The sequence below is a fragment of the Eptesicus fuscus genome, chromosome 14, assembly GCF_027574615.1.
Source record: "Eptesicus fuscus isolate TK198812 chromosome 14, DD_ASM_mEF_20220401, whole genome shotgun sequence".
NCBI classification, from domain to species: Eukaryota; Metazoa; Chordata; class Mammalia; order Chiroptera; family Vespertilionidae; genus Eptesicus; species Eptesicus fuscus.
In genome coordinates this window covers 5441679-5563574 of record NC_072486.1, presented here as the reverse complement: position 1 = coordinate 5563574, position 121896 = coordinate 5441679, and the positions used below count along the sequence as shown (strand labels likewise).

The 121896-nt window shown below is 49.4% G+C and overlaps 1 protein-coding gene across 2 annotated transcripts; it reads right to left on the bottom strand.

Annotated features, from left to right (window-relative positions):
• Window positions 1-434: 434 nt before the first annotated feature.
• On the bottom strand, window positions 435-91022 carry AOAH (acyloxyacyl hydrolase). 2 transcript variants are annotated; one of them, XM_054726322.1, is made up of 21 exons: window positions 90539-91022; window positions 77259-77354; window positions 68742-68808; window positions 66766-66865; window positions 61653-61712; window positions 55599-55669; window positions 54078-54138; window positions 52944-53014; window positions 52016-52064; window positions 50485-50533; window positions 48547-48641; window positions 34783-34874; window positions 22534-22616; window positions 15743-15779; window positions 15023-15097; window positions 13097-13269; window positions 11578-11636; window positions 11439-11498; window positions 9926-10022; window positions 5092-5168; window positions 435-1264 (listed from the first exon to the last, which is right to left on the bottom strand). In XM_054726322.1, the coding sequence occupies exons 1-21, from the start codon at window positions 90663-90665 to the stop codon at window positions 1136-1138; spliced, it is 1728 nt and encodes a 575-aa protein (XP_054582297.1). In that variant the 5' UTR covers window positions 90666-91022; the 3' UTR covers window positions 435-1135. The 2 variants fall into 2 exon arrangements, with proteins under 2 accessions (XP_054582297.1, XP_054582298.1); XM_054726323.1 differs by having other exon boundaries at window positions 15023-15088.
• Window positions 91023-121896: the final 30874 nt, after the last annotated feature.

Here is a 121896-nt window from a genome sequence, read left to right as displayed (position 1 = left end):
CCCGAGGCTGGCGAGAATGTCACCTGTGTTTCTAGGTCAGCCTGGGAGCAGAGCTTCAGGCCTTGCTAATGGGGTGTTCAGGTGACTCTGCAGAATGATGACCGCCCTGAACAGTAAGAACCAATTGTATCTGCGACCAATGCAATGTGACAGGGAAACATTTCTGACAAAGGCAGTGAAAAATGCCATTGTGTTTTGTGTCCTACATCCATAACCAAGAGGGGTCAGTCCCCTGGCGCAGAGACCCGGGTAAGCTGCCCAATATGCTGGAATTCTTATTTGTGGGTTTTTTTTTGTTTGTTTTTTTTTTTTACCACAATTAGCCATTCAAGGGCACAGATGCTCTCTTGCTGGGAACAGCACCCAAAGCTCTTTTTCTTTTTAATTAAAAAATTTTTAAAAATATGTTTTTATTGATTTTAGAGAGCGAGAAAGGGACAGGGATAGAGAAATAGAAACATCTGTGAGAGGGAAACTTAGCCATCAGCTGCCTCCTGCACGCCCCTCACTGGGGATGGAGCCTACAACCCTGGCATGTGCCCTGACAGGGAATTGAACTGTGACTCCTGGTTCACAGGCCACATTGGCGGGGCCCAAAGCTCTTTATTAAAGACTAGAGGCCCAGTGCATGAAATTCGTGCACTCGGGGAGGGGGGGGTTTCCCTCGGCTCAGCCTGTGCCCTCCTGCAGTCCAGGAGCCCTTGGGGGATGTCTGACCTAAGCCATCAGTCGGACATCCTTAGCGCTGATGCAAAGGTGGGAGAGGTTCCTGCCACCACCGGCTCGCCGTGAGCCTGGCTTCTGGCTGAGTGGTGCTCCTACTGCATTAAACATTTGCCCCCTGGTGGTCAGTGTGCATCATAGCGATGGGTCATTCACCATTCAGTTGATTTGCATATTAGGGTTTTATTATATAGGATTGTACGAGGGTCAGTGGGCGGAGAACTGAACCCAGAAGCTCAGAGAGTCACACTGTCATTCAGATGTGCTCCTAGAGGAGAGAAAAGCACTGCAAAGGGGCTGTAGGGAGAGGCCTGTGAGGCTGTGACATAGCAGCCCTGGAACTACGCGCTGGATGAGTTTACCCAAGTTTCCGTTTCCCTAAGCTCCCCGGGAGCCCATGTCCCTGGGGGACTCAGTGTCCCCCTTGGTCTCCAAACACCTGTTCAATCTGGGCGTTGAACGGATTCTCCTTCCCCAGGACCTGGGGCCATTGCAGCCGCACCTTGTCCCACAAGCCATCTGCCAGCAGCAGCGACGCCACCTGTGAGGAGGAGCAAAACGGAGATGACAACCCAGTAAAGACTTCACCAGCAAGACCCGCTCTCTTCTTCGTGTGGGGACACACTCTGGATGGTCCATGACTCCGACCATCATTCTTTGTACGATCCCTTCCCTGGTGAGGGTGGGACCTATCGCTTGGTTCTCACCAGCAGAACACGGCGAAGGTGAAAGGTCACTTCAGTGAGGACGGAACATTATGTGAAACCACTCTGCCACCGGGGACCCTCCTTGTGGCCCTGGTGAAGCAGGAAGCCACGTGGCAGGGGGTGGCGGGGGCCTCCTGCTGACATCCAGCCGGAGCTGGTCCTCAGTCCTACCTCACAGGGGAATGAATTCTGCCCACAACCCACGTGAATCTGGAAACAGCTCTGCCCCGGTTGGGTCTCTGGATGAGCATGCAGCCCGGGCGACACACCTGGACTTTAGTCTGTGACACCCGAAGCGGAAGACCTTGTCCAGTGCCAGGCACTCCTCACTCAGAGACTGTGAGATAAGAGATGAATATTGTTTCGCTGCTGAACTTGTGCTGATTTGTGATTTAGTAATAGATAACGAACACACTTCCTCAGAAAGCCATTTGTCTATTTCTCTGTGGACAGGTAACACTCACTGCGGGCCTAGAGCTTGGGTTTCGGAGATGAACCCATTGGATCCTTTCCTTTAAGAGCTCCCTGTCTAGTGAGAAAACCCAATATGCAAAAGGGCACCAGCGAAGCCACAGGGAGGGCTGCAGGGGATGCCCTCACCTGGAAGGGGAAGAGGTGCAGACTCTGCTGGGAGTGGGGAGGGGGAAGGACAGGGCCTCTGTGAAGAGGGCGATGGCAGAGCTGAATTCTCAAGGAGGGGTTCCCACCGTGGGGAGTGGTGCGATGGTGGAGGACAGCCCGTGCACAGGCACCGAGGTGGGAGGGCACGGCGTGGGAGCGATGGGTGCCGGGCGTGAGGCAGGACAGGTGCAGGATGAAGTGGGATCCTGCGAGTGCAGGGCTGGAGGCCAGGGCGGGCCTGTCTCGGTGCATCGTTGCCCATCAGGGAGCTCTCTGTTCGCGATGCCAGCAGGATCCATTCTGGTGTCCAGGCCTCTGGCCCCTCCTTAGTGTGCCTTTGATGGGCAGCCTCTTCCCCAGATCACACCCTCGTGCATGCAGCAGCTGGGGCCTGGCCAGCCTTCACCCTGGTGGCTGGATCGCACAGGCGTTAATGCTGGGTGGTCAGGGATGTGGCTGCTGAGGTCTCGGAGGCGAGCACGCTGTTCAGGGAGGACGCTCCGGGTTGTTCCGACTTTGGGCAGGAGCACCTGGGCATGTCTCCCGAGGGCAGGGCCCCACCGTTCCAACGGCAGAGCCGTCAGCTGCCTGCGCGGTGCTGGGCGTCCTCGCCCACCTTCCGGGCTGCAGTCCTCTCACTTGCCAAGGGGGGCGGGGCAGAGAAAATGACCTGAAGACCTTTCTGGTCTAAATTGTGTTTCAGAGTTCAGCAGTTGTTAGGAAAAGCGAGAACTGATTGAGTCTCTGTATTAGATATCCCCAGGATATTAATATGTTCCTGAGCCTGCTGGGGTGGACCCCAAATTCCAGCCACTCGGCTCTGTGATCTTGGTCAGATCCATGCGGTGTCCAACACACCACACACACACCCATACACACACACCACATACACCACACACATCACACACACATACCACATGTACCACATATACCACACTCCCCCACATGACATACATCACACACACACACCACATACCACATGCACATTACATACACACACCACAGGAACCACGCATATCACATACACATACCACATGTACCCCATATACCCCCCATATGACATGCACCACATGCACACAAACACCACACATATATACCACACACACACATGCACAGGCTGACTGTGTAGCCGGCAGCTTCCCGGGAGGGGATCAGCTCAGTGGAGCATCAGTGTCTTTGAAGACAGAGGACTGGCCTGTGGCTGTTGTCCTGCTGTGTCTCAGCACGGGGCCGCCGCCAGGTCCGCCGGAGGTCACTGCCTGTTCCTCTCCTTTATTGCCTTTCGACCTGATGCGCGTCAGCTGTCTTCCTAACGGTTACGTGGCGCCACGCATTCGGGATCATCTACTTCCCCGTCTACATTAATAGGGAGGAGGCGGGTGAGGGGCAGAGGAAGTTAAAGTGATGGAGCCCAGATTTGGGCAGGTGGTCGCTGCTTGGTCTGAAAGCAATCAGTGGGCTGTCCCTCCCGTGGAGATTAAAATACTCATGCGTGTGCACTGCGATTCATTGCGTCTCCAATGAGAGAGGCGCTGTTGTTACTAGACTAGAGGTCTGTGCTGAGAAGACCCACTATGCTCATTCATTCCAGGACCACTGCTGAGCAGCTCCTGGGGGTCTTGCACCAGCCTCCGCCTGTAGCTCCCACGACGCGGGGCACAGGGCGTGGGCAGGACTGCCTCCTCCACCCGCCTTATTCCCATGGGCCGTTCCTCCAGCGAGTAGTGTTTGGGCTCCCTTATTCAGACTGGACAATAGTGAAGCAACGCCTAGTCATTTGAGAACAATTTAAAACCCTGAAGCAAGAAGAGAAAACACCTGCCATCACAATAGATTCAGACACTATTGCCATCGGGCGTGGAGCCTTTCTGATGTGTGCGAACATACACGTACGTACACACACACACACACACACACACACACACACACACACACGGGATCCCTCTGTAAAGCCCCCTGTATGATCTTTTGAGGTGTAATTTACACATAGTAGAACGAGCTCTCTCTGAAGCAGTTCCTGGGTGGTGACAAATGTGCCGAGTTGAGCAGTCATCCCCCGGCCTGCCACCTGCTGCCGTGGACTTTGCTCGGATCACAGACACGTTTCTGTCACGAGAGGTAGATCGGCGTCAGTTTACTCAATGCGCTGCCTCTCCTCAGAGGGGTGCAAGCCGGTGCACTTTTCCACGGAGACGCTGGCCACCCGCTCCCCGCACTGTCCCGGGGCGGGATGGAGACAGCTTCCTGGTGGGGAGGCAGCTGCGCCGGAGGGGTCAGGGCCGCCGGCTCCCTCACCCTGCCGCACGGCACGGGGCGAACTGTGGAACCGAGGGCTCTGGCTCAGTGGATCTTCTGGTCGGCGGAGCGAGCCCTTTGGGTCTCTTCCTTGGTAGCTGACCCTCCCAGGGCCCGGCTGAGGCCCCTCCCCTCAGCTGGCCCCACCCCCAATTGGCCCCTCCACCCCGATCGGGGTCGGCTGGCCGGACTCCACCAGTGCACAAATTCATGCTCTGGGCCTCTAGTTTTAAAATAAAGAAGCATCATGAGTCAGTCCAGATGACTGACAGATAAACATGGAGCTTCCTGGGTTGAAGCCAGGATGGTGGACTGGGTGGGGGCAGGAAGGGACAGAGTCCTGCCTTCTGGCTCCCCCTGCTTTCCTTTCATAATGTCCTTTCTAGAGGGATCCACAGAAGAGATTTCTCACAGGTCTCGCTTTCGGGAATCCTTGGGATTTGTGTGTGTGTACTTGACCTACATTATGCTATGGAGGCCACGACTAGGCCCCTCTCTGCACTGACCCCTGGGAAGCACAGAGCGAGGTAATAGGCATCTCTCAGAACTTCCCCACACACGTTCCATGAGTGCGAACTGTAGACATAAAGTCAAAGGCCGGGTATCATTTCCACCTGGTTTTCCTCTTCCTCTGATTTTCCCTTTACTTTTATTGACTCTTCTATCTAACCATGTGTGGAATGCATAATTATGTTAAAAAATAACCTAACACGTAGTTGCCAACAACCATGGTATGACGGCTCACCTCATTGGGGTGGAATCCATCGACGGGTTCGAGGAGCTGCCAGGGCTGCCCGCCTCTCTTCTGCCACTTCTTCACGACTGCAGGGCACACAGACAGCCAGCGGGTTAGAGCAGGGACTGTCGCCAGAGCTGCCCGCTGCCTCCCGAGCCGGGCTCACCCACCCGGGCTGCCATGAGACGTTATCTCAGTATTGGGGGGCCGGGGGGGGGGCGGCTTTCTGAACAGAGATGATCTCCCCACTGTGTGATTGTTGTTTTCCTAACTCGGGAGGAACACACGTGCGAGTGGAGGTGGTTGTGTGGCCGGGCCAGGTGAGCTCTGGAATATTCGGCACCCATTGCAGTCCATCTCGTTTCCCAGCGGCCAGTGGGGCAGCATCGCAGAGGCAGGAGAGGGAGCACACGTGTGCTACCATCGCCTTTCACGGCTGCCATTTCCACACCTGCCTGCCTGTGGCAACCTGTCATCGTCAAAAACCCTACGGGGCGTCAGAAATATGATTATGTCCAACATGTTGATTATCTCAACCTCACAACCCGAGTGATGGAAAGCAATCCCGCTGTCCTTCACCGGGGCGACAGGCCTGGAGTGTCTGCTGCTGAGGCAACAGTATGTGAGCCCTACACGGTGGTAGCATAGTCTGTGAGAACGCCTGAGGGAAACAGCCTTCGAGAGCCTCCCGGGAGCAAAGCCTGGAACCTGCTGCCCAGAGGGCCCAGGTGCTCACTCCCCGACGGCCAGAGAGGGGCGCAGGCGTAGCTAAGGTTCCTCCAGTTCTTCCCTCTTTGGCCCGCAGAAAACGCAAGGGCAGGGACCTGTGCCCTCTTTGTTTCTCCCTTTGCTAAAAAAGTGTTTTTTATTGATATTTAGAGAGAGAAAGGGAGAGGAAGAGAGAAAAACATCAATGATGAGAGAGAATCATTGATCGGCTGCCTCCTGAACGCCCCCTACTGGGGATTGAGCCTGCAACCCGGGCATGTGCCCTGACCGGGAATTGAACTGTGACCTCCTGGTTCATAGGTGGCTCAACCACTGAGCCACACCAGCCAGGCCCTCTTTGTTCTTCATGAACGATCGTGAATGACCTCTCGGGATTTGTCACATGATGTATTTTCTTTACCTGGGAAGTCAGAGAGACTCGGCTAATGACCTGCTTTTCCAAGCGGCCACAGACATCCTGGGAGGAGATTCATAGAACACGTCTGGCTCTTTAATGGCCAGTAACGCTCTCAGGTATGTAAGAAGAGAAACCCACATGCTGGTCCGCACCATGAGGCCATGGGTTGTTTTTGTAGGTACATGGCAGGATCTGAGACACGGTGCGCTCCCAAGGCGTTGCCATGGAAGCGGAGGGCAGCGGGCGGTGTGTTCCAGCAGTCAGTGTGGAAAGGGCCTTGCCAGCCCAGCGGCACTTTCCCTCCTCTGTGGGGAGGTGTGGCGCAGACCAGGATAAGGCCCTTACCCGCTCAGCTGCCCTTTCCCGTGGGGGGAAATCGCTGCCTCTGTGTAGCTCATAGCCAGGTGGGGGGGCGGGTGGTGAGTCAGCGGGAGACAGAGAGCCTCTGGAGACAAGCAGCCATCTTCCAGGGCCGGGCGGGGTGCCCACCCTCGGGGGCAGGCCCTCAGTGCTATCTGCTCTGTCGCGGGGTGTGGAATGGTGAGTTTCATATTTAAAAAGAGGATATGATGATGCCACAGGTCAAATGCAGCACAGAAAGGAGAGGTGTTCGTGGGACCGTGCAGACTGCAGGTTTGATAAGTGGGTCTTCATGTCTCATGAAAGGAGACCACAGTGACAGGTGCATTCCCACCACAGCTTCCTCGAAGGGACCAGCGTGGCCCACGGGTGTATTAGTGATGGAGCGGAGTTGGACATTGAAAGAGAATAGCCTGGCCGGCGTGGCTCGGTGGTTGAGCGTCGACCTTTGAACCAGGAGGTCAGGGTTTGATTCCCGGTCAGGGCAGATGCCTGTGTTGCGGGCTCAATCCCCAGTGAGGGCATGCAGGAGGCAGCCGATTGATTATTCTCTCTCATCATTGATGTTTCTATCTTTTCTCTCCCTCTCCCTTCCTCTCTGAAATCAATAATAATAATAATAATAATAATAATAATAATAAATAACATAAAAAATGTTATTATTATTAACATTTGTTGTCCAGGGGCTTCAGATGCACAGGTGACCGTGGCGGGGGTGGGAGGGGATGTCCCTATTCCATTGCTGAGTCCCTACTCTGTTGCAAGGTGCCTCCATCCGTACATGGGCCCCGCTTGCCCTTATTGTCACGTCGCTCAAAAGGAGACAAAAGCTGTGTGGTTATTTCATGTGCCCGAGGTTGCAGCTCCTCTGGTCCGAGTCGGGACAGGCACACAGTTCTGTCCGGTTGTAAATTCTTGCCTTTTCCTGGAAGGCACATGCACCCCCACGGGGTGGACCAGATGGCTAGGCTGTGAGCCGCCCGGGTGGGTAGTTCCCCACAGCGACGGGTCTAGGAGTAGACAGTCCCTCTGCCTGCTCTGAACAATGCTAAGCTTTCAAGGTCAAAATTCCCTTTGCAGTCGTGGAACTTGGGGCATAAATCAAGTTCTTGCTACGGTTCCTGGAAACTAGATGAACTTCCAGCTCTTCCAGGCAGACACCGGGCGCCTGGATGTGAAATGCATCAGCTGGTCCCGGGTGGGTCCCTCTGCCTCCAGGTTCTGCCTCCAGGTTCCTTCCCACCCTCCCACTGTGTCCGTCTGTCCTCCCCAGTGCAAGGAAGGCCCTGTACCCAACGGGATCATCCTATTTGTTTTTGTCAGGAAATTACAAAACCTCAGGAAGGTCCTCGAACTGTCGATGAGAATGGCTAAGCCCGAGAGACACAGGGAGGTTTCTCGGTAAAGTGCCGACTGCCATGTGGTTTAGAACGTTCAGTTCGGATTAACGGAACTTTTTTCTTTTTTGCTTTGTTACTGCATTTATTGCTGTTCTGAGGACAAGAATGGGCTGATGACCTCTCCTGACAAGCATCAAGGTCATCAATGGACTGGCCAAGGGTCAAGGTCTTCTGTCTAGACCCTTCGTGGAGATAAAGGACTGTTCTATTTTGTTGAGAGCTATATCCCCAGCACCTACACAGCACATGGTAGGACGTAGCAAAAACCTGATGCCTCACTAACAATGAGGAGTGGGGCTGGGGTTCTGCATTTATAAGTAGCCCCCAGGTGGAGTGGATGCTGCTCACCACAGACCACACGCTGGGTAGCAAGGGTGTGATGGAAAGAAATGGCACTCTTTCCTGGGGACCAGCAGTGTCCCAGGCACGGCATTGAGGGGGGTCACACATTCCTGTAACCAGGCAGAGATGTGTCCCGCAGATATGGCTGCCCCCTTGTCAGGTCTGGGCCGGAGCGCTCAGAAATGTGCAGGGAACTCCCTGTAACCCCAAAGGCAACGGAGCACAGAGCTGGAGGCTCCCTCGGAAAGTGAGGACGTTCCCTGTGCATGTTAGACATGATTATATTTTTAATAACTTCATCTAGGTTCAAGGTTGACGATGATCAAAGATCACTTGGCGGTATATTTGTTTACAGCAGGAATTCATTAATAAGTCGTTAGCTCTGCATTTTAATGTGAGGTTATCCATCAAAATGCCTCTCCCCATGAGGAAAATAGGCATCACCTAGGCAGGAAATCTAGTTAAGGGCGATCAGTCTTGTTGGGAAGATGTTCAGAGTTGAAGTACTAGACTCTGCAATGCCGCCCGTGTCAGCTAATGTAATCTGTGATGATTCACGAAGGCCATCTGCTTCCCCTGGCTGCTCGGGCTGGGAGGGCGGTGGGGAGGCAGAGATGATGACCTCTGGAGGAGAAATGGCCCATCCTGTGCATGCATGGCAAAGCTTTTCATTAGCGCCACCCCAGAGGTCAATCCATCAACAGGAGGCGTGTCTCTTTTACAACAATTGCTTAGCAATGAACATGAGACTGGGAGGATTAAAGCCAATCAGCAATCATTTTTTTCAGCCAGGCTGGCATAGTTCAGTGGTTGAGTGTTGACCTATGAACCAGGAGGTCATGGGTTCAATTCCTGGTCAATGTGCATGCCTGGTTTGCAGGCTCGGTCCCCAGTGGGGCATGTGGAGGAGGCCACTGATCAATGATTCTCTCTCATCATTGATGTTTCTCTCTCTCTCTCCCTCTCCCTTCCTCTCTGAAATCAATAAAAGTATGTTTAAAAATAATAATAATTTTTCAGAGTCAAGGTACGAAGGACCATGCCTATTGCCGTGGCCACGCCTCAGTGGCCCCCGTGTCTGGACAGAATGGCAGCAGAGAAATACAAATGTTCTTTCCGGGAAGCTGAGGCCCAGGCTGTCAATCCTGCCACAGGCAAATCTGAGGTCATTCCCATAGAGACTCGGATTCATTTCTTTCTGTGCGGGCCTGGGAATCTGCATCGTGACTAAGTAGGCAAATCAGTGCCCACTGTGGGAGGAACCACCTTAGCCTCCGTCCCTGTCACACTCTTCTGTAGCCCATTGCTAAGCAGATGCTGCGATACTGGCCAGAACAAAGGTGATCCCATCGACCCGTTGGCCCCCTGCCGAAGCGTTTTCCACTTGGTTGCTGGCTCTGTGTTTGAGGGTTTCTAAAATGATGGTGAAATCAGGTGTGAGCGTCCCCTTGCCAGGCAGAGGGCCACACTCCGCCTTATTTCAGTGCCGGAGCTCTTAGTGTGTGAGGATGCCAGGGGAGACCCCGTCCAACCTGCTGCCTGCGGGTTATAGCTGCCCGGGGCCGGCTCGCCCTAGCTGCTGCTCTTGTCATTACCAAAGCCGAGGAACACTTACTTTCTTGGAAGTCAAAATCCACGTAGTAAAGATGGAAGTTGGTAAATTTCTGGCTGGTGGCAATCTTCTTCAGTGTACTGGAGAGTTGTGCTGCTCTCTGAAAGCAAGGGAAACGGGGAGAGCGCCATGAAACCTGGGCCTTGAGTGGAGTGAGCGGGTGATTCAGGCAGAACAAAGAAATGGATGGTCCCTGCCCCCCGCTCCCTTCTGCCCCCCCTGCCGTCCTCTCAGAGCCACTCGGAGCAGCTCCGCACTGTGAATTCTCTTCCTGCACACAGGGCCGACACGCATGCAAATGGTTAAACTTCATTAGGGACCAAATCGGTGCAAATGAAAGCAGTAAGATACCACTCTCCCCATGGGATCGGCGAGGGAAAGATGAACAGTCGTGAAAATGGAGACTGGCGCCCGGGGATCGGAGACCCAGAATGCCAATCTGTTTAACCTTTCTAAGAGCAGTTCAGCAAGACGGGTCACCTCCTCAAACACAGCTCACTCTCAGACCCAGTCATTTTTCTAGAAATTTGTCTTAACAGACACGGCGCGTGCACACACACACACACACACACACACACACACACACACACACACACAGGTCCATCCCAACACTGTTTGTCACAGTGAACAATTGGAAACCCCTATGACCTGTACGTCCAGCTCCAAGGGATGAGATAAATCATGGCACATTCCTGTGTCGTACACTCTAACATGATCGCAAGGTCAGGGTGTGGAGGGATAGCGGATGAAGGTCACACGGCACAAAACAACGTGTGCATTCTGACACTGTGTAGGCACAACCCCCAATACCTATGGAAGTGATACTGGAAAGACATGAACATGTACTGACTTTGGGTGATGGGATTTGGGGTGAACTTTGTTACTGTTCTTGGTGCTTTTCTTAACATTCGCCAAGGTTTTTAAAAATGGAAGTATATTTGTACAAGGAATTCAATGAATCTCTTACAAAGAGAAGGCTAACCCTGGCCCTGACCCTGACCCTGACCCTGACCGTAACCTTAACCTGTGGAAGAGCCGCATGGGCCCCGGACTCCTGTAGAGAGGAGAAGACTCTGGGGCGCCGGTCCTCCCTGTACTTGGGGGGACTCAGACCAGGCCTCACCTAGCTCACTTCTCTCCACCTCTGCAAACATGCTACAATGGACTCTCAAAGGTGTGTGTGTGTGTGTGTGTGTGAGTGTGTGTGTGTGTATGTATGTGTGTGTGTGTGTGTGTGTGTATGAACACGCATATGTACATAGCAGAGAGACAGACAGACACACACACATACAGTGACTGACAGACACGGTAAGAGTGACAGACCCAGAGGAGGCGGAAGGGGAGAGGCAGGGCACCCCACATTCCCTGGCCCCGTCAAGCCTCCCAGAAGTTCAATGTTTCTGCTCACCAGCTTGGGGGCCAGCACGCTGCCCAAACCCCATCCCCGGGCAAACACTGCAGCAAACGCAGGGCAAGAATGAGCCAACATGCCACTGCGGGGCTGCGCCAGTCCTACCTGCGAGGTGAGCGTCCGGAGGGTCTCGTTGGCCGTCATCCAGCTGTGGCAGGGGCTGACCTGGGGCGGGAGGACTCTGTGGTTATGGGGTGCATAGAAGGCGAGGGGCGGGGCCTCGGGACAGGCAGGGCCAGCTCACCTGAAGGCAGCTCAGGAAGGCGTACAACTGCCCGTAGGTCACGTCCCCGTTCAGCTGGCCTGGAAAACAGCGAGGCCGGGTGTAGCAGCCAACGGGACACGTAGGGTGGCCCTGCCTCCCTGCAGAGGCTGGCATGCCCAGGGACCTGCCCTGATGTCCAGCTGGCATGGCTCTTGAGGAACACCCATGCTTCCTTTCTTTCTGGACCCCCTAGACATTCAGAGCCGGAGTGGGGGGGGGAGGGGCGCTAAGGAGTTTGCTTCCTCCGTGAGCTGCTGGCACAGCAGGGCGGCCCGAGGGGCTTGGCCACATCTGGACGCAGGTGGAGGGACGCAAGGGCACCGGAGGGACCAAGCATCACCAACCATGGACTTGGTCCCGCACGGCTTTCTCCTGGCAATGAAGTGCCAAGCTCCCAGGGGGCACGGGAGCTCTCAGGGGGCAGTTGACAAATCCTCCTGAGCAAGTTCATGAAACCCCAGGTCTGACCAGTGACCCCGGGTGAGGGCGGGCAGGGCAGGGCGAGTGTCTGAAGGCTGCCATGCACTGCCCTGTGTGGTGGGCTGAAGGCCTCCCCAAGTGCATGGGTGGCCACGGAAGGGGGAGGCCAGCCCCCACATCCCTGCACGGCCCAGGGCGCTTATTTGAGCCCCGAAGAACAGATACGCTCCACACGTATTTTTTGGTGCAAGTTAAAGAGGCACCAAGAGTGAAGAAGACAGGTGCATGCGGGAGGTCACCTGTAAAGGTCAGCTGCAGGGGCAGAACCGTGGGGGCTGTTTCTTCTCCCACGTCTCCCCTCCCCCTTACAGCATACCCGCCCCGAGGCACCCCCACTTCCGAGCTGCGGCTCAGACACAGAACCCAGGCTCCCCTGCTCTCAGGGGCAATGGCTGGTGTCTTATTCATTACCACTCTCTCAGCTCCACAAAGTAAAGGGAAATAACAGGCCCTATCTCGGAGCGGAGAGAGAGACTGAAGGTGACGGAACAGTCTTATTTCTCACGTACGCCTCACATCAGTTAGGCTGAGAGATAGATTCAATTTTCTTGTCGGAGAGGAGGAACGTTATCTCTCTGCGTGCCTGAGACAGACTCAGAGTATGGAATCGGGAACCAGCCCGGCTAGGGAACTCCATCTGGCCACCAGGGGGCACTCACCACCGAGATTTGGAGAAATCCTCCCTTGGACTCGAGGCTTTCTGTCTCTTGTTTGGGCTTCATAAGCTCATTTTTAGATCTCACCTCCAGTGAAAGGAGTTTCCTGACTGAAACTCTTACCTTTCGATTGGTTTTAATTCTCCGCCCACTACTGCTGCCTCTTCCGGCTTTGGATCTGGTTCTGCCCACCGCTGGACCCTGACCTTTAGACCCTGCAGCTGGGGGCACTTCCCTGCACCCGTGCTGAGCCATGCCGTGTGATGGCATTTCAGGTGTATCCCTACGTGAGGTGAACTGTCTGATTGGAACTGTATGTACACTGACATTGATAAACAGGAAAAGGATCTTCCAAACCATACCGAGAGGATGGTATCTGTTGTGCAGATTATCCCAGAGAAAGGTCCCGTCTGGTAAGCCGTACAAGATCACGTGGCTGCCATTCGGCAGGTGGGCGTTCAGGTATCTCAGGGTCTCCATGACCTTGGAATAGAATTGCTCAGGAGTGGTCATTTTGGGGACCGGGTCACTCCTCCTGTTGGTTAAAAGGAACAGGAAAGATCTTACCAGATTAAAAGTATAGACGCACGCACATTCAAAATGCCCGCCCCTGAAGGCCACCCCCATGAGGCGGTGATTGGTGCTATTTTCTGCCTTCCTGATTCCGTGCGGTTGGGTTGGCCATGGCACTGGTTTGGTATCTGAGTTGTGAGGAGAGACATATGTCATGTTTGGTGGTGTGAGAGCCTCTAGAAAGCTCCTTTCCTTTGCCATGAGTCCTGGCAATGTTCTAGACAGCAGTGACTTCACCAATCTGAGTCCTGGAACAGAGTCACGCGATGATTCTTGATGGACATGTAGTGTGACTGACATGTGAATGGTTGTTGCTTTATACTCCTAAGATTTTAGGGGCTGTTTGTTCCTGCAGCGTAACCTCACCTATCCTAACTGATACACACAGTTTGTGGAATCAAAGGAGTCCGGGACTGATTATGATTCGCTTGACACTTCAAGGTCCGCAACTTGGTCTCTTGAAACTTCCCACCTGCATTGCAGGTAGGGAAGCAGAATGTCGCTGAGCAATGAAGTCACATCATGTGTCCACAACATCTCTTTCCAGTTGAACTCTCATGACTTTCCTGATAGGCTGCTCTTTCAGGCGACCCCCCTGCCACGCTGCCTGCCAAAGGGCATTCCATTTCACATCTCTGCCTTCCTCTTCATAGCAGTGCTTGTGCTCTATAGAGGTTATTGGAAATTTTATATCTTTTCTTATTGCTTCATAAGCGTTAGTGAAAAAAGAAAAAGAAAGTTTTGGAAAGTCCTGTTTGCCACTGGACCCCAGAGCCCGGCACATCACAGGTGGTCGCCTCAGGGGTACACACAGATTTTGAGAAATCTTCCAAAATGTCGTGGGGGAACGAAGGCAGTCAACGTTCTGAAATCACTACTGGGATCAGCAGGTGAGCAAAACTGCTTTCTCCTGCGGGTCATGGGCGTGCAGAGGATTGGCCGGAACTGGGTGAAGTCTCCGCAAGCGCGTTGCCTACGTGTCTCTGCCTCATGAGTCGGCGTATGAGGATGTGAGTGAAGAAGCTGTTCTTATGGGGTAGCTGTGATTCTGCCTTATTTTATGGAGGAAGTCATGACTCTCAATCTCAGATTGTTGGCCAGTAGAAGCCTATTTCTTGTGACACAACTCAGGACTGGTCATGACACACACATTCCTTGTGAATCAGAGCAAAGGATGAACGGGTCAGATGTTTGTAGAAAGGGTCTTTCGGCTTCCCAGGTTGGTTCTGTTGATTCCACATGTGTCTAAGACTTGTGAAGACAGAGAAATTTGATCTGACAGCAGGCTGCTAATATGGAGTGGAGAAAAGGGGGAAACCCAGAGGCAAAGAATTCTCGAAACCTTCTTTGCACCTGGCTGGTGTTGCTCAGTGGTTGAGCGTCAACCTATAAACCAGGGCTTGAACTCAAGTCTGACTAATCCCAACGTCTTGATTTTAAGGATATTAAAATAACATGAATATTTGTCCAAGAATCACTATCACTGCCCTAGCTGGTTTGGCTCAGTGGTTGAGTGTCAAACTATGAACCTGGAGGTCAGGGTTCGATTCCCAGTCAGGGCACATGACCGGGTTGCGGGCTCGATCCCCAGTGCGAGGTGTGCAGGAGGCAGCCTCATCATGGATGTTTCTTTCTCTCTCTCCCTCTCCCTTCCTCTCTGAAATCAATAAAAATAAATTTAAAAAACCCAAAAACTTTCTTTGGTAGTAACTCACCCGTTGCAGACGTCGTTTCCAACCATGGCGTATATGACGATGGCTGGGTGGTCCAACAGTGGGTTCCTAGACAAACTGGAAGCTGAATGTCAAATACGCGGAAACCCAGCTCTGTAACCGGCGTCACAGGCTGGGCCTGTGGAAGAGTCTGTGTGACCACCCTCTGGGTAACTTTGCTATTTTTCTTCCATTTAGTATCACCATTCCCACTTCCCCCTTCCTTCTCTGTAATCTTTAATCTTCTGTTATTGAAAGACCACATCAACGTATGAAGTTGAGGAGTGGAGTCTCCAGCAGTGGACACCCTACCCTCTTAGCATCGTTCACAGCCTTTGTGATCAATAATCACAGATGAGTTACCTGGGTTACTTATGTCCAGATTCCCGAGACATCCTGTGGGCCCAAAGTTTCCATTCTGGGCACCAGGGCCCCGATTCTTAATGTTAAGCCCCAAATGAGCACAAAATTGTTTTCTCCTTCGTAAACAGGACTATGAAATGCTTTTTGTCTTTTTTGGCCAGGTCTAAGCTTGTATGCATTTTTATGATCTGTCTCTAAGGACACATGGAAATGAACACTTCCAACGCTCACTGGCCCGAGAAGGGATAATAATCTCTCAGCGTTTGCAGAGTGACTAGCTGATGCCCAGTGCAAGTGATGATGGGTAACAACAGAGTTCTCATTCATTTTTCAAAATGAAAAACAACTCCTTCCACGTACCTTTCTAGGAATGTCTCCAGGTTTTGGGAAGATGCGCCTGAATAAGTAAAATTAAGAAAATAGTTAAAGTTAGGGGGCTCAGTTCAACACTGTCAGGATGAGAGTGCGATTGTCTGCGATCACGGGAGAAGCATCACTAAACAGTCAGAGGCCGTCCACACCGTCGGGCTGATGAGTTCCCCCTGGGACTCCCCTTAATGGCTTTCATGTGTCCTTGGCATTCTATTGACATAACCCCAAACAAATCCTTTGGATTTACAGGTCTCAAGACATTTGCTAGCGTGAATGAGTGAACTTGCAAGTGGGTGTAAGGAAAGGGTACGTATCTATCACCAGAGAGAGAAACTACCCCAAAGATTCAGGAATGAGCTGAGGGATGAGAGGAACAGTAGGAAGGATTCTTTGAGAACTACCCATCTCCCCAGAGAGCCTGAGGCTCCCCCTGCTGGCTGGGCTGTGTAAATTCAGATCGTAGAGCTGACATATTTCAACTCCTGTAATGACATGCATGGCCACCCCCCGCCCCCCATCCCTGTTACGACCTGTAACATATCTTTTATAGGAAAGTCGTGGTTATTGAGTTCTCATGTTATTTCAGACACTCTGTTAAGCACTGTGCTTATTAGTTCATTTAGGCCTTAGCACAACTGTGTGAGGTAGGCACGCGAGGAGCCCCATTTTGTAGATGTGAACACTGAGGCTCACTTAAGCGACTTGCCCAAAGCCACACCGCTGTTAATCTGGAGAACTGCAATCCAAACCCTGCCCCTTCTGCCCGAAATGCTGAGCTCTGGCTCCCTGAGTGGCATTGCTTCTCTAGGCTGGGATGCTAGAAAGAGTGAACCCAAGGAGGGAATTTACAGAGGAGTTGGACATGGCCTTTATCCCTGGGCAGTAGCGTCTTTGGGGTAGACACACAACTGAGAACTGGTGTGAGGTTTAATGCAAATCCTATCCCAGTGCCTGAAAAAAGGAAAACCCAGTGTGACTCGAGCCTGTCTCTGCTCAGGAAAGGTGCCACGTTGAGTCCTAAACGTAGAGACTCAGAGTGTTTCTGGGTGTGAGGTCGCTCCCTGATGTCCTCACGAGTGAAGAGGCGGAGGGCGGCCACGGCGGGCTGGCATGGCACCCACCATGGCTCACTCATCTCCTCGGCCGGGCCCGTCCGTCCCATGATCTCAGCTTCCCATTTTTAGTAAGATCATAAATCAGGAGGTGTTTAATTCTCACTCTTTGATTTGTGTGTTAATGAGATACGAAAACTAATGAAAGCTCAAGGCATGAGTGGGAAAAATTAAAGGACCAGGTCGGGCCAATAATTTCCTCATTATCTGGAGGATGGCTGGGGATTTGAGGTGCAGATCACCCACAGAGCTTGAGGGAACGGAAATGAAAACCTGCCGAGGCGTGCCTCGTGGTCAGCCTCTCCCTGTGTCCACACCACCTGTTCCTCTGCTGCTCAGGACAGCATGGCCGGCCCAGGGCACCTGTCGCCATGGATTTAAAAACAGCGGTCACAGCCCTGGCTGGTGTCTCTCAGTGGTTCGAGTGTCGGCCCATGCACTGAAGGGCCACTGGTTTGATTCCTGGTCAAGGGCACGTACCTGGGTTGCAGGTTCTATTCCTGGCCCTGGTTTGGGTGTGCGCAGGAGGCAACCAATCAATATGACACATCAATATTTTTCCCTCCCTCCCTCCCTTCTTTCCTCCCTCTTACCCTTCCTTCCACTCTCTCTAAAATTCAATGGAAAAATATCCTTAGGTGAGGATTAACAACAACAACAAAAACCAGCAGTCACAAACATCCACTCAAGGGGAGAGGACTTGCCTACTCGTCTTTACCCAACGTTTTTGTGGGGTGTGTTTTTCTGGCGGGTCTCTATAATGTAAGCACCGAATTCTCTTCGCTCCAAAGTTGTTGCATCTGCCAGGATTTCCATCTCCTCTTGCAAAGCTCAGTTTTTGAGGTTATGTCATTAGTTTATGTATTCCCACCTCCCTTTCTCTTCTCCCCTCCCCTTTTCTGCGGTGCTGCTGTCCCTTTGCCAGACCCGACAACATTCTGTCTGCTCCCCATCTCCACAGTCTTCCTCCTGCTGCCGACTGTGCTGTGGCTGCTGCCGTCACAGAGGAGACTTCCGGAAGCAGCCGGGCCGCGATGCAAGCAGGAGGGCCCCAGCCTGCGGGTGGGAAAGCGAGGCGAGCATTTGAAGAACTGGCACTACCCTCAAGAGGGCCATTCTCTGGTCTCTACAATGGAGTAGACTGACTATGAAACAGGGGCATGGTGGTCCCAGGGGAATTACCTGCCCATAATTAGAGAAAGAACAGGGACCTTATTGGCCACCAAAGTCTGAATTCTGCTTCATCCCGTCCTTTTAAAATAAGGAATAGTGTGCCCTCGCTGGTTTGGCTCAGTGGATAGAGTGTCGGCCTATGGACTGAAGGGTCCCTGGTTTGATTCCAGTCAAGAGCACATGCCTGGGTTGTGGGCTTGATCCCCAGTAGAGGGTGTGCAGGAGGCAGACAATCAATGATTCTCTCTCATCATTCATGTTTCTATCCCTTTCCCATCCTCTCTCTGAAATCAATAAAAACATATACTTTTAAAAATGAAAATGTGGTATCATGCATTGACCTCCAAACCAACACTGTTACTTAACTCTGATTAGATTTAAAGTAATGCAGATTTCGCTCATTTTTTCAGCATTTTGAAGAGCGTGATTTGTAGAATCCAGTTAAAGAATTGGCCACGAGAAACTTGAATTCTTTCCTTTCTCTAAAAATGTTTGCTTGCAATAAGCAGACATGTTCAGACTAATATATTGACCGTGAGCTCAAAATAGCGGGCCCTTAATAATTGTTTGTTGTGACACTTTCTGATGATGTTTCCACTATTGCAAATGCTTTCAAATTCGCAAGTGTGGTTCTGAATTTCTGTGACTAACCAGATAAATGATTGCCCCAACATATTTTTAAAAGAATGTAATAGCTTCCCAGTGTCACTCTCCTCTACCTCCTACTCCTAAAACCCGACGTAGCTTCGCAAGCACCCTTCGGCCACCCCGGGCTTCTCTTCCCAAAGGCCATTTTGCCCCGGGAGCCTCTAAGCCCTGAGCCACATCTCCCTGGGCTTTCTGGATTCCTGTGTTTTCCTGCAGGGCTCTCTGCTCACATGTACCTCCCCGCCCCTTCTCCAGGCAGAGGTGCTGTCTCTCACTTCCAGAGGCTCCCACCTACCTGGTTAGTGTCAGGGTCGCCTCCCACCCACCGGCTGGGACGCTTTGGTGCCTGGGAAGCTGTAAGAACCCCCTGCTTTGCTGGCTGTAAGGACCCAGCAGGCGCCTCGCTGTGCCTGACCCCCGGCCGGAGAACTGGCGCCCAAATGAAAGGCGACTTGGACATCTGACCTTTTTAAACGCTCTCCAATCACTGGCAGCGGTTCCCGGGAGAGATAGCTACGGACATAGTTGGGATCTCGTACCGAAACATCAAGACAGAAATAGAGCTGTCTCTTTACTTCTGACTGTATGGTTTTCAAGAAACACTTTCATATTCCATTCAACTCCTCCTTCCCTCTCGCCTCTTTCTCGCTGGTAATGAAGAGGAAGTGTAGCCATCGGGATGCAGGCAACAGAGAGCTGACTCTCCCTGGAGCCACAGAAGCCCTGGGGAGTGACTGAAATCTCTTGGCGGGGATGAAAGGAAGAAAATCCACAGTGAGGAGGAGCCCCGAAACCAGGCCGAGGGGCTGGAGAAGAAACCTGAGCATTAAATAATGAGTAACTCGGGGAAACGGGAAAAATAGTCCTCTTGGAATGACATCCTTGCAGCAATAGTCAAGCAGCACCGCCAGGAAGTGACACTAGACCGTCTCCCTTCTGCCCCTCCAAGGACGGCAGATACGAAGGAAGGAGACTCTCTCCTGACCTCCCGCATCTGGTCATCAGACAGGAGCCTGACGGGGGCCGTGGGTGGGGTCACGTCTGAACCCGCGTGTGTTTTCCCGATCAGGCTCTCTGCCCACCTCCTTCCCCCTTCCTCGCCACAATCTGAACTTCCAAGGAGCGCTGTGCAGAGGGCAGGCCCTGGAAGGAGGGCCTGCTGCGGGCGTGTCCAGTGCCCTTCGCAGTCTCACCCCGTTCTCTGGGTTCCACCAAGGAGCGCTGTGCTCACTGGGCTGGGCTGGGGGGGTCTGTGGGGAGAGCCAGGCTGTGTCCCCGGCGCACAGAGCCTGTGTCTGGGTAGAGCCTACTGCTTTTTGGCCCTAACACGGTACCCTCAGCTCTGGGCTCAGCAGGCCCTTTACTGCTCCTAGACTCAGTTTCTTTCTAGTTTTATTTTTCTTTTTTATGTTATTGGTATAGAAAAATAAAATATTTGGGAAATAGAAAAATTTTTTAAAAAGCCATCACCCATAATTTACGAAACACGGCGATTTTGGTGTATTTTCTACCTATCTGTGTACAGCTGTTTTTCTCTTATTTAAAAAAATGTAGTAGAAATGAACTATTCGATCCAATTTTACATCCTGGTTTTTCTTTTGGCGGCGTTATGTCCTTCTAAACAAAAACACACGGACTTTAAGCGCCCTTTTGCGGGCTGCATCATGTTGCACACGGCGTGTGTGTTCTTTGCCTTTCACAGTCTCCATGGCAGGGAGCCTTGGGCGGCTTTGGGACTGTGTAAAAAGCAAACGAGAAAAGGCAGCGAGGGGCCGATGGTCGCCGTGTCTGCGATGACTCACACCAGCGTCGGTGCTTCCTTTTCCACAGACTGGCTGTGGGCCGTGTTCACCCCCAGAGAGGTGAGGCCCATCGATCGGTAGCCGGACTCTCCAATCAGAGGCCAATGCTGGTGTCTGGGTGCAGGGAGACAGCCTGGGGACAAACTCCTGCTCTCACCCTTTGCTCTCTCTGTGTCCCGGGACAGGGATCTTGTCCCCCCAGGCCCCTGTTTCCTCAATGATAACAGTGTGGAGATCATTATCCTCCCTCAATTCTGAGAAATACACTGAGTGGCCAGATTATGATGATCTCTGAATGCATAATAATCTGGCCACTCAATGTATATCCTACATAATAAAAGGCTAATAAGCAAATTGTCCCCTCGACCAGGAGTTTGACCAGCAGGCAGGCCAGCCAATCGCCCATGTCCCCTCCCCCTGGCCAGGCTGACTGGACCCCACCCATGCACGAATTCATGCACCGGGCCAGGGGGAGGGGACATGGGCGATTTTTATGCGTTCAGAGATCATAATAATCTGGCCACTCAGTGTATAAGAGAACACACTGACTATTGGGTTGAGTGCTGCACTCCAGGTGTGCACTGTGGTTCTCCCTCCCTCGGCACTCCCCAGAGTTCTTCCAATCAGCGGTGTCCTCCACTCGAAGAAATGGAACAGTCCTTGCCTTACAGCTTGTTGAAAGGATTAGCTGAACTATAACACAGAGCGTGTTCTTAGCACTCAGCAAGAGCGCAACAACGATCAGCTATCGTATTTTTAGTGGTGATGCTACGATGTGGTTCTTGGAATAGAACATTTATTCCGTGTAGACTGTGTAAGAGATCATTTGTAGGTCACATATCCCATTAAACATTGTGCTGCTTGGAATATTCCTTAACCCTGTTGTTACTTAAGATGGCACAGGGATGGCGAGTAGCTTCCCCGCCATGTGCCAAGTCTGCTCTGCGGATGACGATGGTCAGAGGTGTGTGCTGTGAGAGCTGCTGAGGTGGAGTCTGGGTGGAGCCACCAGAGAGATATCAGTAATACCTTCCCTGGGCACTGGGTCTGCCATCTCTGCATCATGGTGTCACAAGACATTCCTTGGCAATTCCTTAGGCCACGGCTTATCGGTGAGGAGTTTCACCAAGTGAGGAGTGGCAGTGGACTGACCTGGGGCTGAGGCGGGAGGCGGGACCACACAGGGGGAAGCCGTCCATCTACGGATGTCCTGGGGCACAGGGGAAGCTGGCAGAGACTGCGAGGCCCCCCATTGTTCCGAGGACATACCTTTGCTTACTGGCTTTGGGGATTTCAGCCACAAACATGAAGCTGTTTTTCGTCAAACTCCCACCCCAGTTAAAATGTGGGAGCCTTTGCACCAGAGGGGAGGGCAGAGTCTTTGCAACGACCTTGATTGTGCTTAGTTCTTGTCCGGCTGGTGCTCAGTGAGGTCTTGCCTCCTGAGCCTCGGACGCCCTGCGCCCGGGCCTCTCTGGAGCGTTGCTGTTGGGTGACTGCCCCTTTGTCTGTCTTGATTGCATCTTGTTTCGTTTGGTATCTATCTGCCCCTTCATCTCCATACACTGAGTGGCCAGATTATTATGATCGCTGAACACATAATAATCTGGCCACTCAGTGTGTGTGTGTGTGTGTGTGTGTGTGTGTGTGTGTGTGTGTGTATTAGAGGCCCGGTGCACGAATTTGTGCATGGGTGGGGCCCGGCCAGCCTGACCAGGGGGAAGGGACATGGGCGGTTGGCCGGCCTGCCTGCTGGTGAAGGGGACAATTTGCATATTAGCCTTTTATTATATAGGTTATACACTGAGTGGCCAGATTATTATGCGTTCAGAGATCATAATAATCTGGCCACTCAGTGTATATCTCGACTGCATCTTGTTCCTTTGGCTTCAGGGAAAGGCCCTAACCCCGGACCCCTTTATCAGAAAGGGAGATGTTCATTTTACCCCGTGGTCCTTGCCACGAATGCTCAGCTGCTGTGGTTCTTGGGAAATAAAATCAGTCATTCAGGGCACATAGGGGAAGGCTGAGTGTGGCCACCTACCGTTTTTTGAAATATTCTGGTAGTCCCGGTGATTGCAGCGGTTTCTTTTCCGTAGATGAAGGTAGATAGAGTTTTCTTTAATTCTGGAACAAATACATACATGTATGCTTAATGTTGGGACATTCACATGATGAAGTACAAGCACACGTTTTTATTATGAGTTTTTAAAGTGGGGTGAAAATGAACTCAGAAAACCACATCTCTATAGTTGTGTTTTTCTCTAAACCAGTGGTTCTCAACCTTTCTAATGCCGTGACCCTTTAATACAGTTCCTCATGTTGTGGTGACCCCCAACCATAAAATTATTTTCATTGCTACTTCATAACTAATTTTGCTACTGTTAATGAATCGTAATGTAAATATCTGTGTTTTCCGATGGTCTTAGGCTCTACAGAAGTGGTTCTCAACCTGTGGGTCGCAACAGGTTGAGAACCGCTAGCAGGGTCGCCTAAGACCATCGGAAAACACAGATATTTACATTACGATTCATTAACAGTAGCAAAATTAGTTATGAAGCAGCAACGAAAATAATTTTATGGTTGGGGGTCACCACAACATGAGGAACTGTATTAAAGGGTCGCAGCATTAAAAAGGTTGAGAACCACTCTAAACCGTCACTGCATAAGTTGTTACAGGAAACAGCCCTATAAACAATTGCATGGATGTGGAAAGATCAAACTTTTTTTCTTATGAAGACCTTTGTAACCTTTTTACCAAAAGCTGCTGTAAGTCTCTCGAACAACTGGTGGTCTTTATCATCTTTGTATTTTAAACTTGACCATGTTCCCTCTCTTCTCTCAGTGGCTGTGAAGCTGTGGCAGACACTCTTGTCTTTCAGACCCATGTCTCCCCTTTGTCCGTTTTCATAGACGTTTTCGTAGGACACAGGTCTGCCCGGAATGATGCCTGCTTTCCCAGCTGCCCTTGCAGCTGGGTGTGGCCGCTTCACTCAGTTCTGGGCAATGAGACCAAAGTGGAAGTTTTTAGCAGCAGTTTCTGGGGATATTTCTTAGGACACAATTGGCAGGTTTCTTTGCTCTTTCTTTGTCCTGTTTAGCCATTCTGCTGCCCAGAATAGGAATGCTGCTATCTTAGACTGCAGGGGTAAATTCTACCCTGGAAAAGTAGGGGTGAGCTGGAAAGACCCTGTACCCCAAGGAGCAGTGAACTTGAGCTCCCATGCCAGACCTGGATTGCACATCCCCGAACTTTCATGTTTGAGAGACATAAACTCATGCATTATCTTATTTAAACCACCCTATGTTGAGTCTCTCTGTTACCTGTAGCTGAATCTAATACCAATGGACACAGAGTTTAGAGACAAATGTGTGACCAGTATCAGGCTATTTTAAATGATTTTCTTGGTTTCTCTTTGTCGCATCTTTGATTTTTCTATGTTGTTTTGCCACGCTTTAATTTAATTTAAATGCAATTTAATGTTACATTCTCTATAATGTTATAGACTTCCTAAACTCCTTCTTGAAACAAGACCAGATAAACTAATGAACAGTAATTAAACTCAGAAGTATCTGATCACCCCTGACACCCGCACGGGGAGATGTAACAAAAATAATGGTTGGTATTAGCCGCTAACATTGGAAGCACCTTGTTATATAATGATAGACAAGCAGGCGGAGGGTTACAGAACTCTAGGGAAGAAGCACTTTCCCTCAGATGTTTGAGGGGACCCATTGGTGCTGGACTCCTGGTGCTGTTGTCGGAGCTGTTCTGCTCCTTGATCCTTCGAGAATCTGCGGCAGCACCTTGTTGCCGGCGGTCTGAGATGTCACGGCGGCAGGCTGGTGTGGCTTCTATTGTCATTCACAGTGTGAGGCACTTTTAACCTGGAAATTCATGTCACTCAGTGCTGAGCGGTGTTCTTCGATCACTTCGTTGCTGTTTTCTTCCATTTTTTTCTTAGAACCCCTCTTATTTGAATATTGAGTCACCTAGACTGGTCTCTAATTTTCCTAGTTTTTTTCTGCCCTATCTCCCATATCTTTGTCTTTTGCTCTACTTTCTGGGTGAGTCTCAACATTCTCTTTCTGGGAAAAGCATCTCATGCCACTAGTATAATTTCCAAGGGCTCTTTTTTTTGTTCTTTGAATGTTCCTTTAAATTTAGCAAATGTTCTTGTTACATCATTGCAATACCTCATCTTTTTGAAGATATTAATTTTTAGTTACTTTTATAAGTAGTATATTAACTAGTGTTTTTTTTTTTTTAAACCCCTAGTATACAAAGCTATAGTCTGTTTCCTTAAGGTTGTTTTTTTCTCTTTGTTTTTTTGCGGTCTTTCACATTCAAGGTTTCCCTCAGATACCTAGGTCTTGGGTTGTTTGTTGGCTTAGATTTAAAGGTGGAAACTGGTTGGGAACTGAAAGCTGGCTGGAAAGAGAGGCCGGGTGGGACTTGCTTCTCAGGGAGCCCCTGCTGCCCGTGTCTTTGGGGGCTTTCCGCTTGGGGTGTGCAGATTCCTCAGGAAAGGGTCTTCCTGTCTCCAGCCCGGTTGCCCACACGCTGGGCTGGGAGGTGTGTGGGCCTCAGCGGTCAGCATGCATGTGATTTACTAGGGTGTCCCTCTCCCCACTCGTGTCCAGTGTCTCCCAGTCCAGAAGCCCTTCATCTCAGCCTCTCCAGAGAAGAAACCTCTAGGCTTATCCCAGAGCCAGTGAGGGCTGCCCCCTGCCGCCGCCACCCCCCCCCGCCCCCCCCGCCGATGGAGTTGGGAAGAGATCTGAGGTTCTAGCTGCAACCTTTCAGCCAATACTTGTGTGTGTAGCCGCACCCTCACTTCTGGCGCTACCACAGGTAGCTGACTCCCACGTCTTCTGGAGGTCCTGCCATGTAGTGCGTTGCTTCTCCCCTTTCCCTCCTACCAGCTTAGGATGCCCGTGCCTGAGCGGCAGGGACCACTGGCCTTCTGCTTTCTGGCTCCCAACAGGCTGTGGCCGTCGGCTCTTCCCGCTCTCTTTGTCCTTGTGGACAAACGCATTTGCCGTCATTTTAGCTGGGCTTCCCAGGAGAGAGAAGTCTGCTTTATTACCCAGAAGCCTGAACTCTACAAGCCGCATTGTTTATGACCTCTGCCTTGCTTATTTTATTCTATTTTGGAAAAAAAAAAGATGGGAAAAGGGACATCAGATCCAAATTCAATACTAAAATAATTTCACAGTCAATAAAGAGGGGCTATTTTCCTTTGTTACCAATATTTATCCATACTTATATTTTTGATAATTCTAAGAACAAAATTTATGGACTGAAATATTGTTTTGCTCATGCCCTGCTCCTGGAGAGTAAGTAGTGTGGATATTGAATTATGGATACGGTTAGTTGCACCGTATCTTATTATTACAAGAATATAGAAATCTTTACCATAGGTGAATGAACATTTCTGACCAGAAACAACATCTAAAATGCTGGGATTAAGGTTTTATACAAGGCACTGGAAAGTATTTCATATAATCAAAGATACTGTTTTCTTTCATCTCCACCTCAAGTACATAATCTCTCCTATAAATTCTAGGAATTGAATTTGTCAGGGAGTGCTCAGGAGAAGACAGAGGGATCAATACAATATTTTGAGAAGCTTATAACACAATATTTTGAGATGCCTACAAATTGAGAAGATTGCTTAATAGAACATGACCTGTATACAGGGTCAGCTGACCTTGAATTAACAGGATAAACAGTGAGCACAGTAAGGCCTGCTGTGACCACCTTTCTGGTTTTGATTCCCCCTCCGCTTGCTCCCCTATCCTTAGTTGGACTCAGGGTCCCCAGTCTGATTTTTTATGTTTCTCTCTTTTTCCGCTGTTGTGCTTCAAAACCCAGTCCCATGGGCTAGTAGGCGAGGTGATGGCTTCATTCTATAATCCGAGGGGTGCCGATGAGGAGTATAGAAAGTTCTCGTCCTCACACCTCCCCCGATGACGAAGGTGCTGGTGCCGTCAGCATAGGGAGTGGAGTTGCAAGTACTAGTATATCCGACTAAATCCCGATTTTATCAGCTCCATCTACTGTGGGGCCCAGGAAGTACAGCCTGTCATGTGAGCACACGCAGGTCAGATTTTGCTTTTTAAGAATAAAATTCAAAATAGGTAAGTTTCAGACATAGTGTCTACTTGTTGCTTTTCCCATCATGGGCTCAGGTCACACAAAAAACCACTTTGTCTGAGAGACATCTAATCCCACTCCCCCTCCGTTTCACTATGACGGAAAGAAAGACAAAACAAAAAAAGAATAAACTCAAGGAAGAGCCTCAAGAGTAACGCAGACAAATGAAAGGGGTTGACTTGGAACGGAAAACATGATCTCCTCCTGTGTTGACTCAAAGTTGGAGAGAGGCAACTCAGTAGCTTCCCAGAAGGCTTAGCAGGTCGGAGGTTTGGGGATAAACCAAGTGGGATGTTGTTCAAGCGACAGTGATGTACCAGGTCCTGGGGACCTTTCTGAGACCAGGGGCACAGCTAGTTTGGGTTTAAATTCTGAGGTGCTCTGAAGTCGAATCTTAGGGAACCAGTCACAGAACCGACAGGGCCTCAGAAGGCCAGCAGCAGGGCCAGAGAGAGAAATGGTGATGTTTGCTGTGAAGGGTTAGGGCAGGGGCGTGGTTAGGGTAAAACTGGATAACACAGGACCAGACAGGCTTTCTCCAGGGATCTCTACTACGAAGTGTTAAGAAAAGGGTAGAGAGTTTCCTTTCTGATGTGGGTGGAGGTCAGGCCAGCCTGGGGATGGATTAAAGGCCTTTAAAAGTTCCTTCCAGTCCCTGAGCCACATCCCAGGGCCCCGTGGAACCCTAGGTCACTGCATCACAGAACAACCACGGTTTCAGGCTCAGGGAGAGAGAAGCAGGCAGGAGACGATTTGCCGTGTATTCAGGGAGATTGGCAATGGCTGATTACGCAAGGGTGTGTGCAGGGGAGGACGGCTGCAGAGGAAGTTCTAGGAGTTCAGGCATGAGAAGATGATCAAGACAGCATGACAGATTTTTTTGGGAGCAGCAAAGTGGTACAAAGGAAATAGACTTCCTTGGCATTGTGTTCAATAATCCATGAGCCGCTCAGACAGGCTCCTAACCTGTGAACCTCTCACTACGATTCCGACTCTGAGCTTGGAGCAGTTGTAACTCTTCCCACCCTGGCTTTTCTCAGCCTCAGATCTGATTCTAGGTCTCCATCTCAGGGTTAACATGCACCTGTGAGAAAGCAGAGGCCTCACGGCTGTGGCTGCATCTAAATCTGCAAAGCTCATTTCGGACAGAAGACTGTGTTAATAATCTAAACAGCGTTTCTCAAAGGATGCTCTGAAACACGTGTTTCTTGAGGAGTACCTTTATCATAAAACCAACAGATTATACCTCGTTCTGTGGTCAAGTAAGTTTAGGAAATATTTCATACTAGAGGCCCAGTGCACAAAATTTGTGCACTCAGGTTGGGTGGGGGGGGGTCCCTCAGCCTGGCTTGCACCCTCTTGCAGATGGTGCAAGATGTCCAACTGACGACTTAGGCATGCTCCCCGTGGGGAGCTCACTGACCACCAGGGGGCAGCTCCTGCATTGAGCATCTGCCCCCGGGTGGTCAGTGCGTATCATAGCAACCGGTCGTTCTGCTGTTTAGTCGATTGACATATTAGCCTTTTATTATATAGGATAATACCTCGGAGATATACAAAGAGTTTTGGCTTATAAAGGCTCTGGCAAGCCCCACATGGAATAAACTTGTTCTCCTTTATTTAAACAAGCAGTTAGAAAACTTATCTGACCAAAGAATCTTCTTTAAAATGTGTTTAATACCCTTTACCATCTCGTGGGACTAGTGTTTCACAGACAGTGTTTGAAGAGTACGGCTGAGTGTTCTCTGTGACCTGGATTTGGGCATTGAGGCTGGAGATGGCCCAAAATCTCAGGTTCAGGAAGTTACAAGACTTCTGCCAGGGGAATGTGGAGGTCTTGTACTTACTTTGACCAGTTTAGATTGCAAAATGACATCCCTCGCAAGACATCCCCACAGTACTCACAAAGAGCCCTGTAGCCTGTTCCAGGCAGCATTGTTGAGAAGAAGAGTGAGGGTTTGGAATTAAGGGGACTGTCCGTCAACAGGAGAATGCGGCAACCTGTACTGTGAGAGGCCTGTACTGTGAGAGGCCTGTACTGTGAGAGGCCTGTACTGTGAGAGGCCTGTACTGTGAGAGGCCTGTACTGTGAGAGGCCGCACAGGAACGCAGTGCTCCGGGAGGAGCTGTTGGGGTGAAGCCTTGGTTTAGGGTGTGTTTATGCACAGTGTGATGTCACTTACGGCAGAATTCCAGCCAAACATTTATTTCTTTACGTGCAAATAGCTGCATGTAATCACGCAGGACGGCGCTGGGCGAAGTCACACTAAGTTGAGGACAGAGCTTTCTTCTGGGAAAAGGGGTGAAATTGGGGGAGGGTTCCAGCTTTTTACTTTATGCACCTGAGTCATTTTTTAAAATGCAAATATAGTCATGATTTGAGTAAATACATTTAAAAGAGGCAAATTTAAAAATAAGCAGAGCCAACGGGGAGGTCATGGCAGGTGGAGAGACCTGTCAGTATCCGGCGGGGAGAGTCCTGTGGGTCAGAGCCACAGAGCCCTGATGGTCCTCCCCGCCCCAGGGCAGTGACGCCGACCACCCCCGCATCCATCCCTTCTTGTCTTCTCTGGGGCCGTGTTCCCCGCTTCGTCCACTACCCTCTCTCGTTTGTGCCTTCCTACCACTAGGCATGCTGCAGGCTTTCTCGTCTAAAGATGTCTCCCTGATCTTTTATTCCCCAACAGCTATCACCCCACTTCTCTGCTCCTTTTGATAGTAAAACTTTTTGTTTTAAAGACTAGTATATTGATTTTTAGAGAGAGGGAGGAAGGGAGAGGGGGAGAGAAACATTGATGTGAGAGACAAATATTGGTTGGCTGCCTCCTGCATGCCCCCTACCAGGGATTGAGCCTTCAACCTGGGCATGTGCCCTGACCGGGAATCGAACCAGCAACCGTTCAGTGCATGGATGACACTCAACCAACTGAGCCACGCCGGCCAGGGCTAAAGGTAAAATGTCTTGAGTTGTTGATGCTCAGCTGCATTTACCTTGCCGCCGCCTCCTGAATCTCTTCTCCCATCAGGCTCCCATCTCCGCCCACGGAGACGTCTCTGAGAGTGGCCCTGTGGTCACTGTCCACACACCAGCCTTGCTCAGCTCCCGTCTCCTCTGCCTCGTGCAGCAATTGGTTGACGTCCTGTCTCCTTTGGAAACACTCTCTTCCCTTGGCCTCCAGGATACCCAGACTTCCAGCTTTCCTTCTCCTGCGAGGGCTGTTCTTTCTCATCTTCTCTCCCCGAACCTCTCCCTGCCGGGGTCCCCAGTCTCTGTCCTCAGCCACGTGTCTTCGCGCCCACTCCCTGAAACAGAAGGTCTCCATTTTTGGCTCTCAGTCTGCTTTACACTCTTAAAATGGTTGAGAAACCAGAGAGCTTCTGTTTATGAGAGTTGCAGCTGTCAATATTTACATATTAGAAATTAAAACTTAGAAAACGAAAAGAACATTTTTTTAAAATAATGATATCCATTACACATTAACATAAATAACATTTTTTTTCCTGTAAAAATGTGTTTTCCAATGCGTACCCCCAACGAGTGAGAAGGTTAGGATCGCTTTACCCTTTTCAGTTCTCCAATGTCCGTCTGAACAGAGGCCCGCTGGGTGCTCCCACCTGCCTCGGATTCCGTCCGCTGTGGCGGGTTGTTTTGGTGGGAGCACAGGAAGAAAACCTGGTCTTACACACACACACGTGGTTGGGAGAGGGAGTAGCATTTTAATGTCCTTTTTCTATAACTTTGGATAAGCTTCTTGGATGTTATACCCAAACTTGACAAATGGTAGTTCCTTAGAGACTGATTCGCTGTATTGTGGAACCGGAAATTGTATCCATGAACTCTTGGCCCCTGGTTGCATGGAAATGCCTTGGTCTACCCGGTGCTCCGAGTGGGTTTTTTCTCGTGCAGGATTCTATGCATCACACACGGGTCGTGTAGAAACGCTGGCTCACTGAGTGATGCAGGCACGCCAGATGCTGATGCATTTATGACACGACGTTAAAACCCACCCTAGTTGCCAGCACGCCTGCCTCCTTAGCAAGGCCTTCGAATCCGCGGAAGCTGTCAAGGCCACAGAAGAGCCAAGTTTTCCAAAATTCACATTTTTCTTTGAAAGCTCAAATGTGCTGATTAGCAGTCAATGCTGTTATTTGTTTTCCTTGAAGTGACACGTTCATCTGATTCATTTTGGATAAAATATCTGCTGTATCCAAGACTGGGTAACCATAGTTTGCTTTCCAAGATTTTTTTTTTCCCAATAAAAAGGGTGTTCCATGCAAAACTTACTGATTCTCCGCTCAAGTCAACACGCAGGTGCTTGACCTTAAGACAACCATCACGTTTTATTTGCAGCAAAAGTGCTTCATGCATCCTTCCCATTTCATGAGATTTTAATATATATACATATTTTATTGATTTTACAGAGAGAAAGGGAGAGGGATAGAGAGTTAGAAACATCGATGGGAGAGAAACATCCATCAGCTGCCTCCTGCACGTCCCCTACTGGGGATGAAGCCCGCAACTAAGGTACATGCCCTTGACCGGAATCGAACCCGGGACCCTTTGGTCCCCAGGCCGATGTTCTATTCACTGAGCCAAACTGGTTAGGGCTCATGAGATGAGATTATTAATAAGTCCTGCACTTACTTTAATAGAATTAGTGACTTTTTTTCTGCTTCATAGACAACGTTTTGAAGGGAAGATCTCCCCCGCCCTATTAAACCAGGCGTGCGTGCAGGTGGAGACCACAGGACTCCTAACACAGTTGGGTGCTACTGCTTTGACTCGTGCTCAGAGGGCAGCGATTTTGCCTGCCATTGCTTTTGCCCCGTCGGTACAGATGGCTATGCAGTGCAAAAGGCAAATACTGTCTTAATATTGTTGTGAGAATAGTTTCTACCCTGTGGACCCCCTTAGACACCCCCCAGGGGTCCCTGGACCACACGTGGAGAATCACTGATGCAGACTATATCCCCTCCAATCAGCCTCACCCATCTGCAAAAGGCCAACGCTAATTATTTGTTTTGCAAAGTATAATTATAGGACAGCTAATCATGGGCAATTATAGCACATGTAATTTTTGAATAATGGATTTAATAAGGTTATTAAGCTCATTAGTGTTTAGTACTTACATGTCTTTTTTTAAAAAACCCCATGAAATTAGGTTAGCAAATCTTAGCGGCAAATCCCTTCTCTCCCATTTTCTATGTTTAATGCCCCAAGTGTCTTGGTTTGCAGTCGCACACTGCTTTTCAAACTGTTCTCTCATATAATGTCTATTGGGTCAGGGAGAACAGGTAACCGCTAACTGTCAGATTCTAGGACACCTTCCATCAGAGATGTGTGTTTAAATGCCCTTGAATGGCATTACTGTGCCACTTGTGACAATGTCTTTGTCCATTTCCTTCCAAGCGTTTGCTATGTTTCTGGCCCCAGATAGCAAATTTAATCCAGAGGTAGAGGGAGCAAATTGTACTCTAGACAATTCCATCTAATTCACACCCACTTATGTGGGCTCTCTGGTCTCACTCTAAGCTCTCCAGCTGGATATGGTAACTTGGTAATTGCTTTTGGTTGTTTTGGCTTTCATAACTTCTTATGGGTAACATCAGCTTCTTTCTCCTTCCCTCCTTCCCTCTTTCCTTCCTTCCTTCCTTCCTTCCTTCCTTCCTTCCTTCCTTCCTTCCTTCCTTCCTTCCTTCCTTCCTTCCTCGATCTATGAGTGTTGCCCTATTTCTCCTCCCAGCCCCCTCTGCTCCCCACATTTAAGGAACCTCTTTATTGTTTAGTCCTGGCCTGTAGAACTCCACTGACTGGACCGACTCCTGGCCCCACTTTGAGAAGGAGGTGATTTGGGTAACCACAAAAGTGGTTATTTTTGTTAGGGATTTGGAGTCACCTGTCTCCCTCTCCGGAGTTTGTTTGGAGGAAACAGTGCACACGTAGGGCGTTAATGGAGTACCACTGTAACTAATAGCTGGTCAAGCACCCAATATCCCACAAGGCGGGCCTCACCAGGCATGAGCTCGACTCTCAGAGCACAGTAAGCCTGGCCCTAAGGAGACACGGCTCCTAGGACTTTTCTAGCTCCGACCCATAAAACGGGCATGTATTGTCTCAGGTACAGCCAGCTAATGGGTGGGGAAAAGCATATTTGCTGGGGAGAAGCGAGACATCTCTCCCCAGGAGTTTCCTCCAATGCTTCTAAAGCAAGCAGCACCCCAAAGTAGGATGCGGACTTGAATGTCATGTTGTCCTACAATCGCTAAGCTTGCACATTGGAGAGAACGTCAGAGACCAGGTGCAACTCAACTGCATCATGTACACGAGGCCCATGGATGCTCAATGTCCCACCTAAGGCCACACAGACCGGACCCCTGTACCTGTAAATGCAGTTTACCTCCTAATCCACCACATCGACTCTGGGGATGGTAGATATCGCTTTTAAAGGAGAAGTCCTCTCTTCCTGAAGTTTGGGTGTTGTTTCCTATCCTTCTTGGGCAAACTGTGGCTCTCAAGCCACATGCGGCTCTTTGGCCCCTTGAGTTTTTAGCAAAGGCCAGCTTAGGAGTACCCTAATCAAGTTAATAACAATGTACCAACCTATATAGTTTAAGTTTAAAAAATTTGGCTCTCAAAAGAAATTTCAATCGTACTGTTGATATTTGACTCTGTTGACTAACGAGTTTTCCGACCACTGTTCTGGGCCATGGCTTCTTTAACTTATATAGGATTTTCCTGTGAGTTAATTGCTTTTGGAGGTGATCTGAACACAAAGCACTGTTTTCAATCTTAAAAATATATTTTTGGTTTCTCATCATTTCCTTCCTAATGTCAGGTTTCTTGCCCCAGGCTAACCACCTCATATAGGGGTTTTTCTTTTTCTTTTGTCTTAGAACAACTCAGTTGCTTTCTGAATGACATTGGGAGAAAACAAAGCAAAACACATGATTTTAAGGGTTATTGCTTTTTGAATTCTCTGAAACCAGAGAGTCAAGAGAACAGACTCTGTTCATGTGTCGAAGGATGTAAAGATTCGCAGAGTTGTGTTTTGGCACATTTATCTTGTATTTTTGTTACTTATACTTTTATCTCATCTGTCCTACTTGAATGAGTTTTGACTATAGAGATGGGACAAGCCTTATTAAACTTTAAGGCATTTATACCATCTGCAGCTGATTAGATAGCAATTACTTAACTATTTTTAAAATAAGTGAGTAAAGATATAGTCAAATAAATTGTTCACGATATGCAATGTCCTCCATTAAATACAAATGGGGTGCATAAGCTATGAATGGCTGTTCCCAGGCCCCGAGTCAACACCTAATCGCACATAGCAAAGTGGTCTGTGCCACTCAGAATGTCCACTCATCGTCTCTACCTTCATATCTAGAGCATTGATGCCAGCATGATTCCAGGACCTTGAGACCTGTGTATTAATTTTATGAATATTAATTTCTGCACGTAAATAATCAAGTAAACTTCTTGGTCCCTTGACTCAGAAAACTTTAGCCATGTGTTGAATATTCTCCATCAAAGGTCAACTCTACAGCCCCCTCACTGGGAATACTCCCTTCTCGCCGGCACTGATAAATAGAATTCACATTACATCCCACTGGGTGGTGGACTATGTCAGGGGCAGGTTTGTTGTGTGTCACTCATGTTCTAGAAGCTATCCTACCCAATAAAACAGTAATATGCAAATTGATCGCACCTTTGCTACGACCAAACCACGCCCACCAGCCAAAGCCACGCCCACCAGCCAATCAGGGCGTGTATGCAAATTACCCAACAAAGATGGCCATTAATTTGCATACAATGAAGGAGGGAGGAGTGAAGACTGAAGACAACTTATAAGGAAGAGGGAGGAAAAGCAGAAAGCAAGGTGGCTGCCAGAGGGAAAGCCTGGTCGGGGCAGAGCAGGGCAGAACAGGGCGGAGCGGAACGGGGCGGAGCGGGGTGGGTGGCAGTGGCAAGCGGGTGCAGGTGCGGCGGCCGCAACGGCCGCTTGCAGGATTCTTCCTGCAAATGGGCTACTAGTTCCTAATAATTCACATCTTAGAAGAAAGCCCCATCTTCTGCTCTATTTTTACATAGATACACTGAAACATTTGAAGGTTTGTAAACATACATACCCGCTAGTGGCGTTCAGAAATCCAGTAGCACCAGAGAGTTGGGGCCAGTCAAGCTCATCGGTAAGTGCTGTTGGTAAATTGAAGAAGGATTTCTAAAAAAAATAAATGAAGGGGTGATCATCAAAATGGTCATTTGTTTTCTACAAGGAGTAAGGTTATTCATTGCCTAGGCATTGCTCTCTGTCTCTCACTCCGTCTCGTAATCTCTCTCTTTAAGGAACTTTGGCACTTAAGGCATTTGCCTCTTAACTTTAACCATCATCAGGACGTTCACAAAGATGCCCATTCCTCCTGAACTCGCTCCCCTTCAGCGGCTGTGAAAGATGCAGAGCGCATGGCAGCACAGACTCATCCTCACTTGAAAGGGATGTTTCAGCAGATGGGTAAACTTCCCACTCTTTTAAACCTGCCGAGATTTTCTCCGTATTTGAGTTTAAACATTCAGGAAATCGATTGCCTGGAAAGTAATAAGACCCAAGCCCCCGGCAAAAATGCCTCCTTGAGTTCAAAGCTATGCCCTCAGTCAAGAAGAGGGTGCCTCCTGCACTCCTTGGGGGTGTCTGACACCTTTGAGAATCTAATTATGGTTCCTTTCCCACAAGGTGCACGTGTGCTCAATGTGCTCGATGAGTTCAAGGACTCCTGACACAGTGCTGACAGAATTAGGCCTCATTGACCACAGTTCCATGGCTTGTGCAAACTCGGAGAGGAGAATGCTCCCGGCTGTGTCCCCTTTGTGTTTCTGTAACACGTGTCCTTGGGAATGAACGCTCCTCTGCTCTAATTTCTAGAGAAAGCTTATCTAGACTGATGTTTTCAGAACAGGGTTGCCAGATGCAGCACATAAATGTCCTGTTAAATTTGGGTTTCAAGAAACACAATGTGGTGTATACACACAATGCAATACTATTCAGCCTTAAAAAAGGAAGTTCTGACACATGTGGCAACATGGACGAAGCTCAAGGACATTATGCTTAATGAGATAAGCCAGTTTCACAAAAAGAGAGATACTGTCTGATTCCACTCATGTGAGGTTTTTAGAGTTGTCAAACTCATAGAAACAGGAAGTAGAAAGATGAATGCCAGAGGGGAAATGGGAGTTGATGTTTTGTCAGCAAAGGGTTAGTTTTGTAAGATGAAAGAGTTCTAGAGTTTGGTCCCATGACAATGTAAATATACAATGTATATTTAAAATTTGTTAAAAATAGTTTGATGTTATGTGTATTTTAGCACAATTAAAAGTGAATATGCAAAAATTTTAATTTCCGGTACACAGGGAATAATTTTTAGTATAACTATATCCCATGAAGTGTTTGGAATATACTTATTCTTCAGAAATTCAAATTGAACTGGGTCTCCTGTATTTTACCTGGGAATCCTAGTTTGGATAAACACTCTGAAAGCCAGTGTTCCTATTTTTGCCTTGGCTGAAAGGAAACCTCAATGTCTGGCTACAGTTTATCTTAATGGCATTGCCTCCATGTGCCCTTTGGGACTTTCCTTATAGTAATATACATTGAATTTTTATAATAAATATACTACTTTGTAATCAGGAAAAAACACAATAAAGATACAATTTTAATCATATATTTTATAAAGTGACTTCCCCCCGATATTCACCTATAACTGAAAAATAAAAATTTAAAAACGTACATTTTCAAATATTTAATGAGACAGAAGTGTGGCTTTTCCTTCCCTAACAGCCTGAGATTCCAATTCTCTGTAGGAGCCGGGGACGAGGGCCCTCCTGGGAGAGGAAGTGAGCAGGAGGCTGGGCCATATGCCATTTGAAAAACTGCACTCAGTGATACGATTGCTTTGATGTGATTGGCTTTGAGATATTAGCTTCATTTTTAATTTTAAAGAAACATTAAAGAAGGACTCTATAAGTTCCTCTGAAGGGGGCATGGGTTTTCCATACTGAAAACTGCAATTCCAGGGATTGGCACCTCATCCTCACCCTTCAGCAGGAGGCACCCACCACGTTCTGCTCAAAATTCCCCCAAATGCTGTGACTCAGCTACTCTCTGTTTTGGTTTCCATTTCTCCTGCCACTACAATAAAATGTTTTCTGTGTTTTTTTTAATCTTATTGTTCCCCCCTAGGTTTGTCTGTTTATGTGTTTGCTGTGGGATCTAAGAATATTCAATTCTGCTACAGAGTTGGGAAAAGCAAACAGAATGGATGAAACGCATAAGATGTGTGAAGCCGAGATAGTGAATAAACAGGTAGGTGGCTTGTGAGACGTGGGCAGAACTTACGAGCTGTGTTAAGTAAAAGGTGTGAAAAGTTGAAAGAACAATGCAATGCGCCCCACACCACTCTCCCACCTCCTTCTCAGTCATGTGCACAGGGACAACCCCATGTTTGGGACAGTGGGTAGGGACTGGGCTTTCATGGGAAGTTGCTGGGCAAGAGTTCTGCTGGAAAACAGAGGCATGTCTGACCCCCTCTGAGCCTGGAATAACAATGGAGGTAGAGGCGGTGGTAATTCTGGAATGAGCCCGCAAAGATTTTCCTCTAGGAGTCAGGGGATCTGACTTTTATATCTGGCTCTACAAATGCAGTAAAGCTCCATGGTTCGGACCTGACACATTAGAAGTTGGGTCCAGCCCCATTCTCAGTCAGGGGTGGGTTTCTCAGATACGATTCTCAGGTCCACAGTGGGGAAGAGGAGATGTTGAGGGAGGAGTAGGACAGGTGAGGCAATGGTCAGACACCTGTCTTGGGAAGTGGAGTGTCCATGTCCCTAGTATTCTCCCAGCTGGGAGAGTCCGGGACTCCCTCGCTGCTTGTCTTGATGCCCAACCAGCCCTGGAATCCTCCCCATCAGGATTTCTGCACGAGTGGACAGCGCCTGGTGCTGAATCACAGCTGGGAAGAAGGCGGGTTTGCATCCCGCAGCCAGAGCCCAGGAAGGCCAGTCAGTCAGCTGCATAGGTTTTTCCTGGTTATTTGACAAACCTTGAAATCATGCCAATCTGTGTTTTCCCGGTGGAACATTTTAGGCTTCACGTGTGGTGTCATGGCGAGGTGTTACGGCGAGGTTTTAATACTCCTCGCTGTGCAAAATCAGGGAAGATGTGGCTTTGCCAGTGTCTCAGGTTCAGCATCTCCTATGGCTCTAGATTATTCCCCGATGGACCTCAACAGGGCTGCTGGGAGGATGGGAGGTCAGTGAGAGAGGTAAGTTGACAAGTAGAAGCCCTGCCCTAGTTCAGGATGGATCATCGAGTGTCCCTTTCCAAGTGGACTGCCCCAGGTGTAAGAGGAGGGGATTTTGTTACCAGCCAATGGAAAAGATTTGAGCTGACAAGTGGAAGCCTTCATGTGTGTTCCTTCCTCAGTGAATTTGGTAGATAAAAATGAGAAGTAACAGCCCCTAATAGCGAAGGTTTTATAGACCCTAGCAAAAAGAGTGTTTAAGTCATATCACATTAAACACTAAACGCCTTATTCACGCAACATTATACCCAAGATCGTTCAGGCATTTAAGGCAGGAAGTATGCAAATTAAGATCTCCTTCATCAACTCCCGCTTATGCCTCTTGAGCATGTATGTTCTCAGGAAACTCATCTTAACTGTGCCTTAAATGTACATATGTGGGGAGACTTATTACCTATCAGGAAAAGTGTTCCAAGTCTGAAAAGAGCATCAGAAACTTGATGATTATTAAGTCAAAATGAAGTCAATTTTGCTTCAAAATTCCTTCTGATTTTATCAATGACATAAAATTGTTTTCATGTCCTAATGGCCATGTGTATACTGTTTTGGTGCAATATTTTTATATACTAGCACTCTGTGTGTGTATTTTTATGCACCAAGAAAGTCCACTGGTTCTCATTTTTAATGAATATTTGGTAAAAACAAGTACTTTGGATTTGGGAATGTTTTAAGCCTTAGTTTCAACAAGCAACTTATGTTTGGGTTTCTCAAAGACATCTTAAGTGAGAGAAAGAGTAATAGCATCTATCACACATTCGTCTGGTTCTGCCAATTTCCCGATGACAGGGAATATTTTTGGTGCCTTTATTTCGCTGTTTACTTTTGAGCCCTCCAGACCCAGCAGTGCTGTGGACAATTTGCACAGAGTATTCCCTTCTCTAATACTCTTAACTGAGTTAGACCTAAATGGATTATTTTCAAAGAGTACAGAGTCACTTGGAGGAACCTGCAGCCAACTGCAGATAGAAAAAGATATGAAAAATACCATCATTACCATCATTATTATGCTAAGTGAAATAAGCCAGGGAGAGAAAGACAAATACCATGTTATTCCACTTATGTGTGGAATCTAATGAACAAAATAAACTAAAAAACAGAAGAGAAACAGACTCATTGGTACAGAGAACAGACTGACAGCTGTCAGAGGGGAGGGTGTTTGGGGCCTGGGTAAAAAAAAGGTGAAGGGATTAAGCAAAAACAAAGAGAAAAAAATAAATGATCTAATATGAGTCCTGTAAGGTTAGTAAGAGGGATCCAGGCAAAGAGTTTAAGCATTAGAAACGCCAGATACAAAACCCCAAGGCTAAATTCATAATATTATGTATAGGGAACACCAACAATCTCCCCCTCCAAATGAACACCCCAAATACCAAGTACTAGTATACCAGTTATCTATAGCTATGTAATAAATTACTCCAAGTTTAGCAACAAAACAATAAGAGAGCCCACTGCATGAGAGAACATATTTGCCAATGTTATTTCTGAGAAGGGTTTCATCTCCAAAATTTATAGGGAACTCATACAACTTAACAAAGGGAAGATAAACAATTCAATCAAAAAATGGGCAAAGGACCAAATATAGATACTTTTTGAAAGAGGACATACAGAAGGCCAAGAGACATATGAAAAACATGCTCAAAGTCACTAATCATCCAAAAGATGCAAATCAAAACGACAATGAGGTTCCATCTCACACCTGTCAGAACGGCTATCATCAACAAATCAGCAAACGACAAGTGCTGGCGAGGATGTGGAGAAAAAGGAACCCTCGTGCACTGCTGGTGGGAATGCAGACTGGTGCAGCCACTGTGGAGAACAGTATGGAGTTTCCTCAAAAAACTGAAAATGGAACTCCCATTTGAACCAGTAATCCCACTTCTAGGAATATATCCCAAGAAACTAGAAACACCAATCAGAAAGGATATATGCACCCCTATGTTCATAGCAGCACAATTTACCATAGCTAAGATTTGGAAACAGCCTAAGTGCCCATCAGCAGATGAGTGGATTAAAAAACTGTGGTACATCTACACAATGGAATACTATGCTGCTATAAAAAAAGAAGGAACTGTTACCATTTGCAATAGCATGGATGGACCTGGAGAGCATTATGCTAACCAAAATAAGCCAGTTGGAGAAAAATAAATATCACATGATCTCACTCATTTGTGGAATATAATGATCAAGATAAACTGATGAACAAAAATAGAGCCAGAGTCATAGAAGCATTGACTAGACCATCCAACCTCAGAGGGAAGGCACGGGAGGGTAAGAGATCAACCAAAGGACTTGTATGCATGCATATAAGCATAACCAATGGATACAGACAGTAGGGAGGTGAGGGCATGTGCTGGGGGCTGGGAGCGGCTGGGGAGAGGTCAATGGGGGAAAAAGAAGACATATGTAATATTTTAAACGATAAATAATTTAAATTAAAAAAACAACAACAACACACGACATACACACTGACCAATAACAATAGCTGCTCAGTCTGGGGATGATGCCTATTCAGTGCACAAACTTCAACTGGAGCTAAATCAATAACTCTCAGGGGAAAGGTATTGCATTTCATCTTTGACCCTACGCCAGTTCAAAAACTTATGAGGCAGTGAAGAAATAGTCAAATAAAAAATTCTAGCAAAATAGGACCTGTAAACATGTAGAAGACAGAATGGCAGGCGATAATCTTTCATCATTTTGCCTGAAAATAGCTCTTTTTATTATTTTGTTACCTTGCTGGCTCCTCTTAGCCTCTTCCTTCCCCTTTTCTATTATTTATGATTTCCGCGCTAACCCCGTGATTTGTTGATTCAGTGAACTGAAGGCTGCGTCTATCTAACTGTCCCCCCAGCAAATGAAAACGCATCGCGCAGTTGGACTTGACCGAATTCAATTCCTTCCATCATCACTTGCAGAGTGACTGGAGAACTGCAGCAAAATTCATAATCGTGAGGAAAACAGGGGTTTAAAATGTCCTGCTCTTACAGAGAACATCACACGCCAATTCTTCCCCGGGGCCTGGGAAACGAATCCTTCCACAACCAGGCCAACAGGGTGCCTCTCAGAAAGGGCGACTCACACCCTCGTTTGGTTTTGTAAAGTGGGGTCATGTCTAAAGTGTCAATCAGGCTGTCATTTTTCTGGGGTGAGGGTAGTTTTCCATTTTCTGAGAGGTGATGTCTGGAATTTGGCTCTGGCAGAAGCCCAAAGTCCACAGTCAAGCCCCAGAGGTAAGGACATGGGACGGCGTGAGGAGGGCACCCAATGACCAGGCCTGACTGGGCTCTCACTCCCCTCCCCCAGTTCCTCGCTCGTATGAAATGATCTAATTTCCTCTCTCCCCCCTCTTTCATCTCATCCCAAGAAGCTGTCACAGAACCTGGCTGCTTCCGTTCCTCTGACTGGCGCATGATGGCCCTGGCGCAGCCTCTGGCCAGAGTCCCTGTCTCCTCGCTGTTGTGACTATTCAGCTCTGCCGCTGTCGTGTGAAAACAGTCACAGACAATATGTAAATAAGTGAGCTTGCTGCATGCCAATAAAACTTTATCTACAGAATCAGGCGGAGGGCCACATTTGGCCTGAGGGCCATTGTGTGCTGACCTTTGCTCCAGGGTCTGCCAGACTGTTTCTAGCTGAGCTCCCTGTTAAACTGCATTATCTTGGGTTAATTAGCTAAGCTCTCAAAGTCTCCATTTTTTTTCTTTTACATTTTTTAAAATCCTCACCAGAGGATATTTTTTCCATTGCTTTTCAGAGTGGGAGGGAGGGAGGGGGAGAGAGAGAGAAACATTGATGTGAGAGAGACACATTGACTGGTTGCCTTTTGCACCTGCCCCAACAGGAAGTGGGGAGTGAACCCACAACCCAGGTACATGCCCTTGACAGGGAATCAAACCCGTGACCCTTCAGTACACAGGCTGATGCTCTAACCACTGAGAAACACCACCAAGGCTAAGTCTCCATTTCTCTCTCTTTTTTAAAAAAATATATTTTTTATTGATTTCAGAGAGGAAAGGAGAGGAAGAGAGAGAGATAGAAACATCAATGATGAGAGAATCATTGATTGGCTGCCTCCTGCAGGCCCCCACACTGGGGATGGAGCCCTTAACCTGGGCATGTGCCCTTGACTGGAATCGAACCTGGGAACTTTCAGTCCGCAGGCCAAAACTCTATCGACTGAGCCAAACCAGCTAGGGCAGTCTCCATTTCTTTATCTATGAAATACAACAGGGTCATTTAGTATTAAATGAGAGAATACTAAGTACAATGCCTGGCCTTTGCTAAGCACATATTTGCTCAGTGTTATGATTATGAGTTTCTGTGTCTCTTTCCAACTAGACTTGAAGCTCCTTGAGGTTAGAGACTGCTTTTCACATCTGGAGCCCCAGTTGTCCACCTTCTCTCTTTCCTCTGTTTCTAATACTGGAGCTGCCACACTGTTAGTTGGGCACATGGCTGTCCAGCCAGGGCGTGCTCATGGCAGCTCTGCTGCAGCGTGGGGTGGCCCAGTGACTAGGTTCTGAAGGATGGGGGGTGTACGAGTGACGTGCGCCACCTCTGTGTCAAGTTCTTCCTTTTTCTTCCCTACAGATGGGAGGCGGTAAGAGCGGGAGCAGCCACCTTGGACCCAGGGGCAAGCTGCATGTGGAGGATGTCTGCTGGTCTGGCCAGGCCTGCCTGCCTGCCTCTGGATAATTATGAGAGAAAACCACACTTCCATCATGAGTCATCGAGTTTGGGGGATTCTTTGTTACAGCAGCTGAGCCTATACCCTGCTTGCTTCATAACGGGTCTTCTAAGGACTGACCCACGCAGCCTTCCTGCCGGCTCTCAAATGTTACCGACGTGGGACCACGACCTCTTCGCTCCTCCCCAGTCTTCTCTCCTTCGGGCTGTGTATCAGTCAGGCTTTCAATCCTTGGCCGGGCGACGCTGTTCTAAATTCCTGCCTCTGAGCTCTTTGGACCGTGTGTGTTTCATAACGCTCCCTTGATTTTCCTCTAGGAATTAGGGCTTAGCTCACCCATCTGACCAATCTCGCAGCCATCGCCTCGAGGAGGAAATCGTGCAGAAGCCAGTCCTGACCCCTAAGCGCTCGGCAAGGGCTGAGATGGGTGTTCTCGGTCCCTTTCATCCCTCCAGGAAGTGGCCTGGAGGGAAGTGGACAGTTGAATGAACCAATGACTGAATGGCGTGTAGCAATTGATATCCCGGCCATCCCAAATTATTTTCAAGTGTCAAAAGTCCCCCTTTCCACATCCCAGGGGGGTTGAGATTCTAAGTGTTTCTCCTGCGATCAGTTCGTTCTACGAGGCCCATTTCATGGCGGAGGAGCTGGAGGGAGAGGGACGCCCAGCGGCAGATCTCATTAATCAGGGGCAGGAGACCTCGGTCCCATCTCAGCGGTCGCAGGTGTTTGGTGACTCACGCTGCCTCCGGGTGTGGGCACTGCCAGCTAATGTGCTGGAGAGCAGGCGTGGGGGCTGAGCGCTTATAAATGCCTCTCAGAAGCATGGAGCTCAAAGTACTTTCCTCTTGCCGTCTCTCCTAACACCGAGGGTCTGTCTTTTTCATTCTCGCGTGTGGCGGTGAGAGCTGAGAGCAGGGATGTTTAGGCAGGATGAGCCTGCAAGAGCATCCCACGTTGCTGGCGGGTGGGAGGCCCAGATGCTCACGCTGGGCAGGAACAGCAGGGCCTTGAACTGATCAGGGCCCAAGGCGGCAGACGGCACGTCTGGCTTCTGCTCCTGAGCAGGGGCCGGGACAGAGGAGCATCCCGCCTCCTGTGGCCCGACCGCTGCTGGGGAAAGGGCCCAGCCAGGCGAACACACTCTCCTTCTCGGACTGAGGCCTCTCTTCCTCCCACTGAGCCTCTGTCACCGGCCAGCCCCCGGGGTGTTCGAGGAGCGGGAAGTGGCGTTGTGCCCACTGGCACTAACCAACAGCTTTTCCTCGTCTTAAAAAACATAACGATCAAAGAAAGCACTCTACCTCTTAAGTACCTCTGGAGTCGACATGAAGCGAGGGGAGGCAGCATTTGCATGTTTTATATGCTCCGTGGAAATCAGGCAGCAATTCCTGCCGAATGGAAGCGTGACGCTCACGGGGGCAGTCACAGTGCGGGGAGGGGGCAGTCAGAAGCAGTCGCCGGGGGCGCCGGGCTCTCGGTGAATATGCATTTCCTGCAGCCGGATTAGAGGTTCCTTTCGCCCTTGACGCAGCACGAAACTCAATCCGTGCCCGCTTCCCCTGCAGACAGCAGCCTGCCAGGGTCGTGGAGGATCCTATAAAGCGCAGGCATCAGTCTCCGCTGGCGAGAGGAACGTTCGGGAAATTGTGTTTCAGAGTCGCCCCCCACTCCGCTCACCCGCCCCCACAGGGCGGTGATTTTATATTCTGGAGATGATCTTGGAGCAGATGGGGTCGAGGCAGGAGGGTGGCAGCTATTGCGGGCCTTGGTGATCTCCCCACCTTCCTTTCTTTTGCAACAAAACAACTCCAGCAGGGATTGCTTTTCCAGTGGAAGGAAAAAAGGAAGACAGCGTGCAAGTGTTTTCAGATTTGTTCCTTGTGCTCCTTTGAAGTCTTTCAAAGCGAGGTCTTTGGTGGGACAAGGAAGCTCATTGCGCACCTGACTCCTGGGGGCATCTGGGAGGGAAGGAAGGCTGTTTAAGGGGAGGACAGATCACCCAGGCCCCCAGCTGGGCCAGGCTCAGGGCCCTGCTTCTGTGGAGCCACCAGGGCGATTCTTCACACTCTCTTTATTGAACTACAAATATCTTTCCAAATGAGCTCACTCCTAATCTAATTAGCGGTAAACAGGCCTCCCGGGCGCCACACTGCTTAACCGATGGATGGCATGAGCCGGAGAGAAGGGCTGCTCTAGGGAAGATCCCGGCTGTGGCTTCTTTGCGGGGGTGCAGTTGGGATGGGTGATGCGTTGGCAGGGGTGTCTTCTGCTTTCCCGGGAGACAGAGGCGAGCGCGTGTCGCGTGGTCTCACGAAGGAGGGGCCTATTTGTTCTTTGTGTGTCCCACACGCCTGAGGCTCTCTGAGGACTGGTTCTTCCCGCTCTGTCTCCACTGTGTCCTTAGCCCCTGTCCCAGGGCTCGGCGCACAGTAGGCCTCGGTGCACAGTAGGCCCCAGGGCCAGCCTGAGGTGCAGTTGCGCCAAGCTTTAAAGGCAAACAACCAAAACATGAGGTATGTTCTGAGCTCAACGTACCTCATGGCTGCCTGCGAGGCATGGCCCCCTACCTAGGCTGACTCCCTGTGCAGATGAAGAGGTTCCACAGGTAACACATTTTAAAAAATTGGAAGCTTTTAAAAAAAGGGAGCATAATCCATAGTAGCAAAAATAAAGAAGCCATAAGTCAGCTTCATATTTAGTCTTGGGGGAATGGTTTAGTAGTTTATGGCTTGTACACTGAAGCAGATTCCATGAAACAGGGAAGAAGATAATAGTCTAAAGACGAAGTTGTGCCCAGTCGGCATGGCTCAGTGGTTGGGCATCGACCCATGAACCAGGAGGTCATGGTTCGATTTCAGGTAAGGGCTCGGTTCCCGGTAGGGGGCATGTAGGAGGCAGCTGATCAATGATTCTCATCATTGATCTTTCTATCTCTTTCTTCCTCTCCCCTCTCTGAAATCAGTAAAATCTATTAAAGACAAAGACTAAACAATGTGGAAAATGATTATGATTAGTTCTAATTGTAAAAAAGGGAGGATCACCAGTTGCATACTTGCTATTCATGTGACTGCCTCGTGGACTCACGATGGAGGTGGAATGCTAGGAAAGAATGGAAAAATACTGAGAAAATTTTGAGAGGATCGGGGAATTTTTTTTTTTTTTTTTTACTTCTCAAAATATGTTCTAATGTTGACTTTATGTATTCAGTTTTTTCTAAGAAAAATATTAAAAGAATATTTCAAAAACAATCTTACACCCCAAAATGTTAAAACGATTCTCTCTGGGTGGTAGTATTAAGTGGAGTTTTAACGATTTGTTAATAATTTCTGCATTTGCTTATTTTTCTCTATTGAACATTTAACATTTACAAGGAGATAAAAGCAATGCAGCAAATAGGCGTTCTCTCCCTTCTCTCACTTGGGGCAGACAGACTTCCTTCCCCGTGGGTCAGGGCCATGGCCCTGGGACTTGCTTTGGCTGATGGGTTGATGGCCCTGCGTGAGCTGTGTGTGAATTTACTTGTGTCTGGTTTGAATCCAAGCCATGGCTCTGCAGCATTTTCACAGCCATTAGCTCACTGAAGCAAACGGCCTTGCTTGAGATTGTTCCTATCCTCATTTCCAGCGTTTCTGGTTAGGTGGCTTGTTTAAGGTGACACTGACAGGAAATAATTCTGCCACCTGTCCCCTGGGTGACCATAAAGCCAGGCTGTGCTGTGATAACATCTACATGACAGAGCTTCTACCGAGATTCCATAAAGCAGTGCCTGGGTTTCCTTTAGCAGGTTTCCTTAGCTGTTTGCTGAAAACAAAACAAAGTAACCACCTATCTTGTATTGTCAGGAGCCAAGAGTTGGTCAAAGGATTAACTCTGACCTTACTTCAGTAAGTTACTGAAACAGAAACTCACGGAAACTAGGCCCACTTCCTCTTGCCTGAGGACAAAGCATTCCTTCTGTAGCCGCCCTTCAACCGCCACACCCTTTATCTATAGTCAGCACCCTTTACGACTTTAGCCGATTATCTAAGTCCACATGACCCGTTCAGCCCCCACCCCTCCTAGGCATCTCCCCTTCTAGAAACCACATATAAGGAACACTGTAAGAATAAAATTTCGAGGCTTGATCAGAAACCCTTTTGTCTTGCCTCCATTCTTTGCGTCACTTGTCTGTCTCTCATTCTCTTAGGTGCGCCGCCTCGGTACCCCCGTTAGAAGACCCCGCTGGCCGGGGCATTGTATTATAATATTTAGCATATATATGATATACTAGTAAGTTCCTTGAAAACAAAGTAGAAGAAAAGTTTACCAGAATTCTCCCATTCAAAGGTACCAGGGTTACCCACTGATCCACAGCCTTCCAATGCTTTTCTTCACACATACACACACAGCCTATCTAATAAAGAGGGAATATGCAAATTGACTGTCACATCATCACAAAGATGGCGGCACCCATAGCCACAAGATGGTGGCGGCCAGTCCCCTCAGTCCCACCAGAGTCTCCAGTCCTTTCAGCGCAGCCGGGGAGGCGGCAGGTGCATGGTGTGACCAGACCAGCCCTCAGCCCCCCAGCCGCCCAGGGCCAACCTGAGGCACAGGCAAGCCTTGGATGGTGGCTGCCCAGCTGCCAAGGGCCGCCCGAGGCGCAGGTAACCAGGGCTGGCTGAGGCTTGCACTGCCGGCAGTGGCAGCAGCAGAGTTGTGATGGGGGCATTGCCTTCTCCTGATCGCCAGGTCGCCTCCCACCCCTGAGGGCTCCAGGACTGTGAGAGGGGGCAGGCCAGGCTGAGGGACCCCCCTCTCCAGTGCATGAATTTTCGTGCACTGGGCCTCCAGTATTATATATTCACAACACCGGATCATATATACCACTTTGTAACATGCTTTTGCCCCTAACAAATGATCATAAACACAGTTTCTTGCCAATAAATGTGTCCATAGCAGTGGTACTAATGATTGCATATTTCATTTTATGGATGAAATATAATTTTACATATCCAATCCCCTATTTTTATTTTTTTAATCCTCCCCCAAGTATATTTTTTCCATTAATTTTATTATTTTTTTTTTAGAGAGAGTGAAAGGGAGGGAGGAGAGAGAGAGAAACACTGAGGATTGAATCTGCAAGTGAAGTACATGCCCTTGACCAGGAATCGAACCCATGACCCTTCCATCCACTGGCTAATGCTCTAACTATTGAGACAAATTGGCCAGGGCATCTAATCACCTGTTTTTAATTTCTTTTCTCATTTTTGCTATTATAAGTATCTCTTTTATGAATATTCATGGACATAGATTCTTGAACAAGTGACTAGTCAGTTTTCAAGGTAAATTTCCAGATGTGGAATTACTGGTTAAACCCACAAACATTTTACTGCCACTTTGTACATATTGTCCAATTGCCTTACAGCAAGCGTTTCAAACCCAAAGGCTAACACGGGTCAAATAAACGAGGCATGCGGCCCGCAGGCTGTGAGTTTGACATGCTTGCCTTACAGAGAAGTTCCAACACGCCCATTGTACCATAATCTTGCTAATACTGGGCCTTCATCACTTAACCTTTGTCTACTTGATAGATGATAAGTGATACCACAAGTGATGCTACACTGTCATTTTAATTGGTGTTCCAACCAGACGTGCTGGCTCTTGTTTTGAGTCTGTTGTGACAGCGCCCTCACATCGCTGCTCGCATCGCTGGAAATGAACTGAACTGGAGCGGGGGCGCCTTTTATGGCAGATTTTGCTGAGCTGGAAAATGTGCACCTGTTTGGAGTTGGCATCACATTTAGAGAGAGCGGGGGAAACAGACACAAGGCCAGCACAGCCGGGGCATTGCTGCCAACATTCCTTACCAAGGACATCTGCGAAGCCGTGATCCATTCCGGAGGGATGTGGAAATGAGCCCCGGCCGAGTCTCCCAGCAGAACGATTCCCCTGGGCTCTGACCCTAGGCGGCACAATTTATTTGTGTTATTTATGCTCTCGTGGTTTCAAGCCTCCAGACCGCGTCGTCAGGGCATCAGATGCCCTGGCGTGTATCCCACGCACAGGGCACCGTAGCAGTGATGCAGGGCCGCTTTTTGTGAGTTGCAGGGAGAGGGACAGAGCCGTTAGGAGCTCAAGGAGGTTTCCAGGCCATCGAACCCATGAGCTCAGCGGTACGGAGGAAGGAGGAAGGTATGCTTCCCAGCTCAGCAGGAAACAAACTGCCGGGAGACATCCTGAGTGGAGGACGGGTGAATAAATGGATCACAACTTTATCTGGACTCAGCAATATGCCCTCAATTTTGGTTCTGGAAATTGCTTTGTGGAAAACGCACCGATTTCTGATATAATTCACTTTAAGAGTTACTGATCTCATGGAGCAACTTTGATTTATCGAAGATGTGATGGGCCCTGAAAGCTCTTAATCTATATACGCAAAAGCACGGGACGGGCGATCCTGGCGGATTGATGGAGCGATAGCCACACGAAGGTCTCTGGGCAGCCCAAGTGTGTGGAGGTAAAGAACCACTGAATCGTATCCTGGGCCCATCTACACAAATCATCCCCCCGTGGGCGATGCACGGACACTTCCAAACCCCTTCAGATCCTGGGAGAAGGAATTGATGCCTCCCAGAGTCAGAGAGGAGAGCCTCCTTCCCCCACTTCCACCCTCACCCCCCAAATCAGCCTCACTCCAGTGCCTTCCTGTCTTGGGCCCCCGGCAGCTAGTACTTGGCCACACAAATGGTGACGGGGAAGGCCCAGGACACCTGGGAGGGGTTGGGACCTGGGGAATTCAAGAGGCTTCCCACAGTGACCCTAAAGCCCGATGCCAGGATCTCACATAGATCTGAGTCTATTTATTCATTCATTCGTGTATTTCTTCATTCATTCTTTTATTCACCCCACAAGCATTTTTAAACTGTGTAACTAGGCATCGGGTCTTTGCCTGTTCTGCCCGCTTCCTGCCCCTCTGAGAACAGAACTATAATTAATTATATTTACGCTGACTGAGAGCAAGGACTGGATTATGTCTGCCCATGAAAACTCAGAGCCAAATATAGCTCTTGGTACTTAAAAGAATAGACATTCAGGAAATATCTGTTGAATGAATGAATGAATGAATGAATGAATGAATAGAATGCTTCTAAATGTTGGGGGAAACCATTGGCTAGACATAAAACAGCGATGCTACCACAGGGTCTCGTTGGGCATCACCGGGAGTGTTTTCAGTAAGTTGTGGGTGGTGATAGGTTCCTCCTAACAGCACTGGTAGCCCAGATGTCCCAGGCACTTAGGATTTAGAATACAAAGCTCAGCTACTTCGGGGAACTCCAATGGCTGCAGGCTGGAGGGTTCCCTGAGGCATCAGGTGTGAGTCTTCACCGGGTTGGCAGGGACTCTGTCAGTACAAGCCCAGGTACCTGAGCTTGTGTTTTGAGGAGGACACGGAGAGGATGAAAAGGGGTCGCCTGCACTGATTTTCTTACCTGGGGAAGTGCTGGGTTCAGTTACCCTGTTTTCTACGCTGGTGCTTGTTCTAACATGATCATTCCGGTTCCCAATCCTCAGGGAAAGGAGTGGATTACACAAATTCAGTTTTGCTTTCTCTAGATTCTGCCTCCTTTTACTAGAATCCTTTTCATATCCCCTTTGGATTCGTCATGAAAATAAATGTCAACCGGTCAAGTGTAAATCCTGCCGTCAGGCACTTCCTCACTTGGGTGGTCTGATCCCTTGAATTGGCCTCAGACGGGAAAAAGAGCATTCTGTTGGGATAAACAAACAGACTTTTACATTCATACCTTCACAGAACTTCTTCTCATAGGGGATTCCGTCTTTTGGATCAACACCCTTTAAACAAGAAACGACAAGATTAGCAGTTTGTCTTTGAAATTATGAGACACAGACACCAAATCCTCCCCAAATGGCTTTAAAAGTAGAAAAGACAATAAAGAATTTAAATTAAAAAAATAGTTGAAAAGGCAAATCAGTAGATAAAACCTTTTAAGTCTCTTGAGTCCTTAGTCAGACATAGCCATGTTCCATGTGAGGGAGCTGGGCTTTAAGGAACTGGGCGGGGGAGGGTGAGGAGAGGTCCAGACGCTGGACTACCTTGTCCCAGAGGCTGCCGGCAGGGCGCTGGAGTGCGGGGTGTCCCTCCGAGGGAGAACCACGGCTCCACCAGCGACCAGGACAGGGCAGAGCACAGTGTCTTACTGGCCTTCCTCACGGGTGGCAAACCCCAGAGGCAGGGACGGGGCCATGGAACAAGGACGGTCTCACACACTGATCACCCCTCTGTCCCCCAACTTGACAACGTAGCTTGGGTTTATCAGAACAAGAGCGGCCTTGGGGGTCTTGACACCTTAAGATCTAGGGGGGATGTCTCCTCCTCCTCGTGACAAGGCAGGTACCTGGCAGGTGGGGTGGCCCCACCTCTGACTAGCCTTAGGAAACAGAGGCTATGGCTGTTTGACAAGGGGACGGCCCGCGCTCGCCCAAGGCGATGTTCGATGTTCGGGTTGCGGCAAAGCTTTGCTAACACCACTCTCCAGCGAATTTCACACTCAGAGGAGAGCTCAGAGGTCAGGTGTGGGTGACCTTCAGCAAGGCTTATAGGGGCTGCGATGATGACTGGCCAGCTTGGCTCAGTGGTTGAGTATTGATCTATGAACCAGGAGGTCACGGTTCAATTCCTGGTCAAGGGCATATGCCCAGGTTGTGGGCTCCATCCCCAGTAGGGCGTGTGTAGGAGGCAGCCAATCAATGATTCTCAACATTGATGTTTCTATCTCTCTCTCCCTCTCCCTTCCTCTCTGAAATCAATAATATATATATATATATATATATATATATATATATATATATATATATATTGTGTGTGTGTGTGTGTGTGTGTGTGTGTGTGTGTGTGTATTTTTGAATATATTTTATTGATTTTTTTACAGAGAGGAAGGGAGAGGGACAGAGAGTTAGAAACATCGATGAGAGAAACATTGATCAGCTGCCTCCTGCACACCCCCGACTGGGGATGTGCCCACAACCAAGGTACATGCCCTTGACCGGAATCGAACCTGGGACCTTTCAGTCCGCAGGCTGACGCTCCATCCACCCAGCCAAACGGTTTCGGCTATATATTTTTTTAAAGGGGCTGTGATGAGCGAGCCCCACCTCCCGTTACAGTGTGGACCCCTCGTGTGTGACCGGAGCCCCACACCCCTCTTCCACGCAGCAGAAAGCCTGGCTCTGGCCCATCCTCTTCCTCAGGTGTGACGAACGCAAGGAAGGAGCGGGGGTTCGGGAGGCAGGTGGAGGTCGCCTCCAGTTGCTCACCCAGATGCCGTTGCAGTTGGAGTCCCGATGCACATCCCAGCGGTCCGGCCTACGAGGAGAACGCCAGCATTGGTGTGGGGCACTCACTCGTCACTCAGTGCCCGAGCGTCACGAGTGCACGCACATGAGTGCCACCCAAAGTGTCGGGACAGACAGCAGGCCGCTCAGGGGAGACAGCCTACGCCGTGTGCTGTGACGACAGCAGCCTCTGCTATCTTGGTTTGGGATGCTTGCTGGGCGCGGTGGACCAAATCCAGGCTTTTCGTGGTAACCCGGTCCCTGAACTGCGTGGCTGTGGAACAGGGCTGATGGGCGCCCTAGACGAACCTGCAGGTCACTGTATGTAGACAGGTGAGGCCGTTGAAGTGATCCCTCTCCAACCCTGACGCCTGGCTAATTTGATGCTTTGGCACCGTAGTCACAGCTAAGGCGACACATCCATTTCTGGAGGTGAGAGATGTGATTGGCTGAACACCGCCCACGACTAACATGTGACATGCTGGTCACGCCCTGGAGCCCTCCCCTCAGTCCTGGTGGGAGAGGGGCTGTCTGGGCCCAGCCCTGCAGGCAGGACTCGTGCAGGAGGCTGGGTACGTCCCCAGGCACTGTTCACATGGCTGTTGCTCCCATGGGGCGGGGGGGGGGTGGGGGGGGTCGTGAGCTCTGAGAGGAGCCTCTTTCTATCTCCTTTACCACCCAGCAGGGTGCAGAGTGCTTGGCCATTAGCAGGCGCTCCCTGAGCCTTTCTTGCACAAATGATGCTCTGGTTTCCCTGAGCTTCACTTCAATCAGGACATGGGGGGCGGGGGGGGGGCAGGGGGGCTTCCCTCTGCTGGCATGAACCCCTGTGGCCGGGGAAATGAATGATGCTTCCTGCCTCCCTTTCGGAAGGTAATTTTCAGAATCAGTGACCAGCGGAGACAGTTACCTTCTGCCGGGGTAGGCCATCTCGTCGCTGTCATTGCAGTCTCGCCCTCGCCAGTGGTAGCCACGCAGTGTCTGCAATCCGAGGGCAACGGGGGAAGGGTCAAGGTCTGTGTTGATGTGAAACGAGGAGGGGCAGTCGGAGCTGCCGGGCGGGGGGTGGGGTACTGACATCTGCGGTTTTTAACTCCAATAGTCTAGGAACACTAGCGATCACGAAGATTAAGATGATAATATACACTGTGTGAGGTGAAATGTAACATGGTCCCAGGGCCAATGACAGGTGGGGTGTGTGGATGTGAATGTGTGTATACATGCTATTGGGTATGTGCCTTTATGAGGTTGTATGGGGGTGCATGTGTGTGAATGTATATGTATGTGGCACATGCAGTTGTATGTACACATTATACATATGTGTGCATGCACACACATGTACATGTGTTCCTGTGTGTGTCTATGTGCACTTCTACCAACTGCAGAACCATCCAACTCCCTGAACTTTTTCTATTAATCACCAGTCTAGTCAGGCTCCAATCAATTGATTTGGTCAAATGATTAATCATTTCACTGGATAATTAAAAAATCTCTAGCTAATGTAGCCGATCACATGGATTTAGTCTATGTTGGGCCTGCCTGACTTGAAGAGTCATGATAATGTAGAACACTGATTTCATTTCCCCATTCCCAGGTGGGATAGCTGAGCTCTCTCTCACTAAGTGGGGGACTTTGTGGCATGTTACCTGCTTGTTTCTTTCTCAAAGAACACCCTGACACCCTCACTGCTCTAACTCAAACACGCACACTTGCCTAGTCTCATACGCACACGCGCACACACTTAGAAAAGTAAGTTGAAGTAGGCTTAAGAATTTCCAAAATAATTCCCAGCAGCCTTCAAGATCACTTCAATCCCCGCGGAGACTCCTGGCTGGGAATGGCTCCGGGAAACAAAACCCAGGCCTACCGTCCCCTTCGATGACTCATGCGTTATTCAGACGCCAGAAAGTCGGCAAAAACTGTGACATGGCGTATTATCAAGTTAATAATACACCCAAGGGGAAGCCCATCTTGTCTTATTAAAGACGATCGTAGGAAGCGATGCGGAAGCCAAGGACCCTCTGGTCCCCTGCACCATACTTACGGGAGAAACACTGTAATTGTCTGAATCGACATCCCTGAACGGCACCGAGTTCTTTATAGTTCTGGAAGAAAGAAACACGACACCTGGTGAACTAAGAAAAAAGCAACTGTTTGTGAAAGCAAAGAGAGACATTTCAGACATGGCTGGGCTGGGTTTATGTGACAGAAGCCCATTCTCATAATAGAATAATAAGAGCACCAGGCCAACTTAGCCAGTCTCTCTCCCCACCAGCAGAGCCATTTCCTTTCTGATGCTTAACTCGTCCCACCCCTCTCCCATGGTGAAGTGCAGTCACTGAACTGAAGCCTCAGAGGGTGTACCGGACATGGATGCCGAGTCCCCTGGAAAGGAGACTGTGTTTTTGAGCCAGTCGGTGCGCTAGGCACTTACAGGTTGAATTTGTGCCATTTTACGAATTTACAAATTGGTGATGGAAGTCTTTTCTTAAAACTTTCCTCTTGAACAACTTATGCTGAGAACCTTGAGGCATAAGATACGACAGTCCCTATGCGTTTACGTGAGGTAATACGTGTGTGGGTTTAGGCACAGATGCACAGGGAAGAGGGCCTACGAGGATGGGGCAGAGACTGAAGGCATCCAGGACACCGAGGCTCGCCGGCCAGCTCCAGAGGCTGAGAGGCAAGCAAGGATCCGACCTGGAGCCTCAGAGGGCAGCTCAGAGCGAGCCGAGTCTCAGGGGGACCCTGCAAGCCCCCTGCTTTCAGACCTGCAGCCTCCAGAGCGGGGTGAATACATTTCTGTTGTTCTAAGCGCCCCGGTTTGTGGATGTTATAGCGACTCTGTAATCCAGTCCTGCAGCCTGCCCCTCACCCCCGGCATCTCACCCGGAGGCCCTCGCACTGAGAACCAGGCCAGCCTAAAATGGGCTCAGGTACAGGACTGGCAGGAGCGAGGAAGAGAGCAGCAGGGGCGGGTGGGACGGTGTGCCCCGATGAGCGCCTCACAGTCCTGGAAGCATCACCTGATCAGGTAGCACCTGCGCTCCGGCACCTGAATAGAAGGTGAGCTCCGGGGAGGACAGAGGCCCGGAGCCTGGGACACACCCTGCTCTCCCGCCAGGTCTCAGGCCCAGGAGCCTGCAGTGAAGTCACTCCCAGTGACTCTGAGGAGCAGCCGCAACTTAGCATGTACCTTCCATTAAGGTTTGGGGAAACTGAGGCCCAGAGACATTAAGTGCTCCTTTTCAAAGCCGGCTCAGGAGATGGCATTGCCCAAGAACCAAGAACGTGGATGTCCCTAAAGATCACGTGGGGTCCAATACCCCTGGGGGGTAGGGTCCTTGGTGGCTGGGAGACACGACTTCACCAGCAGCCTGCGTCCCAGCCGTTGAGCCTGCGTTGCTCAAAGCTCAGGCCCTGTCTCCAGGTTGTGGATAGTGATGAGCAGGAAACGCACCCACTTTCAGGAAGATGCTTTCACACTGCGGCCCTTTTAGCCCAGGGGAAGCAGGGACGGCACAGATGCTACCCCGTGCGGTGGAAGGGCAGAAAGTATACGCACCGCTTAATCTCCTGACAGATCTTAGCCAGAAATGGGAGGGAACAAATATCAGAACCACCTCTGGAATATTTCTGGAGAGGAAAAAAAATAAGGAAAAAAGCTGTTTAGTTCAGGGAATGGTTCCCCAACTCCAGGAGGCCCTTCTTCCGTTGGCTCCATGGTCGGGATTCCTGAATTCTCCCTTCTGCAGAGCCCAGGCCGTTTGACTGAACTAAACTTACCACTTGTTCCGGTCCCCACGCTCCCCAGTCATTCCACGGTGAAACCTGTGTTCAGGCTCCTTCCTCAGCCTCTAGGCTGCCCCTTTCTGTCCAGCCCGAGAGAGCTCTCACCTCCACCGTCCACCTTCACTTCTCCACCTCCACCTGTCATCCTCCACCTGTCCACCCCACTTGTCCACCCTCACCTATCCACCCTCACCTGTCCACCCTCACCTATCCACCCTCACCTGTTCACCCCAAACTGTCCACCCTCACCTGTCCACCCCACCTGTCCACCTCCACCTGTCCACCCCCACCTGTCCACCCTCACCTGTCCACCCTCACCTGTCCACCCCACCTGTCCACCCTCACCTGTCCACCCCCACCTGTTCACCCCCACCTGTTCACCCTCACCTGTCCATCCCACCTGTTCACCCTCACCTATCCACCCCCACCTGTCCACCCTTACTTCTCCACCTCCACCATCCACCTTCACCTGTCCACCTCCACCTGTCATCCTCCACCTGTTCACCCTCACCTGTCCACAACCACCTGTCCACCCTCACCTGTCCACCCCCACCTGTCCACCCTCACCCATCCTTCCCCAAATGTCTGGCCCACCTGGGGCCGATCTACTCAGACAAACAGAATTCCTCTCCCTCCGTGTGTTCCAGTGCTTTGAAAAAGGATTTGAAAATCGAGAACATTTTCAAATAAAATGCTTCCATCCTCTTAGGAGGCAAATGAAGACTAGTGGGAGAGACATGCCAGAGCTTGGGAGGGAGGAAGGCAGTGCCATGAAGTTCCCCAGGTGTGGCGAGCAAGGGCGTGTGGGCTCCACCAGGCTCCACGCTCTGTGAGGCACGGAAGCCAGGCCTTTGCCTGAGCCCTCTTTCAGAAAGAGTGTGGCCTCCATGCTGCCCTCAGCAGGTGAGAGAAGGAAACGGTGGAAAAAGCTGGGAATCAATCACCATCTATCACTGAAGGGAGAGGGACAGAGGGCCCTGCCAGCCCCGGGGCCCTGCAGGCGGCTGGGGGCTGTCTCGGCAGAGCTGGTGAGGTTGTGAGCCTGGCAAAGGAGAACCGGCAACCTCTCAGGCTAGAAACGAGATCTCTAGGAAGGTGGTGTTTCCCCAGCTTCCCAGGGTTAGAACCACAGCCCCGCCTAGCGCCTCCATCTCCCTGTAAGACGTGCAGACAGAAGTCTGTCCTCGTCCTCACGGAGCTCACTGCCCAGTGGGGCGCAGGGGCCATCCCAGCTCTTAGCACGCTGCGAGGTCTGCCGTGGTCCAGGCAGGAACCCGGCTCTCAGGACCCCGAGCAGGAGGCGGGTGCGGGGGCACAGACATACGTTCTGGGCTTCTCAACTCCAAGTGCAACCTGCAGTCTTGCTACACAGGCATTCGTGGGCCCCACCCTGACCACAGAGTCAGAGAGCCTGGGGTGGGCGCAGTAACCCGTGTTTTCCTGGCCTCCAGTCACGCAATACCCGCTGAGGGTTGAGAACCGCTGCGCCAGGTCCTGCTGCTGACAGTGCGATTGCAAACTAGGAACCCAGGCCGCCAGGGAGCCTCCCCAAACACAGGGTCTCCCGCCCCCCCGCAGACCGGCTGCCTCACAATCGGCCCTTTACGCAGGTCCCGGGTGTCGGGGTAGCATGGCTGTGGGCGCAGGGAGCGCCCCACGCCCCACGCCCCACGCCGTGCAGAGGGAGCCTGAGGTATCGCAGGGCCGCCACCCGTCTCAGCCTGGCGGAGCGTGGGGAAGCACCAGACCTTGGAGGGAAGGAGACTTGACCGCGAGCCCAGGCTGCTTCTACACGTTACCCCGGGGAAAGCGGGGAACCCGGGAAGGCGCTGAGCAGGGGATCACGTTTGTGTTTCAGGAGGATACCCTGGCGGTGAGCGGGCGGCCCGGAGGAGGTGGGATGGCACAGCGCTGTGGGCAGGTGGATCCGAGGCCCCTCCCGGGGTCTGTAACCTCAGCATTACTGCCACCGGGGCTAAGGAACTCCCAGCCGTGGGCTGTCCTGTGCACCGTAGGATGTATCTGGCATCTCGCCACTGGACGCCGGAGCCCCACCGAGTCCCCAGACACATTGCCAAATGTCCCCGTGGAGGACACACTGGGCTGGCGGGGGACCACTGACGTACGGCGGGAGCGGGTGGGAAACGGAGGGGGACTGGAAGGCGGGGTCCAGCGCCTGGGACCAACGGGGACCAGGATTGGAGACACACTGCACAGCGGACGAGCTCCAGCCTGAGGTGACGCCACGTCTCTGCGGGGAGTGTGGCGAGACAGACACACTCTGAGACCCACGTTCAAAGTCAGGTTGCACTGGAACGTCTCAGCTACCGCTTTAGTCTGAGGGCCTTGGTCTCACTAACCTAATGGCCATGCAGATGTTAACACGGATAATAACCAACACATCAACAGCTTTATGTGGACACTGCCACACAAAAGCTAGGACAGGATAAAATTATCATTGCACAGCTGTCCACTGTCCAAGTTGAGCCCGCAGGCCGCAGCCGTTCTCTGACAGGCCTGGTGCAGAAATTGGGGCTGGGATGGGGGCGACAGATGGCTGAGCTTGTCCAGAGACCCCAGAACTCCAGATCAGACCGAAGTTCTGACTGTCCCGCCTTTTCATCACACAGTGTGGGAACGACTCACCTCTTCTCCTTTACCTGCAGAAAGAACCGAGACCTACCCCGAGCAACACTGCAGAAGGCCTCGGGTGCGTGTTTGCCAGCCCCTCTTTCGATCTGAACTTGGCTGGGCAGAGGCCAAATGTGTTCTCAGCTCAGCCATGAGTTCACAATGTTCCTCTGGCAGCATGCCATCCCACCTACAACGACAGCCTCAAATCGGGGCTGTCCCGGGGCACACCTGCGTTTTGCAATCCCATTTCACCAGCTCCTGCTTGCATCCGAGTTTCCCCCACCCCGGGATGTTACAGGAAAACAGGAAAAACAGGGGTTGACTCGAGGGACCCCTGGTGAATGGGACAAATAGAAGGTCAAAGGGCAAGAGTAGCCACTCTGCCCCCAGCCAGCCTGCAGTGGAATTTCCCTCGGTGAAACGCTGTTCCACGCTTGTGTGTTATTTTACTTGGATTTACACAGTCTGGGGTGGAGTTTGAACAGCAGCCGTTTTTAAAGGCGTCCCGGAAGTTGTCATTGAGTGGGTAGGTGTAGGATCAGGGGCATCATGTACAGCCCACTCCCCCCCCCGCACCAGGCTGTGCACCGTACAATCCTAACATCTCCAGAGCCTGTGATGTGAATCTTCCTGGAATGTAGTACCAGGAGGGCTGGTTGAGATCCATTGACATTGTACGAAGGGCAGGAAGTGGGAAGGAAGCAAATCTGTATTTAAATGATGGGTTTCTCACTCGCTGGTTGTGCGGAGTGAGCCATTCACTTCACCTGTCTGGCCTCGGTCCTCTCACCTGTTCTGTGGGGTTGATCACGAAGGTACGCTGTCGACTCCACAGGAGTTTTTGTGAAATTAAATTCAGTGGTCCCACGACTCGGGTACTCCAAGCCTCCCACACCCAGTGTCTGCCCCATCCCTGCGCTGTGCCCCCAGGGGCCTCTCTGGGCCTCCGGGTAGTGCAGACTTTCTCTGGAACCTTCCATTCCCTTCAACGACGCAGACCTTCCCCAGCCTGGGTTCTGGCATCTGACGGGCTTGCTGAAACGGCAGGCAGCTCTCTGTGCGTTTCTTTCCGCATCCTGGCTGGGTCTACAGCTCTGTAGGCCACCACCGCGGAATTCACTGCCGCCCATTCCCTCTGAGCATTTTTTTCCAAAACGCTAATTTGCATTTTTCTGATTATTTTTTTTCCTTGAGAGCTTTAATCTGGAGAGTAAATAAAGTGGAGGCGGTTTCTGAGAAGTCTATTATTGTTGAATTGTTCAGTAGGTTTCTGTTTTCTGGCTTCATGCGAGGAATTATTGGAATCCGGCCCTAGGAAGTACGCTCGCAATCCTGGTGACGGAAATAGAAAACTGTAAAATCCTAATTAGCCCTTGAGCTAATGCCACGGCAGCTGGTGCGAGTGCGGAAACCAAGCCCTGAGAATAAGTTTTGAGATGCGTGCTGAGAAGAGTAAAGGGAGGATTGTATCATCTTCAGTTCTGTTTAGAATGCGGAAGTGCTGGTCAAGGGCTTCAAGCCCTGTTTCAATTTCTTGTTCAGTGACTTAAGCAGATGAGCTCAAGTAGCTCCGATTGGACTTCTGTGATTCACTGAATTAAATAATGATCGGCAGTGCGGCCATGGTGGCTGATTAATACACCCTGTAGAAATGCCTGCGTGTTGCCATGAGACGCGTGCATCAACCTTGGACATCAAAACCCAGATGCCCCCCACAGTAATGTTGCCAGAGAAGCTATTGCACTGGACACATGTGCGTGCACTACAAACTCTTCATCGTTCATCTGAAATTCCAGTGGAATCGGGCATCCTCTATTTGTATCTGCTCGATCCGGCGAGCTGAGAGCTCTGGGAATCGCCCCTTCACTTTCGGGTTGCCAAGTCAATACTGCCTTCCTGGTAGAGCATTGGGGCGGGCCGTGAGCTGGCCAGCAGGGCGGGCCCTGTCCTCATCTCCCCGACGGCCGCTTCCTCCTGCCAGGGCTCGAGCATCCAGGGAGACACTTTTTTTTTTTCTTTTGGTTAATCCTCACCCAAGAATATTTTTCCGTTGATTTTTAGAGAGAGTGGAAGGGAGAGGGAAGGACAGAGAGAAACATCGATGTGAGAGAAACACATCGATTGGTTGCCTCCTGCACACCCCCCGACCAGGGCCAGGGAACCTGCAACCGAGGTACGTGACCTTGACCGAAACTGAATCCGGGACCCTTCAGTCCACAGGCAGATGCTCTATCCACTGAGCCAAACCGGCTAGGGCTGGAGACACATTTTTAAAGGTCTACTCTCTTGCTCCCTTTTCAGTGAGGGCTGGTTTGTAAACAGAGCATAAATCAAACACCTGGACTAAGGACCACTAGTTTGAACTAAACATTCTATCCGTTGAATGAAAGTATTATTACAAACAGGGCAAATTAGGGAGCGGAATAATGTGATGATTTCACTGGCATTTATGGAGGGCTCGATAAGTCCCAGGCCTGCTTCCATGTGGTCTGCACACATCCACTCCGCTAGTCCTCACATCCATGCTGCAAGACAGGAACACGTTACTGCCCCATCTTACTGACAGGAACATGTTACTGCCCTGTCTTACTGACAGGAACATGTTACTGCCCTGTCTTACTGACAGGAACATGTTACTGCCCTGTCTTACTGACAGGAACATGTTACTGCCCTGTCTTACTGACAGGAACATGTTACTGCCCTGTCTTACTGACAGGAACAGGTTACTGCCCCATCTTACTGACAGGAGCACTGAGGTTCAGTCTCAAGTCTCATATGTAGAAAGGGGAGGAGTGGGAGGATACACAGCCTCAAAATGGTCTACTGCAGAGCAGCAGGTCTCAAGGGCACTCAGAGGACACTTGGGGACATCAGGAGACATTTTTGGTCATCAGGACTGGGGAGGGGTGGATAGCGATGCTGCCAATCATGGGTGGAGGACAGGGATGCAGCCAACATCCTACAATGCACAGGACAACTCCCAGGACCAAGGGTCAATCTGCCCCAAAGGTGAGTGGTGCTGAGGTTGGGAGGGAGGGAGGGAGGGAGCTCCTATTCCCACTTCAATCCCAAGTCAACCGCGGTGCCTGTGGGCTGGTACCCAGAGCCGCTGCTGGCCTGCGGGGCGGGAGCAGGGCCAGAGGGAGGTCAGCGTGCCCGGGAGGGGCTGGCATTCTCCCCGGGGACCGCTTACCAGAGTTGGGGGTTTCTGGACGATCTGTCTTGCCTTCTCCAGGGTAGATTTCCACGCCTCCTAGAAAAACAAAGTTAGACCAAATTAACCCTTGCGTCTTCTCTCCTCTTTCTACGTCTTTTCTAAAGTTAGGGCGTTTTCAAGTCTGCGAGTTCGAAACAAAGAGGTGAGTCCATAAATCTGCAATAAAGCGAGTCACACGGAGGCAGTGTCACGGCAGTACCGATCTTTAGGAGGGGACGGCTTCTGTGCGGGCGCCACGCGGAGTCCTCTGCACACATGTCCTTGTTCAATCCTCCCCCAGCTCCGAGGGAGCGGGCCTTTCCGCAGACAATGACATGGAGACGCGGGGAAGCTAAGGAACCGGCTGAAGGTCACAGCGCCCGTGTCTGGCGGTGACTCAGTCTGAACCCTTGCCTTCCTGCCCGAGAGACTTCCCAGTCTCCCCAAGGGTCCCGTGGCCTTGTTCCTGAAAGCCCCAGAGCGGGCGCCCCAGCCAACCCTGTGCCTGTCCCATAGCCAACCCCGTGCCTGTCCCATAGCCAACCCCGTGCCTGTCCCATAGCCAACCCCGTGCCTGTCCCATAGCCAACAGTGACACTAACGGACTCATTTATTTCAGCCCTTTGTGTTCAGCATGTCTCTATCGAAATAAGCCTACGTTTCTATGAAAATGGAAGCTCTTGTTTTTTTTGGGGCCAAGTACACTTAAACCTTGTTTACTTAGCCTGTGTCAGCCTTCGAGTTTGACATCCTTCTCCTCCCTGAGCCTTTCAACCATTTCTAGGGACCCGAGCACATCTCGAGTTTACACGGCAAGTGTCAAATGAGCTGATGACTCCAGAGACTGTTGCTATGGGATTCCACGCCTGTGTATTTGGGGAGAGTTGGGAGAAAAGGAACCTGTAGGGTTGGGGAGGGAGTGGTGTGGAGAGTATTTGCCCCCAGCACTGCTTCCCGGAGCCTTTGTGTCCCCTTGTGTCCTGACCCCGCCCCGTTCCTCCTCCATTTGCCGCTTGTACTGCCCTAATGGAGCCTGGGTGGTGGGTTCGAGCCGAAGCTCCGCTGCTCACTGGCTGTGTCCTTGAGCAAGTTCTGCTCGGAGCCCTGCAGAATCCACAGAATTCCTGAGCGCGAGAGAAAGCCCCATGTTTACCACGTATGACCTGGGGATTACAGCGACCTGCCTCCCAAGGGTGCTGCGAGGTTACAGGGCATCGCTCATTAAAGCCCCAGCCCTGGGCCTGCCCTGACCATCCCCTGCTCAATAACTGATATGCTTTTAAAAGTGTCTTTTCAATTACACTTGACATTCAGCATTATTTTGTATTGGTTTCAGGGGTACAGCAAAGCGGTTAGACAATAAAAGACCTTACACAGTGATCCCCCTGATCTTTCCCGCCCCCACCTGGCACCACCCGCAGTTATTATAATGTTACTGATTCTATTCCCTGCGCGGGACTTTACACCCCCAGGACTATTTTGTAACTGCCACTCAGTACTTCTCAAATTTTGGAAAACCTCTGTGGTCCCGGCCCAGCTCTCCCTGCAGCCGCTCGGGCAGGGCCATGATCAGACATTGGATCCAGGTGCAGATTTCTTGTGAGCCTAACGCTCATCCTCCTCAATATGAACCGCAAAGGCGGTGCCCCTGCCTCTCTGCTCGGGACACCCCTTTGCATCCAAGGCCCAGCTCAGGGTCCACGGGGCCTCATATGGTCCTCGCTACACGGCAGGTGCTCGATACAAGGGAAATGCACAGTGAGAGAGACAGTGACGGCATTCTCTCAAGCAAGGGAAACGGGCCACCAGCGTTCACAGACACCGAGAAAACCCCGCAAAGAAACAGGCCCCGGTAACAGTGGGGGGTAGCTCTTTCCTGTTGGTTCCTAACAACGAGCAAAACTTCAGCAACAGTGCTTTCCACAAACCCACAGCACCCTCAAATGCCACAGGATGGGGGGAGTGCCCCGGGTCGGGGGGAGCACACACCTGCCCTCCCAGAGTCTCCGGCGGCCAACAGACAGAACGGGAACACGTGCAGGAAACAGACGGGGGATGAAGCCGAGGGGGCTCGGCAGCCCCTTCCTAGGCACGCGCACTTGGAGCCCCGTGAGAGGACCGGGGTGGCTGTCACTCAGCTCAGTTCTCCGGGGGTCGATGTGCAGGGAGGGAGGAGAGACGAGCGAAATCAAGTGACCGGGGCTGCCCCACACGCCGCTGACCCCTGCGTGCGGGTTTGGCCGCGGCCTCCGTGGTCCTGGCTGAAAGGCGAGGCCCGGCTGGTCTGGCCCCGGCCTGCACGTGCGCCGATACCAGCACGCAGAAGGGAGTCTAGATAAAGGGATGGTCTTTCCTCCCCAGAAGGAAAAGGGCGAAGGGACTCCGAGGCATCCGGGAAAGCTAATTGGTTTGCCTGTCTTAATGGCAGGCAAAGGGGGCAAATGGTGCTCGAGTGGAAATGAAGATAATTGTCTTTCCTCGGTAACCTTTCACTGCTGCCAATCTCCTGTTTAAGCATTCGTTTCTAAAGCGGGAGGGTCATGCTCTCCTCTTCTTTCAAGTGAAATCTTTAGACTGGAGGCTGCAACTGTCATCAGAGGCTGAAGAGAAAGTTTGGGAAGAGACTGGCAGCGGGATAGAAAACCCTTCGGCTGAAAGCCACAATGCTGTTGACGACTCAGCCGGGCCATCAGCAGACTCCCCGTCAAACCGTGAGATTTGTGATGGTCACATCTCTGCAGCTTCTCATTCCTCTCTCCCTTTGATTACGGTGCTTCCTTCTCCCAGCCTCAAACCCCTTTGAGCCTATTTAATGCTCACGAATGGATGGAAAATCCCAAGGATTTTTCCCTCTACACAGACCAGCCACCTGAACGTGTGCCCCACCCCCTCCCCCTGCCCCCAGGCCTGGCGTTGATGGGCAGAGATAGAGGGCTCATGTCTGGAGCCCGGGCTGAGTTCAGGTTTACTCAGCCGGTCTGGGACCTGGGTCAAGACCCTCAGCCTCAACTGCATGTTTGAGAAATTCCTGATGTCAGCTTGTTGAGTTCTCAGTTGAACAAGACTTTGTCCTGTCCACTCTGTCACACACAAACTTACTCCTCCCCAAACCTATGCCCGGCAGCTTCCTGGACCCTGCATCAAGGAAACAGGGTGAATTCCCTGTGCGCGCATAGCTCCCGCCCCCTCAGTGTTGGCTGCTTCTGGCTCCTGCAGAGATCGGTTCACTGGGGACCCTTCCAAAGGCTGGGCTGCTCTCCCGAGGCAGCGGCCCCCTCGCCGCAGTTTACCTTGACTCTGGGTGGTGGGCACACAATGAGGAATTCAGACCATGTGTCGTAGAAATGTACACGTGAAACCTACATGATCTTATTAACCAATGTCACCCCGATCCATTTAATTAAAAAATGTCAATTTAATATATAGCTCAAACCTCCAAAAAAAACAAAGTGTGAATACTTTTGTGTGAATACTTCCTGCAACAAGACTGTTACACGCAAAACACAGATGAATCTCACAGACAACGGAAGCCAGACACCAAGGACAACAAGCTGTGTGATTCCCTCCATGTGAAGTTCAAGATGGAACTGTGTATAAATGCACTCGCCTGGGGTGACAGATTACAGAATGGCAGCTACACGGGGATGGGTTTTGACTGGGAGGGGCATGAGGAAGGCTTCGGGCAGGCTGGGGGTGGTTTCCACCTCCGTCTTTACCCACCTTTCCTAGGCAGATAACTCTACCTGCTGGTGCACACCTGCTGTGGGGGTGTAGTTTGTGTGCCATGAAAACGATATTTCGAGTATAAACTGCATAGCGTATAAAAATAAAAATTTTTTTAAAGTTGAACATTTTGTGACTGTGTATAGCTGTGGGTGTGATGTATATACAACACGATGTTCTTTAAGGACATCAGACACCATGCCACGTGTCTTGGTGCACACACGTGTCCAATGTTATCAAAATGCAAGCACTACTATCAGTCCTCACATGCTACTTAAACACGTGAAAAGTTTATTTTTTTTATTAAAATGAACTATCTCTTCTAGAAACCAGTGGAGCCCAGAGTTTCTCGGGTGGAATTAGGGGACACGGAACGGACACCGTAGTCCATGACCGAGGAAGCATGACATGCATGCACACCCCAGGCATTGTATCTCTTTCTTCATCACTTACTACGGTCAGTCAGCAAAGCCATGTTCATCGGTTAGGCCCCAGGGTGATAAATAGACTTCATTCCAATGAGGATAAAAAGGGCATTACAAATAGAACAGCAAACTGCTGTGTTGTATACAGAAAAGCTGCAATTCTGGGAAAGGAGGCACAGAATTTTATTTTGTCTTTTATTTTTACAGGAAGCTTCTGAAAGTCACTATTGTGAGTCCTAACTAGATTTAATATCATACTGTCACTCAGAGTCTGGGAAGGGCATTGTGTCAACACTGCAGCCTTCCGCGGCCTGCATTCCAATTACAGACTATCCAACCTGATGTAGTACACACAGGGTATTGCACACAGCTATCTCTTAATAATAATGATATTGATAATAATTATATGAGCTACCATTTTTCTGAACACTTTTTAAAAAAATGTAGTAGGCATTGTGCTAAGCATTTAAAATGTCTGAGCTCACTTACTTCCCATAATTGATCTTGAAGGAGGGATTTTGGGTATTTTATTACACCTATTTGATGTGGGGGAGAACAATAAAGGTCAGACTAGCGTGACCAATTGCCCACATTTCCCCAGATGTGGGAATTTCTTTGCTTGTACCAGCAAAGTCCTGGGCAAACTGGGGTGAGTTGATCACCTTCTAAAAGTGACTTGCTTGATATTTAAGCAGGTAAATATCAAGAGAGGGATGTAAACCTCTTCTGTCCTCAGCTGGTCTGATTTCCTACCAATTGCCAGCCCCGCATAATGGGTCAACAGGAAAGGCATTTTTTTTTTGGAACTTGAGACTATTCTCTCACACGATGTAATTGAAAATGTCATCTCGCCTCTTTCTGTCCCCAAGTCTCTGAGTGCGTACAGCTGAGCTTGCCTTTACACACCCAAAGGGCATGCGTGTCACTGCCATCTGACGTCCGCGTGAAAGCCACTCACTCACCTTGGGCAGTGGGTAGAGGTGACACGGCGCCTGGCCCGGGCCCTGGTGACAGAACTCCAGTGTGTGACACACCACATCAGCATTCATATCAGCACTGAGCCTGCAGGGAGATGGGCCAAACAAAGGAGACTGCGATCTCTCAGGCATCAGAAAGCAGAAGCGATTTCAAAGCAAGCTCAGTCCCAGAATGGACCCTATGCCCCTCCATGCAGGGCAGCGTGGCCTGGAGTCCGTCCTGGGTGTGCTGGCTCACGATTTCCTGCCCCCCTGCTCGCACCTGCATTTAGAACGAGGTCCTGGGGGCAAGGGTGTGAGCAGCCCTGAGCTGTGTGTCAGCTTCACCAGAGCATGACACTCTTTTAGGCAGAAGCCACAAATAAAATCGGGAAAGGAAAGGTGGACAGGGGCGTAATTTGATGGAAATGCTATTTTAAAGTTTCCCAGGGATTGTAGCAAAAAAAAAAAAAAAAAAATCATTTATGGTATAGCCTTCAACTCCTACAATTATTTTCTTAGGCATAATGCAAATCATCGCTTCCCTTTAAAGTAAATATTTCTTTACTTTATGGAAGAAAATACAATCATGTTGACTTTTCCCCCTGGGGAGGGGGTAAGAATTGTATTCTTCAAATATTTCGGTCTATGTCTAGGTTTGAAGGGACTAAAACAAACCTTCCATAGCCATTTTCTACCTCATCTTACCAAGAAGAATGAGCGCCATGTGCTGCTTCAAATGAAGGGACAGGAAAGCACGAACTTTGAGTAACTTTTCCAAGTAAACTATTCATTCAAGCCCAACCCAAACCACACCACACCACACCAAAGCAACAGAAACAAAGAAACCAGAAACAGATCGGCACTATCCAAAGGCTAATCTTGGAAGGACAGTTATAGATTCTAGAAGATACTTTTTTTCCCCCCGGTACCCATATTAGTTGCTTGCTGAGTGGAGTTTCTCCTCTCATGGTGTGCTCCTCTTACAGCTCATTTTAATCAACCAGATGCACTTCTGGGGTGCGATGGGCCCTGACGCTGACAACCTCATGATTTAGTTTTACCTGAATTTCAGGTCCCAATGTTAAATGTGGTTCCTAACCCAGAAGGCATCATGCCTCTTCATTATTTCACACCAGTCAATTCTCAGTGATTAATGGACTATTATTCAGCAATTACATGTCCGACCCACAGGCAAGTCACAGGATGTTGTTAGGAAGTGGGACACCTGAGCGTTCAGGTTTATTCCCCCAAGAACCTGGGTCATGCAGGGAGGGCTACTTCTAAGAGCAGCCAATCGTAGCCAGCGACCTCATGCTGGGTCCTCCTATGCCTGGTCTTGACCTCCATTGTGACACAGGTTGTCATAGCAAAACGGATCCTGGTCTTCTGTTTGTCTTACCTCCCTTCCTGGTATCTATTTATACTTCCCACTCAATCATAAAATTTTGTATTCCGAACCTAGGTGCTCTCAGAGATCAGGAGAAGCCTCAATTACTAAATTTTTTAGAAGAAAAATGAAAAAAAGGGGGTTTCTAGCAATTATGACACATAAGGGGGAATCATTTATTGCACCGTCTTCTTCAAAGTGCCCTCCCCCCTATACTATGGAGAATTAGTCACCTCATGACCTTGAATCATCTCAAAACCATTTCCTCCCCTTCCCACCACCGATTGGGAGCGACTCTCTGTTGGTGGCTTGCTGGGCCCATTCTTTCTTAACACCTGTGTGCACTTGTAGTTGTGGAAGGCGGGGACTTACACAGCCCCCATCTGCAGTGCCTGGTTCAGGGTCTGTCTGTCCTCTCTCTGACCCTTGTTCCTATCCGGCTCGCCCACTCACTATTGACAAGAACTGGGATACCGCAGCTCCAGGCCTTGCTCAGTAGAGTCTCCCGCTGGGAACGGGCAGGCTGCCTCCCAGGGTTTCTGCTCCCCACCTGTCCCAGAGAGACATCGGATCAACGTGCCGGCGTACTCACAGTTTTATGATATCTGGTCCAAACGTGCGAACCACTAGGTAGCAGGTGGCTTTTAAGAACAGTTTTTCTAAGAAAAACAAAGAGGGGAAAGGGAATATTTTTTATTATGATGAATATAACACACGAGTTGATAATGATCATCTTTCCTAGGAACTAAGCTGAGTGATTAACTGATCATTAACGCAAGTCATTAATTGTAAGGGTTGGCGGAATGTTACAGTTAATGTAGCCATTAAAATACAATTTCCATCTCAGGTTCATGGGCATGCCAGTGTGTTTACTGTACATGCTAAAGAGCACTTGTTTATTTTTAGAATGCAGTTAAATTCTGGGCTTTTATTTTATTTTTATAGCAGCGAACATCTGAATGGGGGTGATCCCATTTGCTGAAGTTGAAAGAAACAGGGCTCGCTTTAAAGTACGTAATCTGAAACACTGCTTTGTTAAAAATATTCCTCCCTGGTGTTCATTTGGGGAAAAAAGATGTTGCCTTGGCTATTTAGTTTTTGCAGCTGGTATTTCAGAGATAAAAGGAGACCAACTGTGAGAGGTGTCCCTGCCCTGCCACCTACACCAGAGATCTCTCTCTCTCTCTCTCTATCTCTCTCTGTCTCTCTCTCTCTCTCTCTCTCTCTCTCTCTCTTTCCCTCCTCCTCCTCCTCCTCCTCCTCCTCCTCCTCCTCCTCCTCCTCCTCCTCCTCCTCCTCCTCCACAGAAGTGCTTTGTGGGTTGATCTGTCTGCACGGTGAGATGTGTTAATTCCCTGGTCCTGTTCTCCAGTTTGTGGGTTCTTGTGGAACTGGAAATCCCAAGGAGGACCTCGGCATTGTCAGGGACAGATGGGCTGACCTGGAAAAGGATGGGAAACCCTCCCAGAAGAGAATTGATCTGGTCATGCTCATCTCAGACTGGGCTTCCCTTGCTTGGCGGGTAGGAGAGTGAAAACACACGATCAGTTCAGGGAACTTTCTCTTGTTCTTCATTTTTACTCAGTGGTAAATAATGTCAACATTTTATGTTAAATTAGATACAGTCATAGAACTTTTTCTTTTTTACAATAATGTATAAGACTTTAAACACAGTGTGTTTTTAAAAAAATATATTTTTATTGATTTTAGAGAGAGGGATAGAAACATCTATGCTGAGAGAATAATTGATTGGCTGTCTCCTGCAGGACCCACACAGGGGATCGAGCTTGCAACCCAAATGTGTGCCCTGACCAGGAATCAAACCCTGACTTCCTGGTTATGGGTTGATGCTCAACCACTGAGCCACACTGGCCAGGCCACAGTGTGCTTTTGAGGTAGGAACTAGAAACTTCCCCACATTACTTTTAACCTTACAGAAATCTATACTAATAAAAGGGTAATATGCTAATTAGACCAGGCATCTTCTGGATGTCCTCTGGACAAAGCCACAGTGGCGGCGGGCAAAGGCAGAGGTGGTTAGGGGCAATCATGCCAGCAGGGGAGGGCATTTAGGGGCGATCAGGCTGGCAGGGGAACAGTTAGGGGGCAATCAGGCTGGCAGGGGAGGGCAGTTAGGGGCGATTCGGCCGGTAGGCAAGTGAACCATTAGGAGCCAGTGGTCCCAGATTGCGAGAGGGATCCCGGATTGAAGAGGGTGCAGGCCAGGCTGAGGGGACCCCCCCCCCCCCCCACCAATGCACAAATTTCATGCACCAGGTCTCTAGTAAAAATAATAAAAAATGATGAGGGAATACTATGAACATCTGCCTGACAGCAAAATAGATCACTTAGATGAAATGCAAAAACTCCTAGAAAGACCAACTGTCCAAATGGAGTCAAGAATAAACAGACAATCTGAGTAGACATATAACAAGAGATTGAATTAGTTATCAAGAGTTTCCATAAATAAACCAGGACCAGATGGCTTCACTGATGAATTGTACCAACTCTTTTAAAAAAGCATCTGAATAGACATTTCTCCAAAGAAGATATGCAAATGGCCAAGAAGCACATGAAAAGATGCTCAACATCCTTAGCTATTAAGGAAATGCAACTCAAACCACAAGGAGATACCACTTCACGCCCACTGGGAGATGCTATAATCAGAATGACAGCTGGTAACATGCATTGAGGGTGTGGCGAAACCAAACCCTCATCCACTGCCAGGAGGGGTGGGGGATGGAAAACGGGGCAGCCACTTTGGTAAACAGTCTGGAAGTTCCTCAAATGGCTAAACATAGAGTTACCATAGGGCCCAACAATTCTAGGTATACACTCAAGGGAATAAAAAACGCACACATCCACATAAAAACGTGTACAGGGACGATCAGAGCAGCATGATTCCAAATAGCCAAGAAGTGGGAGCAAGTCAACCCAAATATCTGTTCACTAATGACTGGATGGACGGAATGGGCTCAGTCCAGACAATGGAATATCACTCAGCATGCAGAGCAGTGACGTTCTGACACTCACTACACAGGTGACCACGAAAACCTCATGCTGAATGCAAGAAGCAGTTCAAAAGACCATGTATTGCGTAATTCCGTTGATATGAAAGGCCCAGAATAGGCAAATTCAGAGACAGAAAGTAGGTTAGTGGTTGCTCAGGGAGTGGGGAGGTGGCAAGTTTGGGGGGTATGGAGAAGGGGAGCAGGTCCCTTTTGGGTACAATGAAAATGTTCTGAAGTGGACTGTGCTGATGGAGGCTCCATTCTGTGAATAAAACCACCGAATTAGACACTTTAAGGGGGCAAAGTGTAAAGTATGTGACTCTCAGTACAACTGCTTAAAAATGACAGAGGTGCCTGGCCAGGGTGGCTCAGTGGTTGAGTCTCGACCCAGGAACCAAGAGGTCACGGTTCGATTCCGGATCAGGGCACATGGCTGATTGCAGGCTCAATCCCCAGTGGGGGGTGTGCAGGAGGCAGCCGACTGATGTTTCTCTCTCATCACTGATGTTTCTATCCCTCTCCCCTCCTTCCTCTCTGAAATCAGTAAAAACATATTTTTACAAAACGATATACGCTCTTCTCCCAGGTGCTCCTCCCTGGGATGCTGAAGTGAAGGGCGACCGGAAGCTCTGACCATCAGACCTCAGGCCCCAGCTCAGCACCCGCTCAGGCTTCTGCCCTTAGTCGGGCTGCTCCCTCGCGGGCGGCAGTCTCCTCCTCTGAAAGGGCGGGTGGTGCAGTGTCCGTCTGCACCATGCTGGGAGTTTGGGGCATTATGTGACAGAGTCAGAAGCCCGCGGGAAGCACGCTGGAAGCGAGTTTCAGGTGTTGCTGATGGAGAAACAGCTTGGCCAAGAGCAGATTGATTTAAAACCGACATCAGGCTGTTCTTTGATAAACTTGCAGGACTGCCTGGGAGGCAGAGGAAATTCGCTTTCTTTCTGGTGAAACTAGAAGTGTGTGTGAGTGTGCGCGTGCATGTGTGTGTATGTGTGAGTGTGCATGTGTGTATGTGTGTGAGTGTGAGAGTGTGTGTGAGTGTATGTGTGAGTATGTGTGTGAGTGTGCATGTGTGTGTATGTGTGTGAGTGTGTGTGAGTGTGAGAGTGTGTGTGAGTGTGCATGCATGTTAGTGTGTGTGTGTGTGTGTGTGTTCTTTCATTCAGAGGTGTGGAGATATAAAGGAAGGTTTCTAATAGATTGTGAATGTCCGATAATAGGAGGATGGATAAATAAGATGGAGGCCATTTATATGGAGAAGAACTAGAGAGAGATTGAGGCTTGGCCTAGCGCTGTGTGTCTCAGTGTGTGCAGACCTCAGCATCCTGCGGAGTGAAAAGGAGAAGCTGCAGAGCGGCGCGCACAGTGGGCACTGATGTAAATTTAAAGCCCCCACGAGGGAGGATTCTGGGAAGATGATGGCTGGGGCAGCAGTTTTGAAATTTCTTTGAATCTCGAACAATTTCTCTCTCTCTCTCTGACATAAAACAACTCAAACCAAGATTGGTGATATTTAGGGCACCATCTTGGCTTCTTCTGACTCATAATAGGAAATTTCAGAGGCTGTTGAGGTACAAAGAGAGAGAGAGAGAGCGAGAGAGAGAGAGAGCGAGAGAGAGAGAGAGCGCGAGCGCGCATCTGGATAGGAAAACCAAAAACCATAGACAATAGTTACAACAAAACTAAGTATATCCAAGTTCCCCAACATACATTAGACAATTAGACAAGGCAAACCATACAGAGCCACAGGCCTTGTGGGTTATCAACGTCCATGTGGAAGAAAGTGGAGGGAAGCAATGGGATGTCAGATAAACCCAAGCACAGGAGAATCCCCGAATAACCCAGAGGTGTGGGCTGGAAGGTGGTGGGCCTGGGAGGGGCTGTGCCCACTGCAGCCCAGGTGCGTGCAGAGGCTCCAGGCGGGAGGGTCGGGCACCTGCAGTCAAGGAACTGACCAGCAGAGCCCTCTGCAGGACAGAGCTCAGGGAAGAGGAACTGCTGGGCCTGGAGCCGACACTGAGCAGGACTGAAGCCATGTAGAGAGAAAGCCAGAAAAAGTGGGCAGGGGAACAGAGTCAGGAAATCTCAGAAAGCAAGCTGTCTCTCCCCCGCTCCCCGCCCCCAAACACACACACGCACCCAGAAACAGAGGAAGCAGGAGTTCTGTGCATTTAGAAAAGCTACCCCGAACCACTTCTTTTCCTAAGAGTTTTGGAAAACTAATTTCATATAAAAATGAGCAACAGAAATGTATCTAGGTCAACACCCATACAAAGTTATTATAAGAAGAAGAAAAAAAAAAAAAGAATAAGGAACAGAACCAAATCCCCACAGATAGCAAAAGCATGCCAGAAAGTCATTCCAAAAAGGGATTAAAACATAATATTTCAAAATGAACTAAGAAGCATTAATAAAATGATATAGACATGAAAGAACAACAGAAATGAGAATTAGAAAAACTCAGACATGGAAAACAGAATTCAGGGAAGAGTACAAGACTATAAAATAAATGAAGTCTGAGCTAGAGTGAACAGAAGAAGGGAAGGCAATGCTGATGTCTTAGGAGAAATAGAAAGGTGAAAGGGAGGGAAAATGTGATATAAAATAAATGAAGAGATAAAAAGAATTCAAGAGATAGGCAGAATATCGAAGGTAGGCAAAGAAGATTCAAAATAGGAATAATAGGAATCCCCGAAGAAAAAAACAACAAAATAAGGCAACTGAACAAATACTACCAACTTTCCTGAAATTGTAAATGTATTTGAACACCCTCCCCCCGCAAACCCCCCCCCCCCTCCCGATTGAGAGGGCACACTGCATGCCTCAAAACATCAATGCACAACAACTAACACCAAGACATATTCTGGTCAGGAGGCTAGATTTTATAGAAGAAAGAAAAATAATCCTTTGAACTTCTAGGCAAAAATAGACTTATTGAAACAAAAAGAAAATTAGATTATCATTATGCTTTTTTAATAACATATTTAAGATACTTCGGGAAAGAAATGGTGTGCCAAGGATTTTTATTTCCAGAAAAACATTGACTTTCAACTATAAAGGGCACAGACAGCTTGTTATCAAACATGCAAGAGGTTCGGGGAATATTTCCCATGAGCCCTTCCTGAGGCATGAGCTCGAGGCAACAACTCAACTAGACAGACATGCTCAGAAGGGCTGAAGGGGACCATCCATCACAGAGCAGCTGATGAAACTAATAAGAAATGAGGGTGAAAGGGAATGGGTATTGGATGGAATGGCGATATGCTCAGATAACACAGTGCGATGATTAAATAAGAAATGGGAAAAGCATGGGCAGAAAACAATTTTAACTGCTCTCAATGATTATAAAACATATTAATGGTAGTCGTATGAGGATTGATATTCTGAGGCTGTTCTATGTGCAATGAGGGATAGGTAAGTGAATAATTATGGGCTATTTTAATCCTATCAATCCCTTTGACCTTGAGAATTAGGACTCAGAGTGCAGGAAGAAGCAGATTACCGTATGTAGAGCACAGATTAAGAAAAATTTTCTGTAGTCCTGAATTTCAATTCCAAGTGTCAATATGAACGCAATAGAAATATTATTTTAAAATTACATATTTTATCTATGTATATTTCTATCAGTGTCTACGGAAGAGAAGACTGATTAGCTCAATAGCAATGAGCATTTCTAGGCACCAGATTGTGGTCTTAAAATATTATTTTCCACCTAAAGAAACCAGGGCTTCTAGGGGAAATGACTAATGTCAAGCCTGGAGCTGGCAATGTACAGGAGAGGGCTGGAACACCTGTCATACCAGTTAGTGAGGTGACCTAGGCCCTGTCAGACCAGTTAGTGAGGTGACCTAGGCCCTGTCAGACCAGTTAGTGAGGTGACCTAGGCCCCCCTGTCAGACCAGTTAGTGAGGTGACCTAGGCCCTGTCAGACCAGTTAGTGAGGTGACCTAGGCCCACCTGTCAGACCAGTTAGTGAGGTGACCTAGGCCCACCTGTCAGACCAGTTAGTGAGGTGACCTAGGCCCACCTGTCAGACCAGTTAGTGAGGTGACCTAGGCCCACGTCAAAGGCCTCAGGAGCCAACGAGAAGAGGGTCCCATTGGTCAAAGCTGGGACAATTTGGGCTTCAAAAGGATAATAAACGAAATAGACTCAAACTCGTCAGATATGTATAAATTCACGAGTTTATGACATTTTAAAGAAAGCCAATTGACTACTTTGGGATGATACTAGAAAGGCAGCGAATTGTTTGAAAACTGGCAAATAAAACAAAATAATTAAGTATTTATCCTCCTTCCCTGGTATGAATGGTATCATTAGGGACTCTGGGCAAAATGCCTTTACAATATTTCTGAAGAGGAGGGGAACTGTCTCTAATATACTCCAGTTACTAAATGACATATATAAATGAGAGATTAAAATAGCACCATTTTGCAATCCCCTGTGAACTAATAGGTCTGGTCATCGAGCGTCAACAAAAAGAGAAAAAAGAAAGCCACTTCTGCTGGCCTCCGATGAAAGAAAACACCGCACTTAGAGTCTTGCCAAAGAAATCAAACTGGAGTCTGATCAAGTCTCTGGACACAGCTGCCAATTTTCAGGAAATACAGAGCACAGAGAAACGCACTCAATTATACTGCAGGGATGCATCAGCAAAATCCAGACTATGGGAAACTCTTCAAGGCATATTCCATAGCTAAATTATAAGGAAAAGGGAGGGATGAGAAGGAAGCTAGTAGATTAAAATAGACTTAAAAGACACATCAAAAAATTTAAAACTGGTCAAGACGATGGTATCTCGGCATGCCCACTTGGGTGATAACACTGTAAAGCAATGCAAGGAAATGATTACAGTAAAATTCAGGACACCATTCTTTTAGGGAGAAGAAGGGATTTGTGATGGCATGGGGTGTGTGGATGGGGATTCCAGAGTGGCTACCTATCTGTTCCTTCTTGACCTCAGGTATGTTTGCAAGTATACATTTATTTTGTGTAATTTTCTACATTTAGTTTACCAAGAAAAAGTTAAAAAATCACCCATAGGACAATACTATTCATTGGGTATAGATTCATACAAAAGAAGGTGAAAGTATAAGGCTTGACAAGAACAAGACCCGTTAAGTTCCTGTGTGTGGCTCCCTCCAGAGAGGTAGGTGGATGGAACTGGTGGTTGGGGAGACCCAAGGGTGTTTCAAGGTTATCCTAATTCCACAAAAGAAAGACCTGATGTATGTCAACATCTTAGCAATGGCCAATCTGGGACAGGGTAAACACGTGTGTTTGTATGGTATCCTCTCCCAGCCTTTAGTTTTGAATTTTAAAAGTTTAGCTCGTGAACGCATATTGTGACTGCATGCAAGAAGTTCTCTGAAAACACTTTGGTGCGATTGGCCGCATGCTGCATAAATCGAGGATACAATTACCTTTAGTCCAACTACTTTTACTTAGGGAAAATAATGTAGGCACCCCTGATGAATTAGTTTCTTAACATTAAATGAATGAAAACTTGACTGTCAAGGAAGTTTATACATTGTGACTGTTCACCTAACAGTATCTTGAAGAGATAAAAGAATATTTTCTTTCTGCTGAGATTGAAAAACAAATACATGACGTGTTTAAACCACCAATCAGCTCCTTCCTTTGCAGGGTGCGTAAGGGATTTTATTGAGATCCAGTTCAAATGGATGGAACGTTCCCAGGTTACCCTCCCCTTTGGGGCTTTGTGATCAGTTGTCTTCTCAGCCTAATGCTTCATGTTGGGTCTGCGCATGCATCCAGGTATGTGTATGTGGTCAAATGAACAAACATTATTGAAAACTGTTCATTATTTTGATCACGATTGACCACCATTATTCTGCCACGATGGGAAAAGAATGTCAGAGGATAAAACTTCCTGGAGTGATTTTCTTGTGTTTGTTTCCATTTCTATGAGCCCCATAAGAATATCAATAGACAGAAATAACACAATCAGCTTCTCCTCCACAGGTGTAGGGTGTAAACTCATTAATGATGGCCCATGATGACCCATGATGAACCATGATGACCCACAAGTAAGAAAAAAGAGGGGCCCTCAGCTGCAGGCCTGTTTCCATATTTACCTGGCAGGTAGCTGCACAGTCTCTCCATGGAGGCCTGGACCGTGGAGTTGTGGACTTGAGCCAGCTGTTCGATCACAGACACCACCAGCACACAGCCTGTAGGAGAGAAGACCATGTCAGCAGGGCCGCCCAGAGCCTGTGCTGGGGAGTCCGGGGAAGGAAGGGGCAATGTGTGTGTCCTCAAGAACACCAGCTCTTTCCAAAGCAGAGAACTCCTGTTTGCCATTCACCTTCGACAACCTACCAGGGGCAGAATTCACTGTGACTTGTAGTGAAACGTGATGTGTGGTAAGAAGATGGTGGGTTTGGGGTTAGAAAGGCTGGTTGTCAGCCAGCTTTGCCACTTGTAATCTACGTGACCTTGGGGGAGTCAATGAATCTTGCTTTTTTCTGTTTCTTTTGATCTCCTGGGAGGAAGGTATCATTTAAAGGAGATGGTGCCCGGGTTGAGTTTTGCACCTAAATCTTGGACTTACCATCCAGCCTGTCTAAGCTTTGGTTTCCTCACGCAAAGTAAGTCATAACACATTTCTCATGGGGCTGCGGTGAAGATTAAATGCGGTAACTGTCGGGGAGCACAGGAGACTTGGTTGGAAAGTTTGTAAGGAGGAAAATTCCGAAAAAAAGGATTGGGCTGAAGGCAGCCTGCCCTGTTTACCAGAATTCTGACTTAGGGGAGTTTGGCCAAAGGCGGCTGCCCCTAACTGTTCCTTGACCTTCCCAAATATGTCTGTGCACGTGCAGACCCTTGGGTGTTTACCGGAATCTTTATGCTTCATCTTTAGATGTCCTTGCTTAAAGGGCACTGCAGACACATGTGTCCTCCCAAGATTACTTACCCTACTGACTGTATCTAAAAGATAAACTTTATCTCAAACTGCTGTTACAATAAAAGCCTGAAGAGGCAGGTGATCGGGGCTGTCTGGTTCCTTTAGCCAGGCAGTCCCTTAGCCCTCTCTTTCACAGCAAACGTGTCAGAGTAATCATTCATCCGTTGCTCAGGATCTGCTGGTCAGCCCCAGCAGATAACAGTGCAACAGAGCGTGCTTTTAAAATAATGCTATTGTAAAATATTATTTCACCTCACAGCTACAAGCACACGGCTTGAAGGCATGTACTCATATAATGTATCCCGAAGGAACCTTGGATTAAGATAGAAATCTGGAAAGTATCATGGTAAGTGAAATAAGCCAGTCAGAGAAAGACAAGTATCACATGATCTCACTCATATGTGGAATCTAATGAACAAAATACACTGATGAACAAAATAGATCCAAAGACAGAGAAGCATGGAACAGACGGTGGAATCTCAGAGGGAAGTCGGGGGAGGATAGGAAGAGATCAACCAAAGAACTTGTGTGCATATGTGCATAACCCATGGGCACAGACAATAGTGTGGTGAAGGCCTGGGGTAGGGGGCAGGGATGGGCTGGGAGAGGTCAATGGGGGCTACAAGGGGACATATGTAATTCTTTCAACAGCAAAGATTTTTAAAAAAGATAGAAATATATGCCTTCAGCTACCTTGATATATGGTAAGTGTCAAGACCCAGAATTGCAAGACAGAAACTCCTAGAAGGTTCCTTGATCTCCTGAACTGCTGGGGAGGCCCGGAGGGAGGGGCTCTCTCCTCTGTAGGGAAGGGGTTGGAGGGTCCAAGGTCAGTAGGTCTCTGCCAGGAGACTGCTAGGCCTCCCTGAGATGGGAGGGACGGCCCTTACTAGCAGAGCTGTTTCCAAGGAGGCAAAAGAAAGCGTCCTTCCGCCCGAGATGGAGCTGCAGGCCTGGCTCAGCATCGATCTCACTGTTACCCTCTGCTAAGGAGCTGGGCCCACGGTCACCTGCAAGGTGCCAGTACAGCCAAGTGTCCGCAGGACTCCGTGCAGGAAGGTGGTGGGGGCAGGCGTGAAGAGCACCATGGGGCAGCGCTCCCCAGAGGGAAAGGAAACCGGTAAGATGAGGCCTTGCCAACAAAGACACTGCAGCACCGGACGAGGCGCCGGCACCCACTGCTCCGTGCCCTCAGGCGGAGCTGGGCAGAGCTGGGCGTAGCAGATCCTAGCTGGTGCGACCTTGAGAGCCTCGGCCTCACTCCTCGGAGAGCAACGCCTTGCGGGGGCCTTTATCCACGCCCACCATCAAGGCCGAGTAGATGTGCTTTTGACCTAGTCCCTGCACTGAGGGTTTTATCACCTTGCTATGAATTTAGTAGCTGATACTCATTAGCATTTTATGGTCGAGAAAGCACTTTCATATACATTTTCTTTTATTTTAAAAATAAATTTAAAAAAGGATAGATGCAATCTCATTTTAGAAAATTAAAAAAAGAATATAGAACAGCATAAAAAAGATGAATGTCACTCAAATCACCCAGAGATAAACCAATTTCACTTTTATTTTAAATCCATAAAGTATGTTTAATACATGTTAATATTTTCACCACGTATAATACATTTTTACAGCCTGACCTGTCTCTGCCCTGCCTGTTAAGTTAGGTGGAGCTAAATGAATTGTAACAGCAGTTGAAAATCAATTACAAATAATTATGTTGCAATGCGATAAGAGTTGGCAGTGGGGTACAGTTGAAAAAGGGGGAGGCTTTGAAATAAGAAAAACAAACTTGGGTTTCAATCCTGGCTCTGTCACTTACAGATGGAGTGCCTGTAAATGAGTTACTATCCTGGGACTTTGTGTAAGAGCTGAGAGTCAGACGTACCCTCCGGGAAGGGTGAATGGGTCTTCCTCTCGCTCTGAGTGCCTGACGGAGGCCTGGTTTGCAGCAGGGGGACTGGAGGTGTCAGCTGACTTGATGTGAGCTAATGGAGCTGACTTGATGTGAGCTAACGGGACAGGCGGCCACCTGAGTGACATCGCCCTTGGCGGTTGCTGGGGGTCGCCACGGGGGAGGGCTCACGGTGCACCTGCCGTTGTGCCTGGCTCAGGCACCTCCCGGGCGCACCTGCTGTTGCTCCGGCTCAGGCACCTCCCCGGCGCGTTATCTTTGTTCTGGTCTCATCACAGGATGTGGCTCCCCTGCTCATCTGGTGTGAAACGGCCAGTGCCCCTTCCTGAGTCAAACAGCAGGTTCCACAGCACACGTCCCGGTGTGCGGCTCAGGACCGAAGAGGAACGCGGTGGGGGCGGGTGGAGATCGTGCACAGCCACTGCCTCAGACGGCGTCTCGTCAAGGAGCTGCGAGCGGGGCGCCAGGATGGGACGTCCAGAAAATCTAAGGCAGAGCAGGTGGGAGGAAAGGCATCCCAGGAGAGGAACGAGGCTGGGGCCCGAAAGAGCATGGCCTCTTTCTCCACGTTTTCCACAATTAGTGGCGAGTGTTCTTTCTCTCTGGTTCCTAAAGGAACAATGCCTCACAGTGGGTAGACTTGGTGAGTTCAGGGAGCAGGAGTATTGGGTGAATGGGAAGCGTCAGGGGACTCTTCTTGGAATTTTCCTCCAGGAGGCTTCATAATGGGGGGTCCCAGTGACCACAAACCCTGCACACCATCCCCTTCCCCTAATGGGCATGGGCTGCTCAGGACCAACTGGACTTCGTCCTTAAAGACTTAGGCTTTTCTTAGACTCAGCAGAATCCCGCCCAGGGTTCATTTAAAAATATATATATTTTTATTGTTTTTAGAGAGAATGGAAGGGAGAGGAAGAGAAACATCAATTGGCTGCCTCCTGCATGCCCCCTCCTGGGGATTGAGCCTGTGTGGGGAGCAGCTACAGCGTTTGGACAGGTTCAAGCCTTGGACTGACAAGAGGGCACAGTTCTCTCATGGCCACATGCAAGTCCCAGCTTGGAGGGCAGGGCCCTCCCAGCACAATTATAGCCAACAGCTGTAGTTGTAAGCTTGAACCTATGGCCTCACGTGCCTGAGTGATATAGGCTGCAAGTAAACAAGGCTTGATCAGGTGCATGTAGTTGAGTAGAATTGAAACCCACGAGAAGGCTGTAAACATCTTGACCATGGCCTTACTGTGCCTCGCGGCATCGGCTGTAAAATAAAGACACAGCTTGTAGTTCGTGGCGCTGTCGCTGTCTCTCCATCAGGGAAGCAGCGTCCCACCGAGACCCAGCTTTCATTCTCTTGCCTTTCAGCCGCCCCCACTCAGGTTCACCGTTGGCCATGCTGGCGTGGCACAAGCCTGCAGCCCCACCATGTGCCCTGACCAGGAATCCAACCGTGACTTCTTGGTGCATGGGACCACACTCAACCATGGAGCCACACCGCCAGGGCCCACCACGGGTTCTTAGACTTTCCTGACTCCTTGGCTACAGGCTAACGTTGGAAGTCATTAGCTCAATAAAAAGGAGCCCAGAGAAGGAAAGTCAGTGTCTCTGAAGACCGGGGGGTCTTGGCACCATCATCACTCTGCCTGGGGAAGAGCGTGCTGATCAAGGGCGCCCTGGGGGAAGGCAGGCGATGGGGCTTGAAATATGTGAGCGCCCAGGTGGGGCCCGGCTCTGATGTGAGTTCTGCTCCCTGCGCGGTTCCGCCCATTTCCCGTGGGCTCAGCTCCTCTTCCCGGCGATTGTTCATTTGGGTCTACAGCGAGGCATGTCCCGAATCCCTCAGTGGCAAGAACGGAGAGATTGGCTTTGCGATTGCTTCTCATAAGAGGTTGCACTGCCCTGACAAGTTAAAGAATGTTTTCCTTGGGAGAGATGCATGGGCAGAGTGATTGCTCCATTACAGACTATTCTCCGGCTGCTAATAAAAGGTCTGGCTCTGCTAACTCGAATTTGTCCGAGCGGCTGTTCATTAAGGGAGGATGACAGCGGGGAGCGCTATGCATTTTCTCCGCGGTCACCGTCTGCGATCGCACGACGGGAAGGCTCCTCTCACCTGGCGCCTGGAAATAGCCTGATGGACACCGACACGGCTGCTGCGGCAGGAGAAGCAGCGAAGGGGCTGAATAGAAACACCCGCCACAGAGACCTGCCTCTGGACGCAGCGCGGGGAGGCTGCAGACGGTGCCGCAGCATCCTTCAGACGTGACACCGAGCTCTTGGAATGCTAGTTACACTCAGATCTGCGCTGGCTGGAAAGGCGGCCGACTGCAGAGAGCGGCCTGCTGGACTCCCGTTTGTCTGAAGCCCCCACTTCACCGAAAAGCCTTGAAAGCACCTGGCAGTTGTGAGAGCCTGGCTCCCTGCGACGGCACTTCCTCGTTCACCCGAGGAGGAGCATAAGTGATTCATTCCACGGTTAGAGTGTCCTTTCAGCTTTCAAAGTGTATCGCATACATTATCATCTCATTCAAACCCCACCGAGATGGAGGGGTTTGGTGCATGGGAGGTTAGGTGCATGGGATGGGGGCTGGAACCGAGTGGGTATTGGCTGAGTCCCTTTCAGATGCCGGCGCGGTGCTGGGCGCTGGGCTCAGGCTGAGAACACACGGGTATGGCTCCTGCCCTCTTACAGGTTATGTTATTTGAGGGAAAAGGGATCATAAGTAAGCAAACACAATTATAAATAATTTTAGGTGCTCTGAAGAGAAGGAGCAGGGTGAAGTAACAGAGGGGAGTGATGAAGAGGGGGTATAACCCTTCGTAGGTAGAGCTGATAGAGAACGCTTCTTGGAAGAACACATAAAAAATGGCTAATATAACGGAAAGGAGAAAGCAGATTGGGGAACTGGAGCAGGCTTTGTAGGCAGGGGGCATTGGTACCCACTTCAAAGTAATGAACCTGGTGCCAGAACCCACTGGTGGGAGCTGAGGTGCGGGCAGGACATGGGCTGCGGAGACGGCAAAAGAGGTAGGGATTTATCCCGAGAACAAGGGGAAGTCAAGGATGGTTTGGTGCAGACGCTGCTCGGATCCGATCTGTGCCTTTGGAATGTCATGCTGGCTATCTGAGGAAAGAGCTTAGGGGAGGGGGTGGGGCAAAGGCGGGAGCAGAGAGATGAATTAGGAGACTATTTTGGTCCTGGAGAGAGATGGCGGGTTGGCTAGAGCAATGTGCGGCGGGGGGGACGGAGGAAAATGGACAGACTTGGGATGGACTGTGGAGGTTGGCCTGATAGGATGTATTGAAGAGTTGATGGGAAGACATGTGAAGACGTGAGAATCAGAAGGACTTCTTGGCTTCTGCGTGGCCCTGGGAGGTGGAGAGCACAGTTCCTGGAGCCCACCATGCCTGGGTGTGGGCCCCTGCATCCCTGTGGGACCAACATGAGTTTGTCAGGTGTGTCCCCTCCCCAGTGTTCCTTCACAAGCACCTGAATTCTGTTCGCCTCACATTTCCCCGGAGGGTGGGAGCAGAGGATGATTTTATATTCAGTAATTTTAATCAACAACTGTCATCCCAGGCCTTTCTCATGTTGGTGAGAAGAAAAAGGAAATAAGAAAGCCAGGTGTGAAAATCATCACCTAGAATGACCCAACTGTCCGCTCATTCCCCTGAGATGTTGGTGACTGCACCAGAGAGGGCAGCACACAGCCCAGTGTGAACACTGCACCTCTATCCTTCCTTCCGGCACACAGTAGGCATCTAACAATTGCTAGTTTCTATCTCACCTGCTGAGTCCATCATGGGGCAAAGGTATATTCTCCATAAACTCTTTAAAACAGAAGCTCATGAACTTATCTTTAAAAATCACTGTAATATCAACAATGTTTTAGCTTTTCTATGGTTGCTTTTTTCTTTTTTGAATTGCAGGTATTTAGTGGTTTCACTACATTTGGGAAGATTAGGCTCTGTGGCCTTTCGCAACCACCCCCTGAAATACCGTTTTTATCAGAAAATGCTCACTGGGTTCCAAACTGCTAACTCTCCCTAGAATTCTGGCAATGACAGTGGCACTATATCCGATGGTTGCTGGTGAGAACAGGGCTGAGGGCATTCCAAGGAGAGCAGGGCCCAAGCCAGGGCAGGGAGAGACCATGCACAGGCTGAGCCGAGAGGTACAGGGTGGTTGGCTTGGCTGGTTTGGAAATACATAAAACATTAATAATAAAGAAACAAGAGTGAAGACACCAGGAGCCATTCCATCCTGTTATGCATTCAACACCTACTTATGAGCACCTACTATGTGCTCAGAAGCGTGAGGAGACAAAGGGGAATAAGAGAAGTTACAGACCAGTAGAAAGACTGATGACTAGAAGAACCATCTGGTCATTGCAACCTGTAGGTGCTGGGGTACAGGGACCTGTTAGAGCTTGGGGACCACAGAGGAGGAAGGACCTTAACTCTGCCCTGGGAGACAGTGACGGTCTCCTGGCGGAGCTGAGCCATAAGGAACGGGAGGACCTCACTCGACAGAAAAAGGCAGGGAAGGCCTTCAGGGAGAGACTTGTAGGTGAGAGAGAGAAGAGCTGGCCAAGGCTCCATGCTGTAGAGTCCAGAGTGTAGATCAATGGCTTTCAGACATTTTGCTCTGCGCCCCCTTGAAAAACGATGTACCCCTTCCACATATTAATGGATGTTTAAATATTATTAAATATATATCAATTTAAATAGCTGCAAAGTATATAATTTCAGGCAGATTGTAGATATAACAATAGAAATAATATATTAATCTTCTATATATGTCCAAAGAAATCTAAATATGATAGTGATTTATATGTATTCTTACCCATTTAAAATATATAATTAAACTGTTCTTTCACATTGAGAAATTTATGTTGATAATTCCTCTCTTTGAATTCATATTTCAATGAAAAGTCTACTTCTTTGTATTTTTCTTCAATTATCAAATTTTATCCCAATGTAATATACTTTAATGGTTGAAAGTATTTTATTGGCCACACTATTATACTTCTTAACATTAAAAACAGGTATAAAATTTTAGTAAAGATTAATTTCCTGTTAATATAACATCTAAGTATTAAAAATTCTTCTGGATATAGTTTCCTTTATTAATAAAATTCACTTATCTAAACAATATATATTGGCAATTTGATAAACAATTCCTAAATAGTAAAGGTACATTTTAAAAAATATATTTTGTTATTGATTTCAGAGAGGAAGGTAGAGGGAGAGAGAGACAGAAACATCAATGATGAGAGGGAATCATTGATTGGCTGCCTCCTGCATACCTCCTACTGGGGATCAAGCCAGTAACCCTGGGCATGTGCCCTGACTGGGAATCAAACTGTGACCTCCTGGTTCATAGGTTGACCACTGAACCACATCAGGCCGGACATAAAGGTAATTTTCATTGAAATTGCTTATCTTAATAAGAGGGTTAGGCCTTTTTAATTAGTACCTATATCTGTTGAAAAATATGACTTATCCATATAAAGTGACAAGGTTCAGGATCATGTCTGTTGCTATTTTCCATTTAAAAAGTAAGTGCCAAGAAAACACATTTACTTAATGAAGTAAATGGGAATGAAAGGACTTTTGATATAGTAATGTCACTCAACGCATTAACTCCTTCTCAGTTAAATGCCAAAAATCATAGCGTGATCTATCATAGAAAATTATCCCAAATGATCTGTCGCTTGACAACTCTATTTACTCCCCCTTGAGTGTGTTGAAAGCTAAGAACGAGAAACCACCTGACTTGCAAGAACATTTGTTACCTAGTCACTCTCTCCATTTCTGGGAAATATAAGAAATGTTTTGCTAAGACTTATCTTTTAATTATGTCTATTCACTTGGAGAGACCTTGTTAAAACCTAACAGACTCAAAAAAAATTGGGAAGCTGAACCATTGCTCTTTTCAGTGCACTTTTGCCTTTACAGTGTTTTAAGTAAAATCTTTTAATGCACACTTCATATGTATTTCTGTCGAATGCTGGATCTGCAGAATTAGTTCATTAAGTTATGAAAAATGCCCTTCATATAAACCTCAATGGCCAAGTCAGCTCTTCACATAAGTGGTGAGATGATGAAATGTTTTCTCTTTCAGTGGTAGGGGTGGCTTATGAACAAGTGTTCAGTTACAGAGAAGGAGAGAAAGTGAAATTTCTGTGTATATATAAGTTGTGATCATAAATTTTCAACCTCTGCTGGCTGTTTCTAAATCTTCTTTTTGCCAGTCACACTGTCGTATTACCCTTCACATTGGCTGGAAAACATAGGACCACCTTTTTTTTTTTTTAATCATTCAAACTATAAAGTCATCTCTGAGCATTTTATGTGGGGTGTCAGTGGGGGGGGTGGGAAGAGGAGGTTTTAACAGGGTCTGAAGACATGTTATATATTTAAGTAAACATAAATGAGGAGAAAAATTATGTTTTTCTTTAACCTTTTATAAAACTTCCTGAGCACCAAATAGTGCTAAAAAAAATCCTCGATGAATTAATTTAAATGTCAATGACTTTGGCACATAAGGATTACTTTGCCTCTAAATCATCCATGTAAAGAAAATGATGCTTTGCAAAAAACAAACATGGCTCATTATTAATTCTATCACGTTTGGTGTCAGAAAGGGGCCCAGTAGAACCGTGTTGGCTTAGTGATCAGTGGGATGTCTAGTTCAGTGCAAACGCACTGTGGTAAATTGAAAAAGGTCCCACTGGGGCTTGGTCTGATGCTGGGTTATGTTCAAGATCATGGCCTCCAGGCGCACTGCGTGGGTCCCACTGCAAAGGCTCCCTGTGGGACGGAGCTGGGTTGTTCACGATGGGGAGGTTGGCGCCATCCTTCAGTGACATCTGTGTGGCTCCTTTTGGAGTATCTCCATCCCCAACAATTCCCGCTCTGTGTTTTTCTGCCTAGCTCATGTTTATTCTTGCTACTTGAGATCCTAGGAGTTATACCCTCGCTACCCAACATTGGCCAGTGCCCCAACGTCTGGGAAACAAGAGAATGGCATAAGACAATAGCAAGATAACAGAGGCAACGGTTTTTTAAAATATTGGATTTAGATATGACACACAAAAGACAAAAGAAAAAAATGGATAAATTGGACTTCAAATTTTAAAACCTTTGCACTTCCATGAATACCTCAAGATTACGCAAGGAACTTTTACAATTCAACAATAAGACAAAAAACAAACAAAATCCCCCAAAACCTCAAAATGGGCAATGGACTTGAATAAACATTTTTTCAGAGAAGCTATGCAAATGGCTAACATTTTGAGAAATGCAAATCAAAACAAAGTACCACTCTATCCCCCTGGGATTCTATAATAAAAAGATGGATAATTGTAAGTTAGATGGCTATTGACTGCTCTAGAAAACAGTCTGGAAGTTGCTCACAATGTTGACGTGGAGTTACATTTTGGCCCAGAAAGTCCATTCCTGGGTATACAGTATATACCCACAAGAATAAAAACATACCCCCACACTCAGCCTTGCACAGGAATGTTCACGGCAGAATCATTCATCATAGCCAGGAACAGGGAACAAGAGAAATGTCCCTCAACAATGAGCAGACAAGCAATGTGGGTGCATCCATGCAGGGAGTGTGGGTGCTGCAGGCTCACACTGGGGCCCTCTCCAGGCACTGCCTCCAGCAAAGGGAGCCCTCCCACTAGGGTCAGTTCACATCCCAGGATGGTTCAATGTGGGGGTTCCAAGGCCTGGAACCACTTCAGGACAACTCTAAAAAGCTATTTTAATTCCAGAACTTTGCATGGGATTGGCTGAGGATGGAGGTATATATATATATATATATATATATATATATATACATATATATATATTTTAGAAAGAGAAAGGGAGAGGGAGAGAGAAACATCAGTTGGTTGCCTCCTGCAGGCCCCTCACTGGGGATCGAGCGCACAACCCAGACATGTGCCCTCACTGGGAATCGAACCAGTGACCTCTCGGTGCAGGGACGATGCTCAACCACCTGCGCCACAATGGCCAGAGCATCTTGTATGGCTGCAGCAGAGCCCGCCTTCTCTTGCCCGCTCCACTGCCCTCACTCCCTCCAGGAGTTTTCCCCAACAGCACTCCTCAATAAACTCCATGGGCTCCAATTTCCGAGTCTGGTTCCCCGAGGAACCACTCTGAGACAGTAAGACACCAATTTGGACCACCGGCAGCAGCTGGCTCAGCCCACCGCCAGTGCTCAGTAAATGCTGATCACCCTGCAGACTGCTCTTGTACCCGCCTTTCTGGTTGTGATGATGACTGGGGAGTAATCATCCCTGCGGTTAGCCAGACGTTGTGAGTTGCTGGGCAAATAGGTGTTACATCATCATCTAAGCTAATCAGGAACAAACTCTCTGAGCTCTTGAGCCACAAAGTATATATTTTTAAATATATTTTTATTGATTTCAGAGAAGGGGGAGGGAGAGATAGAAACATCAAAGATGAGGGAGAACCATTGATCGGCTGCCTCCTGCCTGCGCCCCATGGGGATCCAGCCCACAACCCAGGCATGTGCCCTGACTGGGAATCAAACCGTGACCTCCTGGTTCATAGGTCGATGCTCTACCACTGAGCCACCGCAGCCATGCAGCCATGGAGTATTTTTACGGAAAAAGTGAACTTGTGTGGCCAGCAGAGATGGCCACAAATTCCTTGACACTCCCCATCCAAAGGAGGGGTCTGTCTGCTCCCCGTGAGTCTGAGTGGAGGGACCTCTGGCTGTTTTGACTGATAGAAGGTGGAGGAAGTGAGACTGGGGCAGTTCCCAGACCCAATCCGTGACAGGTTGGCAGCTCCTAGTTCCTGCGCTTTGGAACTCTCTCTCTGGGGTCCCTGAGCTGCCACGTAAGACGTCCTACTTCCCTGAGGCTGCCCTGCCGGGGAGGCTAAATACACAAGCTCTGATGGACATTCCCAGCTGAGCCAACCTTCTAGCCACCTCCCTCCCACAACGCACCAAGCATGTGAGTGAAGCTGTCTTGGATCATCCCAGACCCACCCATCTCCCATGTGAACCCCACTTAGTGACCTTGGTCAACCCTACACGGAGCAGAAGAATCACCAGCCAGGCTCTGAGAAATCCTTGACCCACAACATCATGATACAGCAAGATGGCCGGTTTTAATTTGTCATGCGGCAACAGACAACCAGATAACCCCATCCTGGGTCCCCTCAACACCTCCTTGAACTCTCAGGGCCTCGCTGGGAAAGGGGCAGGGAGGGGAATGCTTGGCTCGTGTCTGCTTGACAACTTGCCTAAATCTAAACATTAATCAGCAACCATCCTAGAGGTAGAACGTATTTCACTTGAGCCTTTCATCAAGTGTATTTCCACTAGCCAGGCTTTAGGGTCTTGTTCTGAGGAAATGAAATGGTGGCAACTAATTATTTGACAGAACCAAATAGTGGGTGAGGATGACCGCCCAGACATGGCCCCCAGGGGACACAGACCTCCAGGACTGTGGAGAGTAGACTCACAGGGATCCTGGGTCTGAGGTTTTCATGTAAAAGGAGACAATTAGAGGTGTGTTCCTAGATAACCACCCAAGGTCATGTTTCTCAAGAAACAGGACTAATTTAGATGTTTTCCTGTACTGTCTCCAGGAATAATGTGTCAGTGTCGGAATGTGTGTCTGGATTCTCCATGTGTAGGATGTGGCCATCACGCCTGCACTTGGGGTTCATTTTCCGAGTCACTCATTGAATCCTTGGCTCTAAGGACTGACCCGTTAAAACACCTGCCACTGTTTAGAAGCTAAAGGGATAATACGAAAATCAACGGTCTTACCCTACTTACTTCTCTAAAAGTACCCCCCGAAACAACAAAGCAACAACAACTTGGAAATAAAACACTTCCATACAAGACGAAGGAGCCATAGCTCAATCAAAGTCCGATGTTTCCAGGTGGCCAGCACCGCTGGGCTCCCTGAGAGAAAGGAGGAAACGGAGACCCCAGAGTCCTCGGTGTGTGCAAACACTCGCGCTGTACACGCGCGATCCCCATGCTCACAGCGTCCCTGGGAGGCGGGGGCTGTGTGTCATCAGTAAGAACACGGAGTCCTGGAGGGTGAAGCAACTTGCACAAGGTCTCACGGACAGTGAGGGATGGGGTGGGGGGTGGGCGGCGTGGAAACTCAGGTGTGTGTGTCTGAGTTCAAAGTGCACCTTCTTTCTAAGTGCGATGCTGCCTACTGTCCTGAAAGGCGCTCAGAGCTCCCCGCCCTGCTGTGGCCCGGCCCGGGGGCAATGCCCTCCAGGATCCAGCGCGGTGGATGGAGGACTTCCTACCCGCAACCGCGATCGCACGGAGGCTTCTCTCCACGCCCGGTGCGAGCAGTGGGACGGCGCTCAGACCCAAAGCTTTTGCCTGTCGGGAGGTTCTTGGTGTCTCACTTGGCATCTCACGGCGATGGATGTCATTAAATAGGTGACAACCTATGCAAGCCACGTTATTTGACCACATCCCAATGCCCACATACAAATATGCAAATGATGTACGTACCCACACAGGTGTGCCCGCGGGAGGGCCTGGCGCCGGGCTGGTCATCGTGGGCCGCAGAGGCCGAGGTGTGAACGGGCAGGAGAAGCAGCAGAGGGGCCGCCAGCAGCACTTTCCGGGGGGCCTTCATGTCGGGGCTCCGCGCCAGAGGGGCCAGCCGGGCCGCAGAGCCGCTGGCTGAGTGAGGCTGACCTCGAGGCGCAGAACGGAGCAGTCTCACCCCTTCTCTTCCGTCCTCTAACACACACTACATGCACCCCACACACTCACTGTTCACGACGTATGAGACCAATCCAGGTGCACACACACTCCCACGTCACTGGCTGCTACTGCAGATCCCCAGAGCGCCCCGGGCCGGAGAGCGGGCGGGGCCCCGCATGCAGCCCTTCTGCGCTGCAACCTGCCCCGAGGGAAGCACCCCAGTCGCAGCCGGGGCAGGAGCCGCACGTCTGTGCTTTCCGCCGAGGTCAGCGGCCCAAACCCCGGAGCCCCGGGGTGAGCAGGAGGCACTTCCCCTTCCCTTCTTGCGAAACTAAATTAAAACTAAAACTGCAGAAAAAAACCCATGAAACCACAAACACACCGCCCTGCAGTGACGGGATCAGCGGAGCCCACAGCCTGCAGAGACGGTCGTCTGTCCGCCCAGAAGTTGTTCAGTTTTGCTGCCAACAGCTTATGGGGAGGTCGCCTCCTGACTTTGCTGCCGGAGTTATTTGCTCTAAAGGAGTTGGACTAGTCCTCAAAGGGCCGGGTCTCCTCCGGCCTCCCGCGTGCTGTGCAGAACAGGAGCCGGGGAAGGGGCAGCGGGCCGGCGGGATGCTGAGCCCGGGAGGAAGCCCAGGGGCCGCGTGGCCCAACTCGCACTTCCCGGGGCGGGCACCACGCAGCCAGCTTTCCCAGTGTTCGCAACCCCCACCTGGCGGCGATTTCTGCTTTTCTCAGAGACCGAGTCTCTGTTTTGAAGTTGAGAACGAAATGCGGTTTGTTTGTTTTTAATCTGGAGAAAACACACACACAGAACGGAACCAGATCACTGAGAGAAAAGACGCGTCCTAGGTGCTTTGTTTTCTGAAACAGTAAGCTCACAGCTTACAGAAAGTCATACACATTCTCCGAGGAGATAAGGGGGCTGGCCACAGTGCCACCACCTAGATCAGCGTGGCTCATGCGACTTGCAGTCTCCGCTTGGGCTCCGAGGAAGCTTATTATGAACTCCATCAAATATTATGAAAGCTACCAACTCGGTGGAGGCCACCTCCTGCCCGCCCCCCCCGCCCCTCCGTCGTCCAGCTTTGGCATAGGAATGGCATTTGGAGTAGCAGGCTGAATTTTAGGCTTGTGTTCTTGCTGTGAGTGGCAGTTAGACATGAGCAGAGCAAGGAAGACGGTAGGCCAGGCACAGGAGGTCACCCGGCAGAAAGTCCTGAGGGCCTAGCACAGCACAATGGCAGGGTGGGACCTTGCCCCCACGGTGACCTTTCCTCCCCTAGCATACCCTTTCCTCCCTAGCGATAACATCTAGGCCTCAGCTGTATTTCAGCTCCAGGCCCAGAAAAGCAGCAAAACCAGCCACAGCTGCCTCAGGACCAGCTGCATTGACTAATGACCCCCTGCCCTGGTGTTGGCCACAACCCTGAAAGGACACACCTGGAAAGCTGCTGAATAGTCCATTGAGACCTTCCCCTGGGACCCCCTGAAATCTGCACCCTTAAAGCCCTCAGGACAGTGGCCCCAGTGCCCCCCCCCCCCCCCCCCCCCCCCCCCGCCAAAGCCTTTCCATTTCCCCTTAGTTTTGCAGGGTCAAAGAGGGACCCAGAGATCAGGAAGTGATTTTGCTAACTGAGCTGAAGCCACTGCATGTGCCCATACACCACAGAACCTCCTTCCGGTCCCCAAGGTGGAGGGCTCCCCCCGTGGGCACCAGTGGCCCTCAGCCTGGCTGGTCTCATCTTCCCCACAGGGCTGTCTCTGTCCACTGAGCACTGAGTGCCAATGACCTAGGATCTCTGCCCAACCCGCTGAGAGGCCTGGCCCGACCTCCCTGCGGCTCATATAAACTGGCTGGACCCCTTTCGATGTCCCCAGAGGACCCCTGCCTGCTCGATGCTCCAGTCCTATTTTCTCCCAACCTGTGTTGCGAAGAAGATTTCCTCATTGAAGCACCCCTGTACTCACTTCGCTCAGAGAGCCCGACTCAAACCACAGGCTGTCTCCCCCCCCCCCGCCGCCCGCATCAGAGGGCTGGGGTTTATAATCCCCAAACGTCCCCCCAGTCCTGGCTTGTTCTGTCTGGATATACTTCCTGATGACTTTCTCACCGGCATTGGCCTCAACCATCTCCTCCACAGCAAGTTCCTTAGAAAAAATCACAGGACCTGGCGGCAGGGCCTGCTGTAAAAGCGGGTGCTCTTCTCTCTGACTCTCTCCCGTTTCCGACACCAAGCGTCACTCATTGCTTCTGGCTTCCCAGGATGCTCCACGGGGGTCATCAGTTCTCACCTGCCTCTCCTCCCCAGGTAGAGGTTATTTATTCCAGCTCACTCAGTCCTCTCTCTGTTCTCTGCCAGGAAAATGGTCAATTAGTCCCTGACAAGGGTGTGTGTCAGCTTATTAAAAGAGTTCTGGACTTGCCCTGGCCGGGTGGCTCCGTGGGTTGGAGCATTGTCTCATATACAGAAATGTTGCAGGTTCGATTCCTGGTCAGGGCACAAGCCCAGGTTGCAGGTTCAATCCCCAGTCAGGTCACATGTGAGAGGCAACTGATTGATGTGTCTCTCTCACATAGATGTTTCTCTCTCTTCTCTCTCTCTCTCTCTCTCTTTGTCTTCTTCTTCTTCTTCTCTGTAAAATAAAAAGAGTCTGGGCTTAGGATCTGGAAACCATCTTTTTATGGCTTCATAATTCGCTATCTGTGTGCCCTTGGCTATCAGTTGATTTAACATAAAATGGAGTATATAATGCCAATATTACAGGAAAATTGTGAGGATTTAAGAGACAATGTGAGTAAACATGTATAAGGAAACACTGCATTGATGAGAATTAAAATGTTTCATTGAATAGCTTTCAAACTGAACACAATTACAAATACAATATTAAATTTTCTATTCAATGCCAATGTTTGGCTTTTAACATAAACCAATCAAATCAAATCAAATAAATTTAAAAACTAGTCTCATTTAATTGGACCCACAGTCTTCCACAAGGTTCTAGAAAACTTTTTATCAAGTCACTCATTCAATGCATATTTATTGATGACCTACTATTGGTGACCACCGTGCAGTCAGGCACTGTGGCAGGCATGGAAGTTAGAACACTACAAAGACTCCTGCCCTCACCGAGTTTCCATTCGGTGGAGTCACACCTGACTTGCTGTGCCTTCTGATAAACCTACTTGAAAGTGGTTACAGCGCTCCTGCTTCCTTCCTTATGCAGGCCCCTGATTGGAGCAGGCAGCTGGGTGACAGGTCCCTCCTTGGGCAAGTCCAGAACCCGCCACGCCCACCGAGCAGGAAGCTGCCTCTCGGCTCCACGTTGCCCGAGGGTGTGCAGAGGCTGAGCTCTAGGGCTTGCAGCATGTGATTGCAACACTCCTGTGTGGACGGTAAGCGCATTTCATAGACACAATGAAACGGCTTGTACCAGGAGATCAATGACCTGAGGCTTTTTTATCTGATCCTCATTGATCACTTTATATAAAATACTAGAGGCCCAATGCACGAAATTCGTGCAAGGGGCTCAGCCCTCGCAGCCCTGGCTTTGTCCGGAAGGTCGTCCAGAAGGATGTCTGGAAGGTCCTCGGCTGTCCATTCTAATTAGCATATTACGCTTTTATTATTATAGATATTTTATAGAGTCTCACACCCCTTTGCCACTCTGATGAAGACTCTGTGTCTTCTAGAGGAAGGATTTTGTATTTGCCAATTTTAATTCCCAATGAATTTTAAGAAATCCTGGGCCCCTGGAACTCATTTATTTATTCACAGGTCTGGAAGGCCTTACTTCTCTCAACTTCTTATTCTGTATTGCATCTGTGTGCATGTCCCCTGAACTGGTGATTTCCTCTTGAAATGCAGGGAATTTGATTGAGAAATCGTGTAAAGTTTGGGCTCACCCACTTCCACATCAGCACCGTGATACAGTCTCTCTGTTGAGCAAGAGCATCGGGTGAAGGTTGTTCTGTGGTGTCTGGCTGTTGTCAAGAGGCGATGTGCTGGGAACCCCCGCCCAAGGGCTGCCCCGCTGACCCCAAGCCAGTCACCCTACATCGGCTTTCATTTCTCCTTCTCAGTTTGTGGCAACAAAACCAGCGTTCCTTTGTCTATTTACATATTTGAATGACCTCCTTTATTTCTGTTTGTGTCCTTCCTTTTGTCTTTTACAAAATCCGTTGCACACCCTCTCGGTCACTCAAGAGAAACCAGTGTGGGTGGTCTCCCTTTCCCCAGCCATCAGAGTATGATCTCAGGGACTAAAATGGTGACATCAATTCAGAATTAGTTTATGACGTTTATTTTTCAGTGTGTTAGCCCAGATAACAGCCCACCAAAGATGTTCATGGCCTAGTCTGGGAATCTGGGAAAATGAGTTTCTTTCTTTCTTTTTTGAATATATATTTTTTATTGATTTCAGAGAGTACAGGAGAGGGAGAGAGAGACAGAAACATCAGTGATGAGAGAGAATCATTGATGGGCTGCTTCCTGATCGCCCCACACTGGGGATGGAGCCCGCAACCCGGGCATGACCGGAATCAAACTGTGACCTCCTGGTTCATAGGTTCAACCACTGAGCCATGCTGGCCGGGCCATGAGTTTCTTTCTTAGTTGCTTCTCAGTACTTCGCTCCACGCAAGCACAGCCTCAGGGCCGAGATGCCCAAGAGGTGCCCGTGTGCAGAACCTCTAGCTCACAGGGACGCATTTCCCTCCTCCACGGGGTCTCCCCGGTGTCTGCGAGAACTCGGCCTTGTCGAGGACGCCTGGCCTCCCTGGCTTTCCTCCGACGCCTTCGAATGCTTCCAGCGGGAGGTTGTTGGGTCCCGGCGACGCCATCCCAATCAGAAGTGGAAATACTCCTGTGTTTGGTTTTTAATTGATTCAATATTGAGACCCATTAAAAATCCAAGATGAAGAACGTAAACTATTTTGTGTCATCTTTATGGATGTTTTTATTGTTCTGCCTTTCCACTTGGGAGGTGTGATTGATTGCACACAGCAAAACACGCAGATCCTAAATGTTCAATTAGTCTTGCCACGTGTGCATGCGCGTGTAGCTGTCACTGTATTTCAAGTGGAGTTTCTTTGCATTACCTGACTTAATGAGCACTCAGATAGCTCTGGCACGATAGTCAAGATGCATAAATCAAACAATTTTTATAATTTGGAATTTCACGAGGTCTATTTAAGGTGCTGTGGGAATTGCCATTTTAATACAGCGCCCCCGCCACTGAGCGCACAACCATGCCTGCTCTTAGGAGATGCTCAAGTGTCGAATGGATTGAAGTAAATTTGAACTCTATTTTTAAAATTAAGTTGCTCAAGTCCTTGCCTTCAATAATATATAACTCCAAGCTTGGCAATTTGGTTTGAGTTATTTTAAAAGCACTTTTTATTATAAAGGTAAATCATTTTTATTGTTCAAAGGTGGGAGAATGTGAGAAGGCTTCTCCCATGATTCCTCATCTGTGGCTCTAGCCTTGACGAGGATAACCAGCGTTTACAGTGTGGTATGCACGCTCCCTGCCTTTTATGCACATAAAATCTTAAAATAAAACACTGTCATACGTTTTTATAAACTGTTTTCCCGTAAAACTTACAGGGAAGTTTAAACAGATAAAAATCATGTCAACAATTATGCTTCCAGACTTCCCTTTTAAATTGATACATATAGGTGAGTGTATTTTACGGAATGTAAAAAAAAAAAAAAAAGCCTATTGTTGGACTTTGGACTATTTCCATATATTTGCTATTTTAAAACCACATTATATTATACATCCCCAAAAAGAAAAGAAATTCCCAATCCACTAATTGTTTCCTTAGGATACATTTGCATTGTGGAATTGCTTAGTCAATGTTATGCACATTTTTTTACAGACTTCTTTTTTACTGTATAGCAAGATTTCCCACGAGAAATTCTTTGCCAATTTGTATTTCATCAGCTGCCCAGGAGAGGTCTGAATTCTCCTCTCTTCACCGACAAAGACAGAAAATATGTCATCCTAGTTTTCACCTGTATTTCTTCAGTTATTGTTTGAAGTCGGGCCCTATTTTGTGATATTGATCCACCCTACGTGTTATATTTTTCTTTTTAAAGCCTGTTTCTCTCCATGTATTTTTTCTTTTGGGCTGTTCATGTTTTTCTTAATGATCTGTGACGCCTGTTTATGTAGTAACACTTGGGCTTCAGACAGGTTACAGACACTGTTCCATTTTACGTTTCCTGCTGCAGTTCTGATGGGACATGGCGGGTCCGAGCTGCAGAGCCCCCGAAACAGGACGCAAAGCAGGAAGAGGGTGTGAGAGAGCCGAGCTGGAGCCCCAGGCCCAGGCCAGCTCACCCGAGAGCCCAGGGGGTTCTATCGCGGAGGGAGGATTTAAAGACATCTGGGGAGTGAGTCTGCAGGTTCCGCTTACCGGGTGGGGGATGTGAGAGTGACGAAGTGACAGGGACAAGGCCCAGGCGTGGGCCCAGGCGGTGAGGTGGAGCGCGGTGCCTGGAAGCGGGTGCGGCCACGCGCGGGAAGCCCTCCTGGGAAGAAGCCGGGAGCATCCGAGCTGCTGCCTCTGGGGGAGCTGCCCACACGGTGAGCCCCCGCCGGGGCCGGTCCCTGGCGCCCAGTGGATTGATTGCCTGGTCGGTCAATGTCATTGAAATGAATTCACTGTCAGTCGTTATCAAAGATGATGTTCTCTCTTCGGTGCCTTTTGACCTCCTGCTGGTGCCAGCAGCCTCACAACAAATGTAATCATGTCGGTCTGCTTCTCCAGAACCCGCAGGTGCTGAAGGGGGTAGCTCTAGCTCTGGGGAAAACAAAGGCGGGGTGAGGGAGCGGGGGCGGGGGGGGGGAGAAGGATAAAGGAGAGGGGAGTGTCAGAGGGAGGCATCTGAACGGAAAAGTCTGCATGAAATTCGGAACAAACGTCTGAACTCCGCAGTTCTCAGGATTCACAGCTGTTACTGAGCTCGCAGGCGGGCTCATTCTACAAGCCACTCGTCACCCACTGGGCGCTGGGCTGGACCTGCGATCCCGTCAGAGCGCCAGGAGCGACGGCACGTCTCGCTTGCCCATGGACGGGCCTGCCTGGGCATCTCTTCGAGGTGGCACCTGTGTCCGTGCCTGAGGTCCCTGGAGTGCAGTGTGCAGCTGTCCCCATCCGTCCGTCCCAGGGACAGGTCCACAGACTGCAGCCTGGTGCTGGGTGCTGAGGGGGTGGGAGGGGAGAGCGGGGAATGGGGCCCACCCCCTGGGGAAGCTGCATCCCGCTGACACATCATCCTCTGTTCTTTTCACGCCCACTGGACATTCTCGGGCACCTGCCTTGGGCCACACCGTGCAGGCAGGACGGGTCAGAGGTGAATAAAACACAGCCCTTGCTCTGAGGAAGCCAACGCCCAGGGAGGCAAAGGGCACGTGGAAACCTACCATTCAGTGTGTTGCTGGTCAGATCACAGCCCAAGTCCGCCGGGGCCATGGCAACGGCTGCAGGTGACTCTGAGTGTTGGGGCTTCCCCGTGAGAAGGGCTGTGCAGCTCGGGGGACTTATGGGGAGAGGGATTCCAGCGGGGGGGCAGCGTGGAGGGAGGAGCTGTGAGCAGAGGCGCTGACTCGGGGACATAGGTAATACTTTAACAATAAAGATTTTAAAAAAACCAATAACACTCAAACATCTATTGTCTAAAAGAAATACACATGACGTATGAACACCTGTGTAAATTAAAAGTGTGTTACAGGACAGTCAGTCGTAGGATATAAAGCACAGCGTAGGGAACGCAGTTAATAATCCTATCTAATAATAGACAAATATGCAAATTGACCGCACCTTCGCTACGCCCAAGCCACACCCACCAGCCAAGCCACGCCCAGCAACCAATCAGGATGAATATGCAAATTACCCCAACAAAGATGGCAGCTAATTTGCATATCAAGACAGCGTAGAAAGAAGCCAAGAGCTGCAGAAGGGAGCAAAGCTGCAGAGAAGCAAGCAAGCCGGGGGGGGGGGGGGGCGGGGGAGGAGAAGGGAGGAGCGGAGGCGGGGCCGGGGGAGAAGGAAGGAGAGCAGGCTGGCGGAGAAGGCGGGGCGGGGGAGAAGGGAGGAGCAGAGGCGGGGCCGGGGGAGAAGGGAATAGCAGGCGGGCTGGCAGAGAAGGCGGGCTGGGGGAGAAGGGAGGAGAGCGGGCTGGCGGAGAAGTTAGAAAAGCAGGGGGGCTGGCGGAGAACACGAACGTGGGGTGGGGGACAAGGGAGGAGAGCAGGCAGGGCTGGGTAGAGTGCAGCAGGAAACCCTATTGCAGGATTTTTCCTGCAACGGGAACGCTAGTATTCTAAGAACCATGTATGTTGCCAGGTGGGTACTGGAAATATCAGGGGGAGCCCTGTGCAAAGCATGTGGTTGTCTAACCACTATCCCGTGTACCTGAAACTAATATAAAGTAATATTGAATGGAATGTGTAATTGAAAAATTAAATGTTTAAAAAGTGAAAAGAAAGAAAGAGGGCTGCGGCTGGGGCAGGGGTTGAAGCCACGTGCTTGCATCTTGTGCTGAACCGAGAGAGCCTGGGGGTCCCCTCAGGCTGGTGGCGAGCAGGCTGGCGAAGGCCATGCAGAAACGGACATGGCAGGGAGGCCACTTCCTTCCTCTACCAGACGGTGCCCGCAGGCACCAGAGAGCTCCTTCTATTGGCTTTTAATCCCGCTTCATGATCAACATCAAATATTTATGCAGCCTCCGTGGGGAAGTGAGTCGCAGTCAGTGAGGGGAGCAGACGCAGAGGTCAATCAAAGAGGAAGTCCTCGTGTCTGCCGCTTAAAATGGACCGCTGGCGTGGAAGCACGCGAGAAGAATTAATGGGGGGTGGGGGGGGTGCTGTACGGCAGTGTTGCTAACCCACGTTAGCTACCGGGCTTTGCCCGCCCTTTTATGTTGTTTGTGCCTCAGCACAGTGGCTTTCTAACGCTCTTGACCGTGACCTAAAGTAAGAAATACATTGTATGCCTTGACTCAGGCCCAGACAAAACTTTCACCAAGTTCTACTGGGAAGCACTCATATTTTTTATTCTCTTTTATTTTTTTTAAAGAAATGCTGGTCACTGACCCTCTAAATTGATTTCGTGAACCCTGCTGGGTTATAACGTACATCTTGAGAATTCCTGTCCCCCCGTGTCTGTGCGGGGGGATGTGTGTGTGTGGGAAGGGGAATGAGATGGCAGATGGGGAGTGAGAGAGTGAGGGTGTCCGCAGTGAGGGGTGGCGGCCCGAGGACCCCACAGTGACTCCCTGTGTCCGGAGGGGGCTGTGAGGGAGGGAGGGGCCTTCACTCACAAGGGCGGTGTATTTGCTCCAGATGAGAAGCGATTTTTTGATATTAAAGGTATGGAGTAGCATCGATGAACTGTGCTGTGTGGGACATTTTGATATAATAACAGATATTCCTTAAAAAATGCTTGAGTGGGACAATAAGTTTGGGAAATGCTAAAATGTCTATCTCCGATTTGAATGGCCACAGAACATACTTTAAGGTCTGAAAATATTTCCAGGAGTAAAATCATTGTATCCTTTTATTTAAAACCCAGAATCTAATTTAGGAAAAACCTCTTCTGTTTCATGGGCCCCCTGCTGCCATCGCACAGGGAGGCTTACCCAGAACAAAGACGCTCCTCTGAGCCTAAAGCGAGAATGATACGCCCACAGCGGTGTGTGTGTGTGTGTGTGTGTGTGTGTGTGTGTGTGTGTGTTAGCGCGGCAGGTGGTCGGGCCCCTTGGCTCGGGGTGAGGACAGGGCCCAGGCCCAGCCATGGAAGACGGCAACAGGAGACTGCCTTTCCCGACAACGTGCCCCAAAGACCTCACAGTTGTGACCACGGGTCTCCTACTCAGAGGCATCCTTCTCAGGGACCCGAAAGCCAATGTTTTGAAATGTAATCACCGGGAAGGACGGGGCCTCTGTCCCCATCTCTGTGGGAGGACAGGACCCTAAGTTGGGTAATTACCAACACTTTGAACTGACCAGCCCTTTGTCACTGTCACTTCCCTGACTCTACTGAGCTCCTACCTGCCCCCTCCCTACTCCTTCACTCCCCCTTTAAAGCACTTAGTCACACCTGCACAAAATAGATGGGACTCAGCTCTTTCGTCTACCGTCGGTAGTTACTGAATAAAATCTGGTTATTACACTTGAACTCATGTCAAGAGATAGGTGTCATGGGGACGTCCAGAGTCCCCGCCTCCCCATCCACACACAGCATTTGCAGTACCCCATCCGCCCAGGATTCCTGCCCCCTGCCCCCATGCGTGGAAATTCAGCAAGACTCAAAGTGAGAACATGCCTACAATGGACAGCCCCATGTAGCCACATGCTCCATCCAAACCAGAACATACTTTGAACACGGGAGAAAGGCAACGGTGCTCTAAGAAACACGAAAGACCACAGAACCTCACCGTGTCCTTTTTCACTTGAGAGACCTCAGAGCAAGATGTGACCTGGAGAAATGTCTTTCAGAAGACCCAGGAGATGTTGGTGGAAATGAAGGTGGGAGGAGAAGACATCTGAATTTCCCCCTAAGTTTGAAGGAATTTCAGCCTTTAAAATTGAATGTCAAGTATCATAGTCTCCAGCTGTCTAGAGGACATCTGAGCAGTTACCATCGGGTTACAAGTGTGCCAAAATCCCCAGGAAGAGGGAAAATATTATTAGAATCAGTTGTGTTAGTTACAGTAACACCCGGCTGCTGAAACGACCTGAAAGCATAATACACATAATTCACTTCTCACTTTCCAAAACAGGTATTCCTGTTGGTCAGCAGGTGGCTGGCTATCCTCTAAGTGGAGATCAGGGACCTGCATTGCTTCCTTCTTGTGGTCCCATCACCTTTATCACTCAGCTCTCCTGGTGTCCTGGTCCTCTGCATTCCTCTGTAGAAGGGAAAGAGGTTCTAATAGGTCAGGACTGGAAGTGATATACTTTTGCTCACATTCTATTGGCTAGGACCCAGTCACATGGTTCTGACCAATATCAAGGGAGTCTGGGAAATGTAGTCTTACTTGTGTAGCCAGGAAGAAGAGAAAATGATTCTGATGGACGCCAGTCAAGAAGTAAGAAAGGCATTACAACAGAGGGGACAGCACAAATAAAGGCACGGAGGGGGAAATGCTGTGGTGAGCAGGGAACTACGAGCCCCTGTGGCTGTCTGCAGTATCGGCGGGAAGAGGAGGGTATAGATGGGATGCCTGTGGTACAGTGCCCAGCCCTCCCTCTCCCTGAACCATAGGACTAGAGATGGTTGGATCATCCAAAGTGAAGAGGGCAATGGGTATTTGTAGAGAACGCATGGAAGGTTCTCTCTTCTCTCCCTTCCTCACTGCAGTATGATCAGTCATACCTGAGTGGGCGCAGAGAGCAGGCAGCAGCAGGGTGATCAGACGTGGGTCTGCTTAGTTTCCCAGCTGCTGGGCTGTGTGCGGCCCCGTGCTTCCGGGCAGCCTGCTGCCTCAGCCCATCGAGCAGAGACCAGGAGGAGACGCTGCAGGTGAAGACAACTGGCATTTGGTTGGCACTTCTTTGTCCTTTGTCCTTTGTCCTTTCCCTCAAGGGCCTCAGGTGTAGGTGAGCCTTTTGTGTCCAGGAAGACTGCACACAAGGGATGGAGGCAGGATCAGGTTTTCACGGGACTGCCAGCAGCACGTTGCGAACTGATGCCAGGCACCCCCACCTCGTGCCAATGGCTGTCTCAGGCTCTGGCTGCGCTGTTCCCTGTCCTCTTCCCAAGGCCTCGAGGAAGAGCCGGGCGCCTTCCAGGGAGACTGTGGCGTCTCCTGGAAACGTGATCCAGGGCCGGGGTGTGGAGGATTTGGGGGGGAAGGAGCCAGCCATCTGCATGAACCAAGTCTAGCCAAGGCAATGGTTTGTGTCTGCCAGAGCCTGACAAATCAATTGATCTATCGCACTTTCCCTGGGCTTCCTGAGAGCAAGCGCTCAGCGTTCCCGCACAAATAGATCCCGTATCGAGCCCGAGTAACGGGCAGGAGGTTATCAGCGATCACATGAGAAAAGAGCCTTCCTCTAGCATCACCCCTCAGCACTACATTGCTCTCCTCCGCACAGTGTAAAGGGGGAGCTTCACACCTCTGAGCCTCTTCCCGCTCCGCACCCCTCATCAGGGATGCTGTCCCCTCGTCCCTCGAAGGCCGCACAGCGTGCAGGGCTAAAGGACACCAGGGACGCCACCACCTCCCTTCCAGACCTCTCTCCCTCCCCGTGTCTCCCGAAAGGCCACTCATGGGTCCTGAGGTTACTTTCACCCACGCACTTGGCAAAAGCCTCGCCTGGCACCCCCAGGAGAAGGGTCGGTCTGTCCCAGGCGATGTTGGTGCCTGCCGGTTCTCAGTCCGTAGCGATCTTTGCTGTGGCGTCCACGGGGGCTTTATCCTTAGTTTCTGCTCAGAAATGTGTGCAGTGCCCTTACTGAAGTGGGCTGGGGATTCGTGCCAGAGCGAAAACAATTTCCTCTGCTTTTTTTCTGCTGTAAGAATAAAATATATTTGCAGTTAAAAATGAAAATGATACAGAGGTGTGGAGAAGCTCGAGATTTCCCGTCTAGGAATCCTCAAGCACAGCCACGGTGAAGGTTTCTGTGAAGCTCTTTCCGGACTCGTTCTAGGCAGTTCACATGCATAGGGATTCCCATATGCAGGGCACGCACACACACACACACACACACACACACACACACACACACACACACACACACACACACACACATACACATGCATGTGCTGTTTTGATTATTGTTTTCCAAAATGGTAGCATTCTGTACGTGCTGTCAGGAGCTTTTGTAACTTCCCATAGATCTATATAGATTGTCTGTTAATGCAAAGCATTCCAGTGTATATTATAATATTAATTATCCAACGCTATTGATAGATAGGTTGTTTTGAGGTTTTTTCCTTAATTCTATGTCAGGCGTCCTCAAACTACGGCCCGCGGGCCACATGCGGGTGTTTTTGCCGTTTTGTTTTTTTACTTCAAAATAAGATATGTGCAGTGTGAATAAGAATTTGTCCATAGTTTTTTTTTAAACTATAGTCCGGCCCTCCAACAGTCTGAGGGACAGTGAACTGGCCCCCTGTTTAAAAAGTTTGAGGACCCCTGTTCTATGTGGTAAAATATAAGCACCTTTTGGGGTATTAAAGAAATGAATGAAGTGTCTCTTTCCTGGTCTCAATGCTGAGGGTCCCTCATGTCTGAATTATCCTCCCATCACCACATCACCTGACGGCCAACCCCGCGGCCGCCTGCCCGGTGCGCACATGGAGCCCCGCCCTGGCCTTGTGCTTCTCCTGTGGTCCCTCCTGCCTCTCTACTTCTCCTCCACCCTGCAGCCAAGTGACAGGACTCTCACACTCGTCCCCTATTGTGTGGAATACAGATTATATTGCCAGGAAAAGCCAAGTACAAGCCCCAACGTAATAAGCTCCAACCGATGTGGTGTCCCTGGAGGAACTGGGAAGATGAATGCCATCGTCAGAGACTTGGGAGATTATTCCTACCACATCGCCATGTATCGAGTCTGATTGCAGGTGCAAAAGCCAGATGGGTCTTAGAGAGTAATGATAGGTAGGCCCAGACTTAACCAGGTGGTTGTGACAAGCACAGCTGAGGTATTGGAGGTGGCATCTTTATTGGAGCAATTTAATAGCCACTCCTGGCACCGATTTTCCCTACTCATGTGCAAATGCTCTCCACAGACAGATGGGAAAGGCGGCTGTCCAGCACTGCCCTTCCTCGGCGACGCTGATGCTCGTGCAATGAGCCCCTGTGGAGAGTGGCAATAGAGACAAGGACGGAGGCTGGACCTGGACCGCCCATCCTCATGGCTGGTTTTGCCAGAGCCACTGCCAATGAACTCTGAGTCCAATAAGGCGCCATGCCACCAAGTGGACAGTGACTTATCCTCACAGGAGTAGATGCATACCCCAGCACACATTTGCCTTCCTCTCTCAGAATTCTTCTGCTGGCTTTCCCATTTGTAAGCCTACAAGTGCTTATCTATTGACATGGCATCTCACAAAATGTCGCAGCTACCTAAGACGATTATTTGGTGGTGAAGTATGTGTGGGCAATGAGCTCTTGCCTTTGGCATTCGCTACTCTTTTCTGTCACCAGAAGCAGATGGCTTGATAGATTATTGGGATGGCCTGATGAAGATGGTGCCTCACACCCAGGTGCTTTAAACTAGCAGCCAATATCTGGTGCCATCTTCCCCGTAGCCAGAATTCATGGGCTTAGGAACCAAGAGAAATGAGAGTGGCTGGATGTCATCCCCATCTTGAGACCCATCCTCTGAGAAGGAATGTTCTACCAGGAAACAGAGTCATAGTCCAACTAAGTGGGAGCTGACCCTACTCCCAGGCCATTTTCAGGCCCCTCGTGCCACTGAACTAATAAAGAGGGTAGGGAGTGATCGCTGTGCTGACTAGGGTAATGGATACAGTGAACGTATCAAGCCAACTTCTGAAATTACTGGAATAAGTTCATACCCAACTGAAACAGATGTTTAAACAAACCGCAGCCATCAATGTGCCTCAAAAGGACGTGGTTTGATGTAAATGTAGCATCAATGACTTCATCAGAGAAGCAGAAGGCTGATACTTACCCAAGCGTCAGTAGGTCCTTACCCCAGGCCCGCTCTTCCAAGGGAAGTATCTGCCACAGTGTTCTGTCAGCCTGGCACCCGTTTCTGTAGGACCTGCCAGGCTTCCACGCCATCCCTGTATTGTGCTCTTCATATTCTACATGATCTTTATTCACAGCCACAGCAGGCTTTGATGACTGGCCCATAAAGTAAACATCACGCCAAAAACATACAGGCTTTCGCCAGGACTAAAACAATTGCCAGAAAGTCTTGTCTGGGGAAGAAGGCAATGTTTTTCCCCTGCTGGCACCGATGTCCTGCTGCTCTTTATTGCAGGGTACTTTACGCACCATGATTCTGCAGTAACGTGGCACTGACTTGACATCAGTGAGAATGATCACTAGATCCCCTGGGCCTGCTGAGCTTTGGTCTCTGGACAGGATGTTACTGAGATTCAGTAGTGTGAAGGTCATGACATCAGGAGAGGTGAAGCAGGATCAGCGAGACAGGAGCATGGTCCAGAAGCTGGGCGATTGTCCACTGGGGAGACAGGTAGCTGGGCAAGGGAAAGATGTGGCTGTGCTTTGGGTGAGGGTCTACAGTGGCATCCAGGGAATCTGTGAAGCTGCATCAGGAACCAAGGGCAAAAGAAACAGGTGACGACACTGCTTGCTATGAAATGTCTGTCTCCTGTCATGCAACCTGCAGGATGTGTAGATACCTACCAGGGACCTCCTTTGTCACCCTCATGGGACCCGATGGTGGAGGCTGGGGATTGGGAACCAATGGAGACTGCTTGTGCCCTGAGTAATAAAGTTCTTTGTCTCTGAGCAGGAGCTTATGTCTCTGGGCAGCATCCATCAAATAGTAACAGACTAGCTTCTTCACTTCTAAGTAGCGTAAAACCCCAAACCCTTCCCCATTCTTGACACACAGGTGAGGAGAAACGCATCTCTAGTAACTACTGCAAGCGCTAAGCTTTAAAACTAGCAGAAAACCAATCCCAACTCCATGTTTAAAAATTAAATTCTAGCCTTTTTTGAAATATTGATTGGCTGGCTCTTACAATCTGGAAAGAAAACTAAGCATATCCTCATCTAATCCCCAAAGTCTAGGTTCAAATACATGATCTGGGCAATGGTGCGGCCCAATGACCAGTTACAGATTCATTAAGACCTGGGATGGGATGTAGGCCTTGAGCCTAATTTTCCTCAAATATAAAACAGGGACGGTAATACCAGATTTTTGAAGTGTTGCTTCATGGGTCAAGTAAGAGCGCGGGTGGTACACAGGTGAGATGTTGTGGGCAGCTCACAGAATTGGTTCTCTGCTCCTCTCTGCCCACTCTTATGGCACCCACAGCCTTAGAATGCTTTTTTTTTAGTTTTTGCATAGACTCTGCATATGTTTCTACTCAAATCAGTGACATTCAGCATTAAATCTGCCCTTTAGATACTTTAGAGGAGATTCAACCATTAATTGGTTTCCATATTTCTCCCTCAAGAGTTCAGCTACTTACAGCCGTCCTCGTTCCAGTCTCTGTTTTAATCCATAGCCTTTTAAAATCGGATGCTTTCCGTGTAATAAGTGCCATTTGCAAGCACTTAACATTTACAAAGAGCACTCACATCCATTATTTCAGGTGAGCCTCCCACAGTGCACCGTGTTCTACACGCAGTGATATCATGGTCGTCCACGCTGCAGACCATTCCATGGAAATGTGGGCTGCCACCCACGGTCGCACCTTACCTAAGTCACTGGTAAATGGCAGGGAGCTGGGACATAAACGCTGGTGTTCTGACTCTGGGTCCCAGTCTCCCCCAGATTGCCTTACTGCTCGCCTTATCCACCCTTCTCTCTTCCCGTCCCATCTCTGGGCTGGTTTCTCTGAGGTCTCTTTGGACAGCGTTTTCACAATGACCCTGTGTACTAGCCAGGGCTCTTTCAATTTCCAGCAGCAGAAATCCCATTTTAAAAAGATATATTGGCTCGTGTCAGAGAAGGGTGGGGAGTAAGCGGTGCCGGGCACTGCTGGGTCTGAGGGCTCGGAGATGTCATTAGGCCACTTCTCAGCCCCGCCTCTTTCTGGTTTTGGACCCCATTCATTTCCTGCAGATGCGTTTCGTTTTCCTGGGAGCAAGTATGGGAGGCAACAGCTCCCACGTACGTGTCCTCCTCCTGCTGTGGACCTCAAGGGGCAAGAGGAGGGAAGAATACTGCTGGAACCCCGTGAGCACTGGTGCCACGGAGGAGAGGCCATCCCATGGGAGCCGATGTTGTGCAGGCACAGCCATGCCAGAAGCCACACTCAGAAGGAGAGGCCAGTGGGAAGAGATAGGTAATGTGTCTCTCTCTACCTTCCTACCCCTTGTCGCCTGCAGCCAATGGGCAGCCACCCAGCAAGAAAGCGAGGGGGGGGGAGGAATGTGGTCCCCAGGGGGCAGGGCAGGGCCTGGCAGAAGAGGATGGAGAGCAGAGAATGAATGAATGGCAAGGGGGGGTGGGGATGAATTGTGTATTCACTCAACAGACATGGTTTTAACCAATCACTGTGTTCCAGACATTAGGCCCAGTGTGTTTGCCTCACTGAGCTTTGTTTGGGTTTGCAAGCCGATGTGGTGGTGGGCACAGCCCTGGAGGCAATTGGTCCTTTCTGGAGCATTAGTTCTGTCTAGAGCATTTCAACAGGGATCCTCTGGGTCGGTCACGCTTCCAGGGAGGTGTGCTGCCGTTGCTTCTGCTCGCGGCTCCGCAGAGTGGCCCACTCCGAAAAGCCACAGCAGAGACAGGCACGCCTTCTTATCATTACGCCCCGGAGCAAAACACACAGCTGGAATTTGGAATTCCACAGGAGGGAGTTTCCTAGGCTCTTTGTTGGCTTTAAGGAAAAGGCACAGTAAGGACAGGGGACACGGGGATGGGAGGCAGGAACAAAAGCAAAGAATTTAATGAGCTGTTTGAGGGGCTTCAGAAACTACGCTTCCCGGGCCTTAATGAGAAGATGGAGGCGCTGGGCACACGGTCAGCATTGTTAGCGGGAGAGAGCAGTGTGGAGAGAGAGAGGCAGGGCCTGCTCACGGAGGGAGAGCTCTGATGAACGTTCTAGATCAGAAATCACAGAGCAGGCTTCTTCATTTGGAGCTGCCTGATGCAGGCTGCGGGCAGGGAATGGGCTTGCATTCCGCCCCCACCCCCCCGCCCCCCGCTGATCTTGGAAGCCATGCCATTGCTTCTTCAGCTCTCCTGCTCCCCTCTTTCAGAGGCCAAGCAGGCGGGCGGGGATAGTGCAGGTGTATCATGTCGCACAGTAGGTTAGTTGTGTGTCATGTCGCACAGTAGGTTAGTTGTGTGTCATGTCGCACAGTAGGTTAGTTGTGTGTCATGTCGCACAGTAGGTTAGTTGTGTGTCATGTCGCACAGTAGGTTAGTTGTGTACCATGTCGCACAGAGGTTAGTTGTGTATCATGTCGCACAGTAGGTTAGTTGTGTGTCATGTCGCACAGTAGGTTAGTTGTGTGTCATGTCGCACAGAGGTTAGTTGTGTGTCATGTCGCACAGTAGGTTAGTTGTGTACCATGTCGCACAGTAGGTTAGTTGTGTACCATGTCGCACAGTAGGTTAGTTGTGTATCATGTCGCACAGTAGGTTAGTTGTGTGTCATGTCGCACAGTAGGTTAGTTGTGTACCATGTCGCACAGTAGGTTAGTTGTGTGTCATGTCGCACAGTAGGTTAGTTGTGTGTCATGTCGCACAGTAGGTTAGTTGTGTACCATGTCGCACAGTAGGTTAGTTCCATGGCCACCTTATAGACATCGGTGTTTCGTAGTGAACGTGTAAGGCTTGGGAATCGGAGTATCTTCTGGTTCCGGTTCTGACTCTGTGTGAACTTGGACATGACATTTAATTCCTCAGGACCTCAAATTCCTCATCCGTGAACTGGGGTAATGGGTGGGGTCGACTGGAAAGCGGGGGCTACATGGGCTGCGGGACGTCACTGACGCGTGGTTTGCATAGAAAACGCACCGGGGGCATGGGGTGCGCACGATCCCACCTGTGAAGTGGGCATCGGATGTTTCACGGCTTCTCCAGGACGCTGTGGCCCCTAAACACAAAGGTACAGATTTAAACAAAAAAGCAGACAAACCTTATTTGAAACTGAGAAACTGAAGCCACGTATGGTCGCACCCTCACCTCGGATGCGGGGGCCAGTGACGCCCGCACTGCCAGGCCCGCAGCCAGGACTGCCGCAGACAGCAGCCACGGGAACGGGCGCCGTGCCCCGGGACCGCTGGGCTCAGGCTCCTGGGCGAGGACACCCCGCTTCCTCTGTGGCCACGGCTGAGGGTTCTTTGCTCCGCAGGGTGGCCTGCCTCTCACTGTCCCCTGGGACCCGGACCCCCGCCTGGTCCCTCAGTGATGCTCCGAGGCGGCTCTCTGCGGGGTGTGGCCGCTCCCTGGGGTCAGAGTTCAAGCCGGACGGCCAGTGTCTCACTGAACCAGCCAATGTGCCGAAGGGCAGAGCCTGACAGTGGCAGGGGAGCCAAGGAAGCGCAGGAACGAGGACACGGCGGCACCAGCTCCAGGAGCTCAGGTCCGGGCAGGGGAGGACGCTGGTCGCCCCTCCAGCAGCCGTGGCGACAGGAGGGCTAAGCAGAGCCCGAAAGGAGTCAGCGCCGTGGCCTGGCTTTCGCGGACGCTGCTGCTCCGAACAGCAAACAGGCGGGAGAGCAGGGCTTCTCGGGGGCCTGGTGAGCATCGGGGCTCAGCAGAGCGGCACGCCTGTGTCTCCCAGGAATCACGACTTAAAGATCCCGAGTGGTAAAAGCATCCGCCTGAATTACCTGAGGCCGTCATGCAGGCCCGGCTTCCCGGACACACAGCCGGAAGGTAGCACAGGCGCTGGGGTGTCGGCGGGCACATTTATGGGGGCGTTTCCTGCGCCGTAACCTCATCAGTGGGATCGATGTCCTTTCTCTGGACTGGGATCCTCTATGAATCATTTGCCTTCGCTCCTTCTGCTCCTAGAGGGACCGGTACCCATGGAAATGGGGGGATCTGCTCAACCTCCTCACGTCGCAGTGACTCGCTCAAAGTCAAAATTAATAATGGGAAAAATCTGTGTTTTAAAAAAATATTTTTTAAATAAATTGTTATTGATTTCAGAGTTAGAAACATCAATGAGAGAGAATCATGGATAGGCTGCCTCTTGCACGCCCCCTATTGGGGATTAAGCCACAAACCAAGGGCCTGTGCCCTGACCGGGAATCGAACCAGCGACCTCCTGGCTCCTGGGTTGACACTCAACCATTGAGCCACACCAGCCTGGCCTGACTCCTTTTTATCCTCTAAGTGGAGAGTTCTATTTTCCGTAGGGCCTGGCTGGCTAAGACAAATCTCTTAGTAGGAGTCCTTGAACCCTGATTCACATTTGCACACAAACACACATGCACATACACAACTCCCTTAGATACACACAAACACACAAGCATACAAACAACACAAAACACACATACATATTGGTTACATATTGATTTTCAGGTAAACACTGAGGGATTTTATGACACCAACGACTCCTCTACATGGCATCCTGCTCTCTCGGGAATGAACACTACCCCATTTAATTTCAACCCAGCGACATCTTTAATAACCTCTCTGGAAGGTCCTGTCACCGTGTAACTGCAGGATATAAATATGATTGGTGGGCTTCCGTGACCTCCCACTCTGTTCTCAGACGAAGGCCGGGATTACACAAACCGCCACAAGCTGTGTGCAGTCCTTCTGTTTCCGGCGACAGGGCAAAGCCATTAAAAATCTGGCTGATTTCTCGGCCATGCCCCCTAGACTCCCTGTGACATAAATTGTAGTGATGCTCCGAGTGTCACCAGATGGGTAATGGGAAGAGCACTTGGCATCTTCGAGAAGGGTGCAGACGGAGGGAGAAATCTACCGGGACATCGCTGAGCTGCCCTTCCCAGACATTTCCTCTCTCCCGCCTGATCTATCCACTTGTGATCAGAAGCTACGCTCTGTCTTTATAAATGGAGAGAGTGTGGTTTATATTTAGACAAAGCAAAGATTAACGAGTCAAAGCTAATTGTTGCCACAAATGAGGATTGATGTGCAAGTTGGAAAGTAATTAGAGATACAACAAGGAATGTCAGGTCGACAGGCAACCCTGGATCGGGGTCCTTTAAAGGCCGACAGACATTGAAACTTCTGTGTGGATCTCCGCTGGGTGTTGGCAGATCGTGTGCTGGGATTTGTCCTTTTGTTCTTGCTTCCATTCAGAACGTTAACAACCTGTCTGTGGACTCCCCCAGATGGGCTATTACAGAGACCTACAGGGTGGCGGGGGGAGAGTAGGTTTATGGTTGTTCATATGGGAAATATTACAAAAATTAATAAAAAATAACACAAGAATAAACTCTGTGTTTCCTGTACTCATAACTGTAAACCTACTTTTGCCCCACCCTGTATTCACCACTCAGAATTGATCAGTAATAAACATTGCCATAGCAAACATACCGGTATCAGACATATCAAAACCTCCTCTCACGACCCCGGGGTAGGAAAAGTTGGCTTAAACATGATGTATAAGAAAGTTACTAAGCATAAATGAAAACATTCCTAATTGGGACGACATTAAAATTAAACACTGTTTACCAAAAGACACCATTAAAAGAGTGAAACGGCAGGCCACAGTGTAGACGGTATCTGCAATTCCTATATCCGACAACAGAGCCAATCCCGACTCTGTAAAGAATTCCTACAAGTTAATTAGAGAAAAAGCAGACAAGCCAACAGAAACATAGGGGAAAGCATTGAAAAACCACTTTTTATTTTTAAAAAAAATATTTTTATTGATTTCAGAGAGGAAGGGAGAGAGAGATAGAAACATCAATGATGAGGGGGAATCATTGATTGGCTGCCTCCTGCATGCCCGCTACTGGGGATTGAGCCTGCAACCCTGGCATGTGCCCTTGGCCTGAATCGAACCCAGACCCTTGCGTCTGCAGACCAACGCTCTATACACTGAGCCAAACCGGCTAGGGAGAAAAACCACTTTTTCAAAGAGGGGTTTAAATAGCCAATAACTATATGAAAAGGTGCTGAACTTCACTAGTCATTAGGGAAGTAATTTAAAACTACAATGTGATACCAGTGTATCGCCACACCTCCATCGGAACGGCTAAAATGAACCAGACAGATAATACTCTGTGTTGGCAAGGATGGGGAGCAACCATAACATCTGCACACGAGGGTGAGACAGTAACTTGGTCTGAGCATTTGGAAAACAATCTTATACTATCTATTAATTAAAACTGATTCCATGCTATCTATTAATTAAAACGGAACCAAGGTACATCCTGTGAGCCAGCCACTCAATTCCTAGATGCGTGTTCGACAGAAATGTGTACATAGATTCATGGGGAGACATGTATAAGGATTCAGAGAGGCACATTAGCAAGAGCCGAAACCTGTTACAGCGTTAGCATATGGCATGCCCGGGTCCAGCTTCCTGAAACTGTCAAGATGTGTGTGTCCTTCAGTTTCCGGATCCACCTGCCTGGGTCAGTTTAACTATAGACCCCACAATGGTTTGACTGCCCAGGGTCAGGAATCCGAGATTCACACACAGCATGGCGTTACCATTGAAAGAGTTTTAAATATTGCAAGTCAAAGCAGTAGATTGGGAGATTGGGAGAGGTGAAATGTTAGGCCCATGGAAGTGCATTAAACCCGGCTATTTCTAACCATTAGTTATTCATGTGCCTGTAAACACGAGTAGTTATAGAGCATTCATCTATAATAGGCCATCCAGTGGGGAAAAGCCAAAGGTGACCTAATGAACGGACAGGAATCAGGTTCACAACATTGCTCTTACCCTTTGACCTAGATTGCCTATTTCTAGGAATCTTTCTTACAGAGGTCGAGATACTAATAAGGGAAGAACAACATTGATTCTGGGCGCAGAGTCTGAGAGGATCTACTGGCCCACCCCGTCAACCCCTTCCCCCTTCCCCCTTCCTAGAGAATAGAGAAATGTTGATAATGGGATATCATAAACACCAAGCCCAATATGCCCAAGGCACTAACCCATGTGGCCCACCAACCCTATGACTGCAGGTTCCTCTGTCTCCTCCCCTTCTGTCCTCTCCAGTCCTCTTAACCCAGTTGCTCAGGGCCTGACCCCGGCTAATGCCCCTGGAGACAACACGGATAAGCTTTAGGCCTTGGCCAGTTAACATCGGTTGGGGAGCTTTGACCTGGCAACGTCTCCGGAGTTGGCATGGGGCTGTGTACATAGCGCTGGGAAGTAGGACAATGAAAGCAGGCGGAGTGTGAAAACAAGTGCATCCTCGCTCATTCGCACCAATGAATTCTCTGCCAAAGTGTTTGATCCCTGGGCTGCAGACACGGAGGCTAAGTGGAAAGGAAGAGAAACTGGGACACCTCGCCCCCTCCTTGATTGGCTCCCAATCCTTTGAAGAGGAACGGGGCGGGGCCAGAGCAGGCGGACTTCCTGTGGCGGCACCCCATGGAAGTCTAGCTCTGTCTTCCTGGGGCAGGAGACAGCGTCAGTATTACAGGCTGTGCTCCTGTAACTGGTTCTACTTTCCACCCGAAAGTCAAAAGAGATTCTGACGGCGTAAGACGACACCCAAAATGATGTGTAATCATATTTTTAATTAATTAATTAATTAAATATTTTATTGATTTTTACAGAGAGGAAGGGAGAGGGATAGAGAGCTAGAAACATTGATGAGAGAGAAACATCAATCAGCTGCCTCCTGCACACCCCCTACTGGGGATGTGCCCACAACCAAGGTACATGCCCTTGACCGGAATCGAACCTGGGACCCTTCAGTCCACAGGCCGATGCTTTATCCACTGAGCCAAACCAGTTAGGGCTGTAATCATATTTTTAAAATCGCCGTGTTAAAACGATTGTTAGAAATGTAGCATGTTTATGGTTTACAAAGTGATATTTGCCCCTTACACCCTATCTCACTTCCCAGAGGAAACAATTCATCATACTAACTTCAGTGTTTTTATACAGGGAGTGTGGGTGCCGAGGGCTCGCACTGGGGGCCCTGTCCAGGCACTGCCTCCACCAAAGGGAGCTCCCCCACTAGGGTCAGTTCACACCCCGGGATGGTTCAATGTGAGGGTTCCAAGGCCTGGACCCACTTCAGGATGAATCTAAAGAGGCATTTTAATTTAAGCTTTCTATGGGATTGGCTGAGGCCTTTTTAAATATATATGTATGTTTTTATTGATTTTAGAAAGAGAGGAAGGGAGAGGGAGGGAGAGACAATGAAAGTAGTCGGAGTGTGAAAACAAGTACATCCTCGCTCATTCGCACCAATGAATTCTCTGCCAAAGTGTTTGATCCCTGGGCTGCAGACGCATAGAGGCTAAGTGGAAAGGAAGAGAAACTGGGACACCTCGCCCCCTCATTGCCTCCTGCAGGCCCCCTACTGGGGATGGAACCCATAACCCAGGCATGTGCCCTGACGGGGAGTCCAACTAACGACCTTTTGACCGCTTGGTGTATGGAACGATGCTCAACTAACTGAGCCACACTGGTCAGGGCTAGATGGAGCTTATTTTGATTTCAAACGTTAACAGCACTAAACATTAACGCCGTAAGAAGGGGATCATTCCTGCCTTTAGTTAACAGTACCATCATTCTCTGGCCAAAGTCAGACATAGACCTCCTCATGGCCACCAAGAGTTTGTTGTTGTTTTTTAATTTCAGTGATAAGGCCATGTAAGTATATCTACATAAACAATTCACTATACTGACAACCACCATGCTATGAAATTTATTTATATTACCTGTCCACATTGTTTGTTCCCTAGGGAAGTAGTATCACCCCCATTTTATAGATGAGAGCACTGAGGTTCAGAGAATGAACTAAACTCCTACCCTTCCAGTTGGTCGGAGAAAAACCAGAACTTACAGTTTTTAATGAATTAATTAATTAATTGATTATTGTTTTTAAAATATATTTTTATTGATTTCAGAGAGGAAGGGAGAGGGAGAGAGACATAGAGACATCAATGATGAGAGAGAATCATTGATTGGCTGCCTTCTGCACACCCTCTTCTGGGAATCGAGCCTGTAACCCCGGGCATGTGACCTTGATCAGAATTGAACCTGGACCCTTCAGTCCCAGGCCGACACTCTATCCACGGAGCCAAACCATCTGTTTTTAAAATATCAGATCCCATTTTTGTTATTGGCCTTTGATTTCCTACTGGCCTAGATGGGAGAGGGGGTAGGTTAATCTGCACTGGAATGTTCTTCATGTGAAGAGTAATCAGATGGTCAACAAATTCTTTTGAGTGCCCTTGTGTGCCAGACACTGTGCTCAGGGCCGAGGAGTCAGTGGTGGAAATGGAGACATGGACTCCACCTCTACAAAGTGTACACATTGATATGCCACTGAACCAGATTTTATTTTATTTTTCCCAGTGGAAATCAGAGGCCAATACTCCGCTTAACAGCAGATGTTTAATACTTGTCAGTGTAAAGTGATACGAAGTATTTTTTAATAACACAAAAGGCACTCAGAGCACATCTAGTCCAATCATCTTGCTTAACAGAAGAAGAGCCTGAGGTTCAGAGAGGACAAATGACTGGGGAGAAGGAAGTTGAATCTAAGACCTATTTGTGAGACTGGGTCCAGAGGTGCTTCCACTGAGATCCAGTAGCTTTCAAAAGCTGACGGGTTCATTAGGACGTAAAGCCACCTCCATTATTTAACTCGTGATGACACTGGAGACTGGCCGGCTTCTTCCCTCCAACTGCCTCCACGTAGCGGTTCTCAACCCGGGCTCATGTTTGCACCCAAAGAGAAGCGTTTAGAAACGACCGGGTGCTGTCCTACCTCCCACCCCTCTCTCCCATCGCCCCTCCCCTGCATTTCCCAGCCCGCTCCCTGAGTGAGGTGGGTCTGCGGAGAACAGCCAGGGCCGGGACACGAGGGCCGTATGTTGTCTTGGTGCTGGGAGTTCATGGAGACGGTCACTTATAGACATGTTTACTGCCTCAGAGGCGGAGGACGGAGAGGATCTGGGAAAACTGAGAGTCAGAGGAAGGATGGCTAGCGCTGGACCCGCCCACGCAGGTGCACAGCCCAGGGTCAGCGCCTTGGCGCTGGGCCTGGCTGATGTGGCCCATGTGGCCACTTTTCCTGGCAGGGTGCCACCTTCTGTCTGCTTCTCCCCTGGCTGAACAGGGTCTGGGGAGACGGTCTTCAGAGCTCCTGTCTTGCTTAACGTGTGCTTTACTCAAAGGAAGATGGGAAGGTCTGAGAGACAGTGGGAGGCTTTGGGCCAAGAGGCCTTCTAATAATCCGTGTCAAACCCTCTCGGCCGCGGTCCCTCCACAGTGGAGCCCAGGCTGCCCAGGCCACGGATTACTGCTGTTAACGCCGGAGGGTTCAAGGCGAGGGACCGCAGGACGTGGCCCAGAGCCTGTCTCTCGCTGGTCTGATTAGAGGCCCAACTTTCTCTTAGATCTGAATCAGGCCGCATGCAGACAGCATGGCTCTGCGGGGCCCCCAGGGGGCACCGGGCTTCCCGGCACGGAGGCTCTTGGAGATGCACCTGCTGGGATCTGACCGTGTCTGGAGGTGCCCACAGGGGAAGGAGAGGAAGACGTGGCTGCAGGGACTTCTGGCCGCAAACTCTGACAACTCACATCCCCAGGAAAATCGCTGCCGCTGGTTTGAGAAACAGCTTCGAGTGGATGTCATGCTGACGGTAATCGGATTTAAAATTAGCCCAAACGTGCCGGCATCAAAGAGGCTTTAATTGCAGAGCCCAATCAGGAGACAAAATACTCCAGGGATAGTTTTGCTGACAAAGTAATTCGAAGGGTGAAAATCTTCCCCATGGAATCGCTCGGTTTTGGGGGTCACCGAAGCCCGTCTCTGTTCAGGCCCGCCTCCTCACGCTCCAGCTTCCCGAGTGAGCATTTATCCATTTAGGGTCAGGATATGTGCTTTCTCCAAACGACAGGGGCTCTCATTCTGTGGCTGGAGACGGCCTTGTGGGGTGGGGAGCCCGCTGTGCAGCTGCTCTGTGGTCCTGGGCAAGTTTCCCTCTCTGAGCCTCGGTTTCCTCCCTTGCAACAGGAGGAAAGCAAGGCCCACCTTGAAAGACCATCAAGATGTTTAAGGTAAATAAAATATGCAAATCCGGTTTTATTTCCTTTCTTCTTCCCAAACCCAAATGGCTACGGGTGCCCTTCGCCCCCATGTCCCAGGGGACATTGCTGCTGAAATTGCTTAATGCTATGCCCAGAGGATCATTGTGTTGGATGCCAGCAGCAGACTCCCATCCCTCGGTCCCTACCCCCTATCTATATCTCCGGTCCAGCGATTCTCAACTGGGAGGATTGGAGACATGTCTGATTGCCACAACTTGCCTGGGATGGGGGAGGGGGCAGGTACTACTGGACTCTAATGGGCAGAGTATGGGGACTGTGCTCAACATGTCACAAAGCACAGGACAGACCCCCACTTACCGGCCCTAAGTCAGTAGGGCCAAGGCTGAGAGAGAGCCCCAGGCCCGGAGAAGGCTTTTGTTCTCACCTGAGTTCTTGGGAAGGTGAGGAATGTGCCTTGTACGCCTCCCTTTCTCATAAGGGGGTTTAAGGAGGGCTGGAGCACACGCAGAGGGAGCACTCTCATCACAGCGGGAGGGAAGCCAGGTCTCCGTTCAGCTTGGCCTGGCCCATCTTCCTTTGTTCTCAGGTCTCCAAGTTGCGCTCTTAACATTTCCCTGACGTCCTGCAAGGTCTCCTTTTCTTTTTCTTTCACTTGAAGTATTGCCTTCAGGTTTTCCCCATTGGATAGATGGGATTTACTTAAGTTATCTTTCTCATCGACTCACATGGACACAGAGAAACGTACTCATAGAGGTACCCTGCTGTGTGACCTGCCAGGGGACTTCTCCAGAAGTCATGGAGAGTGGCCTCGTGAAATAAGATGGTGTGGTGAAGTGGGTTTTTGATATCCAAATCCAGCCTAGTACCAGGAATGCTTAGGGCCTACTCAAGAAGGCAAATAATCCTTTACACTAATATACACAGGGTAAAATAAGATTGTTGTTAGAGTGTTGAGTTTGACAGTAGAATAGTAGTCAAGTTTTCAGAGTAATTTAAATTGGCTAATTGAAATAAGCGAATATTCTAGAAAAAATTGATTGTACTGTACAAAAAGCTGTTCCTAAAGTGTTAACAAAAATTTTTATTGGCAGTTCATCTCATGGTAAAATTGTGTAACATGTAATGAACCTAAAGCAGTCATATTTTAGCAGAAAAAATTAAAATGTAAAAGCTATCAAGATTACATTATAAAATTTCCAAAAGCCTCCTAATATTTAAATAAAAAAAGGGGGTGATAGTAGAAGAATATCATGTAAGGAAAAATATCCTGTAAGTAAATTACATCTAGAAAATTTTTACTTTAGAAAATTAACTTTCATTTGTAATGCTAACAGCAAGACACCCATGGAAAAACACACATGGTGTCAAAACAAACCAGAGGAAAATCATTTGGGCAAAAAATGAAAAGGATCCCGAGTCAAATTTATAGAAAAGATTCCTTTATTAACTTTCGGTCGAGAATATGTTTGTATATTTTCAGAAAACAACTCCAAGACCATGTGGATTCCTGCAACAGAGAGGAATTGACAGGACTGCTCCAGCCATGAAGACAGAAGAGAAACAGTCCAGAGATGGAAGACGCTGATGACGCCTTGCCATACTAGCAGACAGCAGCTGTGTGTCGCTGAAGGATGCCCAGGACCAAACCAGAGATGGTCGGACCCGCATCACCACCATTTGTCCACCATCCAGAACTGAAATATCATTGCTGACATGTACACATAAGGAACTGTTTGACATTGAAATTGGGATTCAAAAGAACTGTTGGCCCAGAAAGAAACTCACTACAGACTGATTCATTTGCCTCTCAGCATAACCATTATGGCTAGTCTCATTTTTGGTTCTTATAAGTGTATTTCTTATATCACATGATCTCACACATCTAGGGGAAATAATGAACAACATAAACTGATGAACAAAAACAGACCCGGAGACAGGGAAGCATCGATCAGACTGTCAAACCTCAGAGGGAAGGTAGGGGAGGGTGGGGGAAAGGGAGAGAGATCAACCAAAGGACTTGTATGCATGCATATAAGCCTAACCAGTGGTCACGGACAACAGTGGGGAGGGGGCATTCATGGGGAGGGGTTTGGGATGGGAATGGGGGAATGAGGACAATTATGTGATACCATAATCAATAAAGAAATAAAAAAAAAGAGATGCCAAACACTAGGAGCTAAACAGAACCACTGGCTGAGACTCCAAAAGAAACCTGGCTAACCTGAGGGCGAGTCGTAGGAATAGACTCGTTCCCCTGGCTGGTTCCATTCATTTGGTGATACAAATACGTGTCATATACAGCATATTCTCAATTACATAACATCTAGACATCTATCATATCTATCACCTACATCTATTTATCATCTACATCTACCTAGTAACTAGCCATCTACCTATCCATCTACCTATCTATCAGGTAAGTGGAGAAATGCCTGGGAGGAGAAGACATTAAAATATTAATGATGGTTATCTAAATTAGGAAACATTTTCTTCCTGTGCACATACTTCTGAATCTCCCACATTTTCTGTGCGTGTTTTATAAACTGAGAAACAAAGCCATACGCACTATTTAAAGGAGAATTTAAAGAGCCATCTGGGCACGTCTGCCTGAACCCATACCCTGCGGATTTCTCCTCCGGGCACTGCAAGTGAGACGTTGGCAAGCTGCCGCTCAGATCAACGGGCCCAGCGGCCCCAGCGGAGGCACGGTCCAGGGAACAGCTGCTCCAGTGATGACTGTATTTGGGGCTGGTTGAATTCTTGGTTGTTTTTGAAATGACTTGAGCCCAAATGCAATTGCACGCAGGCCTGTTTATTTCTCCTCAGTCCACTCCCGGTAGGTGCAGGAAACAGCCCGCATCGGGCAGAAGGAATGACAGACGGGCCCTGTTCTCAGAGGCAGTCTGCCTTGGGCACCTGCTCTTGGAGCCAGCGCAGCGGGCTAGTGCGTGTGCGCAGCAGTACCGCCCCCCAGCCAGGTCCAGGGGGCTGGCCTGGCTCCTACTCCCCTGCTTTGCATTCTGCGGGAGAGCCCGTGACTCTTTTCTCAGTGTGAGCAGAAGAATGCAAGGTGCAGTCTCAGAAGCAATGGCCTCACTCCTCAGAGAGCCGCCAGCCTGTGAGGGGGAAGTGCTGGGAAGCTGTTGCTGGGAAAAGCCGTGGGGGCTCCTGACACAATGGCACCCGCTGACGGGGTGAGCGGGCGGCTCTTTGTTGCACTTGGAGCATCGCCTCCCAAGTTCTAGGCATGTGCTTCAGAGTCAAACCTTCTCCAGGAGCTATCCCGGCAGCTTTTGAGGACCCCAACGACCCCCCCAAATGAGGAGGTAGCCATAGACGTTAATGAAGAGCAAATATACAGGACAGACGGACCACGAAAAGCTGGAGGACTCCCGGGTAGATCAATCAGGTTTGCAGGGCACTTTGAGGGCAGAGTTCTCTTAGACCTGGTGATCAGGATGAGGCCTTAGGGATCCCGGGTGGAAAAGCTAGAACTGAGACGGCCGAGGAGACTGGCTCAGGTGTGAGGCCCAGCAGGGGAGGCATGGGCAGGGGCACGGCAGGGACTGAGGACCCGAGAAGGCTGGGTACAGGGCACAGCCACAGGGCTCACAGAGAAGCATATTTTTGGAGATGATGGAATCCACTAGCAATGTGTGATGGCCTGCTCCCCTGGATCCACGTGTGAAGACCAAGCCTGGATCACAAAGATGATTAGCATAAATATCAGGCGCAGGGCCACCAATAAGGTCCTTTTGGGTCAGTGTTGCCCAGGGAGTCAGAGAAAGGTCTCCTCAGGCCCCGATCCTATCCTTCCTTACGGTGTGACCTTGGAGAGCGACCTGAATGCTCTGAGCTTTGAACTTCTCATCTGTGAAATGGGTAAGACTAGCAGCCTCCTGGAGAGGGAAATGGTATCATGAACGGGGACATTGAGCTCAGTGCCCGCCACCAGGTGGTCAGGCAGTGGCAGCCAGGACCACACAGGGACCCCAATAAAAGCCAGTTACAGAGATTTCCCATCATTCCCGGCGCTACAGGGAGTACCTCTCAGCTCTGACCTTGCTCCCGCGTGCCTGCGGGTGGTGCCTGACTCCTGCGTGTTGACTCAGTTTCCATGTTTAGCTCTTCTCCTGCAGGTTGGACCACTGATCCTGGGTTTCCAGGTAACACCCAGGGTCTGGCCCATTGTTCAATATCCAGCAGGACCACAGGGGAAGGTGGGGTAAGAGAGTGCCACGGGCAGGAGGCCACAGGGCCGAATGAACAGGTCACATTTTCACACTGTGGGTCTGATGTTCTCCTGAGTTGAGATGGTCCTCGTAGAAGGAA

Excerpts from the sequence above, each read along its gene's own strand:
- AOAH (XM_054726322.1), bottom strand. The coding sequence starts at position 90,665 with ATGAAGGCCCCCCGGAAAGTGCTGCTGGCGGCCCCTCTGCTGCTTCTC. Across the intron at positions 66,866-68,741 it reads GGACCAGATATCATAAAACT|GCTCAGTGCTGATATGAATG; the intron begins GTGAGTACGCCG and ends ATCTCCCTGCAG. Across the intron at positions 15,780-22,533 it reads CCAGAATATTTCAAAAAACG|GCGCATCTTCCCAAAACCTG; the intron begins GTAGGTGGCCAC and ends TTACTTATTCAG.